At 46.2% G+C, this 117500-nt stretch overlaps 2 protein-coding genes across 5 annotated transcripts in view; both read left to right on the top strand.

Moving 5' to 3' along the window:
* Window positions 1-37299: 37299 nt before the first annotated feature.
* Window positions 37300-107125, top strand: htr2cl1 (5-hydroxytryptamine (serotonin) receptor 2C, G protein-coupled-like 1). 3 transcript variants are annotated; one of them, XM_084002265.1, is made up of 9 exons: window positions 37300-37429; window positions 78626-78752; window positions 94530-94678; window positions 96314-97219; window positions 103142-103342; window positions 103655-103818; window positions 103900-104050; window positions 104124-104359; window positions 105038-107125. In XM_084002265.1, exons 4-9 carry the CDS (start codon window positions 96829-96831, stop codon window positions 105584-105586), a joined length of 1692 nt encoding a protein of 563 aa, XP_083858391.1. In that variant the 5' UTR covers window positions 37300-37429; window positions 78626-78752; window positions 94530-94678; window positions 96314-96828; the 3' UTR covers window positions 105587-107125. The 3 variants fall into 3 exon arrangements, with proteins under 3 accessions (XP_083858391.1, XP_083858389.1, XP_083858390.1); XM_084002263.1 differs by having other exon boundaries at window positions 103655-104050; XM_084002264.1 differs by lacking the exon at window positions 78626-78752 and having other exon boundaries at window positions 37371-37429; window positions 103655-104050.
* Window positions 107126-113426: 6301 nt separating this feature from the next.
* The window catches only part of LOC311009403 (actin-binding protein WASF3), a 29533-nt gene continuing 25459 nt past the window's right edge, over window positions 113427-117500 (top strand). The window contains exon 1 of one of the 2 annotated variants that reach the window (XM_084003548.1): window positions 113427-113642. The gene's annotated coding sequence lies outside the window, so the exon portion shown is untranslated. The remainder of the gene's footprint in view (window positions 113643-117500) is intronic. The other variant, XM_084003547.1, reaches the window with a different exon arrangement.

Genomic DNA, 117500 nt, shown 5'->3' on the forward strand with positions numbered 1-117500 from the left:
TTGTTTTACTTCCTGTCCACTAGAGGGCGTTCCAAAAACATGACCAATAAATATGTTGAATCACCAACAGCTGATAGCTTTCTACATAAGTAATAATTAAGAAAGTAAAACAACCACTTTGCCATTGTCCCGGGGACGCTGTGTCCCCGTTGCCATGGCTACGCCCTCCTCGTCTCGCCGCCGGCTCTACGTTCACGTTCTCACGTACATCCTGCTGTCGGTCTCGTTCCAGATGAACCATCATGAATCATGAATGATTTGCTAATGTTAGGAAACACGTTTCTAAAAAACAAAAACAAAACTCAAATCCTAATTTCAGCATTGAAATAGTCCTGATGTTTTGACTATTGAAATGATATTAGATTGCCGAAGTTGATTCCAGCAGCCCTACTTCATACCTGAATAGATTGTTCGTCAACCTGTGTGGTTAAGCTCATGGTTGAGGACGATGTCGAAGGACGCTCACGTTCAGCAGGTATTTATTCCTCTTGTGCAGCACAATCCCACACAAATAGCTCCCCTCTGGTTTTCCTCCCTGCTTCCAGTGTTTTCTTTCCACTCCACACCTCCCTCCCACCGGTGCTTCCTCTGCCTCCTGTAATAATAGCACAGTTACCACCGAGAGAGCAATTACATCAATTACCCCTCGGGGAGAGAACCGGCGTTATACGCTAATTGAGCCGCACGCCGGAGGTGAGAGGTGGTGATTATCGGATTGGCCAAGTGAGGCTGGAAAGCTCAGGGCCGATAGACTAGCATGTGGTCGCCTCGGCGTTAACGTACAATCTTTGTTCGGGATGCTCCTCCTTGAGTACTTTGGTAGCGCACCAGTTGTTGCATGCTAGTTGATTTAGACTGATTAGCTTAATCAAGCTCAATGGCCCTCCTGTCATGTGCGTTTACATGTCCGTTGTGCCAAGTGGACCTAGTCATGGTGACCTGGTTTTGAAGCCTCTACTTCGGCATTTTGGCCCTCGACATCTGTTTTTTTTGCAACCAGTAAAAGGAAGTGACCGTATTTGGAGTGCAGAGGAGCGACGGCTGGATCTGGCGAGCACAAACGGCACCCTTACTGGATCTGGATCCATGTGGATTCTGGTGTAGAAGCTGCTAACAAAGTTAGCTTCTATAATTCGAGATCGGCTTTACAACTAAGTGTTAAAGACATCTTAGTCGCTAACTGCATTGGTGTGGTATTGTGTACCATTACGCCCCTATTAACCACGTATACTGGTAAATACTGGTGTGTATACTGGTGGTATATTACTGGGCTTTCAAGGGTGTGTGTGTGTGTGTGTGTGTGTGTGTGTGTGTGTGTGTGTGTGTGTGTGTGTGTGTGTGTGTGTGTGTGTGTGTGTGTGTGTGTGTGTGTGTGTGTGTATGTGAGCATGCGATCTAAATATAGTGTAGCATGAAGTGCTTCCAGTAAGTCACTGGCTCATGTCCTCCATGTCTCTGAGGTGTAATACATCTTCCGCCTCCAACCCAAAATTCCTAATTACTGCAAGCCAACAGGGAGGCAGACACACACACACACACACACACACACACTTGATAGGTAAGACCCACATGGTGAGAGACGGTGAAAGCAGGAAACGGTTGGGCGAGTGTGAGCGGCGCTGAGAAAAAAAGAAAGCGCCCTAATTACAACGTGTACTGGTGAAGCCCTTAAACGCTTCAAACAGCTGGTACGTAATCTCCCTCCTGGACAGGACGGCTACGATGCCAAGCAGCCCAACAGACCATAGTGTCAGCTCTGGGAAGGTTGCCATGACAACAGCAGCATCCCCCCCGGCTCGTATTCTGGACCATTGTCAGTCAGAGCAGCCTCCTTTTTGTTTGATATTCATAGAAAAGTGTAATTTCTCCCTCCAACCAAAGGGTTTCCTGTTACTGGCGTCCATCGGGTTTCTTCTGTTTGGACCCGACGGCCTGAGAGGTATTGGTTGTCGGAACGCTCCAAGCATCACTGTTTTTCCTGGAGCTCAAGGAAGTTGTCACTCTGAGCGCACGGCTGAGCTGCCGGCGAGCAGCTCTGAATAGCGATGGCGTTCTGAGTCACGGCGAGGAAAATCTATTTGGTGGGAACTAGTGTTGCTGGTGAGGGACACGTCTGTGACATGTTCGACGGTGTAATGTTTAAATACCTCTGAGGATGATAGGAGACTAATACAATACATCCTCAGGGGAGCATGATGACATTTATACAAACAAGACTAAATGTTGTCCTCGTTAAGGTGCAAGAAAGTATACTCCGTCCATCCGTCCGTCCACGTGTCAACCTCAGGGTGGTGCTTACAGCAGAGGTCATTTGGATTCATCCTCTGGGACCATGAATGTCCGGTACATGTTATTTCTCTGGACATTTGAATGCATTTGGCCCAGAAGCAGTTTTTAAAATGCAGTATCGACCTGCCTTCACTGTTCCAAAAGGAACGGTTCAAAGAAAAAAGAATGCAGTCAAGGAGGTTATTACCAGCAGAGCCTTGGAGTGCTCCATTAACCCAAACATTCACTCTATTGAGTCTGGAGAGCCAATCAGACTCCAAGCCTCCTCCACGTTATTCAGTCTGGAGATGAGAGCCAATCAGACTCCAAGCAGCATTACACATGTTTCCTCTGAAGCTTAACCAGAGGAACAGCAGCTCTCAGCTCCACTCTCATTTCAGATTAAAGGACGTGCAGAGTCAACCCCTACCCCTTCATATTTAGTTCCAACCAAACAAACACCTGTTAAACTTTCCATTTTAAAGCCAGCCAACACCCTCGCCAAAGCAGTGGATCCACTCCATCCCCACTGCAGGACAGCAGCCACAGTAATGACTCTATACAGCACTGTTACATCCAACACAATACAGCAAGGGAAGAAAATAAACATCATTATTCTGTCAATTAGATCATCAATAATAATAATAATTCATAGGGCTTATGTAAGTATTACGAATGTTGGAAAGCAAAAAGAGGGGCAATGATCACTTAATACGGAGAAAGAATAATAAAAGAGAATAAATGATTATATAAAGAAGCGGCCCTATAAATAATACAAATATATAAGTGCCTTAGTGGGATTATGGGACTAGACTTGTAAGTTATGAATTATTTTGGAAGGTTTGAGTGGGTTATGATTCATGACGACTTAAGTTATTCTTAAAACTGTAGTTCTAATAATCTGAACGACTTGTCGGAGACTGCAGTGTTGGTTGATGGTTGTGCTGAGGAAAAAGAGTGAGATGTTTTTTTGCAATACAGTTTTCCTCCAAGTCCATCTGGGATTTATTGTTATTGTTGCTTTGATGGATCCATTAAGAAGATATTGTGTTTGGGTTTTGCCAGGTGGTAGTGGTGGTGGGAGATGAAATGGCTTTTAAACTTAATGTTACAGACTTTTATGATGTTTCTCCAGTGATGGAAATCAATCCGTGTCATCACCATATTAAGGTTCTAAAGTAAAAGCCGGTTCAGGGAAGTGTTTGTTGTGACAGTGACTGTGAGAGTAAAACGAGTGTTGCAAATCTCAGCTTTCTAAAACCATTTTTATATGTGGAAATCTGGATGTAAAGGACCAAATGGCAGCATGATTAAATACATTCTCCACGGCTGGAACGATCTGCTGACCTGGCACGCCGTGTTTCAATCCAAACTCTGTCAGAAGGCTTGTCCTCGAGGAAGGAACCACTGCAACGTCGCAGCCTTCCTCCTTCACAAGCACTCTCTAGAAACGACAAAACATCAAACTGCAGATTCCAGTTTAATAGCCGGATTGGGGGGGGCATCAAAACAACATCAGAGGATGTACACAGTCATACACTAACATTGCACTTGGCAAGGAACAGCAACCACGTGTGGTGTTTTCAAGGTTTGCAAAGTGCTTGGATGTAGACTAAAGGTCTTGAAATGTGTGTTGTATGTGATGACATCTATGATAGAACAGAGAAAAGAAGATCTCCATATCTGAGGGACTGAAAACAGCATTTTCTGACATTTCTTTATGAAAAATGACTTTTGATGATGAACAGATGATGAAAATAGTTGGTGATTATATTTCTGTGGATCTGTTAGTGGAATAAGTTTTCCTTTCATTTGTGGTCCTTCTGTAAAAAGCTGTCTCCAAACATCATGTTGGTTGTTTAGAGGACAATAACATCTCATTTAATGTGATGAACAAGTGACATAATACACTCAACAAAAATATAAACGCAACACTTTTGTTTTTGCTCCCATTTTTCATGAGATGGACTTAAAGATCTAAAATTCATTCCAGATACACAATATTACCATTTCTCTCAAACATTGTTCACAAATCTGTCTCAATGTGTGATAGTGAGCACTTCTGCTTTGCTGAGATAATCCATCCCACCTCACAGGTGTGCCACATCAAGATGCTGATCTGACATCATGATTAGTGCACAGGTGTACCTTAGACTGTCCACAATAAAAGGCCACCCTGAAATGTGCAGTTTTGTCTCACAGCAAAATGCCACAGATGCCACAAGCATTGAGGGAGCGTGCAATTGGCATGCTGACAGCAGGAATGTCAACCAGATCTGTTGCTCGTGCATTGAATGTTCATTTCTCGACCATAAGCCGTCTCCAAAGGCGTTTCAGAGAATATGGCAGTACATCCAACCGGCCTCACAACCGCAGACCACGTGTAACCACACCAGCCCAGGACCTCCACATCCAGCAGGTTCACCTCCAAGATCGTCTGAGACCAGCCACTCAGACAGCTGCTGAAACAATTGGTTTGCATAACCAAACAATTTCTGCACAAACTGTCAGAAACCGTCTCAGGGAAGCTCAACTGCATGCTCGTCGTCCTCATCGGGGTCTTGACCTGACTCCAGCTCGTCGCCGTCACAGACTTGAGTGGGCAAATGCTCACATTCGATGGCGTCTGGCACGTTGGAGAGGTGTTCTCTTCACGGATGAATCTCGGTTTACATTGTTCAGGGCAGATGGCAGACAGCGTGTGTGGCGTCGTGTGGGTGAGCGCTTTGCTGATGTCAATGTTGTGGATCGAGTGGCCCATGGTGGTGGTGGGGTTATGGTATGGGCAGGCATCTGTTATGGACGAAGAACACAGGTGCATTTTATTGATGGCATTTTGAATGCACAGAGATACCGTGATGAGATCCTGAGGCCCATTGTTGTGCCATACATCCATGAACATCACCTCATGTTTCAGCAAGATAATGCACGGCCCCATGTTGCAAGGATCTGTACACAATTCTTGGAAGCTGAAAATGTCCCAGTTCTTGCATGGCCAGCATACTCACCGGACATGTCACCCATTGAGCATGTTTGGGATGTGCTTGACCGGCGTATACGACAGCGTGTACCAGTTCCCACTAATATCCAGCAACTTCGCACAGCCATTGAAGAGGAGTGGACCAACATTCCACAGGCCACAATTGACAATCTGATAAACTCTATGCGAAGAAGATGTGTTGCACTGCATGAGGCAAATGGTGGTCACACCAGATACTGACTGGTTCTGAGTCCCCAGACCCCCAATAAAGCAAAGAAATGCACATTTCAGGGTGGCCTTTTATTGTGGACAGTCTAAGGCACACCTGTGCACTAATCATGATGTCAGATCAGCATCTTGATGTGGCACACCTGTGAGGTGGGATGGATTATCTCAGCAAAGCAGAAGTGCTCACTATCACACATTTAGACTGATTTGTGAACAATGTTTGAGAGAAATGGTAATATTGTGTATCTGGAATGAATTTTAGATCTTTAAGTCCATCTCATGAAAAATGGGAGCAAAAACAAAAGTGTTGCGTTTATATTTTTGTTGAGTGTAAGTAGACTGAATACTGACCATTGGATGGATACAAATATGGAGTTTACCACAGCTGGAAGGGGCTGGAAAAGCATGGAAATGCACCTGGAAGTGCTTGAAAAGTGCTGCCTCCGCTTATCCGTATGATACTTGCTAGTGTAATCTCCATCCGTTGTTGCCGTGGTTATCACTGCCTTTTTCTGCATCTCAGCAGCGTCACCACACCGGCAGATGAAACAGAAGGTCAAGCACCTTCAATAAAGGCACAGGAAAGCGTTTCGGAGCATTTTATTGTTTATTAAAGGATACCAATTTCTTTTAAAAAGTACATTTTTGTTGCTGTGCCTCTTGAGGTCGGCCCACGCGTCTCAGATTGTTGTTCAGAACAAAGGTTTTCTTAAATCCGTGGACTTTTGTTTTCGAGGTTTAAGGATGAAGTTTGACTCCTTCAGGAGAAAAAGCAGTGTCATCTGCGTATGTGATAAACTGCCTATTAGGGAAAGTGCAGCAGAGTAAAATAAAGAAGAAAGATGATAAAAACTCTTCCCTGGGAAAGCGGCTGCAGTGCAGAGTGATGTACCTGTTCTGACCTGCTGGATTCTGCAGCAAAGAAAATCAACAATCCATGAAATTAAACCGGCTTCAAGTGGAAAAACACAACCTTTGTCTTTGCTTTCTCAAGGTGAATGTGCAATCGAGTCACAATTGTGTCTTCCACCCTTCTGGAGGCTTGACGGGCAAACTGAAGGGGGCCTGAAGTTTCTGTTTGTGATAGAAAATACTTCTTCACCAGACATTTATGTGTTCTTGCACCACGACTTCAAACACTTCACCGTGTGCCGAGTATTGCAATAATGTATATCACGATGTATTGCCTTTTATGCAGTTTATCTGTTTTCTCCTGGATCATCTTCACTCACAGTGCTGTAACAGGATGGTTCGTACTGGTGCTATTAAAGGCCTCCCGTCATGTGCAGTCGAGAGATCCCTGCAGAGCCATCCTCGTTCCTTGTAGTGCTACATTCGGCACTTAGTCCTTGTCTTTTTAAGGCCACTCTCTGTGGATGAATGTGGAAACGTCCGAGCACGACTTCAATGAAGACGAAGCTTGTCCGTCTGCCGAACCATGCAACCAACAGGAAGCTGTTCTGGGCAGCGGATGAGAGCGTCCGCTAAATCCGGAAAGTCCATTTGGCACCGAAGAGCTCTGCGATGTGCAAAAGTGTAACAACAATTTTCCCGCCGCACTCCAAAGCAACTATTTCTATATCCAGTCCAACTACTGCAGAGTGCATGAGTGCACCACGTTAAACGTGAGGGGAGCTGTAGACATGGGAGTGAAAGGTCCATTCTGGGGTGCAAGGGTTGGAGGGTAGGGTTACGTAAGGCATCTGTCTTTGAAAACTCCATCAGAGCGCTGGAAGAGACTGACGCTGGAAGCAGATCCGAGAGGCAGGCGGCGAGTTAGAAGACGGCTTAGGGTCACTTCGTGGTGAGGAGGGGTCAGTAGGACTAACGAACCACAATGAGCTTGTTGAGTAACTGATGAGACAGATGGGCTGTAGGCGTCCACCAGGACACACAGCTGGAAACCTTTCAGCTTTTAAGGCTGACAAGATCGCACTTTTTTAGCGTAATGGTAGCAAAAGCCCAACTGACTACATTTATTTATTAGCTTTCATTACAACTTAAACATGTCCTTGTGACCTGCTTGTAATTACTGTGTGAACGTGTCCGGAGTAACAAACACTCATTGGAAAAACATTGCTCAGATTCCTGATGGCAGCAATGCAGAGACTAGCATCGTGTCCCGCCACATTACGTACGTTTACACACAGCACATCTGAGATCCACTACGTAATGATCATACTACGCTGCATCCCGTTTTGTGCCGTGAAGTTGGAAGCAGTTTGCCGTCTTTATTACTGCGCCAGTTGAACTGAAAAGAACTTGAGTGTGCTGAAAGGCGCCTCTAAATAAAATGAATTGTTATTATTATTATTATGAAAATGTGTCGTAAACTGGCAACAACGTAAAAGTGATCAAATCTGCATCAGAAAGGTTTCATCAACCCGGGAGAAATATCTACATTGTCAGACGTTTAACCAAACTGCTCCGAGACCAGCAAACAGCCTGTTTGTTCTCCGTTCTCGAGTGTGTTGGATTTGCCGTCGCTCAAATTCACACACTGCAGCTTTGATGCCATTCAATTTGCTTTATTGCCGTGCGGCGGCGGATAGTGCATTATGTGGGGAGGACCTGTACAGTGGCCTATTACAGGGAAGCTGTTCACTGCTGGTGTGAGTTTTATGGAGCCCTCGGCGTAGCGTAGCATCTGTTAGGTCCATTGTAAAAGGGACTCTGATGATGGAGAGCGGGAGGGACGGGCGCCTTTATTATCCTGCAGCCCTCGATAGGTGTTTGCATTGCTGGTTTTCCTCTGGGTGTCGCCTCATTCAGCGTAGTTGTATCATATAATCACTATAATCAGATGCAAACTAGAGATCATGTGGTGATGGGATCAAACCAGGAGGAAAGTTATATTAGGTGAGAGGTGGAAAGTTCCACTTCTCACTTATTAGGGAAGGGACAATATAGGAGTTTATGTTATATGTTATAGTGTCTCTTATCTATTTTTTAGTGTAAATCTCTATTCCAGTACTTTTTCTCTTTTTTATTACATGTTTATTGTATGAACCATACACAACCAAGACAAATTCCTTGCAAGTGAAAACTTACTTTACTGGCAATAAACCTGATTCTGATTCTGATTTATCGCAATAAGAAACGAGTTGATCGGGGTGAATTTCCAACATCAAGATAATCCTAAATAACGAAATAAGTACAAATAAAATGGAGAAGTAAAATATAGACACAAAAAATATATGTATCCTATATTTATGCAGGGAGACTCTTAACATAATTGTACAGTGGTACCAGTTTGTTTAAAGTTGAGCTGTTGACCCCTGTGGAGGGGGCCACGTGGTCTTTCCAAAGACTGGACTCCTTGTGTGCTGCAGATGTGTCAGGGTGAAAGCAGATGTTGAGAGAGGAGTCAGCGCTCTGATGAGGTCTCGCTGTCCAACGGCCTGCATGTCGCCACTGTTCTGGTCACTCATGCTGCTGCAGCCCTGACCCCTAGGGCGGCGGCCACTTGTTTCCTCCCCCCAAAAACTGGTTCTGGTTCCCAGGAGACCCTTTATCTGCTTGTTGGTGCTGTTTGCACAATCGGAGACTGTGAAGAGATGGAAAACAGGACGCTGCGTTCCCACCAAACAAGGCCGATCATTTGTGCTGTTTCACATGAGACGTGATGGAGAAGAGGCGGGGCTTAACTCCACGTGGACACCAACAACGTTGCATCAGTTATGACTGAAATAACCACATCAAATAAATGCACAACACAATTACAATTGCACTAAAGCACACTGTAATAATAATAATAATAATAATAATAATAAGTTTGATATAGCACAAAGCGCGTCACATGATTTCTTTACTTCACTCTAAAGACGAAGGCGACAGGCTTTTTTATTCCTAACTTTGAAGTCAAATGTTTAAAGTACAAGCTTCGGGGTAACGGCGCTGACATGGTGTTATTAAGTGTTATTAGTGCGGACAGAAATGCATGAAAAGACTTGCAAACGATGATCGCTGCAGACCCTTTCAGCGACTGTCAACTGTCAGATGACAGCGTTTGTTAGCCCTTGCATGTCGTAATAATCATAACTGGATATACATTTAATGTGCCTCAGCTTTCTTCTGTGGGCAGGAAGCCCCCCGTGGTTTGACAGTTGGCATGAAAGCCCTCCACCCTCCCCGCCGGGACAGAACAGAACAGAAACCCAGAGGGTTGGTTGAATCTTGAGGCGCCGTGTTGCCAGCAGTGTCATTAGAAACATGGCTGGAGGAGAAGGCTGTGAAATTGCACCGCTGTGAAGATGGCGAGGGCTCGGAGATGGCGAGATGAGAGGCTGCTGGGAAGGGAAGGAGGGGCGGCGAGACGAGAGACCAAAGGAAGGAGGGTTTGATGGCGACGCCTGTCGACAGAACCCCCCGGGGTTGTTGACAAAATGTGTACATGCATGTTCAGGATGTCATGTGTACACAGTTGGGTCAACCAACGCCGCCACGCCTGGAAGCAACAAACGTGGTAGTCAGACGGGAATCGATGTCTCTTTGCAGTTTAGTCTGGGTGGAATACATACTCACAAGTACGTATTCGGGGGGGTTTAGCTCAGGAGGTAGAGCGGGTTGGCTGGTAACCGCAAGATTTCTGGTTCAATCCCCGGCTTCTCCTAGCTGAGTGCCTGGTGTCCCTGAGCAAGACACCTCACCCTAATTGCTCCTGACGAGCTGGCTGTCGCCCTGCGTGGTTGACTCCGCCGTGAATGTGTGAGTGATAAAAGCGCTATATAAATGAGGACCATTTACCATTCACAAGTATAACCATCATCAAAAGTAGAGGAAATGTGGCCCTTGTGACTGACATTACGTATTATTAGGATGCCAGGAGGTTGTTACCATGGCAACATGTAGCATTTAGGGTTGTAAGAGTTGATTTTTCTAATAAACAAATAGTTTGGTCCCTATTAGGTATCGGGTATGATGCCAATGTGAAAAGATCTGTTGTTTATTATACAAGTGATAAAAATCCAGGTTTGAAAAGTGAAGCCGAAGCTGAAATACCCTAAAACTTGCATTCTCTCTGCTGGCCATCAGGGGGCGAAGTCCGATTACATGCAAATCTGTGATGTCAATACATTTCTTTTCAAATGTTTGTTTTTGTCATGAGTACGTTCACAAACAAGGTGAATTTGTCGATTTGTCTTAAATTTCAAAACGTACGTTGTACGCAGACGAGTATTTAAAATGTTGATATCGTTTATTCGTCACGACCTCAACTGCTAACTGTCGCGCTCAAATTAAAGTGTGGTTAAAAAAAAAAAGTACTTGCAAAAAGTACAAGTACCCTAAACTTGTATTTAAATGAGTGTGTGGGAATGAAACACAGAAATCCCGGAGCTCATTACAATCTAGTGTAACACTAGATTTTACCCCCTCCAGGGGGGAACAACGGAAAAACCTCCTCCCTCTCTGTTAATACCAAACTTCCACGGCAGCCGAATAAAGGATCACTTTTAGAACCGCATTAGCAGCAATGTCTCATCTTCTGGGCAGCAGCCCCAAACTTTCCTCGGCCCGCCGGGAGGAAACTTTCAGCAGAAAGGGAAATGAGGCAAAGCTCTGTGTGATAAGGGCGATATGGTAAAATTGACATTTTGCCTAAATGGCTTAATGCAGGAGGGTGGAATCCCTCGGTAGAGCGGAGCGATGTGGGACTATTCACTTCAAACCCTCACAGACTACAAGTTTTCTTATCATGATGATGATGTGCATGCACCAACAACCACCAGGTGGCACAAGTGAGCAGCCCAGACCACCTCGAAAGCTGGCCAGAGGCCTTTCAATGACACCTGAATGTCATCATCAAAGAATCGGACCTTAATAGTTAGAGTTAGAAAATATCAGATTTGATATCATTCATTAATCATCAATACAGTAAGTAGATATATCATATTTTGTGATGTCATCACTATAAAATCCATTTTCATGAATCTCTCTAACTTTGGCACCAACGTCCACCTGGTGACCTTCACGTCCGTCCCGTACTCGCGTTGACAGACGTTCACTCGGACTCCAGGATGAACAGATTTAGAAATTTGGTGGCCAAAGGTCACTGCGACCTCGTCGAAACTTTGGGACAAATGTCTCATCGGATAAAATGATTGTTTTTTTTTAAACCTATAGTGCAAAATACAAGCATTGGTGTTGATGCAAAGATGTGCAGAAACAACGTGATCATGTTCTGGTTTTAGATCTGAACTCGGGACCTTGATCCCGACCCCTGCACTCGTTACGAGGACTCCTGGATTTAACGTAGGCAGAAGGAGGGAACCTTGAATGAATCCCTCCTCCAGTTATTTCCAGCCAACACAAACTCCCCAGCAGCCGCGTTGGTATTCACAACAGGATTCATCTTCTTCCATTTGCTCTGTTAATTACTTTGTGGAAAATATGTTTTCTTGGCCATCGTTGCGTCTCGTTCTCGTCTCATGTTCCCCCCTACACGCCCGAGTGCAAAATCAAATTATTTGCAGACTGATTAGTTGCCATACAACTCGGGTTGGGAGGCCAAGTTGAGGGATTGTGGTCTTCCTGGATGAATCTTTTGCTTTTTAGAATAGTTAAAGCCTCCGCTGCTTTTCCTCGTCGCCGTGCTCCGGTCTCTTCTCCACTTCGTTGCCTTTCATTAATCCTGAAGGCTGCTGACGTCACATGACCTCGGCTGCTTTCTCAGGTTTAGTGTCGTAGAGGAGGAAATATCCCAAAGAAGTGGGTTGCACTTAGTCTTCCTCACGGTCAACGGCTATTGCCTTTTTCTACCTTTTCAATGTCTCTATTCCGTCCTTTTCCACCATTCATCCCCCCCTTTTCTTCCAGACAGTAAATCAACCCAATCTGACAGGTTGCCGCGGTTACACTGATGTGCGTTAACAGATGATGATGTTTTAGAAGATGAGTAAGATCCCGAGTCTCCCATCGTATCTGTTTTCAACAACCTGATCTGCTACGTGGCCGCCGGGCTTACGTGATGCAACACTGAGCTCTGTGTGTGTGTGTGTGTGTGTGTGTGTGTGTGTGTGTGTGTCCGGGGGGGGCATGGTTGGAAGGCAACGTCTTTAGAAATGAGCTTTGGTCAACGAGTGCAAGAGGAGGTTTTTGACACACTCTCACTGCCTCGCTTAGCACAATCTCTCCTTTACACACTTGCTACTTCCGTGACAGACATCACACAAAACAATACACACACTCGGTGGCCCCCCCCCCCCCCCCCCCCCCCCACACACACACACACACACACACACACAGTGAATAGTGTGTAGGCCGGGACGAGGAGAAGGAAAGGGGGGTGCTCCAAAAGCCAATGAGAGCTGACAAGTGTCCCCACAGGCTTTCAGCAACCCACCCAACCCAACAGAGCAGTGTGTGTGTGTGTGTGTGTGTGTGTGTGTGTGTGTGTGTGTGTGTGTGTGTGTGTGTGTGTGTGTGTGTGTGTGTGTGTGTGTGTGTGTGAGTGAGAGAGACACAAACATAAAGGCAGAGAAACTTGGAGTCGGAGATGATTGACGGTTTCAGGGAAAAGAAAAAGTGAAAAATTGATCTGTAGAACGGATAAAAAAGGCTTCAGTGTGAAGCATTTTAAAGTTTTTATGAAATCGACTTTTGGGATAATAGTTATTGTTGGTAATTCTTTGCAATATTCAATGTATTTGCATTCAGTGGTTATGTCTTTATATCAAGAGGCAACCTCCAGGTTCTGAAAAAGTGAAGCCAAACCGTAAGTGCCTAAAAGCTACTTTCTCTCTGCTGGCCACCAGGGGGCGACTCCTCTCTGGTTGTATAGAAGTCTATGAGAAAATGGTCCTACTTCTCTCTGCTGGCCACCAGGGGGCGACTCCTCTCTGGTTGTATAGAAGTCTATGAGAAAATGGTCCTACTTCTCTCTGCTTGCCACCAGGGGGCGACTCCTCTCTGCTTGTATAGAAGTCTATGAGAAAATGGTCCTACTTCTCTCTGCTGGCCACCAGGGGGCGACTCCTCTCTTGTTGTATAGAAGTCTATGAGAAAATGGTCCTACTTCTCTCTGCTGGCCACCAGGGGGCGACTCCTCTCTGGTTGTATAGAAGTCTATGAGAAAATGGTCCTACTTCTCTCTGCTGGCCAACAGGGGGCGACTCCTCTCTGGTTGTATAGAAGTCTATGATAAATGGTCCTACTTCTCTCTTGATGTATTATCTCAGTAAACATTGTAAACATGAGTTTATGTCTCAATCTCTAGTTTAAGTGGTTACTTGTACTTGAGAAAATAAGTAGAATCTAGATATTCACACTAACTCAATGAGTTTGGGACCTGTCGTATTTAACTGCACTTCCTGTTACCACGGTAACCACGGAAGAGGGTTAGACTCTGATGTGTCCAGATTGAGTCCAGACCTTTTTTATTCCCCCTCAGGATTCTGACTTTAATGATGCTTTAATTGCATTGTGGTTGTAGTGTAATATGTAATATGATACAGAAGCTTCCTGATTCACTGACAGGAAACTCTATTGTTTCTCTTCATCTCTCACCTTCATTATCAGGCTTCCATGTTTGTTATTTATAAGGACGTTCTGTTGAAACACATCTGTCTTCCATCTGCTGCTGCCTTTGGGCAAACACACACACACAGACGCTTATTTATGCATATACATGTTTATCTCAATTAAAAGCAGCACTGCGATGCATCTTTGTGCCGGTCCGACCTGATCCGGACTCCTCTGACCCCCTTCGGTTTATTTTTTACCCGCGGTCGCTCCGGACTTCCAAAATAAAACGCCTACAGCACGACAGTCATATCAAGCAAATTATCAATGGAGAGAAAATGAGGCTTTAATGATTCAAGTGAGGGAGTTAATTCATCACAGAAGAGAAACGGAAATGTTCAAAGACACTGATTTTATGAACATTTCCACTCTATTTCAGACAAACTCAATTATTGCATGTAAAATATGACATTTTTTCCTCCTCAGCGCTCTACTAAGCGTAACTATTTCATAGCAGCTAAAATGTATAATCATAAAGAACTGGAGTAATGTTCTCCAACACTGAGACACCTTCAGCAGGAGAAGCATGGCGCCCTCGCTCTACTCGTTTACTGGAGACTAGCAGCTCGTATGATGTCAGAGATAGAAGTGATGTGGTTCTCATTGGCAGTCTCGTCCAGATAATCGCCGTGACAGAATCCAGGCGAGGCGGCGGCGGGATCGTGACTCATTCAGGCTACCTGGACGTCGGGTTTCTTTGTGCCGTTGATGAGCTGGTTTCCCGAACAAGTAACACTGGTGCAGTATATCTCTATACGGGACGACGGTTCCCCACAGTCATGTGGCAACGAGGTCGTGTAAGATCAAATGTGGTCTTTTACTCGGCGTGAGCTCAAATTACGAAGATTGGAAAAACGAAAAAAAACGAAAATTAGAGCTAAATATCACCAACAAAAAAAAGAATTTAAAAAAAAAACTGTCCAACCAGTTAAAATGACATCTGAAATGAGATTCAGTGATTGGTTAGGAGAACCCCCCTCTCCATTACCCCCTAAAATACCCTTCTAAGTGCAGTAATACTTCATTACTGTACTTAGAATGTTCAGGTATCTGTACTTTCAGTTGAGAATTTCTTTTTCTGACAACTTTTTACTTTTACTTCCTACATTTTAAAACAAATATCTGGACTTTTTACTCCTCACAAAAAGAAAAACATTTACTTTACAGTTTTAATGCACTTGAGGGAAATGATCAATTCTTTTTATTGTTAATATAACGCGGGACTCGGTTAGCCTTGCAAAAAAGAAATGTCCTTCATAGGGATACTTTATCATTTATAGTTTGAGTACTTATCAGAGTTGTATGTTACACTTGTACTTGAGTAAAAAGTGGAATCAGTACTTCTACCAGTGTTTTGGAAGTATGTGTACTTGAGTAGAGGAAGTCGGTAGTGTTGACCTCTGTGCTTCTGGGTAATAGATGATGATTTAGAGGGATTATGAATGCATTGCTTTCGGCCTGACGGTGTGCTGTATGTGGTGCTCATGCCCTCGGGCTGAATTCTGCAGGTTTTTGTAAACCTGCTCGGCTCCCTGGAGCTCCAGCAGCCTCGGGCCGGGTCTCAGAGCCACCCCCCCACCCTGAACATGCTGACATGAGAGCTGGGAGATCTGCACACCCGGGAACCAAGGGGCCAATTCATGGCATGTGTTGTGATGCAAACCAACAAACGAACAACATTGCATGATATTACCACCTTTTTACCCGCTACACTAATCGTAATGTTCCTGACCTGAAGCGGATTAATGGGAGGAAAATGTTCCTCTCTGCATACAAATCCTATCTGCCCTGCTCGGGGCAGCTTCAGTCCTCAGACCTTGAAGTTTCAGGGCAACGTGGTGATATTGTGTTGTTGTTATAAACACAATGAAAAACTACCACTGGGATATCTCCCTCCACCCCGGTAGGATGGATACGAGCAGGGATTCGACAGCAGCATCTCTCTTGCTGAGTCAGGATCTCCGTCCCCATAACGTCTATCAACCAAGCCACCGGAGCACAAAGACTAGGAACATCCTCAGAGGACACTGCAGAGATGTTGTTCTCATTAAGTTGATCCATTGTCCAGTGTGTTTGTTTGCAGAAGTGTGTGTTTTAGCCGTGCGGGCAGGTGAGTCGGTGTGTAACTCGGCCAGGTGTGAATCTCATTCTGGTGTAATTAAAATGGGCCGTCTGCACAAGGGAAAAACCATTATTGTATCAGGACGGGGGGTGAAACAAACCGTTAATCCGCAAGTCGATGAAAGGCTCTTAATTGCCGTTAATGAGTTAGGTGGTGTCGGTGAAAGAGCTCTGAAAAAGATTTATTGATCCGGGGCTCAAAGTTTACAGAGGGAAGATGGAAGAAAGAGAGAATGGACGAGAGGAAGAAAAGCATGAAACACACCTGGAAAGGTTTACTCAAGTAATATGTTTTTTATGAAGCAAGGATATACATTTCAACATGGTGGTGGAGCTCACTTGGCAGAGTGAGCAAATATAACGTGGGAATAGTTTGATGTATTTGGGAACAACGGTTGCTGAGAGTTAGATTAGGCTAGTTAGCTTAGCTTAGCACAAAGACTGGAAGCGGGGGGGCACAGCTAGCCCCTCTCGGTCTGAAAGTAACAAAATGTGCCTCAAGCTGTTTAATTCTGAAAAACGAATGTCACAATGATAAAGGAGAAGGTGCAGGACTATTTCTTTGTACGTAGTCCGCCATAAAAGCTCATGAAGTCCTTTAAAGTCTGGGCGAGCTTTAGAGGTTCTGATTGGTGCGTTTGGCTTCCTTCACACAGAGCCAGGCGAGCCTTTTCTTTGGAGGCGTTACTTTTTGGGGTTTTTCCATCTGTCTCATTCTCATGGACCTGATATCTCAGGAACACCTTGAGGGGGATTTCTTTACATTTGGCCACAAACGTCCACAAAGTGGTGGTGGAAAGGTCACTGTGAAACTCACAAAAGAGATTTTAGGGCCATAAATATGAGAATAATTACGTGTAAATGGTTAAAATGATGACGTTTGGACGTGGATGTAAAGTATGACAAGCTTCCTCTCCGGGTCTCCCGTTGTAATGTGGAGCGTTGCTCTCAATGGACCATTAAAATGAGTCAAACACAGTTAACGCATAAGAGGCCAAGCCGGGCGTTTTAAAGGCAATAAAACACAACAAAGAGACGACGGTTGCATTAAAGACGTGATTAAAACAACGATAAAAAGGAGCAGCAACAGGCGGAGCTCTGCTGAACGAGTGGGCGGACTGGGCAACTGGTTTGGGACCAGCTGAGGGCTTAAAGCACCTGATCTGGTTGTGATGCTCGCCCAGAGCTCAAGATGAAAGGGCTGAGAATCAACCAACGGGAGGGTCCCTCGCCGCTACGCTACAAGTTGGCGTGCAGAGAAACCGCTCGGAAGACCACACGGCCTTTGATGCTGATTTCAGTGGAATCGATGGGAAATAGTGCAGCTGTAATTCTGGAAACAACATCCGAGGATGTTCTTCAAGAGGTGGACTCGTTCTGGTGGATAGGAGACGAAAACGGGACGTGTGAGGAATGGTTTAGTCTTTAATCCATCCACTGATGGGAAGGCGGCGCAGTGCGATGATCCTCCATGACTCGGGGGGGGGGGGGGGGGGGGGCAGAAAGAGAGCTAGATGGAGACGGAGGTAGAGATAAAATGAAGTAGAACAGACACGTTGAATTGGAATAAATGGAGAGGACGAGACAGAAACAATGTCCGACAGAGAGATCAGTTGAAATGATGAACTCGTCTTCCCTTCTTTATCCCTCTCTCTCTGAAGGGAGCAGTGGAAACAGAAAAGACCGAGGACCCTGAAGGGTGGGGGGGGGGCACTCTGAAAAGGTTTTATTGTATCATTTTGCTGCAAAGATAAAGGGTTTAATTCCCCCGACGGCACTCGTGGTGCTCGAAGGTGTGTGTGTGTGTGCGTGTGCGTGTGTGTGTGTGTGTGTGTGTTCTTAGCAACATGCACATTCCTGTCTGTCTCCTGCACCGTCTCCCTGTCCTCTCTCCTGTCTCTCCTGTCCACTTGTGTTTTTACTACAATGGGACCGGCAGCATCGATTCATTCAGCTTGTTGAAGCTCGGCTGAAGCTGCAATTAGTCGACTGATCAATAAGTCGATCGGCAGATGACTATTTGGAATTGATGAATGAAAATAATGCTGTGGAGATTTTGTGCTTTTCTCTTCTGAATGTTTTGAATGACAACAACATGAACTTGGAGCAAACGATAAATCGATTGGTAGATTTATCAATAATAATAATTAAACATCTTAAATTGCAGTCCCAAACACGTGATATAAAACACATGTGGTTTAAGTAAGAGAACTACTTCGTTAAGTTCAGGAAAAGATCGTAGCTCGGGTTAAAATTAGTAGCCTACGTTTGTTACGTAACTTATGTTGATGTAAAGTTTGTGGGTTTACGTAAAATACGACGTCTCCTGGGTGAAAGTTGTGTGTTTATTCGAGCTGTCCAACAGACTCAGGACTTTCATCCAGGAGACCAAAGTTCATGTCCATGCAAACCAAAAGTAATATTAGCAAACATTAACTTTCCCAACGTTAAGTATAAAGCACTGAATTAGAATTTGCCCATCTTTGCATCAGTAGAGTGAGCGTCCTATAAGTGCAGTTAAAACATTAATATTGTACTATGTTACCATAGTTACCCCCCCCCACATGTTTCATAAATCAGACACACCAGTAAAACGTTGCCCTTATCTCGTCTGCTTAATTACAAGGACCACACTGTTACAATATTTAACATCTTCTGATCACCGTCACTATAATGCATCATATATTTAGAGTCATTCACAGCCATTTAAATGATTGTTATGAGAACTATTTTCACCTGTGGATGAATACATACCGAGTATTTACCATGAAATGACATTCATACATGGGTTCTTCAGCATGTGCTGCCTATTATAATATATTTATATTTCTATATTTCACCTCCGCGGTGGGAGAACGGAGGAAATCCTCCATGAATGCATCAAATGTATTTACAGCCAAACTATTTCACACACTGTCTAATGAGCAGCACCGTCCCAGTCCCAGTCTTTCCTTCCCTACACCCATGTGAAAACACGACTACCAGCTAGTAGCAGGTAAAATAAACTCACGTACATCTGGATAAGCGATGCTGCCTTTCATTCATATTTCATCACTCTGCAGAGGCAGCCGGGTCAGTGGAACGTAATGAGACATCAAGACAGGGCTGGGAATTAATATGTAATAATCCTGTCGCACTTACTGTCTTAATGTCTCTCTGATCCCTCTGAAGAGAGGCCTCCATCCGGTTTAATGCTTTAACACATGCGGGATGTTTCACTTTATATCACACCAAATAAAGGCTTTTATTTTGGTAAATGTGAAACTGGTTTCTATGAGACCTTTGAAAATCTGATGTGCTTTTATGGCTTTTTGTCCCCTCAGCACGTTTTTGCGTAGATTCAGCCACAAAATCATTTGTCATATATTGGAATCATATATTCCAAAAGAAATCATTTTGGAATATATAGCTATTTTTTTCTCCTTATGCAGAAAGTGTGGCCCTGTGATGGACTGGCGTCCTGTCCAGGTTGTACCCTGCCTTCGCCCAATGACAGCTGGGATTGGCTCCAGCCCCCCGCGACCCTGAATACAGGATAAGCGGTAGAAAATGGATGGATGCAGAAAGTGTGTCCCAAAGCAGAAGTGAAACCCAGGTACGTGTTGAACCGTGGGCTGCATTGTTGCATCCCTACTATATATATATACTATATGTATTCTAACTGTATGCTGACTAACTGTATAAGAGTGCATGCATGCGTGTTGTGTGGCCCTTTAGTGCCGGCACAGGGACAGCTGTCCATGTTTTTCTCCACTTGATGGTGCTAATAAAAAAATGAAAAAGGCCATAGTCCCTCTGGCTTCTGTAGGGCTGCATATGAATTTAACAGCAGCCTCACCTGTTCAATATTTAAACTGGAAGCCGCTCATTAACATAGAAGCTACACGGAGAAGCACTCTGTCTGCAGCGCCGACACCGTCCACCCAGGAACGTGGAAAACCAGCGGAAATAAGAACCAAGCAGCCGCTGGTGAGAAGAAGCCCAACCTCATCGCTGCTCATAATTATTATTATTATTATAGCAGGTTGGGAACCTCCAGTGACACCTCAGAAAGTCCACGTTCAGAACCATCATCACTGCGGGGGGAAGCTAATCTGTTGAGGACGTGTCGGCGTTGAAGCTGGTTGCATCGTTTCTGTCACCATGAGTCTTTGAAGACAGTGGTAGGAAGTCATGGCCTCTGCTGCACCAGGTTCACCTGCTTCAGGGGAACTCCTCGCCCTCTCCAGCGGGAGTTACCTGTATTATCATTGTATTGTTGTCAAAGCAGCAACCAAAAGGGCACGCACACACACACACACACACAGTCTTTATCTGAGTGGAGACTGTCCAGACGGATTACTCGCAAGGAAAACTAGGCCAGCTGCTTGTCGGTCAAGGATTGCATCTGGTGGTCTGACTCGGGTTTCATTGTGAAGCTACACACACACACACACACACACACACACACCGTTCTGCCGGTGGATTAGCAGTTCCTACTCCCCGGCCTGGATGGGGATCCGGGGCTCTGACAGTGATTGAGGAGACACCGGCGGCGGGGGAAAACCCCAGAAAACCCTCCAGGTTTTTCTCCCAACGTCAAACCGGCTTCTTGTTTAATCCACTCAACGTGAAATACGGTAGCGAGCCAACGTTAGATACGAGCGTTTTCCTGGAAACCATCTGACCTCCAGTCCCGATGCACGGCAATCAGCAATCACATCCGTGTCCTTGAGACAACGGTGTCCTTGAGACAACCCCCCCCACTGTGTAGCTTACTGAGGAGATCATTCATTCAAGTCCCGGCAGGTTCTTCAGGACCGACTGGATCCGGCCTTCACATTTACTTCCGGTCGCTCTTTGTGTAAATGTAGAAGATCTGGGCTTTTACACATGCACAGGACCGATGGATTTAGTTGCATTGTTGATAATATTTACGACTGAGGCCTCCGCACCACTCTCGTCATGATGGCCGTGTATTATTTTATTACCCATACCATTTATATGCACGTCAATATAGTTTTTCAGTCTGTTGTTTTCATGCACAATGAGAATATTACTATTACCTGCAACCAATCACGTTGTGCAGAATATTTGAATTGTGCCCTCTAGTGTACAGCAACGCTGACAAACTTGTTGTTACCTTTCACAATAAAAGCCCTCAACATATACTGCACACTGATTTAAGGGTTCTCAAATTAATTCAGAGCATTTCACTTCAAGGATACTCAACAGAAACGCTTACGGTAGCTCAGGCTATTTAACCTTTGACCTCAGACAGACTGCCGGGTGCTGCTCTGGGTCAATGAGATCTGGTAGTTGGTTGTCTGCCTACTCAAATCAATTCAACCCTTCTGCAATTCCACATCGCTCCCCGTATGAATAGTTTGATGTGAGATCTGAAAGGATGTAGTCCGTCGTTGTCGGGACGCGGCGGAGGTCATTTTATATTATTAGTGGCGGGCTTCCTCACTTCTGTATTCTGCACACAGCGTTGTGGAAACCCAGACTTGTAATTCAGTGTGACATTCCATGTAGCCAGTCACCTTGCCGAGGATTCACCCTCTCTGTCTCGACGTCGGCGTCCATTAAGACAAACAAGGAGTCCCAAACAGGTGCTGCTGTGAAAACAGTCCTGTTGTGTGAAATCCTGCTGCTTGTATCTATTTCAGGAATTTCTTCTCTACCTGAGGGGGTTTGGGCTCGTTGCCCGGGGAATGTCGGAAAGGCCAGATGTCTCGGTACAGGACACACACGAGCATCTGGGTGTCATTTGTTCGTGATCAATGACTGCATCAGTCCCCGGAGAAATATATATATTTATATTATTTACGTGGCATAGGAAGCATAAATCTGTCCCTGTACATTTATATGCCAGTAAAGATGGCACCCTCTCAGTGAATGATGATGATGATGTCGAGACTTCGGGCCACAGATTGACCACTGGACGGATGCCACCGTCTTTATGCATCTGTCCCTCTATGGTGCTGCTTTAAGGACTATATTGTGCAATTCTGCTATTTACAAGTGATTAACTCGGACCGCCAGGTCAGATGTTTGCCGTCCGAGTTTACGGAGGATGGAATGTAAGATTTCTATGTGATCGTGAAAGATGGATTTGGCGTTTTGGCAGTTCTCCCTCTTATTCTTCTGTTTTTTTATGCAATTTATCCGGTCTTCAAATTAATTTGCATGACATTCGTTGATTCACGGACTCGGGGGGCTAATTCCCATCCGTCATGGCAGCCACCCAAGAGCATCTCAGACAGCCTCGTATCAACACACCATTAAGTATCCCATTAATGTCCAGCAGGTGTGTGCGGTGCAGCTTTGACGTCTTCCTTTCATTAAGTGACGGGTGATGGATGATGAGCGTTTAGTTAACGTCTGTGGAGGGTTTCACAAGGGTTTGGATTAAGTGAACAATCCTATTATTGGATTATATATTGGACGAGACCCTGCAGTGCTTGGTCAGAAAAAACCATATGCTGATGATGAATGATATATTTTTGGTAAAGTGAGATTCAAAGTAGATGGATGGATACAGTAATACTCCAAGTTTGACTGCCTGGATGTGTTATTATGTCTGCTGACGACTGATTCCTCTTTCCTCTCGGGGGATATCAAACCCTCCAGATGTCTGGGTATATGTACGAGATATTCCTGAAGTTTGCCAGATGTGAGCGATAAAACGTTGAGACATCTGCCGTTCTTTCACTTCACATGCCAACTTCAAATTCCAGTAAATCCATAGGGATAGTTCAGGAGAGAGCTTCATAGTCACGTAGACATGTTTCAACGTATATGAATACAAATTGCAGCATCTTGTGGGGTTTTTATTTCGTGTGTTGACGCAGTAAACTGTCAGGATTCTGGTCAAGTAGCGTTCTAATCACGTCGGACGACAGAAGCGACATAGATCCATCACAAGTCTGAACTTTTGATGGGAGGGGGAGATTCAAGGATTCACACTTGGAAGGATTCAATTCTGAAGGATTCAATTAGTTCCTTGGAGACATGGATGTATTTACACTGTTGCTTCTCCTGGCTAAAGGATGAATCCGTCTGCTACCCTCGTCCACGTCCGATAGCTCGCCGAAGGTCTACAGGTGTGTTCACACCAGACGGGAAGTGAATTTGGTGCCAAAGCCCACTTAATTAAGAACTGATTCGATTTTGGTGTTCAAAGGCTCTGTGAGCCTTAACGCAAGTTAATTATAACAATTTATATATCTATACTGCTGCATTTGCATAGGAATGATTCTCTCCCAAGCTTTTTTTTTCCAGTTTCCACTATAATTTTGCCGTCTGGCTTTTATCCCTTTTTTCAATATTTAATCAACACTAAGTGATTGCTCTAAGTGTTGTAGCCGGTCTGTGAACCACGGCCTCGTCTCTGTGACGCTCCCATTAAAGATTCCGACACCGACTCGAAGCTCTACGCTGTCAAGTGAAGGGGAGAACACTGTTATTATGAACCGCTGGTCCAGAGCCATTTGTTGTCCTGTCACTTCCCTTCCTGCCTCCACAAAAAAAAGAAGTGTCCGGGGCCCATGTAAATTAAATCAGGAGGTTTTAGTGAGACGACGCCGCCTCGATGCTGGAAGCCGGCCAGATAGGGAAGAAGGTGTGTGTGTGTGTGATAGTAATATGAAGTCTGACTATCGTCTCATGAGTGAATTGAAAAGGCCGTCTAGATCTATCATGGTACAAACAAAGGCCAAGAAAGGTCTTTGTAATTTTTTTTTAAATGTCTTGTTTGCTCTTTGCAGGCTTCACAAAAACAAAATACGTGTTGTGAGGTTGAATTCATTCCAGTAGGTTTCGCTGCCATTTTAAGAGTTTCAGGACAATATTTATTTTGGCCTGTATAATCGTGACATTTGCATATTGTCCCATACCTACTTATTTCAGCACTTGGATTTTAAAGCAAAAGGCTGCTTTGAGGGTTAAAAGGCAGCTGAGGTAGGACATCGGTCACGTAGACATATTTTAAGGGAAGGATTGTAACCAAAAAAGACTGTTTGTCTGCACTGAGTGTATCTAAAATCCTGTGGTGACTCACTCCTTACAACTGTGTTCTGATATTTTTGTCTTCCAGACATTCTGTGTCTTCAGCGTTGCGTGTCTTCGTCTTCATCCTGTGCCGGGAAAACTGTCCACACATGGAACAGAGGAACATACAGTAAGTCCGTCCACGCATAATTACAAAGGCAATCGCCCGTACATGTGAACCTCAGAGCATGTGTGTGTAAGTCTAGTTTATTTGTGTAGAGGGAAAACGGGGGGGAAAGAACTCGAGAAGACATGTGGTCCAAATGTGTTATAATCCAACTTTATAGAAGATACATAACAACGCTATAAATCCAATATTGAGAAGTCAAATGAAAAAGAAGTCTCTATCTATATATATATATATATATATATATATATATATATATATATATATATATATAATATGTATATATATATATATATATATATATATATATATATATATATATATATATATATATATATATATAATATGTGTGTGTGAGGTTAAGGGGGAGGGTCAGCTGAGAGGGAGGCTTGGAGGATGTGAAGTGTGTCAGATGATGTCATCTTGGTTGAGTAACTTGACAGGCTCGGCTCCCCCAGGACAGAGGCAGACTTCTGGCCCTGAACTACACGACCCTTATACAAGTCTTGACAGGGGAAGTGTGGTCCAGCATTCTGTGTGTGGAAACCAGACGGAGACCTCCAGTTCAGTTCTGAAAAATGAACGCTGAAGTGTCTGCTGGCAACCAGGGGCGACTCCTCTCTGGTTGTATAGAAGTTAGGGATGCACGATATTGATTTTTTGAAGCCGATACCGATATCGATAACTTTCTGCTCCTCGGGACCGATACCGATACCGATAACCGATAATATTGTTATTCGTTTTTGAATGTATATACAGATCAAATTCAGGTCAAAAACACTAATGACTAAGCTTAGGTAGATTTAGCATAGCTTTGCCTTTTACCAAACACCTAACCAGATGTATCACAGTGACATGATAATTATTACTATGAACAAAAGAAAGCCAAGAACAGTTTTGACTCTTCAATAAAATGACAATATTTATTTTTTTCAAATAAATATGTAAGTGAGTCAGTCAATGACAACTTTCCCTGAGCAGCATGGGATATGCACACACAAGTGCTGCTACATTAAACTGTTGGTCCTGATCCACAAAGAAATGGAAACTACGGTAATAGGCATTTACAGGACAGCAACATCAGCAAGCCTACCCTTATCAGATCACACATTTCTCAAAATTGGAAACAATAAACCTAACTTGTAAAATATTTATATATTATATATATATATATATATTATATATATTAAATATATCCCGTACATCATTATCGACCAGATTATGAAGGAGTGTGGCTAACTCGTCATACTTGGCTGGTAAACACACGTCGGAAAAGAGCCGGCGGCTTGGTATAGTGTACCTGGGCTCCAAGTTGTTTACTAGCCGACTGAAACCTACGTCTTTCACGATGGAAAAGGGCTGGTCATCTAGCGCCATCATTTCTGTTATGTAGCTAGTGATCTCTCGAGCTCTTGGGTCGTCTCTGCCAAACTTTTTGCATTTTTCAAACGCCTTGTCGATGGTAACAAGCCCTGGCGTTGCCTTTGCAGTTGGCCTCGGGCTCGCTGCTTCTTTAGCGGCACAGGCGTCTTCATACGCTTTTAACACACCGTCGTAGCGATGGTGATGTGCGAGGTGACTTTTAAGGTTGGATGTATTGAAGCTCGATGCCTTTTTCCCTCCTCTTGGAACTTCTGCATTGCATTTGTTACAAATGGCAAGCGATTCAGTTTCCTCAGAAACTTTGAAGTAGTCCCACAGTACAGACGCCATGCGTGTTTGTTTACTAGTCTTCCTCCTCCACTCGCTCGCAGCCTCTACGTCACAGCCAGGCATGAGAAGGGAGCGCTCGATTTGTGGATTAACTCCCTCCTCCGAAACCTGTGATACCACAGTAACCACATCACATGCTAAACGGGAGGCGCCTAGAAAAAAACTAACGTCCCTCATCCCAATCCACCCGTAGCACTGTTTTAACACACACATCCTATCGTCGGATTATCGGAGGTATTAATAATTGTATCGGATTTATCGGGTTGACGTCATAATTCCTATTATCGGGCCGATAATTATCGGTCCGATAATTATCGTGCATCCCTAATAGAAGTCTATGAGAAAATGGTCCTACTTCTCTCTGCTGGCCACCAGGGGGCGACTCCTCTCTGGTTGTATAGAAGTCTATGAGAAAATGGTCCTACTTCTCTCTGCTGGCCACCAGGGGGCGACTCCTCTCTGGTTGTATAGAAGTCTATGAGAAAATGGTCCTACTTCTCTCTGCTGGCCACCAGGGGGCGACTCCTCTCTGGTTGTATAGAAGTCTATGAGAAAATGGTCCTACTTCTCTCTGCTGGCCACCAGGGGGCGACTCCTCTCTGGTTGTATAAAAGTCTATGAGAAAATGGTCCTACTTCTCTCTGCTGGCCACCAGGGGGCGACTCCTCTCTGGTTGTATAGAAGTCTATGAGAAAATGGTCCTACTTCTCTCTGCTGGCCACCAGGGGGCGACTCCTCTCTGGTTGTATAGAAGTCTATGAGAAAATGGTCCTACTTCTCTCTGCTGGCCACCAGGGGGCGACTCCTCTCTGGTTGTATAGAAGTCTATGAGAAAATGGTCCTACTTCTCTCTGCTGGCCACCAGGGGGCGACTCCTCTCTGGTTGTATAGAAGTCTATGAGAAAATGGTCCTACTTCTCTCTTGATGTTTTATCTCAGTAAACATTGTAAACATGAGTTTATGGTCTCAATCTCTAGTTTCAAGTCTTCTTCAATCCAGCATGATGTTCATTTAGTACATTGTGGTCCATTTAGAGTCCACCAGACCAGAAAGCCGGGGATACTAAGATGACTTTAACACTTAGCTGTAAAGTGGAACTTGAACTATGAGGCTAACTTTGTTAGCAGCTTCACACCAGAATCCAGATGGATCCAGATCCAGTAAGGGTGCTGGTCTGCTGCTTGTGTTTGTAAGATCCACATGTTGCTCGGTCACTTCCTTCACTGGTTGCAAAAAATGGCAAAAGTGCTGAACTCGAGGCTTCAAAACCGTAGTCCACAAGCCAACGGGTGACGTCACCATGACAATGTTCACTTGTCATATATACTGTCTACAGTAGAAACCCAATCATTGTAGATGTAATACCACTTTTACTTTACTGTAACATGTGGGCGGCATCCCGTACTCATAGAGGTATTTCAGTCTAATCTAAAGTGTTGGACTCACCGACACCTCTCACTTGTATAACACCACAAATGTGGTTCAAAAAAGATATTAATAAAAGAAGAGAGAGTTAGAGGAGGGAAACACCGGTAACTCTGCAGAAATAATGTCATTTGTACTTAATATGAGTCCAATTATGATCGGTTCCGATCGCTGCCTGTCGGAAGTACATTTTGCAATAGGCTAACCCTTTTTTATAATTTCCCTATGTGATGCAAAAACATTCATCGTTTTAATATTTGCAGAAATAAATCTTAGCCGGTCTGTGGTCGGTCTGTAGCCGGTCTGGCACCTTGGCTGGTCTGTGGCCGGTCTGGCACCGTGGCCAGTCTGGCACCTTGGCTGGTCTGTGGCCGGTCTGGCACCTTGGCTGGTCTGTGGCCGGTCTGGCACCTTGGCCGGTCTGTGTCCAATCTGACACCTGGCCGGTCTGACACCTTGGTCGGTCTGTGGCCGGTCTGACATCTTGGCTGGTCTGACACCTTGGCCGGTCTGACACTTTGGCCGGTCTGTGGCCGGTCTGACACTTTGGCCGGTCTGACACCTTGGCCGGTCTGACACCTTGGCCGGTCTGACACCTTGGCCGGTCTGACACTTTGGCCGGTCTGACACCTTGGCCGGTCTGACACCTTGGCCGTTCTGACACCTTGGCCGTTCTGACACCTTGGCGGTCTGACACCTTGGCCGGTCTGACACCTTGGCCGGTCTGACACCTTGGCCGGTCTGACACCTTGGCCGTTCTGACACCTTGGCCGTTCTGACACCTTGGCCGGTCTGACATCTTGGCCGGTCTGCAGCGGGACCATCAGTGCAGCTGTCGCACCCAGACGACCCATCGTTCACACCATCCCGATCACAGCGTCCTCCCCAGGAACTGATCCCGGGTCACATTCATGCTTTCTGAATTGTTGCCTCCCTCCTTAGATCACTGATCACAAGTCAGTCTACGGGAGATGCCAGTAAATGTTGAGAGTCCAAACACCTGACTGATGTTCACGGACTACAATTACCACGTTAGCTGTAATAAAAATCACACACCGCTGCATGTCGTCATCACGGGAAATGATTTTTACATCTGGCGTCATCCGCCCACTGTCCTCGCCGTTATTACCATAATCCCCCACACGATGAAACCTGTTACCCGTCTCACTGCGCCGGTATAAAACCCATTAGACTATTAATCAGGCCGCCTGCACAGTGTCTCTGTGTGACTCGCTGAGTGTGTGTGTGTGTGTGTGGGGATCAGCTGTCCACTTGGACAATCTCCACTCGACTGTTAGCTTCGTTTTCATCTCTACCAACTCTTATGTATGTCTTCTTTTTAAATGCTGCACCGAGTCCACCAGATAGTCGCCAACGTTGTCCGTTCGTTGAGTCCTGGCTGCTCAAGCTAACGGAGGCCATTTGGCTGGAAGACGGCTGAGCAGACCCTTTATCAGACTCTCCCAGCTGCTGGAGGAAGCCGTCCAACAGTGAATGCACACTACATTTGTTTGGGGCTTCCACATTCAAACACCTGGTTTTAATATGCAGCTGATTTGAGAGCAATTAAAAAAACACAAGGAGCCTCCTCGTCTCCTCAAGTTGCTGTTAAAGGGTATCTGAAGGTCAATTTCGGATAGTAAAATGGACCCAGAAACCTCTTGCGATAAGGCCAGATGTATACAATTCATGTACATTTGTTTTAAATAATGTTTGTAAATAATGTCACTTATGTGAAAGCAATTGTAGATGTAGTTTTATGTGAAAAAGGTGGAATAAACCCTGATCTGACTGATGGGGTTGAGGGTATAGAGTGCCAATAGTATACGACTCCTCTCCTTGTCGGTTTAAGAACAAAGCTCAGCAGGAGCTCCTTATTCCTGTCCCCCTGACTCAACCTCCTCCTCCTCCTCCTCTTCATCTTTCACAGTCGCAGAGGAGAAAACTCCCGAAGGACTCGGACCGCCACCGAGTCCTCGTGTGCTCGCGTACATAACTTCACAATCTGAACCCCGTCGACAACCAGGAAGACGGAGGCTTTGTGTTTTTTTCCAGGAGATAAAAATAGAGCAGCACATCTGAGCTGCACTATAAATCTTGGCAAGATGCATATTTTTTCTTTAACATCATTTGCCACCACAAGTTTTGCTCACTGTAATGATTTCAAACGTGAATTATGACTTCTAGCCTCGCTGATCACATCTATTTGTCGTCAGTCAACTCCACTTCCTGTTTATCATAATTGTGATTAAAGGCCACGCCTTCTAACCTGCACTAATGAAGAGGAAAGTAAAGCGCACCACTGACTGCAGACCAGACGGATGGACGGGCGGGGAACCATCCATCTCCTCCAGCCGGGACAGTAAATCCTCCTCCCGGTCTCAGTCTGGCTTCCATTAAACGTTGGCCGGACTGCAGAGAGACCACAGTCAGCGGCACTAGGACCATGTGGCCACTTCTGCAGAAAGAGGAAACGCCAGCACGAGTCAGTTGAACTCCTGCTGGAGCTTGACTGGAAGATTTACTGGCCGGCAGACGGAGCTGTGTTTGTAATGACTCCACGTTGGTTTCCAGTGGAAGGGCCCAGGTTTTCCCACGGAGCGGGAGAACCGGAAAGTGGGACCGGTTCAGGGAAGTAAAGCCAGGTAAACACGTTTTAAACAGTTGTTCAGTGAAATCCCCCAACTGAGAGAAGCAGACTCAATAATGTGTGTGTGGCAGTTCGTCTCAATCTCCCTTCACATTTCCTAAATCTTTGAATTGTTTCACACTCTGATGATGTGTCATCATACTGTTGAGCATGTTTGGTCGATGCTCGTTGGGAAACGTTCATGCAGGCTTCCTCAGGCTAGCTGGAACACCATCATAGACCATGTGGAGCTTTGATTTGTTTCACTCAGGTTGCAATATTCACATTTGCAAACATTTGACTGCATTGCCAACAATATTAAGCAAATGGCTTCGGCTTCTTCTAATCGCGACCCTGTTTTCTTGTCAGAGAGCTTATCTATATATCATATTCAGCCTACGCTCGGTCCTGCCAGGTGGTTGATCGGATCCCAACGGTAGATTAGTCCGTGATTAGGAAAAGGAATTGACACTTAGATTAGATCCAAGGAGACCAAAAATCTGGTCTCGCTGGCCTCCGATCACAGCTGATAGGGATGATTGATTTGTTTCACCGAGGCGGGTTTCATCGGGTTCCCATCAACATATTTTAACGTGCAGTTTGAAGTATTGCTCTTAAAAATGGCAAAATTACATCAAACTTCCTCAGTTGCACAAATGTGTTTTTTAAGTTTTCGGACCTAAATGCAACACGGCCAATATGAGTCGACATGCTGGTCTAGAATCTGCTTAATTTTTTTAATTAAAGCTCCGTATCAGGCCGTAGAATCTGCAGCTCAATATAGTGAGACGTGACAGGATGATATAGCAAGTTGATGTGTTTCTTTGGAATAAATTAGATTATTAAAACCTTTTTTTTTTTAATAATGGTGTCACCACGTAGTGCTCAGATGATTTTCCTTTCAAAGTCACAGCTCGAACACTTTCCAGATTTCCGGCTAAAAGGACGGCTAGAAACACCCTTTTTCTGAAAAAAAAGTGAGGCTTTAATGAGAGTCTTTGTTGTGACGGTTCCAAGTTCAATCTTACAAAATTGGCCTTTATTATGATGGAAGGACGGCGTCCGGAGAGCTGGGTGCTCGTTAAAAACCCTCTCCGACGTGACATCGGGGACATAAACACAATAAACAGGCAAATAACAAGCAAATTGTTGCCATTTCATTCTCCATAAATACCACCTTGCCTCATTTCATCATTAACTTTAAATTTGTTCAGGCTACATTTTCAAGCTGGAGTAACAACCTTTTGAAGTTATATAGAAACCTGATAAATAACATATACCACTCTAAATGAAGTGTCCGTCTCTTCGTCAGTGTTTCCTTTTCTATCTCATGAATATGAATCATTTGCACCCTCAAGCCACGAGAACCGAAGGAGTGGAAGGTTTCGGTAACAGTCGGATGGACGATTGTTGCACGGGTGGATGGAGAGGTGGGAAATCTCCTCTTTCCCTCCCCGAGAGAGCGTCGGCGTAGCAACGATCCCTTCACCCGTCTTTCTCTCCGCTACATCCCTCTGCCCGTCTCACTGGTGCACATGTGTGGAGGCTATATTGGGGGAAGTCAACAGCACCTCTGGCTCTGTTTACCTGCCGCCGGGTGACTCGGCCAGAAGAACAGATGGAAGGAAAGTGGATAATGCAAACATGAGTCAGAGAAAGACAAATCTATTTTTCTAAGGACATAAATGGGATTCATGCTTCCAAAAAGGACAATAACATCATTTTTTGTAATTGTTCACCCTGAGCTAGGCCATTGACACGTCTTCAAAACCACCGGGGATCATATAAATAAAACCACTGTCCTCATACTTTTGCTGTTTATGAGGACTAGAGATATCCAGCGGAAGATAAAGGGTTTGATGATACTGGCCGCCTTCATTGCCTGCAGTAGCTCCCATAATGCTTTGCAGCAGAGACCCTATATATAATGGAAGGTCACATGTCGGGATTCTCCTGGAGCAGGTTGCAGTCCTCCGTGGTGTTTACCCGGCCATCGAGTACGACCTTGATCCTGCATGGACTATGACGCTGGTAAAAAACATGTTGTTTCTGGGGCCACTTGCTGAAACAATTGATCGTGTTGTTTTTCTTGGGAGGACAGTGTTGTGTCTCGCAGAATGCTAACATGTGACATCTCCGACCAACGGGACTTGCGGGACAGCTGCATATAATGCTCTTAGCCCCTCCCCTTTGTAGCCTTTTGGAAGCATTAAAAGAAACTTTCAGATCCTGGTCCACGTTCAAGTGTGCGAAATCCCTTCTGAGCATATAAAAGAAGACAAATAAAGTCAACCTTGCCAGGAGTGAGTAAGAAAGTCGCAAAGAGTGATGTTGCATCAGATATTCTCTGATGAAGTACCGCCTGCTCACCTCAATCATAAAAAACGGGAGGAATAAGCGTTAAGGGGGTTGATGAATGCTCTTCGGGATAAGTTCAAATACTCTGACTGCCGTTAGCAGAAACCCAAAAAAGAGCTTTGCACATAAAGTGTATGCCGTTGGTCATTAATTATGAGGTGGAGACTAAGATGGGAGATTTAGGGAGGTGTCAAGGCAAAATAAAGGTAGGATTAGCTCTTTGTTATATGCCACGGCATTAAAGTACTGGACGGAGTGAAGAAAGATCATTGAGCTTTTGTTTTAGCCCTAAACGAAAGGTAGCAGAGCCAAAACCGTCTACCCTTAGGAGCATGAATGTGCTTAGATTGGTAGTCACATAAGAAACGATTCTTCAGGACCAAGTTGATGGCAAAATCCTGCAAATACAATGGTATCTGAATTTTTCAACAGCATAGTCCTGCTTTGCTAACAGCGGAGCTAACAGCGAATGTACGGATGTTGCATTTAATTACAGTATGATAGCTTCAGGCTCTGTTCGGTAAGATGAGTACCGGGTGATGGTTTACTGTAACGTTATCGTGATGCGTCCGAATGTAAGCCTGTTAACGAGGGATTCATGATAAATTAAACGGTAATAAAGGAGTGTATGTTGAAGTACATGAGGTTTGGGTTTTAAGTGTGATATAAAATGGGGTATCCATTCTCCCATGTTAATCCCATTGTGAAGCATATTGTGGAAATATTTGGCATTCTGGCCAAAAGTTAAAGTGCCTATACAAAGGAAATGCTTTATCCTCTAAGGAGCACGAATGTTAGTATATCTTATGACGATCTAGCTAATGAAACTGATATTATTTAACATTGTTTTTGCTTGAAGCTGGTGCAAGACAAAAAAAATCATTCTCTGGAGATCATGAATATTCAAACCAAATTCCACAGCATTTGCTAATCGAGGCGAGCAATCCAGTTGTGTTAGTTGAGATCCCTTTTTGGAGTTTCATGCTTCCCCGTCTGCGGTTGAATGGCACTAAATGTTGGGTCATTCCTTAAAATGCGTAACACCAGATCTCGGCTGAGATCTGTAAACACCTTGAAAGCACCTTTAATCCCATCTTGGTTCTTTTCATTCTCTCTGAAGCTCTTACCTCCATGCGTCTCCACCAACAAAGACCTCCTCCATTACATCGGTTTCCCCGTCGACGGCACGTTGACCTCCGGCTGTTGCAGCTTTTAGTCTCCGACTCTTTGTGTCAGATTTCCTTTCAGAAGCTGCTCTGCATGCAACAGGCCTTCAGACGGAAACCAGAACCGGCTGTGAGCCCGGGTGTGTTTGTATGTTTTAATGCATCTCAATGTAAATATGCACCACACGTCCTCGGTATTATTCTTTTTCTTATGTGACCTTTGTCTGAAGCAGAATACCTTTTGTTAACATTGAGTCCTGGTTATCGTTTTTCCCAGATGACCTTTGTGTTTCTTCCATCGGTCGCTGTCTTCGCGTCTTGCTTCTTCTTCTTCTTAGCCGTTTATTTGCACGTTAGTTATTTTGCAATGTTACGTTATTGTTCAGGAAACGTTCCGTGGTGACACACTTTTTTAAGACATTGAATTCAATCCACTCTTGTGGTCCAAACTGAAATACTTTGATGGAGTGACGTAGACTTTTGTCCATTCTCGGTCTCCAGAGGATGAACCGTACTGGCTTCAGTGATCCTCTGGCTAACCTGCTTCTATAGCGCCACCAGTGAAGTTGACCATTATTAAAAAGCTTTTGGGTGAGATATCTATATTTTTTGTTTGCTAGAATGTCAAAGGGCCCTTCAAAATAAGATGTACTTTCTGTGAATCCAGAATTTACTTCAATGACCAATCCAACGCCTTGTGCTTGTACATGGGCGATCCTCAGGGTTTCTTCTTCTGTTCCTTTGATAAACTATTGAATGTATTCGGATTAAATTAAATGTTTTAAGTCACAAAGATGCACTTTGAATCGGCCCTGCAGCCTTCAGTGTCGAGGTGAAGCCGTCATTGGAGTAGCGGTAACAGAGGAGGGGGGCTGCAGGGAGGATGGAGCGGATATTCTCGACTAAAGAGACAAAAAACAAAGCTGTTGGAAAATAGGATGGATGAGAAGCCTTTTGACCTGAGCTGTATAAGCATAGAAGAAGTATGACGTAAATACATACATGCTGAGGGAGGGACTGGATGATAATTTGCATCAAGCTCCCAAACACGTCGGTATTCCGGTCGGCTGTCTGTAATATCAGGAAGCAGGCTTTGAATTTCAACTCCCTCCGTCCTCCCGCGGCTGCAGATAAGCTGTTAGAGGAGAACTTCTTCACCTCCTGAAGAGAAAATCAAGAGCTTTTTGTTTCTTTCAAGGCTGAGACTCTTGGCTGAAACGCATCTGAGCGTAATTAAATCAACAGAAGGGGCGACGGTGAGGATGGAAAGGCCTGCACCTGAGCCAGGTCCAGGCTCCGGGTCCAGGCTCTGGGTCCAGGCTCCAGGTCCAGGCTCTGGGTCTAGACTCCGGGACCAGGCTTCGGGTCCAGACTCCTTTTCTCTTAATTATAAGCTACAAGTACAGCACTGGATAACTCCGACTCTTTGCCGTCGTAACCTTTGGCAACGAAATTGTATTGATTTTTTTCTAAATAACTTCCTGCTGCAAACAGGGGAGAGGCTCAGTGTTTAATATTATATATATATATATATATATATATATAATATATTATATTATATTATATTATCTATATATAAGTTCTGCTGGCGGCTGCGACTCACAGTTCAAAGGAACACATTGGTTTCTACGTTATTTACAGCGTGATTGACTCGTCCTCAGGAGTCAGACACCCGCCGTAAATAATGCATGCAGGCAGTGAATCCATGATACATACAATGTGTGTGTGTGTGTGTGGGGGGGGGGGGGGGCTTTATCATCCCAGAGGAAGGGAAGTTTATCATAAAAACACATCAGCTGTTCTCGACATTTCGTCCACGTCAACGTGACAGATCCGAGGTGTGTTGAGTTTTGCATAATTCATCAGTGTGTCACATCTATTGATGTTGAAATCACTCCTGAATATTTGCAACTTTGAAAAGGCTGCTTGTGCTTTCAGACAGATCAAATGAGGCAAACGTATGGATTATATGCAACATAATGTAAGTTATTACATTGATTACATTATTTAAGTGTGATGGAGCAGCTACAATGTTAGCGTAGCCTAGCTCCGGTGAACCAGACTCCATTCAGAGAACAAGCGTTTTAAAAGTTGTTTGCTTGTCATCTTGCAGACAGACCTGACAAAGCATGACCTCAGACGTTACAAATCTTCATCACTGTCCTTACGTTAGCATCCTCTTAAAAATATTTTGATTGCAATGAAATCCATTTATCGTGGCTTCATGCCGCTGTAGTAAACCAGCCGATGTGTGGTCTTCGGAAGAAGCCGTATAATAAAACCTTCTTTATCTGGAACAATCATCATAATCTAGCAAAATAATCACAGGACATTTAAAATATGACGTCACAAACAGAGATGTGTGATGTCATATATGTGTGACGTATAGGGGGGCTGGAGCCGATCCCAGCTGAAGAAGAATCCGCTCGTTTGAATTTCAGACCTCCTCCACGCGATGTGTGGGACCAGGACTCAACTCGTGGTCGCTGGAGCGAGTCGGAGTCTGCAGTCTCTGCCCCCTCCTCCTCCTCCTCCTCTCTCATCCCTCCCCCCTCCATTAAGGACTCACTGTCTCTCCCTCCCCCTCCTCCCCCCTCCCGCCTCCTGACTCGCTGTCTCTCTCTCATCCCTCCTCCCCCCTCCAGTAAGGACTCCCTCCCTCTCTCTCTCTCATCCCTCCCCTCTCCTGGACTCCCTGTCTCTCTCTCTCATCCCTCCTCCCTCCAGTAAGGACTCGCTGTCTCTCTCTCATCCCTCCCCCCTCCATTAAGGACTCACTGTCTCTCCCTCCCCCCTCCTGGACTCTGTCTCTCTCTCATCCCTCCCCCCTTCTGGACTCACTGTCTCTCCCTCCTCCCCCCTCCTGACTCCCTGTCTCTCTCTCATCCCTCCCCCCTCCAGTAAGGACTCGCTGTCTCTCCCTCCTCCCCCCTCCTAACTGCTGTCTCTCCCTCCTCCCCCCTCCTGACTCCCTGTCTCTCTCTCATCCCTCCCCCCTCCAGTAAGGACTCGCTGTCTCTCCCTCCTCCCCCCTCCTAACTGCTGTCTCTCCCTCCTCCCCCCTCCTGACTCCCTGTCTCTCTCTCATCCCTCCCCCCTCCAGTAAGGACTCGCTGTCTCTCCCTCCTCCCCCCTCCTAACTGCTGTCTCTCCCTCCTCCCCCCTCCTGACTCCCTGTCTCTCTCTCATCCCTCCCCCCTCCAGTAAGGACTCGCTGTCTCTCCCTCCTCCCCCCTCCTAACTGCTGTCTCTCCCTCCTCCCCCCTCCTGACTCCCTGTCTCTCTCTCATCCCTCCCCCCTCCAGTAAGGACTCGCTGTCTCTCCCTCCTCCCCCCTCCTGACTGCTGTCTCTCCCTCCTCCCCCCTCCTGACTGCTGTCTCTCCCTCCTCCCCCCTCCTGACTCCTGTCTCTCTCTCATCCCTTCCTGCTCGCTGCTGTTCAAACTTCCATTCAGGGAATCATTTTATAATAAATACGGTATATTTCTCCTGGAACTTAAAGAGGGATTGATTTATAATATATATTATATTATATTATATTATATTATTTATTATATATTATTTATTATCTTTTTTTGGGGTCTTCTTGTTCTGGTGCAGGTCTCGGTGCGCGCCGGACCAAGCCCCCCTCCCTAAAAAACAAAACTGAACCGCAGAACGTGTCCGGTGCGTCCGCGCTGGTCCGAGACGAGCTGAGCCCCCCCCCCCCCTCCTCAGACCCGGATGCGGGACTTGAAGCCACGCGCACTCGTCGTCTCGTCTGGTTCGCAGCTCAGATCAGACGCAGCGGAGCCGCGGACGTACCGGTAGGGAGGATGTAGCTCTGGAGAAGAAGACCCGGATCAGGACGTCCTCCCGGTGAGTGAACCCGCGTCTCGGTTTTGGCGTGTTTCGGTGCGCGGACGGAGGTCAGGGTGAAAGTTGGTAGCGGTATGGGATCCGATTGGAAACTTTTAAAGGGCTCCACATAGCGTCCTGGAAGCGGGACGGTACCGAGGCACGGAGGGGGTGCCGTGCAGAAATGTCCGTGTTTGTTTGCGGGGACTTGAACGCGTCGTCGGGTTTACAGGTGGACGGATCAGAGGCAGCTGCGTTTTTACGCATCGAGACCGCAGGAAGAAAACCCGCCCTGTTAAGTGATGAGTCTGCTTAGGAGTTGGAACACGTTGATGGTTCCATATTTATATTTCTGCTAGCAAAGCGAAATACATGAAGGCTTTTATTTATTCTCTGCAGTGTTTCAAATGTGAGATCTGTGTGTCGCGTCTCCTGAGTCTTTCATCCAGAGGGTGTGGCCGTCCTCTCTCTGCTGGAGCTGCTCTGGCTGCAAATACCTGCACTCATCTGGCTGTGTGTGTGTGTGTGTGTGTGTGTGTGTGTGTGTGTGTGTGTGTGTGTGTGTGTGTGTGTGTGTGTGTGTGTGTTTATTCATGACCATCCCTCTAATCCACCTGTCTCCAGGGAGGATTAGAGCTCTGGGACATTGTGGGACCTGATTGTCTCTCTCTTCCTTTCAAATCCATAATCTGCGAGACAAAACCAGCGATTTCCTTCGGTTGTTCAGCCCCGGAGGGACGGACGGAGCCACAGGTGCCGTCGTCTCCTGCATTTGGTGTGGTTTTAGCCCCTCCCACTCGTGACATGTGTCAGCTCGGAGGCATTGTGGCAGAACAATTAGTGCGTTTGCAGCGTAACAAATCCCAAACACGCCGGCGGGTCGGAGTGAAACCCATCCGCATGCAGGCTGGAAGGAAGCTCATTAGGATGCGTGATGTCACTCGAGTCTTGTCTCCGTGGTCGTCCCTCCGTCTCTGATTCAACATGTTTGACTGGCAGGGCAATGGAAGGAGACACATGTGTCGTGTTGCGTTAGCGTGGCTCACGGCTGGTTGAAAGTCTCCAGGTCCACATTCCCTGATTCATAGTCTCACCATGAAGGTATCCGTTGTGTTTGAGGAGTCATGCTTACAACCTTCCCTCCCCGAGTTAATTGACCATCAATCTGAAACGATCTGAGAGCAATTCTTTTTTATTGTGATTGTGAAAATGCCACATCTATCCATCCTCACAGCTCACCTGATTTACAGAATTAGTCAGAGGAGCATATCGTCGTTAACTGGAGGTTTTTTTTGTCATTATCTAAATGAAGAGGGACAAACACACACGATCTATAGGATATGAGGATGAGATCAGAGTGCCGGGTCCAGTAATAAAGGAATAGAAGGAAATGTGTTCTCACCCGTCTAATACCAACAATGATGCTGTATGAAGATGAAGAGTAACTCCTTTGACCTTCCATTCTTTACCAACACAACTGTCAAATGTTGTCATTCGACGTCAGAAACGCATATGTTAATCCAAACCAAGCAGTGTTGATGCCTGAACCTCGCTGTTCAAGTAAACCTGAACATGTTGGAAGTTTTATTTTTGGTAGAGTGTAGTTGTGTAGTTAGTGGAAACTGTGTGTGTGTGTGTGTTCAGCCGTGATTGGTTCAGTCGTTCAGCAGAAGAGGATTTCATTAGGCTGAATTGCCTGCGTCTCTCCCGGCCTCCACGTGATTGAAGGGACAATCAGTCATGTGAAACAGCAACAACCAGCGGCTCCATCGCTGCATCTGTCCTGTAGACCTGCCACCTGTCGGGGGAGGGGGAGGGGCATTCACTGATCACAGATCAGTGATTTAACCTCCAGTGTTGGCTTGGTGGACCTCATCAATATACCAGCAGTCCTTTAGCTGCTGCTGCTGCGTTGCTTTGTTCCCTCCGAGTGGAAAACAGATACGTGGAGAAGCCTCTCCAGCCTGATTACATCTTTCTCTTAATGGTTTTTAGTGTGTAAATTGGGATTTTTCCAGCTGTGACTGCTTACAAGAAAGACTGACTGGAATTCCAAATGAGCCAAAACCCCCTGAAAACATCTCCTCAGTAACTTTGATTATGCCTCCTGGCAGTCTTTTCACTGCTCTCACAGTGACTGTCTACCTGCTGCTTGTGTATTCCCTTCTGATATTTAATGGAAGAGCATCCTGACTTATTCAGTCTGGCACATTTTTGTGAGTCAGCAGAAACGATTCACGGCCCGGCGGTGATAAAAAGTGCTGTGAAAGCAGTTTTTAAGAGCGTTTTTCATACAAAATGAGATCTCAAAACTAAGATGCTTCTTTTAAATGTCCAGTTCAGAAGATAAATGGTGTGTGTTTGTGTGTGTGTGTGTGTGTGTGTGTGTGTGTGTGTGTGTGTGTGTTTGTGTGTGTGAAGAGGTTAGATGCTACGATAGCATCGGTTATAAGAAGAGCAAAGAATGGTGCTGAAGGCTCATTGAGAGGTTCTCGCTCATCTCCCAGTTCTTGCCCTTTTCCAAACTTTCCAAACTTCAAAGGTTGACCAAAGTGCTGAACAACCACGAGATGCAGATAAATATGACAATAAGAACAGATAAACATAGTGAGAACAGGAAATTATATCACTTATAGTTTTTCTATCATTTGGGAGGCTGTTCCAGGGAATGAAGGCTCGGTCGCCACTGAGCGTCTGATTGGTCGAACTCAGCGCTCTAACTGGCGTAAGCAGGGACACGTGGTGGTGCTCGACCATTGAGAACCTTCACGTGAATCCTGAAAGGGGACAGGAAGCCAGTGGAGGGAGGCCAGAAACTGGTGAGATGTGATGGTGTGTTTGTGTCCCAGTAAGAAGGCGGGCAGCTGAATGTGTGTGCTAATAGCATGGCTCTACACCCACCAAACCATCTGGTGCACCACGCTGGGAAGCGCTGTCCTGTAGAAGGAAACCACTAAACGCCGGGTTGGAGGTGGATTTATTGGATCCGGCGCCGGGGTCAACTTCGTCTGGTTTAATATTTCTATTAGGATTCGGCATGATTGAAATGAATGGATGGAATCCTGGGAAGGACAGATTAATAATTAGGGATTCACGGAGCTGAACATGTGACACAGATGTCGTATCAGTGCCTTTCCTGATTAACGTGAACCTGCAGAGACCTCCCTATGGGGGGGACGGCATACACAACGAGACCTTCCGGGCTCAGATCAAATTATCCCACACGATGCCAGAGAGCAGACGGCCATCTGTTACGCTGCAAAGACATTAACGTCCATTTGTGTATATTCATAAGCCTTTACAGAAGACTCAGTGGTGCTGGACTTCTAACCAGCACAAGTGTGTTGGGGACGGGAGGAGGTGTCCCGCTTCCTCCCCAGCCTGCTGGAGGGATTTCATCAAAAATGCATGAAGGGATTCATCCTGCATACTCTCTTGCCGTTTGATATTTTTGTAGAGGCATCTTCGTCCCCCATTTTTCCAGCGAGGGGTTTCACTTTATTGCATTCGTTTTGTTTGGTGGCCTCCTTGTTTTCTCCCTCATACTATATTTATTATGTATAAATGGAGCAAAACAATACATAAGACAGATTTAAATCAGTGTATTTCACAATACAAATCAAAGGTTTTCTAAACCAAAATCATCATCATCCTTTTCTACGACCTTTTATAGATAAAGAAAGTAACATTTTCTCTTCTCGCTCTACTCCGCTTAGCCTTGATCCTTCTACCTTTTCCCCACACAGGTATGATCACATTTGTTCATGTGCAGTGCACTTAAAGGATTCTGAATAGTTTCAGCTGACTATTGGTAAACGAATACAAAGCTGCAGAACACGATCTACAGTACACACGGTCTCATTTTAACGTGTTATCACGGAGACCTTGAGTGGCTTTATACTCTTTAAAGCTCTCGAGATGTGAAAAGGTCATCCGTGTGAGAGAACAGCAAACACGAGGCGGCGTGATTAGAAAACAGGAACAAGGGGAGGGAGCTAGAAATGTAGAGAACAAGTGGAAGAGCGGTGCAATGTATGCCGATGATGCACAGCTGTCTCTCAAGCTGGCAATTAAGACCACAAGGTCAACAGCGGCGGTTATAATCCCAGATAATCCCACTTCCAATCTATGTGGATGTTATCGTCCAGTCTGGTGTACCTTAAAATATCTGATTATTCTCTGTTGGAAGTTGTTAATGGGCCGAGTTTCTCTGATCACTCCGACTGCAGCGGTGGAATAACTCAATTATCTGGAATGACGAAGCAAACTAGATCAGCTCATTGAAATTCCGGTCATTGTGACCCCTTAACTTCTTCAGGCATAATGTAGAACAAGTCGAGTCCATGTGGGGAGGACGGACGTCCTCGGAGGGAAATTAGAAAGTAAAGTAGTAATCATGTACAAGAAGTAAAAAACTATAAACAACTGATTGTTTTCTTTCTGCAGATGGAAGAAGCTCACGCCCTAAATGAACACTGTGCTTCTGATCTTCATAAAACTCAAATAAATGAATTACAATAAACATTTAGTCATGCGCAACAAAGAGTCTCAAGGTGCTTCGTCGTTAATTAAAATGAAAGATGATTAGTGACAGTTTATCAGGTGCACCTGGTGAAAACGAATGCGCTCTAATTCAGCAGCCCTGCAGTAAATCCAGCCTTTATGAACGTTACGCTGTTCAGTTCTTAGTTGAAGCCGGGTGGAAACCTCCGATCGGTCTGTTCAATGGATTCTGACCTTTTTTCAGTCTGGAACAATCTCAACAAAACACATAATCAATACAGCTAATCTCTTGGCTGGAGAGGAAACTTCAGTGTATTCCAGCATTATTGTAACCCAGACAGACGGATACTCCCATATAAACCAGATATCCCATATAAACCAGATACTCCCATATAAACCAGATACTCCCATATAAACCAGGTACTCTCATATAAACCAGATACTCCCATATAAACCAGATACTCCCATATAAACCAGATATCCCATATAAACCAGGTACTCCCATATAAACCAGATATCCCATATAAACCAGATACTCTCATATAAACCAGGTACTCTCATATAAACCAGATATCCCATATAAACCAGGTACTCCCATATAAACCAGATATCCCATATAAACCAGGTACTCTCATATAAACCAGATACTCCCATATAAACCAGATATCCCATATAAACCAGGTACTCTCATATAAACCAGGTACTCCCATATAAACCAGGTACTCTCATATAAACCAGGTACTCCCATATAAACCAGATATCCCATATAAACCAGGTACTCTCATATAAACCAGATACTCCCATATAAACCAGATACTCCCATATAAACCAGATATCCCATATAAACCAGGTACTCCCATATAAACCAGGTACTCCCATATAAACCAGATACTCCCATATAAACCAGATACTCCCATATAAACCAGGTACTCTCATATAAACCAGATATCCCATATAAACCAGATACTCCCATATAAACCACGTACTCCCATATAAACCAGATACTCCCATATAAACCAGGTACTCCCATATAAACCAGGTACTCCCATATAAACCAGGTACTCCCATATAAACCAGATATCCCATATAAACCAGGTACTCCCATATAAACCAGATATCCCATATAAACCAGATATCCCATATAAACCAGATACTCCCATATAAACCAGATACTCTCATATAAACCAGATACTCCCATATAAACCAGATACTCCCATATAAACCAGGTACTCCCATATAAACCAGGTACTCCCATATAAACCAGATACTCCCATATAAACCAGATACTCCCATATAAACCAGGTACTCCCATATAAACCAGATATCCCATATAAACCAGATACTCTCATATAAACCAGGTACTCTCATATAAACCAGATATCCCATATAAACCAGGTACTCCCATATAAACCAGATATCCCATATAAACCAGGTACTCTCATATAAACCAGATACTCCCATATAAACCAGATATCCCATATAAACCAGGTACTCTCATATAAACCAGGTACTCCCATATAAACCAGGTACTCTCATATAAACCAGGTACTCCCATATAAACCAGATATCCCATATAAACCAGGTACTCTCATATAAACCAGATACTCCCATATAAACCAGATACTCCCATATAAACCAGATATCCCATATAAACCAGGTACTCCCATATAAACCAGGTACTCCCATATAAACCAGATACTCTCATATAAACCAGATATCCCATATAAACCAGGTACTCCCATATAAACCAGATATCCCATATAAACCAGATACTCCCATATAAACCAGATACTCCCATATAAACCAGATACTCCCATATAAACCAGATATCCCATATAAACCAGGTACTCCCATATAAACCAGATACTCCCATACAAACCAGATACTCCCATATAAACCAGATACTCCCATATAAACCAGGTACTCCCATATAAACCAGATACTCCCATATAAACCAGATACTCCCATATAAACCAGATACTCCCATATAAACCAGGTACTCCCATATAAACCAGGTACTCCCATATAAACCAGATACTCCCATATAAACCAGATACTCCCATATAAACCAGATACTCCCATATAAACCAGGTACTCCCATATAAACCAGATACTCCCATATAAACCAGATACTCCCATATAAACCAGGTACTCCCATATAAACCAGATACTCCCATACAAACCAGATACTCCCATATAAACCAGATACTCTCATATAAACCAGATACTCCCATATAAACCAGATATCCCATATAAACCAGATACTCCCATATAAACCAGATACTCCCATATAAACCAGATACTCCCATATAAACCAGATACTCACATATAAACCAGATACTCACATATAAACCAGATACTCACATATAAACCAGATACTCCCATATAAACCAGATATCCCATATAAACCAGGTACTCTCATATAAACCAGATACTATCATTTAAACCAGATACTATCATTTAAACCAGATACTCCCATATAAAGCAGATACTCCCATACAAACCAGATACTCCCATATAAACCAGATACTCACATATAAACCAGATACTCCCATATAAACCAGATACTCCCATATAAACCAGATATCCCATATAAACCAGGTACTCTCATATAAACCAGATACTATCATTTAAACCAGATACTCTCATATAAACCAGATACTATCATTTAAACCAGATACTCCCATATAAACCAGATACTCCCATATAAACCAGATACTCCCATATAAACCAGGTACTCTCATATAAACCAGGTACTCCCATATAAACCAGATATCCCATATAAACCAGGTACTCTCATATAAACCAGATACTATCATTTAAACCAGATACTCTCATATAAACCAGATACTATCATTTAAACCAGATACTCCCATATAAACCAGGTACTCCCATATAAACCAGATATCCCATATAAACCAGGTACTCCCATATAATCCCGATATCCCATATATATTGTGCCGTTAACCACTCCCCGGAGCGTCCTTTGAAATAATATTGTAAGCGCCAGGTAAAAGTGTGAATTACATCCCATGTGGCTCCTTGTAGATTTCCCCGGCTGTACTCCGGGGCGCCACTATCTCCCTCACATTCATATGCACCTTGCTCTCTCCCACTGCAGTCATTTTTACCATTCCCCTTCCTGTTTGATCTCCTTCAGCCCTCCGCTGTGGGGGCTGCCACCGTGGAGCGAGGTAGAGGAGGAGAGAGGGAAGAAGACGAAGGATGGATGGGGAGAGAGGGAGGTGGACATCAGAAGATGGGTGAGAGAGCATGCTTCCTGCTCAGGTGACATAATGGCACCACTCGTGAGTGTGTTGATATCAGAGGCTCTGAATAACTAAGGCGTGTTGGAGGATGTTGGGCTTTAAGAGTGTCACTAATGGTTGCTGGAGATGAACCTGGGTTTAAGATTACCCGGGCCGGGTCACCAGTGGGCTTAAGAGGGCACTCTAGACAGTCCGTCTGGGGGACCCGAGGCGTTCCCAGGCTCGATGGGCCGGGTAGTCCCTCCAGGGGGTTGCTTCATGGTTGGAGGTGTCCGAACCACTGGCCCGTTTTCGTAGGCGTCTATTCTTCTTTTCATGAATTGATGGTATGATATCATTGTGACTACATGTTTCTAAGCTTATTGATTTTCTACCTTCTATTTTCTTGCTAGAGATGTTTTGTAATATCCACAGACTTGATATTGATTCACAGAGAGGAACTATTGATGGATTCAAGTCCATTGTAAAGAATTTGGAGAAACAGCTTCCCCGGTCGGGTTTCATGTCTAGTAGGGGTGTAACGGTACACAAAAATCTCGGTTCGGTACGTACCTCGGTTTTGAGGTCACGGTTCGGTTCATTTTTCGGTACAGTAAGAAAACAAAATGCAAAACATAAATGTGCTAGTTGTTTATTACTTTTGTGCTTTTAACAGTAGGAACATGCACTGGAGCTAGAATGCTGCTCAAAAATATAAATACAAGTATTAAAAATATTTATTTAAAAAATAAAAATAAATCAAAATAACAGACTGTTTCTTTAAAAAATATATTTTCTCCATCTGATGTGCAAAATTGAACAGTTGCAACACTAAATAGTTTCAAGTTGTTGCTCAGATTAAATAACATGAATAAGGCTCAGACTGTTTCTTTAAAAACAAATCTTTTCTCCATCTGATGTGCAAAATTGAACAGGGCAGGGAGAGGCTGTTTAAATGCGGTGGGGAGCAGAGGTGTATAGTAACGAAGTAGATGTACTTCGTTACACTACTTAAAGGAGTCATCACCTGGTTTTATACGTATCCAGCCCCCCTTGGATCGCTTTGGATCAATTCGTAAAACTTATTAGAAAAAAAAAAAAACATTTTAATCAAACATTGAGCTTGTTCTGACCCTTTTTCGTACCGCGATTTTATCACGCGAGATTACGCGCGAGGTTTTGACTGGTCCGGATGTGCATTGTATAATATGTAATGAGGCGCGCGTTGATTCGCCGCAGGAAGGACAGAGCCGGGGGGGCTTGCCTGCATGCAGACTCCAAAACATAATGGCGGCGCTTCGGCGATTTCAGGTAGCGGACGGGGCGGGGTTGGGTGGTGAAAGAGGGGTGGGCTTATGCAAGTAGCCTCCACGGTGACGTCACCGAAGGCGCAGAATCAAAATCTCGTGCTTTAGGAATGCACACCCTTGTGTGCTATTCCTGTTCGGAAAAAGAGCAGAAGCGAAAAAACGGCGCCACTTTCAAACTCCAGCCTTTCAGGCAAGTTTCAACTGAGGTCAAACACAGATATGCATGTTTTAACAAGAGAAATTGCGATTTCCAGGTGATGACTCCTTTAAGTATTTTTTTTGAGGATTTGTACTTTACTTGAGTTTTTTTTTTCATCAGGACTTTTACTTTTACTTCACTACATTTAAAAGTTAAAAAATATACTTTTACTTCGTTACTTTGACATTTGCTACCTCGTTACTCGTTCCAAATTAAAATAATCAAAGAATTATCTGGAATGCGCGGGTCCGAGAGGACGAGAAGAACCACGTACGGTACTCTCGCGAAGTTTAAGGTAAATGCGGGATGCGCGCGGGGCGGCAGAGACGAGCAGCACTACAAACATGAAACATGGCAGCCGCAGACCATTTCGACGACGAGGGAGACACAGAAGACGCACAGCGTACAGCTTCGGCAGAAGACGACGGTCAACCGTGGGCATACCTGGGAACTATGTTCAGCTACCTCGGGATGGGGGCAAATTCCAAATAATTTTGGGTTGTTTTGCTTCTTTTCATGCATACTATAAAATACTTGTACTTGTACTTTTGATACTTGAGTATATTTCTTCACAAGATACTTTTGATACTTAAGTACATTTAATGTGAGCTACTTTAAGACTTTTACTCAAGTAATTTTCCTTTAGGTGACTTTAACTTTTACCAAAGTAATTTTCAGTTATGGTACTTATACTTTTACTTAGTTATTTTTTTCAAGTACTTTATACACCTCTGGTGGGGAGCTGTGTTTGCACTAACGTTACGCTCGTCTTTCTCCTCGTTGTAGCGATGTTCACGTGGGGGTGGTGCCGTTTCAAATGCGTCAACAGGTTTGACGTGTTGCCAGAAACATACCCGACCTCACATGAACAATGTCGGCAAACCGCTTTGCCGAAGTGTTCCCAAACGGGAGACCTTAATGTCGCGGGAGGGTCCTCCAACTCTGGCTTGTTGCCAACGCTAGCGGCATTAGCCCTGACGTCCGCTACTACTGCTGTTTATTGTGTCGCGGTGTGCGCAACTGCGCATGTGCGGTTGCAGCACGCTCCACACATGCGGTCCTCTACTTAATATGTCCGTATGGAAACTCGTTCGGTACGCCTCCGTTCCGAACCGAGCACCCCGTACCGAAACGGTTCAATACAAATACATGTACCGTTACACCCCTAATGTCTAGTAATATGTGATAGTTGTTTAACCTGCGTATGTTGTCTGTGTACCAGGTTTTTCTTGATAGAGACCTTAATCTCAACGAGACGACCAGGTTAATAAAGGAATTAGGTTTATTAGGGATTAGGTGGGCCGGATGAATCCTAAACTCATTTGTTTGGGTTCTAGGAGTTAATGTGTTAATGTGATATGAGAACAGATATTACTGTCAGTCAAAGACCTTTGATGCAGACAGCTACCTGACAGCCAGACACTGTGTGTGTGTGTGTGTCTTCAAGCAGCGGTGTGACATCAGGCGCTTCGTGTTCATGATACAGTACGGTAGTCACGACAACAGCCACTCTGCTTTCATATTCCCCTCAGACTTCAAGCTACGCACTCAGGTTTAGCAGATGCTACTTTTAGGGTGTGTTTAACATGATCCTCCCTTGATGTGTGTCGGTGTGTGTGTGTGTGTGTGTGTGTGTGTGTGTGTGCGTGTGTGCGTGTGTGCGTGCGTGTGTGTGTGTGTCTGTCTGTGTGTGTGTGTGTGTATAATTAGAACAATTCCAGTGGCCTTAAAAAGCTGGTCTGAGGGACACTAACCCTAGGCTTCATTCATGAGCTGAGCACAAGATCAATAGAGGACCCCAGGTACAGGTCAGGGTCTACCACACCAGACAGGACCCCAGGTGCAGGGCCAGGGTCTACCACACCAGACAGGACCCCAGGTGCAGGGCCAGGGTCTACCACACCAGACAGGACCCCAGGTGCAGGGCCAGGGTCTACCACACCAGACAGGACACCAGGTGCAGGGCCAGGGTCTACCACACCAGACAGGACCCCAGGTGCAGGGCCAGGGTCTACCACACCAGACAGGACCCCAGGTGCAGGGCCAGGGTCTACCACACCAGACAGGACACCAGGTGCAGGGCCAGGGTCTACCACACCAGACAGGACCCCAGGTGCAGGTCAGACCCCAGTCCAAACTGGGCAGTGGCTCCAGCAGGGTCCAGGATCAACATCAGAGGCTCCCAGGTCTCTGGTAGAGCTAGAAGGGAGGAAAGACCTCCCATGATGCTAGAGTGCTTTTTGTTGGCATCGAACCACCAAAGACCGAGATAAAGACTTTGGTATTAGACGACCTGGAAATGAGACACCTACCTGTTCACATGCAGACAAACACACATAGGTGTCAGGTGTTGTGTTTACACACTCTCTCTCTCTCTCTCTCTCTCACACACACACACACACACACACAAACACACACACACATATGCTTTTACGCTTTGCCACGTGACACATTCCCTGTATGTTCCAGGGGTTCCTGGGAAGTTTCTATCGCCAGAAGGTTTGCTTCACACCTGTCAGAGTGTGTGCATGTGTGTGTGTGTGTGTGTGTGTGTGTGTGTGTGTGTGTGTGTGTGTGGCTAAGCAGCATTGAGACTTCCAACAACTCCCTAATGTTATTTGTCAAATGTTGGAGGATCTTGAAATATAGATTAGTTATCACACACACACACACACACACACACACACACACACTGTGATCACATTGCAGTAATTCAATTAAGTGAAACTTGATAAGGCTGTAAAGAAGGACTGCCCTCGTTCTCCGTGTGTCTCTGTGTGATTCACATGAAAGCATCGTGTTTGGTAACCAACTGGATTGTGGGTAATCAGATTAAAAGACATCATCGTCTCTCCTTCGGTTCCTCAGCCAGCTCTCTGGCCATCCTTTCTTCCTTTTCTTTCCCTACTGCATCCTAGTGTCCCCCTCCATTCTGTGGTCTGATCCCCTGCTGTCTTCCCTCCTTCCTTTCCTTCCTTCTCCTTTCAACATGCTCTTTGGTCATCCTTCTTCACTGTTTTTATTAGGGGTGTAACGGTACATGTATTTGTATTGAACCGTTTCGGTACGGGGTGCTCGGTTCGGAACGGAGGCGTACCGAACGAGTTTCCATACGGACATATTAAGTAGAGTGCTGCAGCCGCACATGCGCAGTTGCGCACACCGCGACACAATAAACAGCAGTAGTAGCGGACGTCATGGCTAATGCCGCTAGCGTTGGCAACACGCCAGAGTTGGAGGACCCTCCCGCGACATTAAGGTCTCCCGTTTGGGAACACTTCGGCAAAGCGGTTTGCCGACATTGTTCATGTGAGGTCGGGTATGTTTCTGGCAACACGTCAAACCTGTTGACGCATTTGAAACGGCACCACCCCCACGTGAACATCGCTACAACGAGGAGAAAGACGAGCGTAACGTTCAAACACAGCTCCCCACCGCATTTAAACAACCTCTCCCTGCCCTGTTCAATTTTGCACATCAGATGGAGAAAAGATTTGTTTTTAAAAAAACAGTCTGAGCCTTATTCATGTTATTTAATCTGAGCAACAACTTGAAACTATTTAGTGTTGCAACTGTTCAATTTTGCACATCAGATGGAGAAAATATTTTTTTTAAAGAAACAGTCTGTTATTTTTATTTATTTTTATTTTTTAAATAAATATTTTAAATACTTGTATTTATATTTTTGAGCAGCATTCTAGCTCCAGTGCATGTTCCTACTGTTAAAAGCACAAAAGTAGTAAACAACTAGCACATTTATATTTTGCATTTTGTTTTCTTACTGTACCGAAAATGAACCGAACCGTGACCTCAAAACCGAGGTACGTACCGAACCGAGATTTTTGTGTACCGTTACACCCCTAGTTTTTATCCACTCAGTCTGTTCTCCTTCTCCTTTCACTTCCCCTCTTCCCTGATCATCTTCTCACTCACACGTCAAAATAAAGCAGCTTTTCAAAATAAACTTCCTCCATCCTCCGTGTAATACGGACGGGTGTGTTTCTACCGGAGTTGCTCGGTGATCCAGATCAGGGTCCAGATAATTCCCACATAAACACACTCCTCGCTGGATCGTCCTGCTTTCCAAGGTGATGTGCTTATATCTGCAACCAGTTAGAGGAAGTGTCCATATTTGGTCATAAGGCAGCCCAAGCAGCAGCAACCATCCTGGATCTGGATCTGACTGGATCTGGATCTGCTCTGATTAATAAACCACGACAGAATGCACAGTTTGATTGATCGGTCGCTGTCATCTCCGGAGCCCACTCTGACAGATCCCTACGCATTTTGTGTCATAAAGTGCTCGTTGTTAATTTTAGTTCTGTGGAACTGCAAGGCTTCCACGTTAGCAGAGGCGTTTCTTTATCACATGAACTATTCTTCTGTGCCTCTCCTTACATCTCCAAAACACTGTCCAAGTCTCACAGAATGTCCAAATACACCAGATCTCCATCCTCTACCATCGATACCTTCACACATGATTGCTGATCTTGGGGGCAATATTACATCACAATCTGAAATTGCTGAAACAAAGTTGTAACTGCAGCACGTCAATGCTTCATTTTTCAAGCTTAGAAGTGCTGCAAAAGGGATTTGAAGGAAAAGGGCGTTTGTGTTCAGGCAACCGTACCGGGATGAAGGTTAAATAAAGCTAAAACCTCCCAAATGAGCATGTAGCATTGCAACTGTTGGATTAAGGTTCCCCTTTGCTATCTATCTGTACTCCCCCTCGTCTTAAACATCAAGCAACGGCTTCATACCCTTTGAAATCCATCTTTTTCCCCAAGATTGATTGAGTGAGCCCAGCAAAGCAGTCGAATCCCCTCTGCACCCGGCCCCCGGTCAGACCAGACCGGACGCTCAGACGGGGTCTGGGATGGCTTATTTGAGCTTTCAGAGTTAACGCCTTCCTCGTTTGTGATGCGTGAACACAAAACGTCCTCTCGTAACTGACGAGAATTACAAACTCCCCGAGAACAAAGAGTCCATTTCTATTGCAGATACCTCCATTTATTTTCACTTGATTAATTATTCATAGAAGCATTTGATTACAAATGTGTATTTTCAGTGTGCATCTGTTGTTTTGCATGTTAATAATTGTACATTTACAATGCATGCTAAATAATATAGTACTCTTTTCCACCCGGCAACAAAAAACTACACCTATACTACAAACTTGTACAGCTAGTCTATCCATAAATCCGTTTGTACTTTTTAGATGAATTAGATTTCTGTTACAAATGTTTTTCATGCTAGTTAAACAATTCTATTTCTTAGTTATAGACTAAGCACTTTTTCTGTCTTAGTCAACACTGGCCATCCCTGCCAGCACCGTTTGCCATTGTTCTCGCTGTGGGCACTGTTAGCTGCTAGCTGCCGATGTCTCCGTGTGCATTCAGGTGTTTCAGGCTGTTTGGGTTAGGTAGTCGGGTATTTGATAACTTTGTCTAGTTATTTCTGTCGAAACCTTAAAGTCATCGATGCTTAGCACGAGCATATCATCGGCTGAAGTCAAACTAATAATCGGGGGGAGAACTGAGACAAAGTGTTATGTAATTCCCTGTTCTGGTATTAGAGAAAAAAAGACGATCAATGAAAGAGAGAGAAAACAACAGCTGGTGGGAGGAAAGAGAAGGAGAGAGAGAACGCCAGCGGCGACACGTCAAAGACAGACACATAAAGAAGATAAGAAAAGACAGACTGATTAAACCAAACGTCAGCCGAGGTCTTCTCAGAGAAACGGCATCACCACGGATCGCTTCAGACCAGGACCAGAAAGGTGTCCGCGGCACTGAACTCATGCATCCAAGTTCTGGTCGGTTCAATTATGAGGTACTGAGATTAGCAAAGTATGTGTGTATATATATATATATATATATAGTAGCTGCTGGTAGAAACTCGGTTAAGCTGCCTTTTTCAGCAGCTTTTATCCGCTCCGACGTGATATCGTTTGGTGTTAGGTAGCAGAAGGATAGCGATTTATTGATTTTAAATTGGCACACACTCCCTCCTTTTCTGCCTTTTCTGTCATTGGTTTTCCTCTCGACGTCTCTACAACTTCTTGCCTTTTTCTGGCTTCCCTCCTCATGTTTCTCCACTTTTGTACCTTATTCCCTCACCAACAAGCCCCCTCCATCCATTCCAGTCCATAATCCGAAACCCGCTGCCTGTGAGGGGAATAGGAGACCAGATGTCGAAAGCCGGGCCGGCTGACTCATTCTTTTCATTCCCGTCACTCCGGGATCGTCGACTTTCGCTCGCCCCGAGGGCTCAGACGGATCGCTCCACTCTTTTTGTCAGATTCTTATTCACACTCATTCGTCTTCCCCAAAAACTAATCATCTGTCTGATCCGATCAGTTGCTACTGCTGCCTTTTGTGTTGTATCACCCTGGATGACACCTCAATCAGGGATGCAAACTTGTCACCTTTCGGCGAAATTCGCCGTTTTTGTTCCGAAAAAGGTCATTTGTGTGATTCATGGAGATCTGCAATAAAAATATTTCGGGGGGGGGGGGGGGGCGTCCAAGTAATCGGCGAACGCAAGCTGTCATAAATATTTATTCCAAGCTTGTTCGTTTGGCCAACCCGTGTAATCATGTCATCTTCGGGTCTGTAGCTGCCTTGATGCCGTACTAGACAGGAGTGACGTTGGTACGCTTCAAAAACGTCATGGTACAGACACACCAACTCCGGCAGCGACGCAACGGACCGTCGAACGCACCGGCGAGTGGGCAGTTCTGTGTTCAAGTTGGATCAATTGGATAGACGTCCTGCGAAGTGGGCGGGACTTGAGTTTCGCTCTGCCGTTTCCAACATGGCGGCCGGGCCACAAACGATCTCATTTTACAGTTAAACTACACGCTAAAGCATGTTTCTGAAAACATTTGAGGCGGGAAATGTGTAGTGCAGTAACAGAATCTGGATTCATATTTGATCAACACTGCCTACTTTGATAGTTTGAACGAAGTTTCTGGAGCCGGCGGCACTGCGTTGGACGGACGGCATTTGCATAAAGTTCAATCCATCGAACTTTATGCAAATTCACGTACGGCAACAGGGCAGTCAACTCGACGTGCCGTATCCATCATGCGGAGCTCCTGCTCTACATAGACAATGAATGGGATCCGTTGACTTGACGTCTGCTGCCGGAGTTGGTGTGTCTGTACCATCAGGCTTTCTAACGTAGGCTAACGTGCTAATGTCAGACAGTTCGCTGACATACGCATCGCAAATCACAACCATTTTTGCTGGTTACAATAACGGTGTTATCGGATAGTACAGTGTCTATTTCTCAGGAACCTTTGAAAAATCTAAGCGAGAAAACAACGTTAAATGTACCTACCATACCTTCACATTAAAAAAAAAAACCTAAAATAAATAATGGAAAATCAACGGAGCAAAGGCTTACTCTGATATCGATGTAATGTTAGCGAATGAGGGGTGAGAAGCCCCCTACCTCCCCTTGCTAATATTTATTCCGTTCGTCCAGAGTCAAATCTATTCTTGAGGTTCCAAATATTTTCAAAGCAGTTTGTCTTTCAATGTGAGGAGTCGATCGAGTTATTTTATGTTCCGTCGTTTGAAGCAAACCTTTTAGCCCTGGCATTGGTCTCCCATTATTTATACCTTCACTGGAAGGGAAGTCCATTTTCCAGGCTCTCGCCAGCCCCCTTCAGTGAGGCAGAGGAATAACATTGAAGCATATGCAATATATATATATGTGTGTGTGTATATATATACCGGTATATATTGTGTGTGTATATATATATATATATATATATATATATTCCGCGAGGGGGTTTTGGTCCTTGTCACCTTTTTCAACCCTGATGAGTTTGCACCCCTGTCAATTATCCGCTGATTTAAAGGGACTGCGCTCATTATGAAGTCTATTAAAACCTGCAGGGAGTTTTTAGGCGTTTTCTTTTTTTTGCCAACCGTGGAAATAATTCACGTGTTGTGGGAATGGGTTTAGCCGATCTGCAGTCGGAGGGCTCGGCTCTGAGGTGACGGATGACTGCATGTCTGTTGTACCGCGGCGTTCATTTCCTTCAGAAGTACACTGTGGGTTGGAGAGATACCGAGGCAGGAGTCAGCAGATTCACTTTTATCTTCCACAAGTCGGATAAGAATCCCGGCGAAACTCCCACGTTTACTTTGCCTCCTCGAGGGCCCCCGAGTCTCGTCTGCAGCCGTCAGCAACAAACTTACAGGTGCTAAACTTTGAGATGTTTACTTTATAAAAGTTGCATCAACCATCAGAGGGTCAGATCAGGCTGCAGCCTTTCAGGTCTGAAATAAAGTCAAAGCTGAAGTGCCTGTTAAACATCTGCTGGCCACCAGGGGGCGACTCCTCTCTGGTTGTATAGAAGTCCATGAGAAAATGGTCCTACTTCTCTCTGCTGGCCACCAGGGGGCGACTCCTCTCTGGTTGTATAGAAGTCTATGAGAAAATGGTCCTACTTCTCTCTGCTGGCCACCAGGGGGCGACTCCTCTCTGGTTGTATAGAAGTCTATGAGAAAATGGTCCTACTTCTCTCTGCTGGCCACCAGGGGGTGACTCCTCTCTGGTTGTATAGAAGTCTATGAGAAAATGGTCCTACTTCTCTCTGCTGGCCACCAGGGGGCGACTCCTCTCTGGTTGTATAGAAGTCTATGAGAAAATGGTCCTACTTCTCTCTGCTGGCCACCAGGGGGCGACTCCTCTCTGGTTGTATAGAAGTCTATGAGAAAATGGTCCTACTTCTCTCTGCTGGCCACCAGGGGGCGACTCCTCTCTGGTTGTATAGAAGTCTATGAGAAAATGGTCCTACTTCTCTCTGAATGTAGTATTGGTGTTGGAAGTAGTAGAAATCAATGTCGCCCTTAAACAAGTAACCGCCCGAGGAGAACAGCCTTCCTGTTTCTTTCTCTCTGTGAAGAAGCAGATATAATGTGATGCTTCCAAAGGCTCCGTGGTAGCGTGATAGCTTCCCTGATATCACAGCAAGCAGTCAGTACTGCATCAATGAACACGGTCCCGGCTGATCCAGGATCTTGTCAGCAGGCTCCTGGCTTCGTTCTGAAAAACCCAGTCCTGGTGCCAAGTTCCTACACAGCCCCCCTGGGGCCGTTGGCTCAGCCTTCGCCTGCTGAGATACACCAGTCTGTGTGTGTGTGTGTGCGTGTACGTGTGTGTGTGAGCGTCGTCTAGACGCCGTTATCCGCTGACATTACACACACACACACACACACACATACACACACACACACACACACACACACACACACACACACACACACACAAGACGAGTGACCACATGACCAGTCTGGTGTAATTGTTCCTGCTGTCACCCTCCAGCCACGGAGGACTAATGTCAACACACACACACACACACACACACACACATGTACACACACACACTTGTGAGGAAATGTTAGCCTTTCAGATTCAACCTGTCAGACAAGAACACAGGGTTCACCTGCTTTGGTGTGTGTGTGTGTGTGTGTGTGTGTGTGTTTCAGCAGGCTGACTGTGTAAACAGATGCCTGCTGTCAGCCCCCTACTGCCACTGGTGCATACACACACACACACACACACACACACACACCTCACATTGAGCCAGAGATAAAAATAAAACAGAAAAGTTGGACTGACCACAATGTGATGTGCATACATTTCCCAGCATCTCAAACATCCTGGGTGGTCTGTGTGTGTGTGTGTGTGTGTGTGTGTGTGTGTGTGTGTGTGTGTGTGTGTGTGTGTGTGTGTGTGTGTGTGTGTGTGTGTGTGTGTGTTTTCAGCCTTACTCATCTGTTGAATTCATCTCGAGGTGGATTCAGCGTTTCAGCTTAAAGAAGTTAATTCCCACTTTACTTTTACTAGAAACTCAAGCAAGTTGTTTCCCAAAACCGTCCAAACATTCATGTTTGATAAAATAAGGGAACGCTCACTGATTCCTGAAAGCCGTGTAATCCCCCTTTTTTCCATTTCACCCTCCTCCCAATGTTTCCTAACATCATCACAATTAGCCGGCCGCTTCGCTTATTGTCGATAAGCAGCTTTGGCCGGCCGTGGGAACATCTGGCAGTCCTCACGCTTTTTGGCAGCGATCTCTTTGAGCCGTGAGGATTTAGAAAAAGAAAAACAACTAAGAGCTCCGCCGAGACCGAATCATCAACGGGCCAAAACGGCAGGTGGATTGAAGCAGATTCACTTAAAATGCCTGTTTGGACTCAAACGTGCCACCGGGGAGGAAAACAAAGAAGCTGTGACTTCGACTGCATCACGTTGTCCGGGCGGCGAGACGTCTTGAGTCTGATTGTGTGTTTGTGGAGGTGAGAAAACAAGTCGCTCTGCTCCGCCAGTGATAAGCGCACTCAAATCCAGCCTCGCTCTAATCTGAGAGATTTGGGAATGTGTGTGCTCGCTCTCAGCAGTGTGTGTTGGTCACTGAAGGACGAAGGAGTGTTCGGCGTGCCGCCGCCAACAGCCTCCCTCTCGTTTACGCAAGGACGCACATAGAATCAAAACGTTTTCACTGAACGCAGGGTCACGTTCTGATTGTTGAGCTGTTATGGTTTGCATTTGGGCCAGTTGGTTTTGGCGGTGTGTCAACGATGCATTCATTCAGTTTCTGGTGTTACAGTTTTGAAGCCTTGAGTTCGGCCTTTTGCTGTGTTTCATCTTTAAATTCTTTTTGCAACCAGTGACGGACGTGACCATATTTGGACTGTGTAGGAGCGACCGGTGGATCTGACGAACACAAGCGGCCTAGCAGCACTCTTACTGGATCTGGATCCATGTGGATTCTTAGGCTGAGTTTAAGACCGCCTGGTCTCTAGGAGGAAAAACGGTCTGAGTGGAAGAGAGGGTTGAGAAGTGGGAAAGTACCGGGCATTTCATATCTGCAGCGTCCTTTTTAAAGTCTCTTCCTCGCCGAAGTGATGTCAAAGAACATCATCTCCTTTAAAGGATGCTCTGCTCTTCACATCCCTCTCACCTGGTCTCCTTTGATCTGCTCAGGTATTCGCCACAGCGGGGGAACGCTTTGATACCGCCACTGCAACATGCTGGAAAATGATGATAAAAGTAAACACTTTGATAATAAATGACTTTACATTAGTGGCTTGGACAGGTCAGCCTCACTTCAAAGTCCTCTTCTGTCTTACATTTATTTTTCCCCCACAATCCTTTCATCATAGCTCTCATTGCTGTTCGTCTTCCACTGCTGGCTTTTTTTTTGTGCAAGGACACTTCATGTCAAAGGCCTCCATACCAGAAGGATAAAAAAAGTGAATTTGTGTTTGACTTCGGTATAGCGTTATCCGTCGTTCGTCCCCCACGTTCCTACGATGCCCACCTTCATGCCGTCGAGGCGGATAACTTCATTAGCAATTCAACACAAGATTATTGGATCCCGGCCTTTTCACGTTTGCCCTCAACACAAACAAACATCCGAGTCATAGTGAGCCGTCTGGCAGCAGCCGAACACGCGATGGAAGGGTCAGCGATTCGTTGAAGGGTACTCCGGTAACTCCCGAGCATTTCAGAGGACGAAATTACAGCTAATTTAAAAGAGAAGCAATCGAACCACCTTGAAAAGCAGGTAGACGCAGATTAGGTTTTGTGCTGTGTAGTATGACGACCTTCGGTGGAGCATTAGCTAAGTTAGCTGAATTACATATGTCGGCCATAGTTAAAAATAAGAGAGTCAACATTCACATGAATCAGTAACTCACATTCAGTCAGTAAGCGCTGTACCTTGTATAGCAGCCTTCAGATGTACTTGTGATCAAAGTCTAGAGCGGCAGACGGTTGTTAATCTGCATTAATCAAACCTTTCACCTTGTCCATGACCATTAATACACTTTTCATACCGAGCCACAAATTCTCCCGAAGGAGCCACAATAACAGAGGACAGATAAGGCTGAACAACTGTCAAACTGAGGCTTTAAATGAGAACAGAGGGAAAAGTAAAGTCAGTAGAGCAGGCGATAATCTTGGGAGGAGAATAAGAGGCAGCGCTAGCATAATTGGATGGAAGGATAAATAAGCCGTGCGATGTCGGGAGTGTTGTAGAGAGAGTCAGGGTGAATGAATGATGCCGAGTGACTGACGGAGGATGACAGCGAGAGACGGAGAGTTATTGATGAAAAGAAGCAGCCTGTTGTCCAAAGTCATACCCTTTGAGAGTCACGCCGTTGTTTGTTTGTGGTCCTCTGAACAAAGAGACTCTTAATTGAAGGGGGGGTGAGTTATAAAGACTGGGCTGAGAATCCAGTGATTGAGGAGGGACAGATGAAGGATGGGGGCAGGATGACAATGAAGCTGTGGTTCAAAGAGGAGTGAATGAAGAAGAGGGTGATGAACGGAGCGGGTTATGAAGGTATGGATGAATTGAGAGATGAAGCGGTAGAAAGGTGGCGTTGACGGATGAGGGGGAGGCGATGGCGGCCCGGCGGAGAGACGAAGGCTCCAACGCACAAAGAATACGAATGTAAAATTGAATGTTTGGAGTTTCACAAAAGATTTCACAACTTGTGATTGCTGTCGTGGAACAGCGTCGGATGACTGATCGCTGCCTTCACCCGACACACAGCATTAAGAGAGCGTTCAGCAGCTGCCGCCGTGCCCTTTGAACCCCTCCCTCTGCGTCTCTGGGGATGGCGTCCTCATAAGTGCAGGAATGTGGTTATTGCTAACCGTTGGCAGTAAAGCAACACTGAAGACACGGAGGAGGAGTTGATCTGGAGGAGGTCTGTGTTCATCAATACTCTCCGCGGGGAGTCATCAGCCCGAGGTGGGATTTACATTTGCAACCTTCCAGTTTGTGTGAGCTGGGTGATTTATTTCCAGCGTTAAAAAGTGCTGATGTAAGAGTCCCATCGTGAGCAACTTATCCTCCAACAATGCTTATTCTGATTTGTGAGCGTTCAGCCGTGAGCCCCGTAATGCACAGCTTGTTTCTGGTCACACTGGACATGAACAGCAGTCTCCTGGGTGAAAGTCCTGTCCTGATACCCTTAATAAAGCACGTTTCGTAGTTTGTTACGTTAAATAACTATTTTGTTCCCTTAAATGACTGAAGTAAACGATCCAAAGTTTCTTCGGTTTCTTCGGTTTGGCTTCAACTCCTCCGTCTTATAGTCAGTCTGGCTTCAGAGCTGACCGACCGCTGGAGGAGGAAGATTAATGGAGAGAAGGGAGGCAAATGATGAGGAGGAAGACCCGGCGAGTCAGTGAAGAAATAGATGATGGATAGCGGAGGAGCAAAGAGTCACGTCATGGACCGAATTCACATGAGGGGAGGAAGAGGAAGGGGTTACAAGAAGGACGAGGGGGATGAAGAAGAGGAGGATAGTGGAGTTTCCATCCACCTGCTTTAACCTGTTTAACCCAACAGGTCCTGTGACTTAGTGATGAAAAATAAGTGAAAATTAGTGGGGTTTTTTACGTAAAATAAGTACATCTCTTACCTAAAACGAGTGTTTGTTCCCTGAAATAAATAAATGTGTAAGTTGCGTCGGTGCAATCTAAAACGATCTCGCCTCAGCGATGGAAGATATTTATAGAAGATATCCACGTTGTACTGTTTCGTAAACACGATGTCTCTGGCTCCATTTTTTATTGAAATCCCCGGATGAGTTGTAAATATTGCAGCAAACACAGCTCCTTCATTTAAACAGTACAGTTTGTTTTGCAGCACTGTAAACATACATCAGCTGCGTGTCTGTAGTTTTTCTATTCTGGGACTCGAACCACCAACCATCTCGAGTCTGCATTTCATTTTCTCACTTTCTCCATTGTGGCATGTTCTATTTTCTGGTATATGTTGTGTATTGCGTACATTCATGTGCTATTTAGTGCTTCGTGAATGTTTCCATATTATAGACACTGTGTACAACTTGTAGTCCATCACATGTGGGACTTCAATTCCCTTGATGTTCTGAAAGTGAAGTGAGAATATAGAAGGTAGACCTTCTTCCAGTTACTTTCTTCTTCTTTGGATGAAAAACGAAGCAACTTAATGAAGCCGTAAGACGGAAATCAAACAGAAGTAGAAGCTGCATTCATCAAAAGAAGAGAGAGAAAAGAGACTGGAGGAATACCAGTGTAGCAACAAAAGTCGACACATTAGAGGTTATTTGAAGACAGAAGTCGCTACATGCTGTGGAAATCCTCTGACTCAGTTTGTCACAGTTTATCATTCATGGCGGCGCAGAGAGTTGAAGGGGAGGCTCGTCTTGATGGCGGTGATGACCTCACCAGTTAGAGAGTCAATGGAAGGGAACGAGTGTGACCTTCCACCTCGGCGTGTTGCCGAGACGGCTGCAGACCGACGGAGCATAAAGTCACCACTTTAGTGGGTGTTTTTATGCAGATGACAGCACTTTCTCTGTCTCAGTTTGCCTGTGTTCATATATATATATATATATATATATATATATATATATATATATTAGGGGCTTTGGGGCTCTGCAGGCTCCAGCAGGTCGTTCATACCTTTGCAGTCTGCAGCTCATTGACTGTAGTTCACTTTTGCTGCTGGATGCTGGATAAACTGAATTATTCAGCAATCAGTCCAGTCCGAACGCCCTGAAGGGACACTGCACTCGTCTTCGGGGCAGCAGGGTTCTCTTGAAAGTCCTCAGCGGCTTCATCCCCACATTAAAGGAATTTTAATATTGGGTGTCTTTGGTTGCGATGGCGAGAAGCTTAGCGATGCTGACGATGCTGCCAGCCTGGACTTTAGTTGATTCATTTGAAAGCTCACTGACCTTCAGAACGGACTCTGAACGGAGCGCGTGGTAGTGTAATGTCTCCAGTACTTTCATCAATATCTCGGTTTGGTGCAGGAGGCTTCATTGATTTCAAGCCATTACTGAGAGGAGTTAGTTAACATCACAGAGGAAAAATCACCCATTTAAAGGTGTGATGATGAACAGAAACGGCATGAGGGACAAAAGGAAGAGCAGCCGGACGGGGAAGAAGCGCTCGCTGCATATGGAGGCTCGTTAGCGTGTCCACTTCCACTGTGGCTGTGAGTGGAATCAATAGCTCATCTCTCTGATGGCTCCCACATTAACACACAGCACAATGGGACACAAATACAGCTGCTCCCAAGACAATCTTCAGTATTCTGATACCTTAATGATTCTTAAACACACACACACAGGTCAACAGATCCTCACCACATCCACCCACGCACACAAACACACACCTACACACACAGCTGTTACCAGTCAGGCTGCACCGGATCGTGACGCCGACTTCCGACAAATACAGAATGCATTTTTAATTTAAAAAATATGTATTTATCCTTTATTTATGCCGGGAGACCTTATGATTGATGATCATATTTTTCAAAATGATTTGCTTATGTCAGCGCTGTAGTTTTCAGATGAACATAAGAGAAGAAAGTTGTGCGTGACGCAGCCTCTAATGTAATTCTAATGACTGCAGGGATGCCACGCGAGCCTGCAGACGGAGAATGACTCACTCATGTCTTACTAGCGTGTTGCTATTAGCCTTCTGACCCGTTAGATCCACTGGGAGGATTCACTCTCTCTCACACACTCACACACACACACACACGCACTCACACACACTCCACATACGTTTTCTTTGTATCCCGTTTGATGTGCCGAAAGTCTATAAATGTGTTTTTGTGTTTCCTTTTATTATGATTTCCATAAGTCTGGTGAAAAGTGAAAAACTATTATTCAAGATACGGATCTTAATGCAGCGTGAAAGACAGAAGGACACTGTTGTATCTTAAACCTGCCGCAGAACCACAGTGTAGCGGCGGCAGCTCCGCCCACGGCGCTGCTCCCTCGGCGCCGCCGGCTTCATCACCCACCTCCGCTGAAAGGTTAGCGAGACGCTGCCTAACCGAAGACTCACCGCCGGCTCACACCAGGCGGGGGTCGAAGGTTCCATTCCCCTGAATAGTCCAGCCAGTGATTTAAACGGTTCTCTGTTGTCAGCGTCGTCGTATGAATTGGTAGGATGTTGGATTATGGAGATACAACAGTTGATGAAATGAAATGCGATGGAACAGCTGGCAGCTCTTATTTGCTATTCTGATCAGGAAAGTGGGCAGAAAGCTCGCTGGCCGTGTGCTGTGGGAGGCTTTTTGAGAACAAGTACTCTTCGTTGGCAGTTGGTTGTTATGGAAATGAAGTACAGAGAGCATCTTTTCGTTTTTTGGGATAACTCCCTTTTGAGGCTTTTACAAAACACTGATGATGCGAGGGGAATGTTTCTAGCCGTCTGTATTTCATTCACTCGTCTTTGTGTTTTTATTTTGACTGATGGCTTGCAGGGACGATGCAGATTTAATGTTTTGAGATTTCACCACACGCTGTGTCAGGAAACCAGAATGATGCCGACTCAGACCCCTCGCCCACGCACCCTCCACGTCTGGAGCAGAACCTCGTCGGCACGCTTTGGCAGCGAGCGTCCCGATGTTTCAGTCATCGTGAAAGGAGACGCTGGTGGGCGGGAAGGCCAGTTTGTGAATGACAGAAACGGAGGCTCTGATTGGACGAATGCTAAGTTGAGATGCAAACATAACTTTGTATTTAAGTAGTATAATTCATGTCAAACATATTAATACCCCCTGAGAGAAGTAGGACCATTTTCTCATTCTATACAATCCAACCAGAGGCATCGCCCCCTGATGGTCATTTAAAGAATGCACTTCACTTTTTCAACCCGAGGTTGCCGCCTGCTTTGCATGCTTTCAGCCAATCATATCCAGTTAGAACTTCTGCTGTATAAAATAAAGTAAAATATAGATTTCTTTTTGCCTCCTCACTATTTGCTGCAGCGAATGTCTGAAATATTGATGTGAAATCCAAATGCATAGATCTCATATATGTTTTATCAAGATCCCAGAGCTGATGCCGGTGGCAAAGTCAATAATACAGCATCAATATATGTATTCCAGACCAACCATGCTCGGGCCCCCGCAGGGTCCGTGAAGCCTAAAATATTCAGCTGCAAACACAGAAGTGAGAGACGTTGCTTTAATAATCCCCTCATGTTCCTTTCCTGTCTTTGGGTTCAATTAACAGGACGTCGGCCATTACAGGTAGAACAGGAGAAGGTTCTCTGAAAGTAACAAGGACCACCGTGTCCTCGCCTGTCACCGTAAACACTCCTCTTCTTCTTCCCTCCAATTAGTCTGAAAGTGTTCACGGAGGGAGGGAGGTGGACCGCTACCTGTCGCAGGTTGTTAGCGGGGATCGGCCAACACCACGTACAATTAGATATATTTTTGTCTGGTAATATGTTGTGGATTCATTCATTTGTAAACTCTTGTTTTTGTATTTTAAAATTAAGGGATGCGTCTTAAGTGAAGATTTGGGAAATGATTCGATCTGCAGGCTAAAATCAGGATTAATGCCTCACAGACAACTTGTACAGTGTTAAAGTCAGGTAAATGCAGTGTTGGGTTCATGGAAAGGTTCCTCAGTGCTCAACATATCAGAGCGGGTCGTGCTCGGGATTTTTCTAAAGTGACACCCAGATGAGTAAAGGCTCCAACCCCGGAGCACACGGCTCATTAAAACAGATGAGAAGCTATCGCCACAGGCCTTATTAAAACTCTTGTCGGCTCGTTTTCTCTCCTAAAAGTTGAAGCGGGTGGAGGCAGCGCTGATTAGTCTGCGTTCGCTTGTTGAAGTAATTTAAAGTCCAGAGAACATCCAGAAAGACCAGAAACCACGGCGGTTAGAACACGCTGCAGAGAGTTTACATTCCCTCGGTAACCAACCACTCTGGAACCGGGATGAGTTGTATGTAATCAAGAAGTTGGCACCGACAGCTCCATGACTTTTCCTCGCTGCCATCTGATTGGTTTGGTGTGAGGCCAAGATTCAGGGGAGGCTCCCAACCTCATTCTAGTCCACTTTCATCATTTCTATCCAGCTTTGAGTCGGATACTGAATAGAGATCAAGCATCGCCTGCTTCCTGGTCTGGTGGACTCTAAATGGACCTGTCAATCAGCAGGTAAGCCCCGCCCCCTAAAGCATCCCCTGCTTTCTGGTCTGGACCATTTTCTCATAGACTTCTATACAACCAGAGAGGAGTCGCCCCCTGGTGGCCAGCAGATTGAAGCACACACTTAACTCACCTTCAGAACTGGAGTTTTCCGCCTGAACGTAACCTGAAGAAGTAGCTTGTCGTCGTCGTCGTTTGCCATATAACACACTTGCCTTCCCTTGTGGGAAGAAGCCAGTCCACCCTGCAGTACGTAGGTCATAGTATGCACCAGATAGATGTTAGTGGGCACCAGTACGGTTGTGGGTAGGCCACATCGTTGATAGTGTGTACGCATCACATACTTGCTAGTGCACATTAGATGAGTTTCTAATCTGCAGGGCGAGTTGACGGGTCAGGGTGCCGACCATGAACCCAGCCTGTTATTTCTCTCTGCTTTGAGCATCTCATAAAAGGTGTAAAAACAGTGCAGGACGCTGCACAGAGGAACGAGAGCGAGTGAGAACTCAAAGACAGTGAAACACATCGGCCTTCCCATCCCAGACGCTGCTCCTCCCTCCTTCCTCTCGTCTCATTGAAGGTCTGCCAGTGGAATCCGTCGGTCCGTCAATCCGCCGGTCGGCTCGCGTGGCGGTCGGCCAGCGACGCGGCGTGTCGAGGCCTCCTCATTGTGCATGCTGTGTGTTTTTCTAAGCGGCACACAGCGCCTGCAATGTGGAGGCGGAGTCACGCAGAGACGCCTCACACTCAAGGACGAGTGACACAAACATCAAGCTGTTTTCTCTTGAATTACCAGCACACATGTATAAACATGCACACACATTTGCAAGGTTTTCTTGATATATAGCGATCTGCCAAACCATGTAAGAACAGCTGATGAGTGGCCACAGCGCTCCATGTGATCTACACAAGTGTGTGGCCTCGGTGACAAACAAGCTGTTTATTATCTACTGCACTGCAGCAGCATGACCCGCATACCATCCCACTTTAGTGCTACACCGATGACAAGCTGTACAAAAAACCCACATTATTATTATTCCACCAATTTGGTGCCTGGTTGATGTCACATTACACAGATTCCCAGCACTCCTACAATGTCCCCTCTCCCAATTAGCTGCGATGCTTCTTTTTGTTTCAGCTCAGCGGCTGCCACGCTGTCTCCTCCTCTACTTCTTTCTGATTTTACCCCTTCTTCCATGTCTGCCATTCTTGCTCCGCCAGCCCTGCCCGCTCAATCAAGCGCCACATGCTAATTAGCTTAGTGTGGGGCTAGCCAATCCCACGGGGGAAGGCTAGGGCCACTGGGTAATTAACTGGTGGCTAACAGGCGTAGCAGTGGCACCCGGGGGGGGGGCATGACGGAGGAAATGTTAAAGGGAGGGAATAAAAGAAGAGGATACAAGTCTGGAAGGAATGGAGAGATCAGAGGAGAGAGAAGCAATGGTGCTGAGAAGTGAAGCCGTCGCTGAAGTGACTTAAATTCTCTGCTGGCCACCAGGGGGCGACTCCTCTCTGGTTGTGTAGAAGTCTATGAGAAAATGGTCCTACTTCTCTCTGCTGGCCACCAGGGGGCGACTCCTCTCTGGTTGTATAGAAGTCTATGAGAAAATGGTCCTACTTCTCTCTGCTGGCCACCAGGGGGCGACTCCTCTCTGGTTGTATAGAAGTCTATGAGAAAATGGTCCTACTTCTCTCTGCTGGCCACCAGGGGGCGACTCCTCTCTGGTTGAATAGAAGTCTGTGAGAAAATGGTCCTACTTCTCTCTGCTGGCCACCAGGGGGCGACTCCTCTCTGGTTGTATAGAAGTCTATGAGAAAATGGTCCTACTTCTCTCTGCTGGCCACCAGGGGGCGACTCCTCTCTGGTTGTATAGAAGTCTATGAGAAAATGGTCCTACTTCTCTCTGCTGGCCACCAGGGGGCGACTCCTCTCTGGTTGTATAGAAGTCTATGAGAAAATGGTCCTACTTCTCTCTGCTGGCCACCAGGGGGCGACTCCTCTCTGGTTGTATAGAAGTCTATGAGAAAATGGTCCTACTTCTCTCTGCTGGCCACCAGGGGGCGACTCCTCTCTTCCACCCAGCTGAGCATTAAACAGCTTTACTGCAGGACTGTTGGATTCGACTGCATTCGTTCTAGCCATCTGCTTAACAAACTGGATATTTGACTGCAGGGATAACTAACGGCTAATATTGAATTGCACTGCAAATGGCAGCTCATCTCAAACAGTGGGGGCATCCGGAGCAGCAAAGCCTGCTGGGAGTTGTGGTTTATACTCTTAATCCCGATGCTTGTGTGGTTTGACGGATGTTTTTTGGTGATACATTCATGTAGTTATGATGAGATAAAAGTAGTTGGTGGTGGATGTAGGATGTTGGAGCAGGAAGTCTTTTTAGAGAGCAAGAGGAACAGCGAACGAGCGTAAGGGTTTGGTTTTCAGATGGTGAGTCGCAATTTTTACACGTCTCGGAATTTGAAACCTTTTGAATTTAACATTATACATAAATATCTCAAAATGTGCTTCAGAGAGAAGGTTTGCTCTTTTCCTCCACAGACAGATTTAATCTCACTGCCGATACAGACCTCATCCGCTTCATGTGGTCGTACCTCACACTTCTCCAACGCATTTTCATATTCCTGTTGAAGGAGAGATGAGAGGAGGGGGAGGAGGGAGGGGGAGATGAGAGGGGGGAGAGAAAGAGAGGGAGAGAGAGAGAGAGAGAGATAAGAGAAAAGAAAACAGGTTTTTGTCATTTTAGCTCGCAGCGAGACCAAAAACTCGGCATCACCTTCGCCCACACATGTAACCATCACATGAAGAACACACATGCAAATATGTTCCCAACACACACGCACACACACACACACACGCACACACACACACACACACACACACACACACATACATACACACACACACACACACACACACACACACACACACACACACATACATACACACACACACACACACAGGCATATTATTCATTTATTCCGAGGAGGCTGACTCGGGTTGTGGAAATCCTCTTGCCGGGTCGCGGCCCACGCTCCTTTTAGCCCATGTGAGTGAGTTAACGGTGGCCCCGCCCCTTTAAAACACGCCGCCGACCGTGTTTGACAGGACGCCGCTACATTACGTACGTGATGTCGTGGCAGGAGCACCAATCAACACTTTCACCGTTAGCGACGCGTTCAAGGACGCATCAGTCCGGCGATCGCTGAGGAGTCGTACCCGCCGCATCGACCTTCATCCTTTCTGTTTCCCCTCGCCGACCAATCACAGTTCCTGCAGCCTGACTTCCCACCGCGACCGATCCTTAATATATATTTAAAATTGCATGGTCACCGTTTGATCTCAGAGAGCAGCTCAGAGAACCAACAAGACACCAACACATCGCACCGCTGATGTCTTCAAGACGATGGTCAGCCTGGTTCTAAATCAGGCTCAGGTTGGTGTCTCGGTGTTGGATCCGACCCCGTGACCTCTGCCGTGTCGTGGTCTTATAATGCATAAACAAAGTGACACAAGGGGGCCAACATGTTTTCTGTGAGTCATCCACCACCGCGGTCGTCTTCACACACGCACACACACACACACACACGCGCACACACACAGAGAGAGAGACCCCGATGGGCAGATTAATTAGAGGCGCTGTTTGGAAAAATGTAGATGGAGCTAAAACAATGTGGACTCCACATCAACACACACACACACACACACACACACACTTACACCCAAACACACACACACACACACACACACACACACACACACACACACTTACACATCAACACACACTCATACACACACACACACACACTTACACACAAACACACACACTTACACATCAACACACACTCTCACACACACACACTTACACACACACAGACACACTTACACACACACACACACACACTCCCAGTGCCGAGTGTTATATTGGTATGCAGGACCAGTAAGTCCATTAAAGGCGTCTCTCTTGTTTTCTCTTCTTCCTCTCATGATGTTTTCTGTTTTTCATGTTTCTGTAATCCATCTGCTTCAGTCTTGGTCGTCGTCTCCGTCTCATCAGAATGAAGGATGAAAACCTCCTCCAGCCTCCATCTTCCTCTTCCTCCCTTTATCTTCCTGCGTCTCCCAGCCTCCCTCCTACGCCCCTCTCACCTCCTCGCCTGCTCCGTCCTTCTTTTTTCCTCTTTCACAGTGAGATCCACCATTTGGGGAACAGGAGAGAGAGAAAAACAGGACACGAAACATAAAAATGTGCAGCACCTGCTCTAACAAAATGGCTGCAAACAATAAAAACAGTCATTTTGGAAGCACAGGTGATGTTTACGGTAGGATGTAAAATATCTACGTTTGAGGAGAGTTGAGACATCTGTGAATGGAAATGAGAACCACATGGCTGACACCCATTCCCCCTCTTTCATCTCTTCCTCGCCTTCCCCTCTCCCCCTGCCTCCCCCCGTCTCCCCCCACCTCCCTGTTGCAGTGAACCCTGAATCAGCCGGAGACAGACGGTGCATGGGGGGGTCTCCCGGAGGAGGGGGGGATAACAAACACCCACATATGCCCGCGTGAGAAAATGCCCTCCGTCTCCCAAAAACCAAACCATACGACTGCACTCGTGCGCTGATAAGTGTCTTATCGGTAATCTGCAGCACCGACTCAAACAGCTTCCTCTGAGATGAGCGGGGGGAAACACACACAGGGATGCTTTCAGGGAGAGTCGTGAAACGCCACGCTGTGAAATCAGATCTGTTTTTTCTCACCGACGCTTGGCCTTCGTGATCTCGATACGACACACATCGTAATGTAAACCCGTCTGCAGAATGTTCTAGCAGTCCTCTCAATGAGGGCCGATGGAGTCAACTTTCTCACATGAAACCCAACGTTTCTTTTTACTGATGTTTCAGATGACACTGTTTTACTGAGTTCACAACAAGCATGCTTATTTTAAGGCAGACCATGCTAACACCATGTTTTGTTGCCTCAACGTAACCACGCCTGAACCTTCTACGTCAAAATATTACGCAACGGTTCAGGAGGTAGAAGTGAACGCGGTTTTTGATGCTCATTTGTCGAGGACCAAAGAAAATGCCGATAGTTGTTATGTGTCGGTGGGGTCGTAACCTTTTGTCACGTTTGAATACAGCTCCTTCGTAGACGATGAAGTTAGCTACCTAGAATGTCGTACAGAAACGCTAGCTTGCTAATAACACCATGCTTTCATGCCACACTGTTTAGAGAATACAGCCATGTTTCCATGTGGCGATAAAGACGTGCTTTCCTTTGATCCTTTGATCTTCATTCGCGTCATGCTAAGCATCTTTCCGCCCGGATGTGTCGGTGCATCATTTAAAACACGGTTGATGCCGATACTGGTGTTGCATAACAATTAGGACACCGTGAAGACACAAGCACAGCTCTGATGGCGAAGACTCGGGGTGGATGTCCTTTTCGTCCTTTCTTGTCCTTGCGGGGGACGTTTTGTCTTTATGAGGGTAGAATTACAAACCGGATCTGCAAGTCCACATTCCAAGACTCGATACATGATGAATATTCAACAAGGTTGTTGGTTAATACATTTAAAAGCTCCAGACTCTTGTGTGTGTGTGGGGGGGGGGGTATTGGTTTCGTCATTCCTAGGTCAAGACTATATTTTTAATCTCAAGGTCCTGCTTCAAAGGTCGCTTAAATTAAGTTTAAATACGCGTGTCTGAATTTGGAGGAAATATTTGATTACGCGGTTGGACCTGAACGCACCATTAATTTAGATCCCTGTGTGGCTGAATGGTTTTATTTATAGAAGAGAAGCCTGTTCAAACCTGACCTTGAAACACTCTGAAGGACCCTCCTCCATGTTGGTGAATCCGGCCTCACAACACGCTCAAATGTCATTTCATATTGTGGCTCCAATATCGTTTTTTTAAAACCTTCAGATGACTGTTTTCTTCCAATCTTGTGACAGCCGCTCTAATTAAAGAGGAGAAACAAAATGGCCACTTGTTTCTACTGTAGCCTCACACATGGACATTATGCAGACTCTGTATCGGTGCGCTGGCAGGGTAAAGTCGGCCTGTTGGCCGGTCCAAACCATTCAGGCATCTGGGCACGTGGGAGGGATGGTGATCAGCTCAAACACTATATATAATAGAGATAATACATCAAGTGAGATGGAGGGTCATTTTCTGATTGACTTCCAGTGGAGTCGCCCCCTGATGGCCAGTAGAGAGAATGCAAGTCTCCTGGTGTGGAAGCAGCTCCTGATGCAGTCAGCTGACCTGCTCCTGCCCTGATGCGTTGCCCTCCCCGTTGACCTACACTGGAAACTGTACAGAGTAGTGTGTGTGTGTGTGTGTGTGTGTGTGTGTGTAGTAAATGCTGTATTTGTTTTCCTCTAATCTGCCAATCCAATCTATATGCAAAAACCTGGTTTTAATTAAATCAGCAGAGCAAAGCAGCTTCGTATAGCATTAACGTATGATCGGCTCAAACAGAAATCCAAATCCACGTCCTCAACAAAATGTTCTTATTAACTGGAACACAATCAGCTCCCGAGTGCAAAGTGCCAACCTTTCTTCTGTCTGTGCCAGAGTGCCTTTTAGCAAATGGCAGGTTGCCACCGAATAACTCACTCCGAACTCTCATCTGCCCGCTTCCTCCCTCCTTCGTTAGGACCTTCAGACATTCCGAGGTGGATGTTTGTGTGAAGGGGAGGTGGAATCAGACGAGTGTTACCATGCCGACGCACCAAAACAAAGAGGCGAAGGACCGGCGTTCACCCGACGTATTAGACCAAGTCTGTCTTTCCCCAGAAGAAGTCAAACCGTCCGCTAGCCGACTGATCGGTCGACTACGATTCCTTCAGTCGAACTCTTTTCCTGAATGTCGCGTTTCTAAGAAACCTTTCTTCTTTCTTCAGGTCGTCAAACAGGAAACATGGCTGAAATGAAACTATAGGTTATTGAGATTATTCAAGCTGAAGCTTTGCATTGTTGATAAGATGAAAGGAGAAGCGATGAGTCAGCACATTTCACACGTTCCTTGATATTTTTATGTGTTATTAACCGCTGGATTCTGCTTTTCCAGTTTCACAAATGATGAACGGCGGCTCCGACAGACAAGGTGACATGGGTGGGGGGGGGGGGGGGGTAAACACAATAGCACAGGCAATGCAGCTGAGAAAATGATGGGGGGGGGGGGGTGAATGGAAGATTTAAACACAGTGAGGAGGTGGCGGCAGTGAAGTGGCGTGCCAGGACTTAGAAATGCGAGGAGAATGGGGAGGCGGAGAGATTTAGAGGATGTCGAGTGTAAGAGAAGGCGACGCGTAATTCATTAAAGGTTCGTAAATGAAGGGTTGGAAGGAGGAGAAGAAAAGGTGGAGGTTTCTCACAGTACACACATCCACTACACAGCCACATATACATCCAGATATATGGATATCAGACGTCCATGCAGGGAGAACAGGAGATAACTCCATGCAGGAAAGGTTTATGAAGCATCGCGAGGGCTGGGAACTCATTCCTTTCCACGAGGGAATCAAACAGACAATTTGAAGGTTTAAATGCAAGAAGCCAAAAAAAAAACCAGAGGAATTCATTAAGAAGAGAAATGGAAAGACTGAACGGATGAGGGGGGGTTGAATGATCAGCCAGTCTGGACAAATAAATCTCCAAAGGCAGCAAGTTCCACTTAATTTCCAAGGCTTATATCTTTATCTCCTGCATGACCTTTCTTTAATATCGCTCTTTTCTTTCCTCTAACCCGTCTGTCTGCTTCACACCGGCTTTATTACATCCAGCACACAGAGGACGGGATGATAACGCTGCTTTTATGTTTGCTGCTACGCCCATCCTCCTGCTACGTGTTGCTCATCAGTCAGACCCGTTTCAGTCCCAAACACCCTCTAACTGCTCTTTGTCTACAGCAGAGAAGCAGCATCTGGATACGTTTCCAGTCTCTTCCAAACCCATCCGTGTACGTTCTGAGAGTTCCATTTTACACGATGGTCCCCTTTTTACGTTTTGCACTTTTGGACTGACGTTGTTTGCTTGAATAATTAATAAAGCTTATATCGTTTTAATTCGCTCGATCGCCCGTCCTCCCGTCATCGACCGACTCGCATCGTCGTTCACGTTCATTCGTGTCTACGAGACGCACGCCGCCGGGTTGAAGGGTGGAACCGGCGGTCTGGGAGAATGTTACCTACGCTCGGTAAGATGGAGGACGGGTCTGACTGGCGGCGGCACGCAGAGCGCCACTAATGCGATGTGTTTTTTCTGCATCAGGACTCAGACATGGGAGGCAATCACACGGCTGGTGGCGGGCTTTTAATGGAGGAATAATGGCAGTTGGAGGACGGCAGAGGGAGGAAATGAAGAGATAGAAAAAAGAGTGTGATGAAGAGGAGTAATGTGAAAACGTCTGTCACACTCGTGCTGCATGCCAAAGAGTTTCACGCCCATAGAAGCAGAGAGGCTCTCACTTTGTGGTATGTGCTGGTAGCTCTCTGCTGTGGAGCTCACCACAATACTATACAATACTATACAATACGATATAATACTATACAATACTATACAATACGATACAATACGATACAATACTATCAGCGGTGTGACAGTACACACAGAACTTTATTAATCCCCTCGTTTGGTCACCAATAAAACGTGAGCAAACAAGATATCATAGAGACAGACATTAATAATACGAGTACGAAAGTAGGATTTAAGGATTTAACGACACAGTGACGACGAAGTGCTGAGTCATGCTTTGTCAGGTCCGTCTGCAAGAGGGTTTCTCAAGTGGTTTCTCACGCTAACTGGTCTTCGTCCAGACCTGCAACGATACCTGATCAGGGTTGGCCTGTTCTCAGACCAGCTTCAGACTTCAGACCCCGTTAATGTCATTGATCTCATTGGCTCATGGAAGTGTGAGGGCGTTTCCTGTAGATCTCCTTCAGTACTTCCTATTCGTTAATGTCTTTGATCTCATTGGCTCATGGAAGTGTGAGGGCGTTTCCTGTAGATCTCCTTCAGTACTTCCTATTCGTTAATGTCATTGATCTCATTGGCTCATGGAAGTGTGAGGGCGTTTCCTGTAGATCTCCTTCAGTACTTCCTATTCGTTAATGTCATTGATCTCATTGGCTCATGGAAGTGTGAGGGCGTTTCCTGTAGATCTCCTTCAGTACTTCCTATTTATGTGGCTGTAAAAATAAACCGGAGTGGTTTTACTGAGTCACTGTTTTCCTTTCGCGTTGATTTGCTTTTTGATTTGCTCGGTGACTTGAGTGGAATGACTCATGATTCAATCTGATTGATTGGGTTTAAATCATGACTCAGCATTTTGATGGAAACCCAGAGCACGTTAAGAGTCCGACATTAACTTTGTTCTTTTAAAACGCCGCTGCTGCTGATGCTACGTGGATGTGATCAGGAAACGCTGATCTTCCAGGCTAACTGGGATGTCAGTATTGATTACCAATAGGCCGAGACTATTCCCTCTTCTGTGTGTGAGAATGTATGGAAATATTATTGATTTTTTTTTTGCATTAATGACTTAAACGGCAACTTTAGAGAGAAGAGCCCTCCGAAGGGAGAATGAACAATCAGCAGAGAGAATGCAGCTTTAAGGCACTTCAGCGTTGGCTTCACGTTTCAGAACTGGATGTTGGCTAATGAGTGCTTGGCTGTGTGTGTGTGTGTGTGTGTGTGTGTGTGTGTGTGTGTGTGTGTGTGACTGTGTGTGTGTGTGTCTGTGTGTGTGTGAGTGTGTGTGTGTGACTGTGTGTTTGTGTGTGTGTGTGTGTGTGTGTGTGAGTGTGTGTGTGTGTGTGAGTGTGTGTGTGTGTCTGTGTGTGAGTGTGTGTGTGTGAGTGTGTGTGTGTGTCTGTGTGTTTGTGTGTGTGTGTGTGTGTGTATATATATGTGTGTGTGTGTGTGTGTGTGTGTGTGTGTGTGTGTGTCTGTGTGTTTGTGTGTGTGTGTGTGTATATATGTGTGTGTGTGTGTGTGTGTGTGTGTGTGTGTGTGTGTGTGTGTGTGTGTGTGTGTGTGTGTATATATATGTGTGTGTGTGTGTGTGTGAGTGTGTGTGTGTGTCTGTGTGTTTGTGTGTGTGTGTGTGTATATATATGTGTGTGTGTGTGTGTGTGTGTGTGTGTGTGTGTGTGTCTGTGTGTTTGTGTGTGTGTGTGTGTATATATGTGTGTGTGTGTGTGTGTGTGTGTGTGTGTGTGTGTGTGTGTGTGTGTGTGTGTGTATATATATGTGTGTGTGTGTGTGTGTGAGTGTGTGCGTGTATATATATGTGTGTGTGTGTGTGTGTGTATATGTGTGTGTGTATATGTGTGTGTGTTTGAGTGTGTGTGTGTGTGTGTGTGTATATGTGTGTGTGTGTGTTGGTCCCATCTGTTTTGCAGCCTCTCCATCTTCTCTTGTCTACCATCGTTCTTCCTTCCCGTCTGATGTGATTTCCTTCCTCTCCTTCCAGCCTCGTCTGCCTTCTGTTTCATTTTCTCTCTCCGTCGTCTTCGTAGTAGTAGCTCTCATGTTCCTCACCACTGTCACCGCTGTGATGGCGACATTCATGGCTCCAAGAGGATGAATCCCAAAGACTTTGATGAACTTGCCGTTTCCTCCACGACGGGTGGATCCCCTTGAAATGTGTACGTCATTACTTCAAGCTTCTCTTGAATCCATCCTTTGCAAAGTAAACACATGAAAGTAGAGAACATTAAAGAAGGTAAAGTTAGAAGCTTCAGGCCGGCGAGTGTTTAGTCACGAGGATGTGAGGACTTGAAGGCCATGATACAAGGACGTCCATTCAGCCGCTGCCTCGTCTGCTCCACACAGTGATAACCTCGAGGGAAAACAGCCAATGGATTTGAATGTTCGTTGTGAAGCGTCACTAAAAAAAAGAGAAGCAACACGGGCTGATGTACTTAATATATAGTAGAAATATGCAGTACTCACCTTATCTATGATGCATGAGGACCTCAATCTGAACTTGTGTTCCTATAGTTTACTAATGTGATTAATAGATTCATTTTATTTGTTTAAACTAATTACACACTCGGTAGTTTGATCGTTCAGTCTTTTGGTGAGATGCAGCGTCCACCCAAGGCCTTTTAAAGCCACCATGTTTATCGTTTGTTTATTGTTTGAGCTTTTTGATTGGTTCGAGGCACCATGCCGTGCCGAATCTGGCGCTAACAGGGGAGCTAATTAGCATGTTAGCAAACATCCTCTATTTAGTGTTTTTGTTGTTGTATTTGCATCTGGAGCTAACTCTGTGTTCCCAAACTCCTGTTAACCATTTGGAAGTGGATACGGAGGACTTCTCTTGTTGCACATGAATGTGAGAGCATCACTGTGGTCTGGTGACGATAGGCCAGCAGCAGGGAGGTCCTGGGGGAGTGAAGGATTCAGCTTCAGTGTTGCCTTCAACAATTAAATGGGAAAAGAAGAGCGGAGGCAGAGGAAGGAATCGATACATGCTGTTCTGTAGAAGTCAATATACAGTTTTACAGCTTTATGGGACACACAGATGCACAAATAGGACCAACTCCACTTTAGGTTGTTGTTTTTAAAGAATGACAATGTGGCTATTCAAGTTCGGCTCAATCAATACAAATGCATTTCATTAAGTCGCCCCATTTGCAACATCCTGGAGAAACCCTTCTAACATGCAAATAAAGAGTAATGAACCTCCAGGAGACGGACGGAGGAGGGATGTACTCAGTCCATCCAAGAGACCGAGATGACACGTGTAATCACAGCAGCGGTAACCGTAGCGATGGTGGGAGATGAATCCTGCTGATGGTCACACAGCGGAGGATGTAATAGAATGTTAATGGCGATAAAGCAGAAACAGTGGCGTGATAATGATAATGGAGATATGACTGAGAACAGGAGCACGGCTGCAGGAACCACCGCGGTCCAACAGACCACGTTGACAACGGTCTTCTGGAGCCCTGCAAGGAGATCCAGGGAGGTAGGGAGGGAGGGATGGAGGGAGGGAGGTAGGTAGGGAGGGAGGGAGGTAGGGAGGGAGAGAGGGAGGTAGGGAGGGAGGGATGGAGGTAGGGAGGTAGGTAGGGAGGGAGGGAGGAAGGGAGGTAGGGAGGTGGGTAGGTAGGGAGGGAGAGAGGGAGGTAGGGAGGGAGGGATGGAGGGAGGGAGGTAGGTAGGGAGGGAGGGAGGTAGATAGGGAGGAAGGGAGGGAGGGAGGGAGGGAGGGAGGGAGATAGGGAGGTGGGTAGATAGGGAGGGAGAGAGGGAGGTAGGGAGGGAGGGAGGGAGGGAGGGAGGTAGGTAGGGAGGTGGGTAGGTAGGGAGGGAGAGAGGGAGGGAGGGAGGGAGGTAGATAGGGAGGTGGGTAGGTAGGGAGGTGGGTAGGTAGGGAGAGAGGGAGGGAGGGAGGGAGGTAGGGAGGTGGGTAGGGAGGGAGAGAGGGAGGTAGGGAGGGATGGAGGGAGGTAGGGAGGGAGGTAGGTAGGGAGGGAGAGAGGGAGGTAGGGAGGGAGGTAGGTAGATATGGAGGTGGGTAGGTAGGGAGGGAGAGAGGGAGGGAGGGAGGTTGGTAGGGAGGGAGATATATAGGGAGGTAGGTAGATAGGGAGGGAGGGAGGGAGATAGGGAGGTGGGTAGGTAGGGAGGGAGAGAGGGAGGGAGGGAGGTTGGTAGGGAGGGAGGTAGATAGGGAGGTAGGTAGATAGGGAGGGAGGGAGGGAGATAGGGAGGTGGGTAGGTAGGGAGGGAGAGAGGGAGGGAGGGAGGTAGATAGGGAGGTGGGTAGGTAGGGAGAGAGAGAGGGAGGGAGGGAGGTGGGTAGGTAGGGAGGGAGGTAGGTAGGTAGGTGGGTAGATAGGGAGGGAGGAAGGTAGGTAGTAGGTAAATAGGTAGGTAGGGAGGTAGGTAGGTAGGTAGGTAGGTAGGTAGGGAGGAAGGAAGGTAGGTAGTAGGTAAATAGGTAGGGAGGGAGGGAGATAGGTAGGTAGGTAGGGAGGAAGGAAGGTAGGTAGTAGGTAAATAGGTAGGGAGGGAGGGAGATAGGTAGGTAGGTAGGGAGGAAGGAAGGTAGGTAGTAGGTAAATAGGTAGGTAGGGAGGGAGGTAGGTGGTGGATAGATAGGGAGGGAGGGAGGGAGGGAGGTAAATAGGTAGGGAGGGAGGGAGGGAGGTAAATAGATAGATATCATATCACATATTCTCCATAATAACTCTGCCGTGATTTGTGTAAATGCATCGTTAATATTGATATTCCTGCCGAAGCTTTGATATTCACTGCTGATCAGACTCGCCGCGACGCTCGCTGTAACGAGACGATTAAGTTTGTGAGGCGACACAGGGTTTTTTTTCTGGAGCGGATGCATCTTTTCCTCTCAGACGATTTAATTTTCTTAAAATGAGCACGAAGAAAAACATTCGTCTCAGGCGTCGTTAAGCAACGATAAAACACGGAAACAAACGGCGGCTTTGGTTTACTGTGATGGATGATGGTGTGTGTGTGTGTGTGTGTGTGTGTGTGTGTGTGTGGGATGGTTCTTCTGAAGGGAGGGAGATGAGTTGTAAATGTGAAGTACACTGTTGATGTAAGAGCACAGACCCGATCCAGGACTGAGGGGGCTGAGCAAGACCCTGTAGTGGACTGTTGAGGTTCCAAAACCACCTGGATAGGTTTCAGAAAAGATCAAATAAGTAGGTTGAGTTAGGTTTATGCAACATAATACAAAGTAAGGTCGAAGAAAAGGTTCTGGTTTGAGATAAACAAGTACATTTCTTAGTTTAAATAAGTATTAAGTACTTAACTTTATTTAAGTATGTAAGTTGCGAAACAAAAGTTTGGTAAAATTGTTCTCAATTCCGTAGTTTTTTCTACAAATTACATTTACGTCAGTTTTCCTCATCTTTTCCATCTTTTTAGCCAAACTCAAGAGCTAATATTTTCTTTCCGTTTCAGACTCATAAAATCATCGTACATCAGATGTGTGACGGAATTCCGAACACGTGTGAATGTAAGAAAACACGGAGCCGGCTCAGCGGAGGGGACCTGGTCCACGTCAACACCCAATCAGCACTCAGCAAGGGTGAGTACCTACAGAGATACGAGGTTCCTCTCAGGTTCCTGGGTTCAGTTCAGTGTGCCGTGTAAACACACACACACACACACGTTCTCTCTCAGGAGGCGGAGCCAAAGGTCACGTCTCTGCAGCCCTCCGGTCTGGAGGAGCTCTCCTTCCTCCCCTCCCTCCCTCGTTCTCCACCGTCGGCCAGTGTGAAGGTCACATGACCTCTCTGTGTTTCCGTCCGTCCTCCGTCTCCCTCCACTCTCCCCCGAAGTCTCCCCGTATCTTTGATCCTAAAGCCAGAATCAATGTGGTGTTGTCGCGGGCTGAAGAGGGAGTGTTGGGGTTTTTAATGTGGATCTATGCGATTATTAACGAATAAGAAGCCTGCGAGTCAGCGAGGGACGAAGTGCTGTAACACAGATACGAGTTCTCAACCTCAGCTTCAAGGATTCATCACTCCACGAGAACAGCAGGAACAGACATGGAATACCAAACGGAATGAAGAAAAAAACAAATAAACACCATACATTTAATACAAGTCAATAAATACAATAAAATAAATAAAGGAGTAGGCAGAAGCACTTATACAAAATCTTCAATATATCAATTACATAAACCAACTCCCCTAGAATACAAATAACACGATATATGGATATATGTATACACTATGTATTTCTACTTTCTACTATGTGAAGTTTTTCCAACTATGATTCAAATGTGAATGAAATTATATACATCCTCCCTGTGTGGTACTCTCTCTCTCTCTCTCTCTCTCTCTCTCATGGTCATCAAGCAAGAAGGCAATTTAATCAGTTACCACGGCGACCCTCCACTCCTCACTCACTCAGCTTAATTATTATTCAAAACAGTTGATATGGTTGTTTTCTATGATTTGTGCCTCCGCCTGATGCAGATGACGGGGTCGTGACCCCGGGTGTCTGAGGAATGCTCGTCATAATTCCCCTTTTTCATGTGTTTTTGGAGCGATAATCATACACTTTTATGAGCAGTTAATCTGAGGAGCAGGCTGGCACCGTACTGTTGAAGCTGCTGGCTTCCTTAGTTCAAGGTCAACTCTACAGCCAAGTGTTAAAGTCATCTTAGTAGCTTTACCACATTATACACGTATATACTGTATCTCTGGGTCTGTATGACGCTGTCCGTGGTGCTGACGCTCTCATGTTAACGTATATACTGCATCTCTGCGTCTGTACGACGCTGTCCGTGGTGCTGAAGCTCTCATGTTAACGTATATTCTGTATCTCTGCGTCTGTACGACGCTGTCCGTGGTGCTGAAGCTCTCATGTTAACGTACATACTGTATCTCTGCGTCTGTATGACGCTGTCCGTGGTGCTGACGCTCTCATGTTAACGTATATACTGTATCTCTGCGTCTGTACGACGCTGTCCGTGGTGCTGACGCTCTCATGTTAACGTATATAGTGTATCTCTGCGTCTGTATGACGCTGTCCGTGGTGCTGAAGCTCTCATGTTAACGTATATACTGTAACTCTGCGTCTGTACGACGCTGTCCGTGGTGCTGACGCTCTCATGTTAACGTACATACTGTATCTCTGCGTCTGTACGACGCTGTCCGTGGTGCTGACGCTCTCATGTTAACGTATATACTGTATCTCTGCGTCTGTACGACGCTGTCCGTGGTGCTGAAGCTCTCATGTTAACGTATATACTGTATCTCTGCGTCTGTACGACGCTGTCCGTGGTGCTGACGCTCTCATGTTAACGTATATACTGTATCTCTGCGTCTGTACGACGCTGTCCGTGGTGCTGAAGCTCTCACGTTAACGTATATACTGTATCTCTGTGTCTGTACGACGCTGTCCGTGGTGCTGACGCTCTCATGTTAACGTATATACTGTATCTCTGCGTCTGTACGACGCTGTCCGTGGTGCTGACGCTCTCATGTTAACGTATATACTGTATCTCTGCGTCTGTACGACGCTGTCCGTGGTGCTGACGCTCTCACGTTAACGTATATACTGTATCTCTGTGTCTGTACGACGCTGTCCGTGGTGCTGACGCTCTCATGTTAACGTATATACTGTATCTCTGTGTCTGTACGACGCTGTCCGTGGTGCTGACGCTCTCATGTTAACGTATATACTGTATCTCTGCGTCTGTACGACGCTGTCCGTGGTGCTGAAGCTCTCATGTTAACGTATATACTGTATCTCTGCGTCTGTACGACGCTGTCCGTGGTGCTGACGCTCTCATGTTAACGTACATACTGTATCTCTGCAGTAGATTCTCCGTGGTGCTGAAGCTCTCACGTTAACGTATATACTGTATCTCTGTCTGTACGACGCTGTCCGTGGTGCTGACGCTCTCATGTTAACGTATATAGTGTATCTCTGCGTCTGTACGACGCTGTCCGTGGTGCTGACGCTCTCACGTTAACGTATATACTGTATCTCTGCGTCTGTGCGACGCTGTCCGTGGTGCTGACGCTCTCATGTTAACGTATATACTGTATCTCTGCGTCTGTACGACGCTGTCCGTGGTGCTGACGCTCTCATGTTAACGTATATACTGTATCTCTGCGTCTGTGCGACGCTGTCCGTGGTGCTGACGCTCTCATGTTAACGTACATACTGTATCTCTGCGTCTGTACGACGCTGTCCGTGGTGCTGACGCTCTCATGTTAACGTATATACTGTATCTCTGCGTCTGTACGACGCTGTCCGTGGTGCTGACGCTCTCACGTTAACGTATATACTGTATCTCTGCGTCTGTGCGACGCTGTCCGTGGTGCTGACGCTCTCATGTTAACGTATACTGTATCTCTGCGTCTGTAAGACGCTGTCCGTGGTGCTGACGCTCTCATGTTAACGTATATTCTGTATCTCTGAGTCTGGATGGCGCTGTCCGTGGTGCTGACGCTCTCATTTTAACGTATATTCTGTATCTCTGAGTCTGGATGGCGCTGTCCGTGGTGCTGATATATTTACCGTGACAGGTCTATCACCGTATCTGGCATGAACAAGAAGAGAGTTATTCTTTTTTATCAACCTTGGGAACCTTTTTTTAGTGTTTGTATTTCTTTTGATGGTGCTAACACTTTTCACCTCACTAAAACACAAGTCTGACTTTTATTTTCATACCAGTTTTCACGTTGAGTCGAGAGTATTTCTGTCCCTCTAGAGGGGAACATCACCTCACTCACTCGCATACAAGACAGTTGCAATATTTGGATTTGAAACCATTTTTTGTGTGGAACCACTTTATTTTAAATATTTAGTCACAACGCTTTTGCTTCGTTTGATGACGGTTCGATCAATATTCTCAAACAGCTGCTCTGCAGACGACAACAGAGAGACTGGTTTTGACTTCTTTTAAACGCAAATGGAAACAGAAAGTATATCGATATACTCAGAACATTTCCCTGGACGCTCTCAGAGACGTTTGTCCCCGTTAAGTGTCTATTGAGAGATTCCACACGTCATTTTCCGACCAGGAAAACGGACATGTGATCTTTGTGAAAATGGCTGTACTTCCTCTTCGTAAAGTGGGCAATCAGCTGCTCGTTAGCGGCTCGCTCAGCAGCAGTGGTCGCTCCTCGCCAGCGTCTGATTGCGAGGAGTTGAATCAGCCTTCGTGGGCTTCGTGACTCGTGGACCATCAGGACGCCATGTCGGCCACAAAACCCCAAAATGAGCTCCTGGCGCCCGCCTTCTACGTCGGCCCTCCGATAGGTTAGCTAAACACAAGGTCACATGGGAGACGAATCTGATCGGAAGCATTCTGACTGTTTATGATCCTTGACGGTAGCAGCGATCGTGAATCTGAAAGACGACAGTGCCATCTAAACACGAAGTAACGTCCGCCTGCTTTCACGTACGCGCTCGCCTTCGGCCGTCTATCAAACGCCGTCTGGCTCCTAACGACATGCTAATAATCACATGCTAATGAGGCGCTAACGAGGGCTAACAAGCTCTGCAATTACAATGGTCGAAAAAATTCCCTCTCCTCTTCGCTGCTGAGGAGGAGGGAGGAGGAGGGAGGGGGAGGGTTGTCAGCCTGACTTGGCTTAAGTAGTTTTCATAATGGAGGACGTGAGAGGAGAGACAGTCTTTGTTTTGTTTAATCCCTTATAATGTTCATGAGTCAGACTGTAACACACCCTCCTCTTCCTCCTCCTCTTCATCCTCCTCTTCTCTTCCTTCTCTTCCTTATTTTGGTGATAATGTGAAAGGACGTGATCTGAAATATTCAGATGAGGCCGAGTGGGAGTGAAGGAGGACGAGAGGAGAAAATGGGATGAATCTCTCCGTCGTTTACAATGTTTACTGAGATAATACATCAAGAGAGAAGTAGGACCATTTTCTCATAGACTTCTATACAACCAGAGAGGAGTCGCCCCCTGGTGGCCAGCAGAGAGAAGTAGGACCATTTTCTCATAGACTTCTATACAACCAGAGAGGAGTCGCCCCCTGGTGGCCAGCAGAGAGAAGTAGGACATTTTCTCATAGACTTCTATTCAACCAGAGAGGAGTCGCCCCCTGGTGGCCAGCAGAGAGAAGTAGGACATTTTCTCATAGACTTCTATACAACCAGAGAGGAGTCGCCCCCTGGTGGCCGGCAGAGAGAAGTAGGACCATTTTCTCATAGACTTCTATACAACCAGAGAGGAGTCGCCCCCTGGTGGCCGGCAGAGAGAAGTAGGACCATTTTCTCATAGACTTCTATACAACCAGAGAGGAGTCGCCCCCTGGTGGCCAGCAGAGAGAAGTAGGACCATTTTCTCATAGACTTCTATACAACCAGAGAGGAGTCGCCCCCTGGTGGCCAGCAGAGAGAAGTAGGACCATTTTCTCATAGACTTCTATACAACCAGAGAGGAGTCGCCCCCTGGTGGCCAGCAGAGAGAAGTAGGATAATTTTCTCATAGACTTCTATACAACCAGAGAGGAGTCGCCCCCTGGTGGCCAGCAGAGAGAAGTAGGACCATTTTCTCACAGACTTTTATACAACCAGAGAGGAGTCGCCCCCTGGTGGCCAGCAGAGAGAAGTAGGACCATTTTCTCATAGACTTCTATACAACCAGAGAGGAGTCGCCCCCTGGTGGCCAGCAGAGAGAAGTAGGACCATTTTCTCATAGACTTCTATACAACCAGAGAGGAGTCGCCCCCTGGTGGCCAGCAGAGAGAAGTAGGACATTTTCTCATAGACTTCTATTCAACCAGAGAGGAGTCGCCCCCTGGTGGCCAGCAGAGAGAAGTAGGACATTTTCTCATAGACTTCTATACAACCAGAGAGGAGTCGCCCCCTGGTGGCCGGCAGAGAGAAGTAGGACCATTTTCTCATAGACTTCTATACAACCAGAGAGGAGTCGCCCCCTGGTGGCCAGCAGAGAGAAGTAGGACCATTTTCTCATAGACTTCTATACAACCAGAGAGGAATCGCCCCCTGGTGGCCAGCAGAGAGAAGTAGGACCATTTTCTCATAGACTTCTATACAACCAGAGAGAGTCGCCCCCTGGTGGCCGGCAGAGAGAAGTAGGACATTTTCTCATAGACTTCTATACAACCAGAGAGGAGTCGCCCCCTGGTGGTCAGCAGAGAGAAGTAGGACCATTTTCTCATAGACTTCTATACAACCAGAGAGGAGTCGCCCCCTGGTGGCCGGCAGAGAGAAGTAGGACCATTTTCTCACAGACTTTTATACAACCAGAGAGGAGTCGCCCCCTGGTGGCCAGCAGAGAGAAGTAGGACCATTTTCTCATAGACTTCTATACAACCAGAGAGGAGTCGCCCCCTGGTGGCCAGCAGAGAGAAGTAGGACCATTTTCTCATAGACTTCTATACAACCAGAGAGGAGTCGCCCCCTGGTGGCCAGCAGAGAGAAGTAGGACCATTTTCTCATAGACTTCTATACAACCAGAGAGGAGTCGCCCCCTGGTGGCCAGCAGAGAGAAGTAGGACCATTTTCTCATAGACTTCTATACAACCAGAGAGGAGTCGCCCCCTGGTGGCCAGCAGAGAGAAGTAGGACCATTTTCTCATAGACTTCTATACAACCAGAGAGGAGTCGGATGCTTCTGTGATGAACGTTGTCATTACTGATAGAAACATTAATCTGGTCCTGTATGGAGGAGGTCACCTCTGTGTGTGTGTGTGTGTGTGTGTGTGTGTGTGTGTGTGTGTGTGTGTGTGTGTGTGTGTGTGTGTGTGTGAGAGAGAGAGAATCACTGATATGTAATCTGTTATATATAAGACATGATGCCATTCTGTTCTACTGAAGTTTTATTGGGTTGTGAACAACGACGTTCACATGGACGAGTCCTCCGGTCACATGTTTTGTTTCGGCTGTTGAAAAAACCACAAAGCATCTGTTAGGAGGAGAGAAACAAGTTAACATGCAAACACAAGTTGTTGCCTTCAGGGTAGACACAAAGTAATAAGAAACATATCGTGTGTTTATTGATTAAGTGACCTGAATGTCAGTATGTGATCGGTGATATTAGAACTTTGCAGCTATAATTACATGCGTGCGTCTGACACAGGGTTAATTATGCAAAGAGCTCACTAACGATCAATTACAGGCAAACTGCTGCTTTCACACACACACACACACACACACACACACACACACACACACACACACACTTACACACACACACACACGAGTTTAATTGATTTATCTGCATTCTGTCATCAGCAGCGCTCTTCACACCGTGCCCTGTTTAGCATCTTTATTGTGCGTGACAGCAGTAATACATTTCACATTCTGATGTAAACTTACCAAAGTTTCTTATTATTGACGATGAATTTACTATTTCAATTGCCTTTTTCCCTCCCCTCCTCACAAATCTCCTCTTTGCTTCTCGTCCTTCCAGTCATAGATAGTTGAAATCACCTCCTCGCCTCGACAGACTTCTGAATAAAAGAGCAAACACTCGGAGCGGCTCCTTCGCTTGTTGGGACTTTTTCACCCGACGTGAACTCAAACGCACACTAATGTAGACAAACAACACAAACACACTCTGGTGCTGGTCGTGTGTCGGTGGAAAGCCTTCACCAAAACCCTGCTGGATATTTCATTTCATGGTGCATTACACACACACACACACAAACACACCTCTTTCCTGCTCACACAGTGTAAAGCTCCTCTCCCATGCATGTGGATTTCTTTGTGATTAGTATTCGCGTCCCGCTCCACGTCTTTTTCTTGTCTGGTTTCTGCGTCTTGTTTGTTGTGATTCGTGCCAATAAAGGCCAATTAAATGGAGTCTGAGCCGAGTGGCAGCGCGACGGCGTCACGGCGATAAGCCGAGCGAGGCTGGTGAACAACGCAATCAGGAAGAGACGGAGAGTGACATCCGTGAAAACAAACAGATTTACTAGAACACAGACAAGTGAATGTGTATGTGTGTATACATAGGTAGGTTTATAGTTATTTTTTTCCTCATTTTTTGTTTGTTTAAAGAAATACTATGTATATATGTTGTGCTGTATAATATACTCCAATTTAAAATTTAAATGAACAAAAAAAGAAGAGACGTGACGGTTGACAGTGAATTTCCATGATTGTTAATGATTTTGTTTGTATTTGTTTTGTGGCTTTTTTAAAACTGGACTTTAACTTTAATCTTGTAAAAAGAAAACAAATCTTTTATTAAGTCTCAGAAAAGGCTTATCAAAGGGAATGTATAATCTTTAACTAATCAGGGGAAGAAAAACATTTCTCTTTTGGAGCTTTAAGGCCAAACAAATGGAAAAGTTTGACCTGACAATAAGAATAATGAAGCTGCAGGTTTGAACACGTTTGATGTAGATTCTCCAGAATGAGACGACGGGATCAAAACACCTTCAAACGCGTCGTCCTGTCGCTTTAAATAAGGTTGTTTCTTCCAGATGCCTCCTTTCTACTCGCTGATTACAGCAGTGTGTGTGTGTGTGTGTGTGTGTGTGTGTGTGAGAGAGTGTGTGTGTGTGTGTGTGTGTGTGTGTGTGTGTGTGTGTGTGTGTGTGTGTGTGTGTGTGAGAGTGTGTGTGTGTGTGTGTGTGTGTGTGTGTGAGAGAGTGTGTGTGTGTGTGTGCATTGAAGGCCCTCGGCCTAAAAGATCTTAATAATGTTCAGCACGAGGACGCCTCATTGCCGCCGGCTGTCTTGACTCGCCGCCTGATTAGTGGAGGAGTCGAAGCTGCAGAGACTTCAGGGGGAACCAGACCGGTCTGGAGGGGTCCGTATGGTCCAAGACCTCCAGGACACTAATTAAGAGAGGAGGAGGAGGAGTGATGGATGCACGGCAAGGCCAGGATGAAGGGGGGGTTGATGAATTGAGGGGAGGTCAGCTCCAACGAGGAGGAAATGAATAAGAGGGAAAGAAGGACAGATGGAGGGAGAGAGGACGTCTGCTTGTATAGAAGTCTACTTCTCTCTGCTGGCCACCAGGGGGCGACTCCTCTCTGGTTGTATAGAAGTCTATGAGAAAATGGTCCTACTTCTCTCTGCTGGCCACCAGGGGGCGACTCCTCTCTGGTTGTATAGAAGTCTATGAGAAAATGGTCCTTCTTCTCTCTGCTGGCCACCAGGGGGCGACTCCTCTCTGGTTGTATAGAAGTCTATGAGAAAATGGTCCTACTTCTCTCTGCTGGCCACCAGGGGGCGACTCCTCTCTGGTTGTATAGAAGTCTATGAGAAAATGGTCCTACTTCTCTCTGCTGGCCACCAGGGGGCGACTCCTCTCTGGTTGTATAGAAGTCTATGAGAAAATGGTCCTACTTCTCTCTTGATGTATTATCTCAGTAAACATTGTAAACATGAGTTTATGGTCTCAATCTCTAGTTTCAAGTCTTCTTCAATCCAGCATGATGTTCATTTAGTACATTATGGTCCATTTAGAGTCCACCAGACCAGAAAGCAGGGGATGCTTTAGGGGGTGGGGCTTACCTGCTGATTGACAGGTAGCTACCAATGCTAGTTAGCTACTAAGATGACTTAGCTGTAAATTTGACCTTGAATTATAGAAGTTATCTTTGTGTTCATCAGATCCGCCCATCGCTCCTTTTGCAGTCCAAATATGGTCACTTCCTTCACTGGTTGCAAACACATACAGAAGGAACTACAGAAAGAGAAGAGGAGGAGGAGGAGGGTCAAAGCGAGGAGGTCCGATGAAATAAAGCACACAGACGGTAAAAAGACAAAGTGGGAATGAAGAACAAAGGACATAAAATAAGGAACTTAGCGAGGAAAGCTAGTGGAAGGTGAAGTGTGGTCAATCGGATACCGACACTGAGACTGAATTATAGTGCAAAAACTCAAATAAAAGCTGACACGATAATGAAGAACGATGGCGGGGAAATATTGAACGAGCCTGGAAGCGTACGGCGGGTAATCAGGAGGTCAAAGGGCGTTTAGTGGCGGGGATGGAAGCGAGCGGGAATAAAGAAGTGAACGGAGGTTAAATGCAGCCGTCGCCGCTCCATCTCGCCTTTTAACGTGGGCATCCATCAGCCGGAGCCCTGACCTCCACACGCCCCCTGCATGTTGTAGCATATATGTGAGGTAAATCATCCTCCGGGGCAGGAAGTCCTCGTGACCTTGAGCAGAAAGCCTCCATGATGTGACGTGTGATTAACAGCCTTCAGTCTTCATGAACTCGTCGCTGTTGGAGAAACCACCAGTTGCTGTTGAGTGTAGCACCAGTGGACTTCATCTAAAACCAGTTAGCGGGACTAACTGGCTGCTAGCCGGCTGTAATGGTAACCGGTGTCCCATTCATTTCCTTTTCTCTCTCCATTTGGCATCCCATAAGTGACTTCTCCCATATGGACTGGTTCCTGCTTCTTTAAACATCATAAAGCAGAACTCGCCTTTTTCTCCCTGAATGCCTTTCCCTTATTGTTTATCCTTCTGCTTTATGTATTTTATTTTGAAAAATTCCTATTATTCCTGTTTCTGAAATGGTATTTTAGCTGTTCTGATCAGCACATAAAGGAGAGGTGCTGCCCTCTGGTGGTGCAGCTTGCATCCGCTTATCTTGCTCGTCTGATTATTTGTGTTTACCAGAATATTTCAGTCGTAAATATTTAATATTCCTTCATGCAAACTGTTGTAAACCCGTCAGAAAATGTTCAGATTTAAGAGAAAGAGATTTGTTTTTTTCCCCACTGCTCCTCTTCAACTTGAAGAAAAAGCTTGTATGTAAAGGAGGTGTGAGACAGGTGTGAGACAGGTGTGAGACAGGTGGAGGGCAACAGATGAAAGAGAACGAGAGGATGAAGAGAGAGGGAGGGAAGGGAGGAGGGGGGAGATATATAAATATAGAGCAGGAGGGTGAGAGCAGGATGTGTCACTCCCCCTCAAGTGTCTTCTCCTCCACTTAGAAAGGCAGGGAGACGGGGGAGGAGGGGGGAGGAGGGGGAGTGTGTCGCTGCCCACTGAAGGGCAAAGAGCACCTTGACAGCTTCTCTCCAGTCATGTCATGTTCCTTGTCTTCCTCCTCATTTCCTGCCACTTCCTGTCTCTCGGCTCTTCTTCTCTTCTCCAAACCCGGAGAGATCGACTCGCTGCATCCATGCAGAAAACGGGTGCTGGAAATCCTTGAAAACACTTGAAATAGTGTGGCGTATTCAAGGTTTCAAAGTGCTTGGATTTAGAATAAAGCAACACTTATAAACCCTTTTCAAACGCCGCCGTGGAATATTTACAAGAAAGTTCAGAAAGGAGAACATCATCTGCAAAACAGCAAACACTGTTATTAGCCAGCTCAGAGGAAAAAAATAAACAGTTATTAGAATTCTTCAGCTACACACACACACACACACACACACACACACACACACACGTTAATACACACAGAATCCAGCTTAATGCCTTCGGTCTGAGTGGAGGGATCAAAGAGGATAACAGCTTGTCTTATAGCTCCACATAATCACAGCAAACTAGGGATGATGTTGGTACTGTTACTTAAAGACTGTGTGTGTGTGTGTGTGTGTGTGTGTGTGTGTGTGTGTGTGTGTGTGTGTGTGTCAAATCAATCTGCTTCTGCCTGCAAAGCCACAGAAAAAGGTGTTTGAAGTTAGTATTAGCATGAAAAACCTTTAACCTTGCAGCTTGTATGTGAGCAGATAAGCTTTCATGCACAATCTCCATGACACACACACACTGCACACACACACACACATACACACTGCACACACACACACACACACACACACACACACATACACACCCACACATACACACCGCACACACACACACACACACACACACATACACACACACACACACACACACATACACACACACACACACACACACACACACACACACATACACACACACACACACATACACACCCACACACACACACACACACATACACACACACACACACTCACACACCCACACACACACTGCACACACACACACACATACACACCGCACACACACACACACACACACACACACACTCACACACCCACACACACACTCGCTCGTTGTTGATTAAGTTATCAGAATAAAAGCCAAGGACTTCCTTGGCCTCACCTTGTGCTGAATGGAAGGAATGTGTTGTGCCTTACATGATGTTTCACTAACGCCCTGAACCAGATGCAGGATCAGCCAGCAGCAGGTTCATCTGAGACATGCAGGCGGTCAGACACAGAAAGTCCAGCCCAACCTCTTCCTTTATGTTTCAGCGTCTTGTTGTCCAAACTGTGTAATTTAATTCTGTTGGCAGCGAGCAGAAAAACTGTCCAATATTTCATTTGACCGGCGGCGGCTCTGTTCTGTTATGAGACGTGTTTTTAATCTGGCTCGTGTTGTGTGATCGGATCAGCGTTGTGAGTGTGTACTCACAGAAATCCCTGATAAAAGTGGACTAACATTGTCTGACCTCGGGCGGAATATCTACACGGATATCAGGCCAAGTAGGTGAACACCGCTGGAGACGTGTAGTAACCTCAGGGTCCATACGGCTGCAGGAAGTCCTTGAAAACACTCGAATTTTAGTGTGGTGTTTTCAAGGTTTGAAAAGTGCTTGCATTGAGAATACAGTGCTTGAAATGTACGTAAATATGTAGCTGTGAGTGCTGGAAAAGCATGAAAATGCACCTTGAAATGCTTGAAAAGTGCTTGAATTTGCCTTTGGAAAAGGTGGAGGAACCCTGTAACCTGTAAAATGGTAGATCGGCTAACGAGCTCCCTGATTGGACGAGCTCACAGCCCGTTAAAATGCTCCCAGCCTGGGACTAGCAGCACATCTGGAACGTGGGAGTGTGTGACACACACACACACACACACACACACACGTATGTAAGTAAGCTGCTCACCATCTGGTGTGCTGTACATCGTCCAGTAACAGACCTGTATTTACATTCCAGGGCGGGGATTCTGGGGATTCTGGGGGTTCTGGGGATTCTGGGGATTCTGGGGATTCTGGGGGTTCTGGGGGTTCTGGGGATGGCTTTGTCCACACCGTCTCCAGAGGTGTGACCACACATCATGGTACCTTTCCCTCCGTCTGGATCCTGAGGTTCTGTGTAGTCTTGTGTTTCGGGGTAATGAATGTGAGAATCAGAGATGGCGTTTCTTCTCACTCCTTTGTGTTTCACTCCTCCAGCATCAGTATTCCTTGGATGACTGACTCCGGCTGATACATGTGTGGGGGCTGATTAATAGCCAAGAGGCCTTTCAGGAAACATAATGAGTTTCTCCTGCTGCAGTGTGTGTGTGTGTGTGTGTGTGTGTGTGTGTGTGATGCATGCTTGAGTGGTTATACATTCCTGTTTACGACTGTGTCATTTTTTTTTACATCACTGCTGGTAGCGATGAATACAAATCTCTGTTTTCATTCCCTCCCGTTTTGACTGAGTGACATTTCTCCTCCGTTCACTCCTTCGTCTCCTCGTCCACTTCCCTCCTTTTACTTCCCCGGAGCGCTTAAGAATACAAATCGCCCAGCAGGAACTTAAACGCACCAATTAAACATCAATATGTCTTCTTTAACCGCGGGACCCGAGTCGAGGTGGTTTTCTGGTTCTGCAGAGGGAAAGTAAATCTTCCCGACTAGTCGTTCTGGAAACCACAGGAAACGGTGGATGACTCTCTGATTCAAACGTACGCTCCGCTGAGACGTTCGCTGGATGGGGAACGTCAGTGGCGTGTCCAGACATTTTTGATAGGGGTGGCACCAGTGGGGCACTGACATATGCAGGGGTGGCATGAAGTGTGAGCAGGAGCGCCTGCGCAGACATATACACTCATGTATGCACACAAGACAGGATAAACGTTTAGCTTATTACCGTTACAGCTTTTAACTACAGGCACAGTAAGTGTAGTGAAATGTAGGTTTCTCACATCTTTCTCGACGACGCTCCAGAAACGTGTTGCTTCCATAGACAGTTTGTTTCACGTGTAGGTTTGCTCAAACTTCTTCTTCTTCGGGACTTTTTTTTTGCAGGCTACATTCTACTTTAGCGCATCTCTGCTGCCTCTCAGGTTTGAGAAGGATCCAGGCCCGGAGTGGGTATCACGTGTATGCGTCGCGGGGATTCCCGCAGGTAATTAGATACAAGAACCCAGCCGAACTCTCGGCCCTGATGCCCCCAGACCATGGTGAAAAGCCCGCGGTCCTCACTAAAACACAGCCCCGTCCAGGTCCACAAGAGTCCACACAGGCGGACTCTCCGTCGAACGCGAAACGCCAAGACGCGCCGCACGCAAACCAGCCGGGAAACAGACAGCTGAACACGGCCGAACTATGGGCACGTGTGCCCACAAGGCTTTGTGAAAAGCCCGTGCAGCTCACTTAAGCACCGGCCGGTCCAGGTCCGCGCCACGCCACAATTACGCACAGCGAAGCCGGACTTCTGCTCCGTCCGTACACACGTAAAACACTCGGACGCGTTGCGGGGATTCCCGCAGGTAAATAGACACAAGAACCCAGCCGAACTGTCGGGACTATCACCCTCAGAGCTGGCTGAAAAGCCCGCGGACATCGGTCAAACACCGGCCCGCCCAGGTCCACAAGAGTCCACACAGGCGGACTCTCCGTCGAACGCGAAACGCCAAGACGCGCCGCACGCAAACCAGCCGGGAAACAGACAGCTGAACACGGCCGAACTATGGGCACTTGTGCCCACAAGGCTGTGTGAAAATACACGGAATTACAAGGCTTTAGAGAACAGTGCGCTATTGTATGCTTAACATGTAAAGTTATAATTACATTATTTTAATATAATAGGTCGTGATCTAAAGTGGGCTGGTCTGAGGTATGAAACTCCAGGGCTGAAAATGAGTCCCACTCGGCCCTGGAAGGAACTGCAACTCTAAACAAGCTTCCAGTTTACATTCAGTGCCGTGAATATTGGGGTGGCACTTGGGGTGGCCAATCAGATTTCAGGGGTGGCCCGTGCCACCCTAGGCCACTCCCTGAACACGCCACTGGGGAACGTAGAGCGATCGGTGAGGTTCAGGCAACGGAACTGCTTGGTTCCGTTAGAAAACCGGTTTAAATCGTATCGTAACAATATAATGTCACAAAACGGAAGTACAGTTCCAATGTAACATAACACTGCACTGTTAGCCCCGCCCCCTAAAGCATCCCCTGCTTTCTAGTCTGCTGGACTCTAAATGGACCTGTCAATCAGCAGGTAGCCCCGCCCCCTAAAGCTTCCCCTGCTTCCTGGTCTGGTGGACTCTAAATGGACCATAATGTACTAAATGAACATCATGCTGGATTGAAGAAGACTTGAAACTAGAGATTGAGACATAAACTCATGTTTACAATATTTACTGAGGTAATACATGTCGCTGTCTGACTCACACAGACGGAGGGATTATGTGGATTCACTGCTCCGTGTTTGTGGCCTTTATATCCGCCAGCAGAGGATCAACTCTTTAAACACATTAAACCTCCCGTACCTCCACTACATTACACACTTCATCTCTTGTTGCAAGTTCCGGGAATTCCAGCTCAATTAAATTCCAGCAATGTCCTTAATGGTAATATTTTCTAGATATAGTGAATATATTGAAGTATTGTGATGATGTCACATTGTGAACTCATTAACTGTCTCCCGCCTGTTCCTCCAGTTCATCTCTAGTCGTAGTAGTAAGTCGTAGTAGTAAGTAGTAGTAATCGACTGTTCTCATTAATAGACAGAGAGAGGAGATGAAGAGAAATGTTTCTCTCTCAGAAACCCAATGAGACCACAGTGACATCAGTGTAGTATTTTGGTATCTAGAACGTATATCTGCTGCTAATGATGCTCCACTGATGTTTTCCATACCCTGTATGAGTGTAGATTGATGTATAAGCTGGTAGAACAATAGAATGAAAGCATTATTCTTCCTCGTCCTGGCTCCGTCCCTGATGTTCCCGGCGCTCCATCTGTTCAGTCCATTAGGTGGCCTCATGGCTTGGTGCCTCGGCTGAGGATCATGACCCCGGTGCAATCCCGACTCCGCTGTCGGAGGGCACAAAGTACATTTATATATGTGTAATTTCATATGGTGTAACGATGACTCAGCAGGACACTTTCTGTAAACATGTATCACCTTCGGGAGGCGTTTTAGATGATGTTACTCTGAAAGGTATCAAGTACAGACGAGCTGCACTCAAGTAGAAGTACAGATACTTGTCTTCAAAAAGTAGAAGTACTGATTCAACTACTTTACTCAAGTAGAAGTAAAAAAGTACAGAGATGTACTGCGTGATGAAAAGAACCAAAGATCCCGCTGTGTGTGTGGTTGGAGGAGCCGCTGTGGTTTAAGTTGTTTTTCTCTTTTTATCTGAAGTGTCTTTCCCCCTCTTTTATTCCGTAGGCAGATGGACTCTGATCCCTCGCTCCGGAGGTGTGGAGTGACGGATGACGGAGGGATTACGGGAGAGAGAGAGGGAGAGAGAGACTGCCGCCAGTAGTGGGAAATAGCTGGGAAAAAGGTCAAGCTCATCAATCGGGAGGCGAGAAGAAGTAAGTGACCAGATTCAGTGTTACCGTGACGACGCTTACCTCGTACAACACAACAAATTATTTAAACTGCATCATTCCTTTTAATTTGGCTGCTTTGATTGTTATTAATGAAGCAAATTGTTAAATTATCGGCGGCCTCATCAGGTAATGACAGCAAAATCATTCTTTTTTAAATTTGTTTTGTAAAGATTTGGGGATTTTTCACAATAAAAGCCCCAGACATGTTCACCCTGTAACTGCTGGAACTCACACTGACATTTCTCTAAAAGGAAACATGTTCCAAACAGCCAGAGATGTGAAGGTGTATGGTTTTCTTCATTAGAGAGGATTTACTAAATCAAGAGGCTCTGAATGATGTTCCTGTTCGTCACATGACGGGAAGAAGAGTCAGCTGTTCATAACTGAGCAGAGGAACGTTCTTCATACGTGGTTATTAATACACGTAAGTGATGAGCATTAAAAGAACACGAGCCGTAACCCATCGTGTGGAGCAGCTGGACTCGGTGACTCGGCAGCAGGGAGGTTACGAATATTATAATCATAATATGATAGAGTTCCCAAAATGTCAAACGGGTAGAAAACATATGAGTCACTTCTCTTTTGGTCCAGGTTTGTCGTTTAGGGAACCATGCACAATCTGAATGACTTCACAAAACACCAAACAAGTCAACACACACACACACACACACACACACACACACGGCTGAACAGAATGCAAAGCAGTGTTGTTGTTGTGACCATAGCAATGAGTGAAATATGCACACACACATTCAGGGAGCCCATTGTGCTCCGCTTGATGTTATTGTAGACTCACCGCCCACCAAAACTGTCTCAGCTGGAGGCCCGGGTCCGTCACACACACACACACACACACACACACACACACACACACACACACACACACACACACACACACAGTGTTTTCATTCTTAAACATGGGCCCACACATTCGAGGAAAAAAGAAAAATGCCTCATTGATTTTCACAGTATTTCACGCTCTGTCTTACTGTTTTGCTATGCAAAGACATATGTCCACACACTTTCTTTCTTACACACACACACACACACACACACACACACACACACACACGTCCTCGTAGACAGTGATGAGGCGTTACATCTCAACCCGCTGAGATGTAAGGGTAAACAGAGAGGGACAGCCGGCCTTCCGTTTGATCTGGTTGGTTTGTCTTCGATGACATCATCCACACTGCCCAACAGTTATTAGGAGTAGAATGCCATCAATCAGACTTGTGAGAGCCGCTGAGTGGAGGGCAGGAAACAAAGCACAGGAATTGAGTGGCTGTGTTGACGGATGGCCGGAGGGGGAGGAAGAAGCAACACAAAGTGAAAACATGATGGAAGCAACGCCAAATACAACAAACACGAAGGGGAGCGGAAGAAGTCACAAAGGAAGGATGGGAAAGGGAAGGATTTACAGACTGAATACAGGGTGAGAAAGGTGCTAAGGAGAACCAATATCTGGAAGCAGATTTTTTTGGAAGCAGATTTTAAGACCAACTAATTGATCTTGAGAAGTAAGGGATATGTAAGAGAGAAGGTGTGAAGGATTCACGAATGGGTGGAAACCATTCAAATGATATGTTTTTTTCTGTTCTGTGGTTCCTTCCACAGATCGGCCTGATCGTCAACTCTTCCACCAGAAGAACCAGTACAGATCCGGAGGATGGAGCAGACAGCAGCCATGGATATGAATAAACCTGTCGTCGGCTCTAGATTAGAAACTCTTAAACCCAACGTTCTATCAAGATGTGGATGTTACTGATCCAACAAGGATTTGGCTCCTCGACCTCCAGAACTCGTTGGCAATGACTTGTTGGCAAGAAATGGGAGAATCAAAGCTCAGGGGACAATATGAGCCTGTCTGCAGCTAGCGAGACTTGATTGGAGTATAACACAAACTCTTGGAGATAGGATCTCCTCCCCCTCCCCCCCTTCCCCGTCACTCCCCATCCCCACAGTAGCTCCGCCCTTCTTCTCTTCCCCCCCGATCCGTATTAAGAACTTCAAACTCTTCAGATAAGTTTTGATCAATGCGGACTGCGTTTCTTTCTCCACCTTCTTCTTCCCTCTGCTGGTGAAGAAGGTGAAGACCAGAACGTCCAATAGGGTGAGGGCCTCTCTTCGGGATGGGCGGCCCAGCGAGGGCTCTTCTCGGCGGTTTCGGCACCACCACTTCCTCCCTGGAGGTCGGAGGTAGGATGGCTTGGCCGAGCGGGACCCCCCTGGACCTCAATCAGACGTGGGGGCTTGGAGACGTGGCGGCCATGAACGCAGGTCTGGACAATCTCACCCAGGAGTCCGTCACCCGGGCGGCGCTGAAGGAGAAGAACTGGCCTGCGCTGCTCATCCTCGTCATCATCGCGCTGACGATCGGCGGCAACATCCTGGTGATCCTGGCGGTGTCGCTGGAGAAGAAGCTCCAAAACGCCACCAACTTCTTCCTGAGGTCGCTGGCGGTGGCGGACATGCTCGTAGGCATCCTGGTCATGCCCATCTCCCTCATCAACATCCTCTATGGTGAGTACCGCAACGCACTTCTAGAAGACTTCTACAAACACTGAAAACTTGATGATTGCTCACAATTTCAAATGTAGACTCCTGAATAATCCAGACACGTTGCCAAGGTGATGTTTAAAGGGGACATATTATCCTGTTTTTCATCAATTCCACACAGCTGTCAGAGTCCCAACAACACTGCTTTTTAATCTGCATTGCCCCAAACCCATCCATGGTCCTGAATTTCAGCTGTCTAACAGTTGCTCAAATGAGCTCTGCTGAGCTCTCCTGAGAACAGGCTGTTTCTGCACCTTTAAATGCTAATGAGCTCCGTCTGTCATCGCCTACTCGGAGAGCTACGGAGACGATGCTTATGATAGTGGTAGCATGCGGCAATGTTTACATGGATGTATCGCTATGGCTCGCGTATGTGGCTCAGGTGAAGTTGCTGGTCCCGTATGGTTGGGACAGATCTTTTTACGAGGGGCAGTGTCGAGGCAAAGCTGCGCTCACTCTCCGCTGCGCTCGCTCTCCGCTGTCGGGGTAGGTATAGAGACCGGAGAAAACCTGTTTTTCATAATATGGCCCCTTTACCTTCTACTGATATATTAGGGGTGTAACGGTACACAAAAATCTCGGTTCGGTACGTACCTCGGTTTTGAGGTCACGGTTCGGTTCATTTTCGGTACAGTAAGAAAACAAAATGCAAAATATAAATGTGCTAGTTGTTTATTACTTTTGTGCTTTTAACAGTAGGAACATGCACTGGAGCTAGAATGCTGCTCAAAAATATAAATACAAGTATTTAAAATATTTATTTAAAAAATAAAAATAAATAAAAATAACAGACTGTTTCTTTAAAAAATATATTTTCTCCATCTGATGTGCAAAATTGAACAGTTGCAACACTAAATAGTTTCAAGTTGTTGCTCAGATTAAATAACATGAATAAGGCTCAGACTGTTTTTTTAAAAACAAATCTTTTCTCCATCTGATGTGCAAAATTGAACAGGGCAGGGAGAGGCTGTTTAAATGCGGTGGGGAGCTGTGTTTGCACTAACGTTACGCTCGTCTTTCTCCTCGTTGTAGTGATGTTCACGTGGGGGTGGTGCCGTTTCAAATGCGTCAACAGGTTTGACGTGTTGCCAGAAATATACCCGACCTCACATGAACAATGTCGGCAAACCGCTTTGGTTTTATCAACCTCTCTTTGTCCCTGTTTGTATCTCACCGGGAAGCCGAAGTGTTCCCACACGGGAGACCTTAATGTTGCGGGAGGGTCCTCCAACTCTGGCTTGTTGCCAACGCTAGCGGCATTAAGGTACGTGTCCACAGGGGCGATTTTAAACGCGAGTGGACGCGCCGCTTCCCAGTATTGCACGCTTGGCGGGCTGCCACTAGATGATGATTGACAGGCGCTCTCCTTCAAACAACAGATTTTTGCGAGCGTTCGCGAGCGTTCCCGAGGCAGCGAGTCGAGCCCGGTGCCTCTGATTAGCATAAAGTAGCTGCATGTGCGGTTGCAGCATCCTCCACACATGCGGTCCTCTACTTAATATGTCCGTATGGAAACTCGTTCGGTACGCCTCCGTTCCGAACCGAGCACCCCGTACCGAAACGGTTCAATACAAATACATGTACCGTTACACCCCTATGATATATACATTGGTGTTTTGGGGGGTTTGTATTTGTTTCTCTTATGGAGGTGGACCTTTAAATGTGTCATGTGTAGCTGGAAAGAACATTTATCTGAAGTTATCTGATTGGCTGATACGCCCCTGTTCAACACAATAAGAAAGCAGGTGCTCCAGCCGACTGTGGTTTCGTTACCTTTATCATGAAAACACAGATGCATGTCCGTAAATCTCACCCAATATTTAAACATGACTTTCTACAGATTTCGACCCCTGACCTCGGCCCCCACCCTCGCCATGCGTCATGATTTCAGAACATTCTTTCAGTTGTTGAAATGATTACCACGTCTCCGAGACATTGCTCGCCGTTATATTGCAAGTGAGTCAAGAGCAGAGGATAATTGTGATATTATAGCAACCATCAACTGCTGTTCTTGCTTACAACATCACTGCCAGGATTCTGCACCGACGCCCACATTAGCTTAATAATCTGTCTGTCGGATTTCATTTCCAATGTTGAGTAAAAGCATTACATTCTGCCAGGCCTCTACATTGATAGGTTCTTTTATTTTTACTGTGTAAATGTCACCATCGGTGAAGAGCTGCAGATGAACACAAGCATAATATCAGTCCTCCAGGTGACACCGTTTAAAGGTTCAACTCCTGGGAGGGAATCAAATCCTGAGGAAGTCCAGTCTCGCAACAATCAGGCCTTTATTTTTATGACCTAAAGCCGTTAGTTGTTTTTTTTGGCCACTTGTGAGGGAGGGATGAGAGCCGTAAGAGTGAACCAAACCAGTGAAGCTGCATGCCAGAAAACCCAAGCGACGAGCTAATAAAGGATTTAAAGCTGAGGGGAACTGCATATAAAACTACTTTCATTGGACAAGAATCACAGTCTGAACACAAGTCTTTATGAAGGACAATAACGCCAACGCACAAATCCAACGTTTAATCTGCAAGGTCATTTCCAGACAAGCATCCAAACGTTACGTTACATAGTCATTATTAAAAAACAACAGCTTTAGGTTTAAAAATCTAGATACCGTATGTGAATAATACGTATTTCTGTATGTGCAGTTATAAGACGGAGCACATCATATGCTAGTCACATGACAGCCAGGTCTGAATATGTCGACACAGCTGTTATCTGACAGGCCAAACAAATTTGGGGAAATAGATGTTTGGTCGGCCGGTGTTAAACGATTTATGATTGGATTTCTGCTCCTCTGACAGCTGACGTTGATGTGAGTCGTCCCCATGGTTACCAGTCCTGTCAGACTTTTATCAATTAAAGGAGTCATCACCTGGTTTTATACGTATCCAGCCCCCCTTGGATCGCTTTGGATCAATTCGTAAAACTTATTAGAAAAAAAAAAAAATTTTAATCAAACATTGAGCTTGTTCTGACCCTTTTTCGTATCGCGATTTTATCACGCGAGATTACGCGCGAGGTTTTGACTGGTCCGGATGTGCATTGTATTAGTGCTGGGCGGTATGACCAAAAATGTATATCACGGTATTTTTCAAAATGATATCGGTTTCACGGTATTTGACGGTATTTTTTTTTTCAAGCACGACTGGGTGTTAACCTAATTTTCTAATAATTTAGAGAATAATTACTGCAGTAAATTGGCTTGGACTGACATATTTTAATGTCATAAGGAGTGAATATTGTAGAAAAACATTAATGTCCACACTAGCATTAATGATGTGAAGGAATTTTAAAAGCCGAAGAATTTCCAAACAACAGACACGGCTCCTATTTTCGGCACAAGTTCTTCTGTTTCATTGCTTGCTCGTTCGGAACTTTCGGCGAAAGTTTCGGCGAAAAAAAAAAATGGATAAACACGGCGAAAGTTTCGGCAAAAAGAAACTTTCGCCGTGTTTATCTATTTTTTCACCGCATCTTACGCTCAACACAGGCTGTGCTCTCGCATGCTGCTTGTTTGGTGCAGCTGCTAAACAGCCCCCTCTCAAACAATGTCCGGCGGCGCGACGTTCCGCCGCTCTGCGTTCCCGACGTTCATACGCTACACACTCACCGGTATTGGGGTATATGAAAAATGCATATCATAAACAAAAAAACCACCGGTATTCGGTATGAACCGGTATACCGCCCAGCACTACATTGTATAATATGTAATGAGGCGCGCGTTGATTCGCCGCAGGAAGGACAGAGCCGGGGGGGCTTGCCTGCATGCAGACTCCAAAACATAAACAGCCCCCTGTCATGGCGCACACACTAAATGACGAACCTTACGGAATTCAGGCATTTATGTACGAACCAGAGTCGGAACCCGAACCGGAGAGTGAAGAGCCAGAGACGGTTGAAGAGACACGTTTACAGCAGGACGTCAGGTAGCGGACGGGGGGGGGGGTTGGGTGGTGAAAGAGGGGTGGGCTTATGCAAGTAGCCGCCACGGTGACGTCACCGTAGGCGCAGAATCAAAATCTCGTGCTTTAGGAATGCACACCCTTGTGTGCTATTCCTGTTCGGAAAAAGAGCAGAAGCGAAAAAACGGCGCCACTTTCAAACTCCAGCCTTTCAGGCAAGTTTCAACTGAGGTCAAACACAGATATGCATGTTTTAACAAGAGAAATTGCGATTTCCTGGTGATGACTCCTTTAACAGACTTCTAGGTGCAAATCGTGATTTTTCTTTTTTTACCAGTGTGACAGATCTGTAAACGGTTGTTATCTTCACAGGCAAAGACATTCCTTTTTGTGCACATTTCAATGTCTGGATTTCTTTTGACAAAGACGCCGCTGAGATTCATTGTGTATCTACACGTACAGGACGAGCTGCCGCATCGTTTCCCCCTGCAGCTCGTTTGTAACCCCCGGCAACAACGTCCCATATTCCTGTCTGCGGTGGCGGTGATCCTTCAGGAATATCGATATCACCGACTGGCTGACTCACGATACGCAGGACGCTTCACGCCATTTAACTCGCCAATGATTGCCATGATCCCAGTCCAGATAACACACACACACACACACACACACACACACACACACACACACACACACCTGAAAGTATTCGACCTTCAAGGCCAACTCAATCAAAGTTATCTCTCTGCATGGGGCCCAAATGATAAACCCACACAGGGACGTCTGATGAATGTGAGGCGTGTCATCGATGCTCTAATGAACGAGGAACGAGAGGCACCGTCATGGGAAATACAATGAGAGTCAAACCCTTTAATTGGAAGAGTGCAGGGAATCGAACGTGGTCGAGGTCGATGGCTTTCCGGCCTCAAAGGCACCAGAACAACACGGCGTACCATTAAAGTTGCTTTAATTTATAGTTATGAACATAATGGCTGGAGGACGATGACACCATCCGGTTGAGACCAGCTGGTCCGAAGGCCTGAAGCCACCAGTCCAGAAAGCAGGGGATGCTTTAGGGGGCGGGGCTTACCTGCTGATTGTGTGTGTGTGTGAGTGTGTGTGTGTATTCCCTCTTTAGTACGCTAACACACAGACAGAGACTGGCCGACCTTAATTAATGTACACCAGTGTAAGTGAAGGTTAACCCGCTGATTTACTCCCCGTCGTATTTCTGTTAGTTACGTCAGCGGCGTCTCGTCCCCCCGGCGGCAATCTTCCGATAATTAAGGCTGATTGTAGAGCGGCGACTAACTACACAGCTCCACGGGGTATCAGGCAGCCCCCGGCTGTGACCTTTGACCTCCCCATGGAGGGGGAAGGGCGGGAGCGCTGATAAACACTTCCTCCTTTAGTGCCTGAACGGAGTGGAGAGATTTACTGTTTGTGAATCTGTCAGATGCCATCGCTATGACGATCTAGGTTTCCCTCTAGCGCCATCTAGTCGGGGGGGGGGGGTACTGTGAGAGGAGAAGAGGGCGTGTATGAGCATCTCAGATCTGTGAACACTATATATCTATCTCTATATATCTATAAGTGGGTAAAAAACCAAGATCTAGACAGCTGCTTCACGTGGCAGGTGTCAAACTCTAAGATTGATCACATGTTACCCCTAAATGTACGCAGGTTGTGAAAACGCATCCCTCAAATCAATCTACATCTTTAAAAATACACCTTTGTTTAATCGTTTTCCTCCAGGAATCAGCAGAACCTCACAAAACCTTTCACCAAAAACATAGATTTGGTATTTTTCATACATCCATATTCCCTGCACAGAAATGTCTCCTTTAAACTGCATCTGAACCAGAGCACGTTTATCGACTGATATCCTGCTAGCCCCACCTGCTCATGGGAAATGTAGTGCATGTACAGTGAGCTGTGCTTTCATTACATTTCCATCTTACCTCCCGTCCTCCAGACTACGCCTGGCCTCTCCCCAGCGCTCTGTGTCCCATCTGGATCTACCTGGACGTGCTCTTCTCCACCGCCTCCATCATGCACCTGTGTGCCATCTCCCTGGACCGCTACGTCGCCATCCGCAACCCCATCGAGCACAGCCGCTTCAACTCCCGCACCAAGGCCATGATGAAGATCGCCGCCGTGTGGACCATCTCCATCGGTACGTGGGCTTTCTGCCGCTTCACATTTCTATGGAAATCAACATATATATACATCATTTCATCAAATGAGATCTACCAACCTGAAGGCAGCACGACGGCATCTTGGGTTTTTAAATGTTGACTGAGGTAATCCCGGAGCATTCGCCCCCCGGTGGCCAGCAGAGAGAATGGCAGTTTAAGGTTTCCACCTGGTTGCTTCCCTCCTTTTCACCTTCATGCCACCTTAAATTCATGCTTCCACTTTCCACGCTGTCTTGAGCTTTGAAGTCGTGATGAACCCAAGTCCTGTTTCATGTCCCCCCCCCCTCCAGGCGTGTCCATGCCCATCCCGGTGATCGGCCTTCACAACGAGGACAAGGTCTTCGTCAACGGCAGCTGCGTCCTCAACGAGGAGCGCTTCATGCTGATTGGCTCCTTCGTGGCGTTCTTCATCCCGCTGGTCATCATGGTGGTGTCGTACTGCCTCACCATACAGGTAGTCCCGCCTGCCTTCACCCTCCTCACGTCCTCCTCCTCCTCCTCCTCATCCTCTCCCACCTCCCTCTCCCCCCTCCAGGTGCTCCAGAGGCAGGCCACCGTCTTCCTGTGCGAGGCCAAGACTTCCCAGCAGCCTTTGCACACACCAGCAATGACAAATACGTTGCGGCCTCCGTCCAGCACCTTCCAGATCCCTCAGATCACCACGCTCGCTCCGTCAGACTCTCAAGGTATGAAAGAAGAGCTGCTTTATTTGTATTTCTATTTTAATCACGGATGATATAGCCTTGACTCCGCCCACAGAGCTGAAGCCGCCGCCCCCTCAGCGCCGACGGAGCACCCTGAGCTGCCTGAAAGGAGCCGAGCCTGGCATGCTGCTCAGCACCTCCACGCCAGACGGCATCAGCATCATCCCCAGCTCCGAGGCGGCGTCCCAGCTCAGCTCGCCGGCCGCGGGGCCCGGCCGGAGCGAGACGTCAGGTTGCCACGGGCGACGGGGGATGATGCAGGCCATAAAGAACGAGAGGCGGGCCTCCAAGGTGAGAACGCAGAGCGCTGCTGAGTGCTCGTCAGGTGGTTGAAGGTGTTTCAGGAGTTAGTTAAACACAGTGCACAGTGGAGGCGGGGCCAGAGTGTCAGGGGGTCAGGGGGTCAGGGGTCTCCCTGGACTTCATCCTGCAAAGGATACAAGACGACAAAGACAACATAAGACCATGGAGGGACTTTAAAGGACATGTAGAGACCTCAAAGAGACTTAAAACCATGTAAAACAACAAACAAGCCGCAACATTTAATGCTCGTTATCACTCAGCTGTTAACGTGTCCTCGAGGACGGAGGAGGACGTCCTCCCAGCGACTCGGAGACTTTCAAGCGTCTCCTCGGAAACAGCTGGAGGAGCTCGCTGTTATCAAACGCAGACAAAAAATATAGATTTAGATTTCATATAGATTTCAATATATTATTTTTGATATATATATACATATATATATATATATATATATATATATATATATATATATATATATATATATATCTTTACATGTTTTATTTATATATTAATTATTATTTGTTCTATATACTGTATATATTTATCAAAGCTATCTAAAATGATGATATGAAATCATCTGTGTATGAAATGTTGTTGAACACTATTTTGTCACCTTTCCTCCCCTCCTTTCCTCCCCTCCTTTCCTCCCCTCCCCTCCTCCGTCCTCAGGTCCTGGGCATCGTCTTCTTCCTCTTCCTCGTCATGTGGTGCCCCTTCTTCATCACCAACGTCACCTTCGTGCTGTGCCGCGGCGCGTGCAACGAGTCGCTGCTGAACGACCTGCTGAACGTCTTCGTGTGGGTGGGCTACATCTCCTCGGGGGTCAACCCGCTGGTCTACACCCTCTTCAACAAGACGTACCGCCGGGCCTTCTCCAGCTACATCCGCTGCCGCTACAACGTCGCCGCCGGCGCCGCCGGGCAGAGCGGCAAAACACTGCTGGGCCCGGCGCCGTGCTCCTCGCACGCCGTCACCCCGCTGCTGGCGGGCGGCCACGGGAAGGCCGGCGTGGACCGCAACAGTAACTGTCGCAACGGCGGGCGGGGGGGTCTGGCGGTGGACCCCGAGGACGTGACGGACGACGAGACACAGATCGGAGTCGTGTCGAGTCTCTCCGAGGGCCACAACGCCGGGGCGCTGTCGGAGGCGGAGACGGAGGCGGAGCTGTCGCTCCTCAGCTACAGCCCCGCCTCCACAGAGCACACCAGCAGCGTGTGAGCGTGACCTTTCCTGACCTTCAGCTGCTGTGGGAGGGGGAGGGGCTGGAAGCCCACAGCGAGCGATCTCATTGGCTGAGAGGCGTGAACCTCCGGGGTGTTGGTTTTCATCCCGTTAAACGGAGGGTGAAATCCCTTCAGGGGGGCCGAGGGACCAGCCGAGACCAGGACCCGGGGCGGCGTGGACCTGGTGAGGAGCTCATTGTGAACCTGGTATGAAGTATCGAGGCGCCCCCCCAACGGAGTCCCACACTGATGCAGGTTACAGGAGCGCCGACCGCCAAGGTCAACGGGGTCAAACCAGGACACCGAGCCCTCCGGTCGAGGTCTCATGTGGTCTCATGTGGATTCTGTCTCTGCAACTAAAACCAAATCTATTTTTGTGCCGGAGCTCCACGACGACGTCGTTAAAGATGGATATGAACTTTCCCAGCATGAAATGATTCAGCCAGCCGAGATGAAGGAATGTACAACCACCAGTCTCTGGTGGACTCACAGTGCCATCTGGTGGTCAGACAGAGAGGTGACGCCTCCCTTTGGCTTGGAACGAGGGGCTCAAAGAGCTAAACATGGCGAGGGCCTTCGCTCCGACGACCTTCTAGTCTCAAGGTTTTCACCGACGACAGAATAAAAAAGAGAAAAGTAGAAATGTGGAACGTTTTAACGTAAAGGTGCACAGAGCTTCCTCAGATGTCATTCTTAAATGATTTATTACTTTCATCCATGAAAACAATCTTCCTCAGCCGTGATCAAATCACATTTTATTTCCCCGACAAAACTGGACTTTTATAAATAAATAAAGAAATCGACCCGTGTTTCTCTCCTCGTTCATATAAATATGACATCATCAGATGAATAGATCTGTTTGAGATTCACACCACGCTCTTCCATGAACAAGACGTTTCCTTTATTAAAGCTTTCATTCAAGGTCAGCCATGACATCTTTTTAAAATGTTGCTAAATGATTCCAGTTAAAGCCAAAGAGGACAGAACGAACACGAAGCCTTTCCTTAATAAGCTGTGGTTTAAAACCGGATCCATCGGAGGATGACAAGTCTGAATGGACTCCCCGATCTCCGGCCACATCGGTGACACTTTAGATTTCATCTGTGCTGTGAGACAGACAGGAAGTCGATGCGCTGGGAGACAGACAGCTGACTGTGAGACAGGTCTCCCCCCGTCTGTCCAGAAAATCATTCGACATCGTGTAGAGGTGCTGCATTTAGGTTGCCGAGCAACCAGAGATAACGCTAGTTGGGACTCGTGTGCGTGCGTGATTGTAAGTTTACGATAGTAGAGCTAAGTGGTCGGGTTCTAAAGGGAACCCGTTTTTTAAGAGATCACTTAAAAGGGCACTCCGCCTGGTTTTACTTTACAACACCGCGATGGGAGAACCATATAGGGTTGTCCTCATCGGAGAACCCTTTTGGTTCAATATCCACCTGGAACCCTTTCAGAAGGTTCTACCTGGAACCCAACATAAAGGGTTAGAATTAGAACCACCTGTGAAGTGCCCGATGAGAGGTGGTGTAATGGTTCCACCCAGAACCTCCTCTGGAAGTTCTACCCGAACCATTACACCTTCTAAGGGTGCTCACAAGAATCTGCTCAGCAGAACCCGTTTCTATTCACCCTGAATCCACTCGTGGGTTCTATTGAGAACCCTGCCATGTTCCTTGAGTTTGAGAGTAACATTTTTAACAGAATTTAGTTTTTCGGAGTGTGATGGTAAATTGCCGGAGTGTGATGGTAAATTGCCATAGTGTGATGGTAAATTGCCAGAGTGTGAAGGTAAATTGCCGGAGTGTGAAGGTAAATTGCCAGAGTGTGATGGTAAATTGCCGGAGTGTGATGGTAAATTGCCAGAGTGTGAAGGTAAATTGCCAGAGTGTGATGGTAAATTGCCGGAGTGTGATGGTAAATTGCCAGAGTGTGATGGTAAATTGCCAGAGTGTGATGGTAAATTGCCAGAGTGTGATGGTAAATTGCCGGAGTGTGATGGTAAATTGCCAGAGTGTGAAGGTAAATTGTCAGAGTGTGAAGGTAAATTGCCGGAGTGTGAAGGTAAATTGCCAGAGTGTGAAGGTAAATTGCCAGAGTGTGATGGTAAATTGCCAGAGTGTGATGGTAAATTGCCAGAGTGTGATGGTAAATTGCCGGAGTGTGATGGTAAATTGCCAGAGTGTGATGGTAAATTGCCAGAGTGTGATGGTAAATTGCCGGAGTGTGATGGTAAATTGCCAGAGTGTGATGGTAAATTGCCAGAGTGTGAAGGTAAATTGCCGGAGTGTGAAGGTAAATTGCCAGAGTGTGAAGGTAAATTGCCAGAGTGTGATGGTAAATTGCCAGAGTGTGATGGTAAATTGCCAGAGTGTGATGGTAAATTGCCGGAGTGTGATGGTAAATTGCCAGTTTGTGATGGTAAATTGCCGGAGTGTGATGGTAAATTGCCAGTTTGTGATGGTAAATTGCCAGAGTGTGATGGTAAATTGCCAGAGTGTGAAGGTAAATTGCCAGAGTGCCCCTTTAAATGAAGAGAATGATTGACACATCTTTAATTGCTGCGTTTAGTTACTTTAGTTAAACTCCCTTCAGCCACACGACAGCCAAAATGACAAACACCTGAATGGATTCTTTTTTTAATTCATTTATTTTTTTAACAATAACCGTCCCAAAAGGTCAAAGAGCAAAGGTTAATCGGAGAATTGATCCATTATATTTGTAAGTTCCGGACTTCCACGCTGGTCGATCGCGCCGCGTTCCTCTCCACCACGAGAGGTCTGCATGAGACCAGACCCGGGTCTGGTCTGGTCGACAAACACCCAGCATGTTTAATGTCCTCTCTGTCTCGCTCACTTTGGTTGTTCTCTTAAATACTTCGAAGGAAAAGGAAGAACCGAAAGAGCTACCAACAAAATGCAAAAAAGACCAGACCAGACCAGACCAAACCAGACCAGACAGACCAGTCCAGACCAGACCAGACCAGACCAGACAGACCAGTCCAGACAGACCAGACCAGACCAGACAGACCAGACCAGACCAGACAGACCAGTCCAGACAGACCAGACCAGACAGACCAGACCAGACAGACCAGACCAGACCAGACCAGACAGACCAGTCCAGACAGACCAGACCAGTCCAGACAGACCAGACCAGACAGACCAGTCCAGACAGACCAGACCAGACCAGACCAGACAGACCAGTCCAGACCAGTCCAGACCAGACCAGACAGACCAGACAGACCAGTCCAGACAGACCAGACCAGACCAGACAGACCAGTCCAGACAGACCAGTCCAGACAGACCAGACCAGACCAGACCAGACCAGACAGACCAGTCCAGACAGACCAGACCAGACAGACCAGACCAGACCAGACAGACCAGTCCAGACAGACCAGACCAGACAGACCCGCCAGACCAGTCCAGACAGACCAGACCAGACAGACCAGACCAGACAGACCAGTCCAGTGTAATAACTATGTGTCCCTGTTGAACCAGGACCGGCTCAGACTGCTATCTGAGATGGATGTCTGCTCGGAGAACGTGTGGACTTCAGGTAATAATCTGATCCGGGTCCTGGTGTGAGTAGAAATAGCTGGGAGCCGTTTATTGACAGAGTTTCATATTAATACATTTGAGAAGGGCAGATTGGCTGTTTGTTACCTTTCCAGGACAAGCTTCAAGGAAAAATCCAACCTTGAACATGAAATTATATATTATTTATTCATTATTGTTATTATATAAATAATATTGACAATAATATTATTTCTAATAATTCTAGAATGATTAGCTTTACATCAAAGTGTCAAAGTGAAGAAACAACAGAAGATCAATAAGGAATAACAAATTAAAACGACACCAAGCAATAAAAGGAAGGAAGAAGAATACAAACATGAAACGGATTCAAACAAAGGCCCTGAATGATTTTTAAAACCTCTATGAATTAATAATGTGTGTCGGTCCCAAAAAAACAAGTGAAGAGTTTCAGCACAATATATATTGAAAAACAGAATGAAGCTGGAGGAAGCAGACGTTAGCGTAGCCGAGGTAAGAGTTTACGTTGAACTAAAACGTATTCATTATCACGTGATATCTTATTATTTCAGTCCACACTAAAGTAGATAGCTTGTTTTTTTATGGGGTGTGCTGGAACTATTAATGGTGAAGTGACTTCCAACATATAACCCTCCCACTCCTCCCTGTCTTTATGCTAAGCTAAGCTAACCACCTGATCATCGACCTTCTAATTCTCAGCGAGAAAGTGAATAATCCCAAATAATCCAAACAAAATGTTTTACCAGTGTCAGCGTGGAAGGCAGGCGGAAACCTCCAGTTCAGAAGAGTGAAGCCAATGCTGAAGTGCCTTAAAGCTGCATTCTCTGCTGGCCACCAGGGGGAGACATAGAAGTCAATGAGAAAATATGATCTCAGTAAACATTGTAAACATGAGTTTATGGTCTCAATCTCTAGTTTCAAGTCTTCTTCAATCCAGCATGATGTTCATTTAGTACATTATGGTCCATTTAGAGTCCACCAGACCAGAAAGCAGGGGATGCTTTAGGGGGCGGGGCTACCTGCTGATTGACAGGTCCATTTAGAGTCCACCAGACCAGAAAGCAGGGGATGCTTTAGGGGGCGGGGCTACCTGCTGATTGACAGGTCCATTTAGAGTCCACCAGACCAGAAAGCAGGGGGTGCTTTAGGGGGCGGGGCTTACCTGCTGATTGACAGGTCCATTTAGAGTCCACCAGACCAGAAAGCAGGGGACGCTTTAGGGGGCGGGGCTTACCTGCTGATTGACAGGTCCATTTAGAGTCCACCAGACCAGAAAGCAGGGGATGCTTTAGGGGGCGGGGCTTACCTGCTGATTGACAGGTCCATTTAGAGTCCACCAGACCAGAAAGCAGGGGATGCTTTAGGGGGCGGGGCTTACCTGCTGATGGACATGTCCAGGTCCAACAGATGAGTGATGTCATATTGAAGTATGTACGGTGGATTTTTCTCTCATTTTTTCTCTCCTTCTCAAACATGTAACTCGGTCACTAAACGGCTCTGAGAATATCCAGAGCTGCAGGTTGTTCAAGAGTCTGGCAAACCCAGCGATGCACCTTCCTCCCTCCCTAACGCCGACCTTTGACCCCGGAGGCGTCAGCACCCTCCGACCGGAGGAGCCGGCCGTCTGGTTGTTGTCTCGCTCTTGTACGATCTGGCTCTCTTTCTTAAGTGTTGAACCTTCTTCTGTTACGCAGTGGCTGTTTCTTAATGATTATTTTTTATACCATTTTAATTGTGAATGTTTGTCTGCGACACAACCTGAGTTTCTACGAACAAATACGCCGTCATCCACACAATGTATATTTTATTTTATTTTTCTGTGTGATGCTGTTATTTATTTATTAAAATGTTATTCTAAGGTGTGTACACTGGTCTTATTTGTACTCTCCCGGTGGCACAAAGTAAACCCTGGCAGTTGCAAATAGCTTGTTATTCAGATTCTTTCATAACATATTTCCAACAGGTTCAAAATGCTTTTCCAGCTGTTTGCAGATGAATGACGGCAATGGTGGTGGAACCTCTTCGGCTGACGCTGATGATGACGCTGATGATGATGAGGATGATGATGATGATGATGATGATGAGGTCATAAATGACATAAGACACCTTAAGAAATGAAACACTATGCTGTGCAGCTTCAGCACCAGGGTGAACCACAAGGTGGCACCACAGCGAGCCAAAGCATGCACTCGCAATCCAACTGGAAACTACCCACAAAGCATCATGGGTAGTCCCACAAAGCATCATGGGTAGTCCCACAAAGCATCAAGGGTAGTCCCACAAAGCACCTGTAGATAACCACAAACACCACGTGACAGTCTCACTGCAGAGCGTTGTTTTCAGGTCTTGAGTTTGTTTTGCAGCCTCTCATGAATCAGCACCACGGACAGCGGCACAGTCACAGCTGGAACGGGAGGCAACAGCGCCGCTGCGTGGTGGAGCTGGGAACAGCAGGACTCGGGTAAATGCACATTGAATTACAGTTTACACTGACTTCGGTGGCTTACATAGTGCAAAAGCAGATAAAAGTGTGTGTGTGTTACACCTAGACCCACACATCGTAGTTCATGTAATTACAAACACAAAACATGAGAACATGTATAACAACATCTATGTCATAAAAGAGCAGGAGAAGCCAGGAGGAGAGATGTGTTTAGCCCGGATTTAAAGCGGGAGATGGAAGGAGTGTCTCTGATAGAAGTTGGTTCAGTACAACAATATATGCAGAGAATGCCCCTAAATAATAGAATACATGCAGATCTTTATTTCTATACGTGCAGCATTGATGGCTGAGTATTTCACAGTTGAACACATTATTGTCTGGTAGAGTATAGTCCGACATGATGACGGTGAAATAAATCCCAGGGCCTCCTTAAAAGAGTGACGTAGAGGTGGTTGATGTGTGATCTAACAGCAGGTAAGGTTGGATGAACAGGTGTTTACGGTAAACAGGTGTTTCCGGTACAAACACAGTAGACCGGACTTTGCATTTCGTTTGTTTAAACACGGATATTGATTGACATGGCTCTAATACAGATTTTATTTATTAAAAAAACACATTTATACACATTCAGGAACGTCTTAAATGCACCTTGAGATCCAACGCTATTGAAGTGAACCTTCATGTCGGAGAGAAGCAGCTTGTATCCTGTTATTGGTGTTTATTTGCCGTTTAATCACATACGTTTACTGACACCAACGAAAGCAACTCGTTGATCTGCGTTTAAAGATCTAGTGTGATATACGACAGGCCGCAGCGCCTCTCATCGATCCTGCTGGGCGGAGAGTGGGCGGCGGCCTCGGCTATTTCCGGCGACAATCGCAGCTCCTCGGTAACGCATGCGCACTCACGCCGGTTTGCTGCATCTCCCTCCCCCCGGTCCGTTTTTCTGAGCTGCGTCAAGCTAGCGGGAGACACCGCTGGAAACAGGAGCAGTTCAGGCAAGTACCGTTCAACATAAAGTCAGTCTGTATCTGTTACGTCACGACGCAGTGAGTCACGTCAGAGGTGTCGTTCAACGCGACGTTATGATCATTTGGAGGAGACGCGTCACAGTCGTAGTAGCATGTTTAGCGTTAGCGCTTTTAGCTAATGTTAGCTACAAACAAATCTGTTCCTCGGCAATAATACACCAACATCTAACATCTAATGTGTACAAACAGAAGGTGAGGATGACATGCTAGGCTAGCAGAGTATAGCATTTAACATAAACTTAACGTCACTTCTCTGCGCAATAATTAGTTACAGCTAACATCAACAAGCCCGTCTCCTAGCTTGACCTATTTTATTTGATATGAGACTATTAGTTGTTTTCCTTTATTGTTAAATGATATACATTTAGTGCAACTGGGGAAAACTGACGTAAAAGCGCTGCAATAGTGTTAAAAAAAGACAAGGGACAGATAAAAAGCATTGTTATTTTACTGGCCATGGTGGAGGAGACGCAGACAAACATGGAATAGGTGTTATATATATATATATCATATATATATATATATATATATATATATATATATATATATATATATATATATATATATATATCATATTTATATAAAGACGCTATTTTTTAAGACAGATTCAGGATTTAAAAAAAACAATGTAATGTGTAAACCATTTGCAAGCATTTGGTTTTAAAGATAGGTTCCAATGTGTTTTTCTTCGTTTGGCAACTTTAAGACGGACTTTTATTTTGAAGTGTAAACCGGAAGTGGCCTTTCCCTCCAACAGGCTGCGGCTTGACGCTCGTCGGGTCGACGGACGCTGCCTTGGAAACCACATAAATCCAGTCCACGCAGCTGGGTCGCGAAGCAGGGACCCAGATTCCTCACTTCAAAGGCTTCGGCTCCTCTTCCTCCTCCATCACCACCACCTCCTCCTCCTCCTCCTCTCCATCCATCCGTCGAGCCGCCGCGAACATGAGAATGCGACGGGGGGAGAGCAGCATTTAAATCCGCGAGAGAAGAAGAAGACGGAGAAGAACGTGACGGCAGACACTGCAGGTAAGTCTGATTGGATTTTTTTAATCGGCTTTGCATGTGACAGCATGCCTCCTGGGGGGGACGTTTGTTATTGTTACACACGCACACGCGCGCGCACACGCAAGAAAGCGCGACGCCCCCTCCCCTCTCGTGGGATGAGCTGTGCTTACTAATTAGCGCACGTTTGTTTGTCCGCGCGCTCCTTTTTTTTTACTCGCGATCGTCGAATCCAACGCGCGCGGTCAGGTGCGCCCCCCCCCTTTAACAAGATGTCACCAGTTGGATTGGACGTGGCGCAGGATTTGGCAGAGCAAGCTTGGCCGGATGTCGCTTAGAATGAGATCGGGGGGGGTGGTGTGTGTGTGTGGGGGGTACGGGTGGTGTGTGGGGGGGGGTACGGGTGGTGGTAAGGGTGGTGGGGGTATGGGTGGTGTGTGTGTGTGTGGGGGGGTACGGGTGGTGTGTGTGTGGGGGGTACGGGTGGTGTGTGGGGGGGGTACGGGTGGTGGTAAGGGTGGTGGGGGTATGGGTGGTGTGTGTGTCTGTGGGGGGGTACGGGTGGTGTGTTTGTGTGTCAGGGTATGGGTGGTGTGTGTGTGTGTGTGTGGGGGGGTACGGGTGGTGTGTGTGTGTGTGGGGGGGGGGGGGTACGGGTGGTGTGTGTGTGTGTGGGGGGGGGTACGGGTGGCGTGTGTGTGTGTGTTGGGGGTACGGGTGGTGGTGGTATGGGTGGTGTGTGTGTGTGTGTGGGGGTATGGGTGGTGGTCGGGTTACGGGTGGTGGTAAGGGTGGTGGGGGTATGGGTGGTGTGTGTGGGGGGGTACGGGCGGTGGTGTGGGGTATGAGTGGTGGTGTGTGTGTGGGGGGGTATGGGTGGTGTGTGTGTGGGGGGGTATGAGTGGTGGTGTGTGTGTGGGGGGGTATGGGTGGTGTGTGTGTGGGGGGGTATGAGTGGTGGTGTGTGGGGTGGAGTTGAAGGGTGGTGTGTGGTATGAGTGGTGGTGTGTGTGTGGGGGGGTACGGGTGGTGGTGTGGGGTATGAGTGGTGGTGTGTGTGTGGGGGGGTATGGGTGGTGTGTGTGTGGGGGGGTATGAGTGGTGGTGTGGGGTATGAGTGGTGGTGTGTGGGGTGGAGTTGAAGGGTGGTGTGTGGTATGAGTGGTGGTGTGTGTGTGGGGGGGTACGGGTGGTGGTGTGGGGTATGAGTGGTGGTGTGTGTGTGGGGGGGTATGGGTGCTGTGTGTGTGTGTGTGTGGGGGGGGGGGGGTACGGGTGGTGTGTGTGGGGGGGGGGTATGGGTGGTGTGTGTGTGTGGGGGGGTATGGGTGGTGTGTGTGTGTGGGGGGGTACGGGTGGTGGTGTGGGGTATGAGTGGTGGTGTGTGGGGTGGAGTTGAAGGGTGGTGTGTGGTATGAGTGGTGGTGTGTGGGGTGGAGTTGAAGGGTGGTGTGTGGTATGAGTGGTGGTGTGTGGGGTGGAGTTGAAGGGTGGTGTGTGGTATGAGTGGTGGTGTGTGGGGTGGAGTTGAAGGGTGGTGTGTGGTATGAGTGGTGGTGTGTGGGGTGGAGTTGAAGGGTGGTGTGTGGTATGAGTGGTGGTGTGTGGGGTGGAGTTGAAGGGTGGTGTGTGGTATGAGTGGTGGTGTGTGGGGTGGAGTTGAAGGGTGGTGTGTGGTATGAGTGGTGGTGTGTGGGGTGGAGTTGAAGGGTGGTGTGTGGTATGAGTGGTGGTGTGTGGGGTGGAGTTGAAGGGTGGTGTGGGGTATGAGTGGTGGTGTGTGTGTGGAGTTGAAGGGTGGTGTGGGGTATGAGTGGTGGTGTGTGGGGTGGGGTTGAAGGGTGGTGTGTGGTATGAGTGGTGGTGTGTGGGGTGGGGTTGAAGGGTGGTGTGGGGTATGAGTGGTGGTGTGTGGGGTGGGGTTGAAGGGTGGTGTGGAGGAGGAGTCTGTATATTCTGCTAGAATACCGTTGTTCAGGTGTGCGTCTACGACGTCAGAATAAATCCCCATAATGCACCTGTGTTTAAGGATATTGATTCTATCGTCTATCTTAAGTAGGCCCTCTGGATTTGTTTTGTTGCTGCTGCACTTGAAGTTGCTCCTGTTGCTCACCTCGCTGGGGCGACTGTGGCTCAGTTGGTAGAGCGGGTTGGCCAATGTTCGGAGGGTCAGTGGTTCGATCCCCGCCCTTGTCACTGTGTCATGGTCGTTGTGTCCTTGGGCAAGACACTTCACCCAGCTTGCCTCGTGTGAATGTGTATGACTGCTGTGTGTGTGAGGTGGGGGTCGGAGGGGCCGTAGGCGCTGAATGGCAGCCACGCTTCCGTCAGTCTGCCCCAGGGCAGCTGTGGCTACTATGGTAGTTTACCACCACCGGTATGACTGTGTGTGAATGAATGGAACCCTGTCAGAGCGCTTTGAGTATCTTGAAAAGCGCCATATAAATCCAATCCATTATTATTATTATTATTGGTTGATCCCTCGGGTTGTTCAGGTATCCAGGTAACCAGCGCTAGCATCCATCTTTTCTTTCTATCCTGTCCTTTATCGGAAAAGTGGATGGATCGATGTTGTTGGATTAATGAGTCGTTGACAACATAACGCCAACTTATTTTGGCCGTTAGCGTTCATTAGTCATTGAAGTGTTATTTCCTAAACGTTGCCTACTCTACCTCGTTATACGTGAATAAACGGGTCGTTAACGTGAAGGACAATTAAAAGGTTCTTACCCGCTGACACGACCACGCTAACAAACAGTCCAACTCTGTCCTTTCAAGTCTAGACTCCAGCCGGGGCCAACCATGATTAGATAATAGGGTGTGTGTGTGTGTGTGTGTGTGTGTGTGTGTGTGTGTGTGTGTGTGTGTGTGTGTGTGTGTGTGTGTGTGTGTGTGTGTGTGTGTGTGTGTGTGTGTGTGTGTGTGTGTACAGTTGTATTCATAAGAGACGCTGCTCAGACAAGCTTGTGCTGATTCCTTATGTAAGCGATTCGTCGAGGAAGGAGGGCAAAGAAGGCCGAGCGCTAAAGAAACATAAATGTTGGAAAACGGGGGACGCAGCTAAACACACATACGATGTGAAACTACACACACACACACACACACACATTTTTAACGCGTAAATACGAAGCAATAAGGGGTTTGTTTTGGGGATGTTTCTTCCACAAACTACCTATTTCCCCAATTAATTTAGAGAAATGCTTAATAATGGTTCTTCCCAAAAATAGATAAGATTGATGATGTGTGTTCGTGGTCCATAAAAGCTACAGCTAGCAGGTGATAAACTTTCTGTTTCTAAGCAGATTAAACGAACATAATTATAAAAAATGTGCATGTGGTTGTGATGTTGGTTGCTAGGCTAGGAATCCCCCCTACTTCCATGCTTTATGCTAAGCTAACGCTTCCAGCTTCATATTTAGGTTACAGACATCTAATTCATATCCTGTAATATGCAGCTTTTTATTTTCATGATTGTTATTCAGAAGAACCTGTGGAAGCTGCTCACCTAACCAACAACATGAATGTATAGTCATGAACAGTTGCCTTGTGGAGACTGTTTGACTGTTTGTGTAAAGACGTCGTCTTGTGTTGAGGTTAAAGTGACGGTTGAGCTCATCTGATCGTATTAGCATGAATGAACGTGGACGACAGGTTTATTGGAGCTTAACGTGAGCTTCATTTCTGATTGTATAGTTTGACAAGCGTGTGTTTTTGTAAAAGCTGCTGTTTGTTCTGCCGGAGAGGACGATGATGAGGATCCCATGTTGTGTTTCATGCGTTTTCCAGATGCATGTTCCCTGGCCTCCTCACAGAACCAGGTCTGGTAGAGTCCTGGACGCTTCCAGGTGAAGTGGGGTTGTGTTATTCAGACAGATGTCCTCC

This window comes from Eutrigla gurnardus (genome assembly GCF_963514095.1).
Source record: "Eutrigla gurnardus genome assembly, chromosome: 23".
NCBI classification, from domain to species: Eukaryota; Metazoa; Chordata; class Actinopteri; order Perciformes; family Triglidae; genus Eutrigla; species Eutrigla gurnardus.

What these genes read in the sequence shown, in the direction of transcription:
- htr2cl1 (XM_084002263.1), top strand. Translation starts at nt 96,829, where the DNA reads ATGGGCGGCCCAGCGAGGGCTCTTCTCGGCGGTTTCGGCACCACCACT. An exon ending in CCTCATCAACATCCTCTATG is followed by an intron (nt 97,220 to 103,141) that starts GTGAGTACCGCA and finishes CCCGTCCTCCAG; the next exon opens with ACTACGCCTGGCCTCTCCCC. An exon ending in CGCTCCGTCAGACTCTCAAG is followed by an intron (nt 104,051 to 104,123) that starts GTATGAAAGAAG and finishes CTCCGCCCACAG; the next exon opens with AGCTGAAGCCGCCGCCCCCT.